The sequence below is a fragment of the Podarcis muralis genome, chromosome Z, assembly GCF_964188315.1.
Source record: "Podarcis muralis chromosome Z, rPodMur119.hap1.1, whole genome shotgun sequence".
Taxonomy (NCBI): Eukaryota; Metazoa; Chordata; class Lepidosauria; order Squamata; family Lacertidae; genus Podarcis; species Podarcis muralis.
Genome location: NC_135673.1, coordinates 20065941 through 20209226, shown reverse-complemented (window position 1 = coordinate 20209226; position 143286 = coordinate 20065941). Strand labels below are relative to the sequence as shown.

The window sequence follows — 143286 nt, the reverse complement described above, 5'->3', positions numbered from 1 at the left end:
GTTAGGCATTGGTTAAATTGGTGCTTGGAGGGGTAAGTGCCTGCCCCTCCAAATGATGCGGAAAGGGAATTCTGTTAAAGGAATCCAGGGGCTTGCCATACAATTTGTCCTTGTCCCCGGAGTCAGACCTGTGGCCGTGCAAGCCCCACCGGAACATGAGGGTGAGAAGTGAGGGACTGTTGCCCAGTTTCAGATTTCTCACCCAATACTTGTTTCCCACGCTGGCTTCCGTTGGTGTCCGGAAGGGCCAGCTCTGTCCTTGAGGGCAAGGACAGATAGTCATAACCAATGCCTAAGCAACCACTCACATTTTTGTATTTAAATAAAGTTGTGGCCAAAATTATGCCAAAAACCTTAAACAAAAAATCATGTGTGAAATGTGAATTTTTTGGTGGGTGGCACTGTGGGACTCAACACGCAAGACTCTCTGAGCATATCCCGGTGCTGTGATTTTCCAGAGGCTGCTGTTCTGCAGAAACATTATTGTGGCTTAAGGGCTTTGTTACGGGACCGGGCTTAAGAGAGAGGTTTAATTTGCAAATTTTAAATCGCAAACACTATGTTTTATTCATTGTGGACTGAAACTGTACACTCCTGCTTAGCAAATGTTGCCAATTTTAAAAATAGAGAAGCACCTTTATGAATGCAGTGATAGGTGCATAAGAAGAGCCTGCTGGATCAGGCCATTTGCCCATCTAGTCCAGTGTCCTGTTCTCACAATGGCTGACCAAACGTGAAGGGCAAACTTGCACAAGAGCCCCCTCCTATGCATCTGCCATTCAGAAGCACTACTGCCTCTGATCAGAGATCAGAGCAAAGCCATCATGGTTGGTAGCTATCACAAGGCCTTTCTTCCATTAGTGGCCAGATCACCGGCAGAGACAGGGAGTCTAGCATCTCGATGGCTGGATAGCTAGGCACATTGTTTGCAAGCGAATACAGGCCCCAGCATCTCCAATGTTCCCTGCACAAAGTCCTAGGGAGCTGCTTGTGGAAAATGATGTTTCAGTCAAAGATAAAATTGCATGTTTCTTAGGTGAGCCAAGGCTTAAGACACAGGGAAATTCAATGTGAATTCCTAGAGAGGGCACTCTGTGAGGTCACATCCCTTGCCTGCCCTGGTGGGAAAAAGTAGCAAAAGGGGAATCATCCTTACTATTTCCTTCCTGCTCAGAGCTCAGTCTCTCTTCTTCATGTAGCGCAGGGGTAGTCAACCTTTTTATACCTACCGCCCACTGATGCCTCTTTCTTGATGGTAAAATTTACTTCCCACCCACCAGTGCTGCAGTAACTTGATGCTTTTAGTGCAAGTAGAAAGGAGGGTTAAAAAAAAAAGTACTTAAATTTGTCTTTTTATTTCTACTTTATGCATGTTTATTATGTTTTAAACTTTATGAAGTTAAATGTGAAAGCAATAAAGTAAATTCAAATTATTTTTAACTGGTGATTAATGAGATCCTTGAGGCTGATGCTGTGAGACTAAATATTTGATATACTGTATGGTTCAATTTTCATAAGGAACAAACGAAGTTCTCCTCTTTCGGTGATATTCAGACGGTTTCTCTGTTTGCTCATACAGTAATATGATTAACAGCACTAAAGCCTGATTCTATGTGGTAGGGAAAGGTATCAATAAATTGAATATCATTTCCCACATATTTGGATATAACACAGGCATTTATTTTTATTTTGCCAGAGTTTTTGGTATCCACCACTGCCGAAATTTATATATATAAATTTATATACAGTGGTACCTCGGGTTACATACGCTTCAGGTTACATACACTTCAGGTTACAGACTCCGCTAACCCAGAAATAGTGCTTCAGGTTAAGAACTTTGCTTCAGGATGAGAACAGAAATTGTGCTCCGGCGGCACGGCGGCAGCAGGAGGTCCCATTAGCTAACGTGGTGCTTCAGGTTAAGAACAGTTTCAGGTTAAGAACGGACCTCCAGAATGAATTAAGTACTTAACCCGTGGTGCCACTGTATATACATTACATGAATAGAGCGTTCATCTCTCTCGATAGAAGGAGGATTCAGCTTGTACCGTAAAACCCCCTACCGCCCACCTGGAGTCCTGAAACGGCCACTAGTGGGCAGTAAGGACCAGGTTGACAACCCTTGATGTAGCCGATGAGGAAGGATGTGATTTCTGTGGTCTCCCGAGCAAAGACCCCATTGTGATCTCAACCATGTATTTTGTGACTTATTTTCACTGCTATTTTCTGCCTGAATCTAGTCTGAAACTTTATACAGTGGACGCTCGGGTTGCGAACGTGATCCGTGTGGGATGCATGTTCGCAACCCGCAGCGTCTGCAACCTGCAGCGGCGCATCTGCAGACGTGAGGGTTGTGATTTGGCACGTCTGCTCATGCGCAAAGCACGATTTAGCGCTTCTGCGCATGCGCGACCGCCACAACCCGGAAGTAACCTGTTCCGGTACTTCCGGGTTTAGGCGGTCTGCAACCTGAAAAAATGTATCCTGAAGCGTCTGTAACCCAAGGTATGACTGTATAAGTAAACAATATGTTTATTCTAACATTACAAAATTGTGTGTTTTTGTTTTGCTTAGAGGAATAAAAAGGAGAAGATCAAGTCTGCTGAAGCATCTTGGATAATTACTAATAAGGTTAAGCAACCTTTGTTCCAGAAGTTTCCACATTTTATGCTGCAAAAGGATACTAATCTTACACTTTGTTAACTAGATGTTAAGCTCACACAAGTGAGTAAGAGAAAGGATAATTAATAAATAATACCCTATTCTAACCTCCAAATCCAACCAGCACTGCTGCCAGCCAGTGATGGACCTCACTCTGCGGAAAGCAACTTTCTGTTTTCAAACTCCCTTCCAGTTTATTTCAGTGGGGTCATCCACTCTGCTTATGTTTGAGGGCCAATAATTATAAACCCCTGACTAGATTGTTTTCTATATAAAAATGCTAATTTAGGATTTGTAGAATAAAACGTGGTTGAGAGAATCTCTTCGTGAATCTGGGCATTTACTTTGGCACCAGCTGAACTGAAACTCAGGTAAGCAAACTTTCTTTTTGGATTTTCTGCACATCTGATAAGATCCGATTCACAGGTTGAGATTAGCTTTTCCCAAGGCACAGCTGCAGAACGACCAGAAAAGCTTTCAGACCCAGGGGAAGTAATTGGGAGCTGATACAGTCCCAATTATGGGTTAAACAAAAGTGAGGATGAGCCCAAAGTCTAGGGTTGGGGGAGAAATTGGATCCAGTTCTTATTTAAAGACTAATGTGTACTTATTTAAAGTACTTATTTAATGTGTACTTTCAGAAACAATATGTGAACCAAAATATGGCCTTCCTTTGAAATTTTGTAATGGGTACCAAAATTGCATGCCCTAGGGTAAAATGTGCCTATAAATGCATAAACAAGTGAAAATAACATCAAATATTATTTTAATAGGAAAAATCATTTTGGAAAAATATGTATGTTGGGCAAAATTGCATGCTGAGCTCACAAATACTCCCACAGGTGGCAGCAATGGTCACCAACGTAGATGACTTTAAATGAGGATCTGGCAAATTCATGGCTACCAGCCAGGATGGCTATTCTCTGCTTCCATGGTTGGAGACAGCAGTGCTTCTGAATCCCAGTTCTTGAAAACCACAGGAGGAGAGAGGGATGTTTGTGCTTGAATCCTGCTTATGGGTTTTCCTTCCAGGCCCCTGGATGGCCCCTATGAGAAGAGGATGCCGGACTAGATGGGCCACTGACCTGATCCAACATGCTTTTCCTATGTTCTTATGAGAAATCTGCCCAAAAATGTTGAGTTGTCATGAGGACTTGAGAAAAAAGATCACAAAGTGAAATGTGGAGAACTGAATTTAAGATTGGAAAAAATGAGAAATGGGGGTGGGTGAGGGAGGACTGAAATCGGAAAGCCAGCTATTATCTGGCCATCTACCATTGCCAAGAGTTTCAGATGTTTCCGAGTCACTCAGATGAACCAGACTCAAGCAACAATAAGATGAGATTGCATATCTTTGCTTTTGTGTCAGATTGGGCACTCGTTATTAGCAGATGTTGCCATTTCTTTATATTCAGAAACCTTTGTGTATTCAGATGATACAGGGCTGTTAGGATTCAACAAATGAAACCCCTTTCTGCCTAGGAAGAGCTCAATTTCCCATGTTAAGATCACATTGGAAAAGTGGCAATTTCCACTAGGATCCTGTATAACAATTAAGGAAAGGGTGGGGGCTCTTGGAATTATGTTCTTTGTGGATTTTCTTATGCCTACATTGCAGGTGGTAGATTAAATGACCCTTTGGGTTCCTTCCAACTGTACAATTATATTATCTGAGAAAACAATTGAAACATCTATCATTCCCTTCACTGCTTTTCTCTTTCTTTCTTTCTTTTTCTTTTTCTTGCCCTTGACTCTGCTCCTTCCAAGGCAAATATCCAACAGTTTTTGGCTTTTGAGGTGCAGCAAAAAGAAACTGTGTTTGATTTATTATCTTAATTCTTTGTTTGAAAAGTGTCTTTTGTAGCTACTCGCTCATATGGATCGCTAGTTGGCCTCGAGAAAAGCTTATGGAATAAGGCAACAAGAACAGATAGCCATCTTCAAATATCTGAAGGGCTGTGACATGGAAGACGGAGCAAGCTTGTTTTCTGCTGCTCCAGAGTGGAGGACCCAAACCAATGGATTCAAATGACAAGAAGGGAGATTCTGACTAAAGCTTAGGAAGGGCTTCCTGATGATAACAACTATCGACCATGGAGCAGACTCCCTCGGAAGGTGGTGGACTCTCCTTCTTTGGAGGTTTTGAGACAGAGGTGGGACGACCACCAGTCAGGTGCCAGGTAAACGTCCAGATAGACTGCTGCAATTGGCTCTGCATTCAGTGAAGCGGAATGTTGGAAAATTCAGGACCTATAAGAGAAAGGACTTCTTCACACAGTGTGCAGTTAAACTGTGGAACTCTCTCCCACAGGAGGCAGTCATGGCCACCTACCTGAATGCCTTTAAAAGAGGATTGGACAAATCCATGGAGGAGGAAATCCATGGAGGAGGCTATCAGTGACTACAGTGCGAGGTGGTGTGTTGTTCGATAAGAGATTAAGTGTTTGGGGGGGAGGCTCATTTAATTTCATTAATAAAGGTATTATTACTAACCATGATGGCTATGCTCTGCCTCTACAGTGATGCTTCTGAATCTGTGTTGCTGGAAAACACAGGAGGGGGGAGTGTTGGTCTTGTGCTCAAATCCTGCCTGTGTGTTTCCATTTGAGGCATCTGGCTGTCCACTGTGGGAACAGGATGATGGACTGGCGTGATCCAGCAGCTGTTCTTAGGTTTGAGCAGTCATACAAATGTCATCACCCGGTCTCTTCACATTAATAGTGGTTGTTCAAACAAACCTGCCTTAACTCCAATCTCCATCTTCTTCTGCCCACCCTCAATAGCGAGAACCAGCACCAACATGTCTAGCTCCTTCCTCAATATTCCTTCCTTTGACTGAAGAGTTGAAGAACATTTGGCACAGTTCATTCAGTGGTAGTGTCAAGCAGGGGCTCAATGACCTACTTCCACAGCTGCAGGAAAGCCACAGAGCTCACAAGAGACTTAAGCGGCGTCAGTTTTATTGGGGCAAGTTTCTTGACTAGCAGAGTCAGCAGCAGATGGGCATTGCAGACAGGCCAGAGGCTGGAAGCTCCATGAAGCTGCAACCGAGGCTGCATCTGGTCCACCTTTTCATTTGCCAAATGAATGTTTCTGGACATGCATTACAGCAATCATGACTTTAGATTTCTCTGCCCCAAGGTTATCCAAGAGAGAATTCCTGGCCAATTGTCTACCAAGTATTTATGAGCACCGTACTGTAATACTGGCCCATAATAGTCCCAAGGACCCAACTTCTGGCTTATGCTACAGCAGAAGAGCCATCACCATCACCTAAAGAAAGCAGCATTGCTGGAAGGGGGGGGGGGAGTGGAGAGAGCGCACAAGGCACCCAGAGGTATACCTAGGAGTTGATGAAGCTGCCCCCACCCCGCCATAGGTAGCGCAGGCCCAGGGTGCGTGTGCAAATATCACCAATTGGACCATGGAAATATGGTGTATATTTGTGTTGCACCATGTCGCTGCTGTCATGGCAAGATCGGTCACAAGGAAAGCTTCCCATCCTTTTCACACTGAAACACAAAGGCGTGCAATTTTTTTTCACACTTCCTCTTCGCCTCACTATCACGCCAGATGCTTCGATTACTTGGGTCATGTAAAATGTAGTAATTGTTAATGTCAGGGCTCTGATGCTTGCTTCTTCCTCCTCCTCTCTCCATTTCTAACTGAAATATTAAAGTAAAAATATTAAAGTAAAAACTGTTTACAGATTCTTTCTGCAGTTTTTCTTTCAATTGCAAACTGATGCAGGAATGGGGTGAACTGACTTAAGATTGGAAAAATTCAGTGGCTGATACAAGCCAAAACTTACAGATTTGCTCATCCCTTCACACATCACATTTCAAATCTTTATCAGCCAATCTCTTTGTGATCAGAGAAACTTCTGTTTCCATTTGTGGCTGATCACTATTCTGGACACTGTGAGCAGATGGAGAATCATTTTCACGCCCTTTTGTTCAGCAGAGTAGTTTCTCTCTCTCTCTCTCAACATAATAACCACAGGGACTAGTGTCAGAGTTTGTCCTGCAGTTTCCCCACATGTTGTTTCCATGTGTTGCTTTTTTAAGCTGCAGTTCCAAACCGCTAATAGCGACTGGGTAGAGTCCAATGGAGCCACTAATGGGGGTGGGGAATGACCAGATCACCCACTACAACCCTGGAGAAGGATCTCAGTCCACAGGGGGATTGGGCCTGAGACAAAGTAGGCTCTTCCAATTACCCACCAAGGAGAGGTTATGAATGCTTTTGATAATCAGCACAGTTTGGCATGAGAATTGTGGCATTTAGAACCAGAAGGCCAGATCAGTATCAGAATTGATGGAGGCTCTAGCTATGATACCAAAGGGAGGGAAATGAAAACACATGGATCATGTTATGCCAAGAGACCTAATATGAAATATTCCACCTAAATCAGCCATATCTTCTTCCTGTTTCTGAGAATCAGGAATCAGAAAATGCACAAATGAACATCTACAGAAGCTCTGCTGGAGCTATCATGCAAAATAAAAAAATTGTCCAATAGCACCTTAGAGACCAGCTGTTGGTCTCTAAGCGTATAAACTTTTCTGTGCATGCACACTTCTTCAGATACACTGAAACAGAAGTCACCAGAGCCATAAATATAGTGGGAGGGTGGGGTGGGGTTTTTCTCAGAAGGGTAGTAGGAGGTGGGTGATTGACTCAATGGGTATGGTAAACCTGTTGATGATTGTTAATGACTGCAATTAGTCCTACAGGAAAAAGCAAGGGATAGTATGCAGATGATTAGCATATGTAATGAGACAGGAATCCAATATCTCTATTAAGACCAGATCTCTCCATAGTTTTCAGTTTAGTGATAACATTCAGTTTACTGATAACATTGCTCTAGTTGAATTATTTGGAAGTCCTGGAGATTTAGAGATGAGTGATTGATGGTCTGATCTATCCAATGTTGATGTGGTGCAGACATTAGTGTTAGACTAAGATGTGGGAGACCAGAGTCCGAATAACTCTATTGAGTCATGAAACTCACTGGGCCAGTCACTACCTCTCAGCCTCACCTACCTCACAGGGTTCTTGTAGGGCAGGCTTCCTCAACCTCGGCCGTCCAGATATTTTGAGACTACAACTCCCATCATCCCTGACCACTGGTCCTGCTAGCTAGGGATCATGGGAGTTGTAGGTCAAAAACATATGGAGGGTCGAGGTTGAGGAATTCTGTTGTAGGGATTAATTGAGGACTGGGAAATGGAAGGCCAGGGTTCAAAACCACACCTGCAATACTGACAAAAACATCATCACTCACTCACTCCATTTGAATTATCTGGAATCCCTGGAGATTGAAAGATGAGTGATTGATGGTCTTACATATCTAATTTTTAACACTTGATTTATTCTTATAAAACAGGATAAGCCAAGGGGGAAAGTATAGATTCCTGTATTAGGTAGTCAAATGACTTGGATGAAGTAATTACTGAGATGCTCATCAAATTTGCGGAAAACATCAAACTAGGAGGGGTAGCTAATATCTCAGAAGTAGGACTCAAGTAGGACTTGAGTTGGACTCAAGAGGATATTAGCAGACTGGAGAACTGAGCCAGAAGTAATCAAATGGATTTCCATAGGGACAAATGGAAGGTTCTACACTTAGACAGGAATAACCAGATGGACAAATAAAGGATCGGGAATACCTGGCTTGACAGCAGGACATGTGAAAAGGATCTGGGGGTCTTAGTAGACCACAAGCTGAATATGAATCAACAGTGTGATGCAGCTGCATAACCCCCCCCCCCTAATTCTATTCTAGGCTGCGTTAACAGAAGTCTAGTATCCCAGTCAAGTGAAGTGATAATACCTCTCTATTCTTGCCTTGGTCAGTCCACACCTGAGGTACTGTGTCTAGTTGGTCCCCCCCCCCCCCAGTCCCTTTGGAATTCATCAGCATAGCACTTTTGGGGGGGCGGCGGTGGCGGAATCAAACAGTAGTTGAGCACTTCCATCTTTTTGCATTATAGTTGAGGGAGGCTCACGAGTTCTGTATTCTGAGATCACATGGTCCCAAAATAAAGAATGTTTTTTAAAATAAGATTGTCTTCAAAAGGAGGCATGTTCACCATCACACCCGCTCTGGATAATCTGATTATCACCAAGTTGAGACAGTTTCTTCCTGGAATGAAAGCAGAATTAGATAGGGGAAATCTTTACAGTGAAAACAGCAGGCTGATGTTTCAACCCAATACATTCAGAGGCAGGATGGCGACACCATTAGCATTGCAACAGAAGAAAATAAGAAGAGCCTGCTGGATCAGACCAATGGCCTATCTAGTCCAGCATCCTGTTCTCACAGTGGCCAACCAGATGCCTGTGGGCAGCACGCCTATTGGACCTAAGCAAAACTATGTACAATTCTTAGGGAAAAAATGCACCCCAAAATGAATATGTACATGGTATGAATTTTCATGCCAACTTTCAGAGAAATGAATAAATTGCAAACGGATGTGGAAATGGGACAAACTGGACTTGAGTTTGGAAAAATGAGGCGAGGCAGCAAACCAAAATTGACGTCTCCATCCCTCTTCCAAGATCCCTTCCAGCTCTGAATATACTATGGCACCTTCTTCAAGTTCCTCACTGGCCCCCTCTTTTGGCTTCAGTGCTGTTGGCACTCCAGCCTTCGGCATTCACTATTGGAGAGACTGAAAATGATAGGATCCTAAGTACCTCAGGCAGAACTTGATGGCTGCCATAGGGAGACTACTTGGTTGTCTTGGGAATTATGACTGGCTATCCTGGTACCTAACACACAGAGGCAAGTTTATAAGCTGACACACAATGACTAGTTAGAAAATAGTCCCAGGGTATAGTAATAGAATCATAGAATTGTACAGTTGGAAGCCTGTTCTCTTCCCCAACTCCCTCACAAGGCTTTGTTTCCAGACCTTTTATCATCTTGCTCCCCCTCCAGTTTCTCAATATCCTTCTTAAACTGGGGTGCCCATAACTGGAGACAGAGCTGCAGGTGGGGTCAGTCCAAGGCAGAATATTATGGTACTGCCACTACCTTTGACCTGGACACTGGACTTCCATTGTTACAGTCTAAAATTAACCTTTTTTTCTGCATCACATGGTTGGACATGACATAGCAATCATGCTGAAGTTAAGTCAGTCCAAGTCCGGTCAATGCCTGGGAAGGGAGAAGTGCTTTCCAGATGTGGAGGAGAAGCCATTTATGAATAAATAAGCTGAATAGGATGTTCTTGCCCTGTTTGACAAACAGTTGGGCATCAAAATTATATAACCATTCCATAAATCATAAAAGACTGTTCACAAAAAATGTAATATGGAAAAGTTATTTTCAATGATGCCAAGTTTTCTGACGTCAACCTTACAAGATGTTTGTTACTCTTCATGCAACACATAGTTGAACTATGGAGCTTGTTCCTGAAGAAGGCAGTAATAGCCACCAACCTAGATGGTGATGGCATCATTGATGCCAATGATGAAAAGTTATTTTCAATGAAACCCAAGTTTTCTGACGTCAACCTTACAAGATGTTTGTTACTCTTCATGCAACACATAGTTGAACTATGGAGCTTGTTCCTGAAGAAGGCAGTAATAGCCACCAACCTAGATGGTGATGGCTTCATGAGAGGATTGGACAAATTCCTGGAGGAGAGGGCTATTGATGGCTACTAACTACCGCCTAAGTTCCGCCTCCAGAGTTGAAAGTAGCAATACTTCTGAATATCAGCTGCTGGAGACTGTTGGAAAGGAAAGTGTTCTTGTGCCTGAATCCTGCTTGCAGGTTTCCCAAAGACATCTGGTTGACCACTGTGAGAATAGGATGCTGGACTGTGTGGGATTTTGTTTGATCCAACAGGCTCTTCTTCTGTTCTTATGTTTCATAAGTGAAAACATTCCTCTCTGAACATTTTATGTCTGCCTTCCACCTTCAAGGTTTAAAGAGAAGTTGTTTTTTCCCCTTCTCTAAACCTTAACAAACAAAGAGCGCTTTCCTATTATACTGCCGTCACAAGAATGATGGATGTTGTGAGGTTGTTGTTTCCCTGTTCTGATCTGTGTTTAATATCAGACTGCTGTGTTACAATATAAAGTCAAACTGTTGCTGAGAACGATTCAAGTCAGGCTGACCTTACTTTGAAAAAATGTTCAGCTGACTTGAGGCTGGTGAAAAATGTCTGGTGCCCACAGCATTGAGGCAACATGGCAGATTTGCAGCATTGCAGCAAAGATTTAAAAACCCTGGCCAACTTGGCATTCAGGTAATGCTTCTGAGGCACATCCAATCACTTAAGAGAAAGAGATGTGGCAGTCACATATTGCTCAAAGGCTGCAAAGTGGTGTTGAGTAGTTGCTTAGTTAATGGGGCAAGAAATCCTGGACTCACCATACGGCCTTATGGTTCAACTGTACAGGAACGCTCATCAAATTCTGTTCTCGCCCAGTGCAGAACCACAGCATGGCTTCATCTGCCCTACACAGATTGGGCATTTCCCTTTGCTCATCTGCCAGCTCTGGATGGCAGGCTGGTGAAGCAGCAAAAACAGCTAATGCAATTCTAGGCTGCATCAATGGAAGTCCATTGACCAGATCAAGGGAAGTGATAGCCTTGGTCAGACCCCATCTGGAGTGTTGTGTTCAGTTTTGGACACCCCATTTCAGAAGGACATTGACAAGCTGGGACCTGTGCAGTGAAGAGGAACCAGGATGATGAAGGGTACAAAAACCAAGCCTTGTGAGTCATGGGGTGGGGTGGGGGGTGGAAGAGAAGACTGAGGGCTCATCTGCACTTCCTTACATGCTGTATTTTCTAGGCACAGATCCAGAATTGCCAGGTCCAAGCAGAGGCCCCCCCTTTATTTATTTATTAAATTTGTATACCACCTTTCATGCGAAGATCTCGGAGCAGTTCACAGCTTTCCCCTGGAAAACCTTTTTTTTAAAAAAAACAACAACAACTGCTGAATCTTAAAAAAAAACAGCAATCCAATTGGTTTCTGTTTGCTCTGATTCAGTGGTCAAATGGTTTTCTGCAGAAAGTGCAAAAGAAAAGAAATCTTAAACCTGTGCCTACAAATGGGGTACAAAAGGAAGTGTGGTTGAGTCCTAAGAGGTGACATGAGAGCCACATGGGCTGCCATATGGAAGATGGAGAAAGCTTGTTTTCTAATGCTGACTAGGGAGGACCCAAGTCAATGGATTCAAATAATGAGAAAGAAGATTCCAACTAACCATTAGGAAGGACTTTCTGATGGTAAGAACTGTTCGACGGTAGAATGAATGACCTCAGAAAGTGGTGGACTCTCCTTCCTTGGAGGTTTTCAAGCAGAGGACATCTGTCAGGAATTCTAATCCAGGCTCTAATCCAGCATTGCAAGGGGTTGCACTAGATGACCTTTGGGGACCCTTCCAACTCCACAGTTTTATAAGTTTATGATCTGTTGGAAGCAGCCATAGATCAGTGTACATCCCCACTCAGGCTGCGGCTGGAAACTTATTGCCCTGCCAAACAGAACAAAAAGAATAATTGATTGGGACAGTCGCAGAATCTTATGAGCATCCTAAATAACATGACTTGGACATCTGAAGAGGGAGAGGGAGTTCAAAGGCATTTGGGCATAACCACATGTGATGCTGTGAGGAGTCTGAGAGAGGAGCCAAAAGAGCATTAACTTTGGGCTACTATTTCTGAGTCTTGGAGCACTGCAGAGTTTCTGGTGCTAATGAATAGCCCATGTGCACATTCTTCCTTATGGTGGTTTCCGTGCTTGGTTGACCAGCGCTCCTCACTCCTCCGCCACCCTTTTCATATAAATAGCATGTTTCCAAAAGCCCAGTAGACATGAAAGGAAGCATTTTACTAAAAACTTTAGAGGAGCCTGCTGGATTGGCCCTTCTCGTCCATCATCCTGTTCTCACAGTGACTGAACAGCTGTCTTAATGGGAAGGCCAAAAGCAAGAGCCCTCTCCCTGCCTGTGGTTTCCAGCAACTGGTCTTCAGAAGCATTGCCGCCTCAAATGTTGGAGGCAGAGCACAGCCATCCTGGCTGGTAGCCATAGATAGCCTTCTCCATGAATTTGTCAAATCCTCTTTCAAAACCTTCCAAGTTGATGGCTGCTGCTGTCTCCCGAGGGAGGGATTTCCATAGTTCAACTCTGCATTGTGTGAAGACTTCCTGCCTTTGTCGTTTCCTGGCCTCAATTTCTCACTTTGGTGAGAAGAGGTAGCGCAGATTAGAGTATACACATCACGCCAAAGCTCTCTGCAAATGCTTGGAAGATGCTACAAATGAAGAGGAGTGGTTAAATCCTTTGCTGCAAGAAGTCCTTGTTCTCATATGCGACAGAATTTCTATGGGAGTGAATTTTGTCTTGTCAAAGGGATGTTAATCGAAGGCAAAGTCTCCTACACCCAGAGACAGTTGTAGGGAGATAATTGGCTTAAGCAATGGACCTCTTTACATTTGATATTACCTCTTTGTGACATCTCCTGTGATCCCTCTGTGCCCATGAGAAGACTCTGGCCCTACCAGTTTTAACACTCTGTGCTCAAGAATGAAAAACTAGCTTGAACATCCTTTTTGTTGCAGGATCACTTCACATAATAGCTTTGGTAATAATGACTTCCAGTCTGTCTGAAATATACTTTGCCATATCCCCTAAATCATATTAAATGGACCCATTATGTTTGTTGATTTTATAAACAATTTCCTTTCAGAAGAACTATTCAAACTGCATTATTAACTAAGACATTAACTGAAACTCTAACAATCTTGCATACTTTATGATGTTAACAGTAGAACTCATGGACACCCAATGAAGCTGAGTGTTGGAAGATTTGGGATGGATAAAAGAAAGTCCTTCTTCATGCAGAACATAGTTAAACTATGGAACTCATTTTTAAGGAGGCCGCAATGGCAAACTTGGAAGGCTTTAGAAGAGGATAAGACAAATTCATGGAGGTGCATAAAGCTATTGATGGCTACACTCAGAGGCAGCAGTGCTTCTGAATACCAGTTGCTGGAGACCACGGGAGAGGAGAAAGGGATCTTGAGCTATGATTCTGCTTGCTGGCTTCCTGCAGGCATCTGTTCAGCTACTGTGAGAACAGGATGCTGCACCAGATGAACCATTGGCCTGATCCAGCAGGCATTATGTTCTTAATCTGGATCCCGATTGGCATGAATATAGATAAAGATTATCAAGTGTGTGTAAGAGAGGAAACACACATGAGAGCAAAAGAGGAGTGTGTCAAGGTTCAGACTGACTCAGAGCTCAGATTCCTCCCCAAATTTATCTCAACCAGTAACCTGGTTCCATACAGCATGGTATTTTCACTTTTGATCCATCTCCTCCCCTCCAACTACCATTGTCTGAGCTGCTTTTTTTATAAAGGTTTGCTTAAACATTTTCTTCAACTGCTCGTATATAATATCCCAAAAATTCTTAATTATTTTGCAATCCCAACACATGTGAAACAGTGTTCCTTCTACCTGTTTACACCTCCAGCAAGTGTTAGATATCAATTTGTACATTTTGGATAGTTTGCTGGGAGTTATATACCACCTGCAGAACATCTTCAAAAGATTTTCCTTTAGTGTATAACAGGCTGTATATTTCCATGTTTTGTTCCATAATCTTTCCCATGCCGATAACTGGATGCTTTTACCAAAATCTTTCGCCCACTTAATCATTACCTCTTTCACCTCCTCATCTTTCACCTCCCATTCTAATTTCTACAAACTAGAAATTATACTTTTCTTGTTTTGTATTAGATTATCTTTTTTTATTATTCTTCCACTGCAAAACCTTTTTTGTTGTCTGTCCTAAATACCTCTACTAATTGATGATATTGTAGCCAGCCGGTCAGGTGATGTTTTATTTCCTCATTTTTCCCCCACTTTCAGTTTTTTATCTTCTTCTTCTTCTAAGAGGTCTTTATATGCAGCCCAATTTGTATCCATATTTTTCCTTTTCACTACAATTGCCTCCAAAGGGGAAAGCCACCAGGAGGTTCTGGGTTCTAATAGATCTTTATATTTTCCCCCATGCCTTATATAGTGGCTTCCTTATGACATGATTCAGGAAGCCTCTGTGAATTTTTACTTTCTTATGTCCCAGGTATACGTGCCACCCAAAAGGATTATCAAAACCTTCCAGATCAAGTAGGTCTGAGTTCTATAGTGTCATCCAATCTTTTAACAAACTTAAACAAGCCGATTTGTAATAAAGTTTCAGGTCTGGCAGTGCAAGTCCTCCTCTGTCTTTGCTATCTATTAATAATTTATGTTTAATTCTCATTTTTCTGTATTGCCAAATAAACTTCGAAAGGTCTTTCTGCCAAGACTTGAAATATCCTGACCCCTCAATCACTGGGATCATCTGAAACAAAAACATCATTTTAGAGAGAACATTCATTTTTATTGTGAATATTCTCCCCCAGAGCAATAATTTCAGCCTATTCCATATTTCTAAGTCCTTTTTTTATTTCTTTCCATATTTTTTGCATAATTATCATTAAATAGATTGCTGCTTTTATTTGTTAACCAAATTTCCTAATTTTTAGCCTTATTAACTATTATAAGTCCCGAAATTATTCACAGTTCTTCTTTCTCTTGTGCAGACATGTTTTTTTTTGCTAACGTTTTGATTTTATTTTTGTTTATTTTAAATCCTGCCACCTTTCTGAATTCAGAAAATTTATCTAATATTTTTAATATGCTTTCTGCCAGATTTTCAGTGGATATTATGAAATCATCTGCAAAGGCTTTTATTTTGAATGATTTTCTTCCTATTACTATTCCTTTTATCTCTGGATCTTTCCTTATTGCAATCGCTAATGATTCTAACACCATAATAAGCAGTAGAGGTGACAAAGGGCAACCTTGCCTAGTCCCTTTCCTAATGTTGAACTCTTCTGTTATTTCATTGTTAATGATCAATTTTGCTCTCTGATTTTGGTATAGTGCCTCAGTGCTTCTGCTGAAGGTTTTCCCAAAGCCCGTAATTTCTATAATTTTTTTCATATAACTCCAGGATATATTGTCAAAGGCCTTTTTGGCATCCACAAGCATCAAAATTGCTTTTTTGACTGTTCTGGTCTGAAGATATTCTAAAAGATCTATTACATTTTTTGCATTGTTGCACATATGTCTACCTGGCAAGAAGCCTGCTTTGTCTTTATTTATTATCTCATTAAGTGTTCTTTTTAATCTATTGGCTAGAATGTCTGCAATTATTTTGTAATCATTTTTTGGTATTGGTCTATAATTTTTGATTAGCATTGGATCTGTTCCTTGTTTGGGGATCAAAGTAATAAAGGCCGCTTTCTATGACTCAGGTAATTTCCTGTTATTTAAATTTTCATTTATAGTTGTTTTTACTGGATCTGCCAATACGTCTTCTAATTTCTTATAGTACACTGCAGATAATCCATCTACACCTGGTGACTTCCCTATTTTTGCTCTGGAGATTGATTGTTGGATCTCCATTATTGTTACTGGAGAATTTAGCTGTTCAATTTTTTCATTTGCTATCTTCAGTAATTTATTTTTTAATATGTATCTTTCCATCTCCTTCTGGTCTTCCTCTTATGCCTGATATAAATTCCTATAATATGTTGTAAAATTTTCCAATGTATCTTTAGGTTCCTCTATTACTTTTCCTCCATCTAGCAATTTTTCTATCGCCTTATCCTTTTGTTTTTTCTTTAATTGCCAGGCAAGCATTCTGCCTGGTTTGTTGGCAAATTCAAAATTTCTCTGTTTTAGCGTCTTTATCTTCTGTTCTATTTCATAATTTAAGATCATGGAGAGTTGCATCTGTAGCATTTTGATATTTTGTTTTGGTACCTCATTCTTCGGTTGTTTTTTTTACTAATTCCTTTCCATTTTCACTTAACCCTTTCCTAATTTGTTTCTTTTCCTTTCCTTTCTCTCTTCTCTGAATTATGCTTTGTAGGATTAATAATAATAATAATAATAATAATATAGATGGGTGGGGTATAAATAATAATTTATCATCATCATCATCATCACATTCCTATTGTCTATTCTCAATTTCCCTTGGCTATCTCTGGAGGAGAGGACCCAAACCAATGGATTCAAATTACAAGAAAGGAGATTCTGACTAAACACCAGGAAGAATTTTCTGAGGGCAAGAGCAATTTGACAATGGTATGGACTCCCTTGGAAGGTGGTGGACTGTCCTTCCTTGGATGTTTTTAAGTGGAAGTTGGGTGGCCCTCTGTCAGGGAATCTTTAGCTGTGATTCCTGCATTGCAGGAAAAAATGGGACTGCATGAGCCTTGGGGGTCCCAACCTTACAATTCTGTATCCTTCAAAATCTCAATGTCAGTTCCTTCTGAAGCATCTCCTGCGTCACGACCGCTTCTAATGTTGCCTTTTGTACCTTTTTTCATTCCGTAAGTTCATCTTTTCTTGACCTTTCCTGATCTCTTTACAGTTACTCTGATTTTTTCCAATGCTTCTTCCTGTTTAGAGGTTTTAATTTTCAACTCCTTCATATCTGTGTCTAGTTCCTTACTTTTATCAGATATGCTTTTAATCTGTGTTGAGAGATCCATAATCACTTTGGAATTTGTTCAATCTTATTCCCCATTAAATCTAATTTTTTGTCTAGAGCTTTAATATTATCATTTATATCTCTTTTCACCCCCAAAATGAAAGCTTTAAGATCTTTCCATTGATGCCTGTAGCTTCTTTGTTGCCCTGTTGCAATCCCCATGAATCTTAATTTAATATTATTTTCCACTCTTTATATTTTCCCTAAGTATAGATTCTATAATTTACCTTATTATTTTTGAAGTAGTTTCCAACTGAGGGGAAATTGTGAGGATTTCGGCTCTTCACTATTTCATTCTATTTCTAGGGCAGTTTTCTTTTTCTTTCTACTTTTAATTGATTTCCCCTTTTCTTTCTTTCCCCTACTTCTCCCTATTCCTGTCTGTAACCACCCTTCTCTTCCTTTTCCAACCCTTTCCTTTTCCCTTTCCTCTCTTTGTCAAAATTTCCCAGTTATGCAACCACTTTCTTTGACCAGTCAGTATAATACAAGTTAAACAGTAAAAGTTATAGAAGGGAGATAACCAAAGTCCATTTAGGATGTAATTTCTTATTTTCCCCACCAGATGGTGCTGTTTGTAAGATGCTTCTGTTAACTCAGTCCTCCTTTCAGTGTTTCTGTCTCAATTGTTTCATGCTTAACGCCCCTCCTTTTCCTTCCATCCACTCCACTCATCACAGCATGAGGGTATTTGCACCATGAATCATCATTTTATTGTCCACCATTTTTACTGTTTTCTGTCCCCTTCTCCTCCCTCTTAAAATCCAGTCTGTTATTTCCTCAGCGACCACCTTTTCTCCCTCCTTCAAGTAGTTCACCACAAATTTCTCCAACCTTTCAGAAGGCTGATAGTCATACAGTTTATATTATGAAGATGGCAATAAAGGTTACTTTCCTTCTGCCTCTTCACTGGTTTTATCCAAAATGTTGTAACTCCTTATTATCCTTCTCCTTCTCTCCCACCATCTGGATTAAATGCTACAAAGTCTCAGCCTGTCCTTCCCTCCGCTCCCATTGACATGAAGGTCAGTGTCTTACTCTGCGTTCTGTGACTCACAAATTCTTAATTAATACCTTGTTTAGTTGTTTAGTTGTGTCCGACTCTTCGTGACCCCATGGACCAGAGCACGCCAGGCACTCCTGTCTTCCACTGCCTCCCGCAGTTTGGTCAAACTCATGCTGGTAGCTTCGAGAACACTGTCCAACCATCTCGTCCTCTGTCATCCCCTTCTCCTTGTGCCCTCCATCTTTCTCAGCATCAGGGTCTTTTCCAGGGAGTCTTCTCTTCTCATGAGGTGGCCAAAGTACTGGAGCCTCAGCTTCACGATCTGTCCTTCCAGTTGGCACTCAGGACTGATTTCCTTCAGAATGGAGAGGTTTGATTTTCTTGCAGTCCATGGGACTCTCAAGAGTCTCCTCCAGCATCATAATTCAAAAGCATAAATTCTTCCGTGATCAGCCTTCTTGATGGTCCAGCTCTCACTTCCATACATCACTACTGGGAAAACCATAGCTTTAACTATACGGACCTTTGTTGGCAAGGTGATGTCTCTGCTTTTTAAGATGCTGTCTAGGTTTCTCCCAAGAAGCAGGCGTCTTTTAATTTTGTGACAGCTGTCACCATCTGCAGTGATCATGGAGCCCAAGAAAGTAAAATCTCTCACTGCCTCCATTTCTTACCCTTCTATTTGCCAGGTGGTGATAGGACCAGTGGCCATGATCTTCGTTTTTTTGATGTTGAGCTTCAGATCATATTTTGCGCTCTCCTCTTTCACCCTCATTAAGAGGTTCTTTAATTCCTCCTCACTTTCCGCCATCAAAGTTGTGTCAATTAATACCTTAGCTTCCTTCTTTTCACAATATTCTTGCTCGCAGTTTGCTTTAAACCACTTAGAGGGTGACCTCCTCCTCGCCCACCTCTTTATTTAGCTTCTGAATTGTTAGCCAAGCGCTGCACGTACCTTCTTTGAAGTTCTTTTTGTTTTGCTGTTTGACTGTCTTATTGTTTTAGTCTCAAATTGTGGAAAAATCTGTCACTTGGCTGTTCAGGGCTCGAGGCATCTCATAAGAAAAGGAAGGCTCTGTTTTTTGCGCTGAGATTCTGCCTCTCTCTCCGTCACCTTACAAAGTGCAGGAGCAGCCGGGAAACCCTTTTCTGCACCGCTTGGTTCAGTCAAAGCTCAGAACTCCTTCCTGAACCGTTTCAGGGGGTTGCGTCACCTTTGCTCCCTCCTTATACCCCTTTCTATGATCGAGTCATCCTGCTGAGCACACTAGACGAACGCACAACCTGATCACAGCCACGACAAATCAGATGCCTGAGAGAGAGTTACTTACTTACTTACTTACTTACTTACTTACTTCATAAAACTTATACCTCGCTTGGTTGCTAAAAATAACCCCCCCCCCATACAAAGCAGTTTATAAAATATAAAGTGATGTTATAAAAAAATATATAAGAAAGGAAAGGCACCGGTCCCAGATGGACTATCAGCTTCTTATTACAGTGGTACCTCGGGTTAAGTACTTAATTTGTCTGTACTTAACTTGAAACTGTTCTTAACCTGAAGCACCACTTTAGCTAATGGGGCCCCCTGCTGCTGCTGCACCGATGGAGCACGATTTCTGTTCTCATCCTGAAGCAAAGTTCTTAACCTGAAGCACTATTTCTCGGTTAGCGGAGTCTGTAACCTGAAGCGTATGTAACCTGAAGCGTATGTAACCCGGGGTACCACTGTATAAGTCTTTTGAAGATGAACTTTTACAGCTCTTGCAACTGACAATGAATATTTTACAGACACCAGCTAGTTGGAGAAGGCCAACATTAGGTATATACCTAAAGAGGCTCCAAAAATTAACTTTAGGGGAAAAATTATTGACCTTTTTTTTTAATTGAATAATGGCTGTAAATTATTTACAGAGCTTGAAAAGGATTCTACAGGATTTTATTTATCATTATCAAGGTAGATTCTTGGTTAAAAGACAGTTAAGAGATAATGTTAGAAATGTGATAGATATTTTGGAATACCTGAATTACCATAATGAGAAACAAGCTCCGTTGATTATTTGGCATGCAGAAAACGCATTTGACAATATGAACTGGGTATTTCTGTTTGAAGTCTTGAAATAAATGAATTTTGGAGATAATTTTTATTGAATGGGTAAAATCAATTTATACATCACAGGCAGCCCAAATAATTTGTTAATGGATAATTGACAAAACCTTGTGAGATACAGAAGGAGACAAGGCATTGTCATTGTCCTTGCTCCTTTTTATTTTGGTCTTGGAAGTTTTGCTTAGAGACATTAGAAAAGATGAAATAATTCTGGGGGTAAAAAATAAAAAAGAAACTTAAAAGTTTTGGGCCTTGTCTGGTGATTTGATGATGGTTTTGGAAAATCTACGGGGAACATAGACTTATGGATAAATTAAATGAGTTTGATACAGTAGCAGGTTTTAATGTCAATCAATAGAAAATGAAAATGTTAACAAATGATATGACATTAGAAGATCAAAAGCTTTGAAGACATGCTTTCAAATTGAAAAAAAAATATTTGGGAATTATCATGACAAATGTGAACTATATATTGTTTCAGAACATCTTAAGACATGGAAGGACTGATTATTACCTAATATGGAAGAATGGTTGTTGAAATTAATGGATTTGGCTGAGATGGCAACGTTGATGTGCTTAATTAGAGAGAAATCATTGTTGACATTTAATAATGATTGGAAATTGCTTATGGACTTTATGTACAAAAAAGGAAAAGGAGCTTGTGGTATTTGGGTTTGTAGACTGAAAATGGATTGCTTTGTGGAAAGTACAGTAGAAGAGTTGGATGCTATCAGTGGCAGAGCTTCATGCTCTGGCACTGGGGGGCGGAGAGCAGGCGGGGCGGGGCTGGCGCACATCCTGGGGGAGGGGCGCGCTGCCCGCAGGGGCACAACATGGTTCGAATCCCCACAGCGGGGTGTGCTCCCATTGCTCGGTCCCAGCACCTGCCAACCTAGCAGTTCGAAAGCACCCCCGGGTGCAAGTAGATAAATAGGGACCGCTTACTAGCGGGAAGGTAAACGGCGTTTCCGTGTGCACCTCTGGCTCGCCAGAGCAGCTTCGTCACGCTGGCCATGTGACCCAGAAGTGTCTGCGGACAGCGCTGGCTCCCGGCCTATAGAGTGAGATGAGTGCACAACCCCAGAGTCTGTCAAGACTGGCCCGTACGGGCAGGGGTACCTTTACCTTTTATAAAACTGTTACGTGGAAATTGGAAGCCTTTTCTTTTTCTTTCTTTTCTTTTAGTTGTTATCTTTTAAAAAAGTTTGGTATCTGATGTTAACTTTTGTATGTTGTTTTTCCTTTCTTTGTTTTGTTAAGCTTTAATAAAAATAGGTTTCTAAAAAACAAAACCACACACACAAATAACCTTGCCCAAGAAGAGGAGATTGGCAACTGGTTAGATTTTTTGAATCAAGAGAGGGTTTCTGGAGTGTGTGTGTGTGTGTTTGTGTTGTGTTCTATTGATTTTCAGTTACAAACAAATTGGATATAGAAAATGAGATAAAAGATAATAACATCAGCAATAAAAACAAGTTAGAGTACAGACCCATCACAAAAAGGGGAGAAAATATAAAAGAAGCAATCCCAGTTGTGGTTCATTGAACATACAGTAGCCAGATGAAAGTGTCATTCCACAATGTTCTGTGTGTTGAGGGTGGAAGGAAACCATGTATAATAAAAATATACCATGTTGCATAAAGATTTGTACTTCTTTCCAGTATGATGCTCTCATTGTAAGACCAGTAATTTGTCCATAAGTATGTCAAAGAATAATTTTAATAAAAAGGTAATATTAGGTCTGGATAGCTTTTTGTAGAATTGAGCAACAAAGCCATCTGGGCCAGGTGCTTTATGAATGACCGCTCTCCACATCAAATGGAGGGCGCCCTTTGCATGCAGCACCCCTGATCCTACATGACTCCCAGCAGAGCACTCCTGGACCATCTCCCCAAGTCGCAAACCTTGAGGTTCCAGCCAAACCTCAGTTCAAATAACCAATCGCAACTGGGGAGGCGGAGCCAGGGGAGCTGACCAGGTAAGGGTAGGACTCTTTAAGCATAGAAGGGGGTGGAGCCTACCTGGGAGCTCTCAGTCGGCTGCTGTTAAAGGACCAGGAAGGAATTTTCCCTGCATTGGCAAGTTTCGCCTTTCCAGTAGCAAAACGTCACAACTTTGGCAGTTTTAGGCCTTGGGCGGAATCCTTTAGTCTTTCTTCCCTAAAAGGGGAGGGGGGAGGCATGAAGTGGTGACACACGTGTCCCCTGCAGCGGTGATTCCAGGGTTCCCTGTTAAAGGGGGTTGTGTTGAGGGGAGTCACTGGCCATATGCTGAAAGGTTGACAGTGCACTCTGCTGTGTTGCGGTGAAATGGGGAATGGGTGGGTGGGCTCTCTGCTTAAACATACCGTATTTTTTGCTCTGTAGGATGAACTTTTTCCCCTCCAAAAATGAAGGGGAAAAGTGTGTGCGTCCTATGGAACGAATGCAGGCTTTCGCTGAAGCCTGGAGAGTGAGAGGGGTCAGTGCGCACCGACCCCTCTTGCATTCCAGGTTTCAGGAAGCTATCTGCAAGCCTGCGGAGCCCTGTTCCAGCTTCGGGACAGCTGCGCAAAGCCTCCGCAGGGCGGCGGGGTGAAGGCACCTCGCCGCCCTGCGGAGGCTTGAAAGGCTGTCCCTGAAAGCAGGGCTTCCCACCACCAGCAGCCCCACAAGCTTGGGGGGCAGCGGCAAGGCCTGCTCTTGAATGCACCTTGTTTTTGAGGGGGAGAACAAGAAAAAAAATTCCCCCCCTATTCTCCCCCTCCTATGGTCCGGTGCGTCCAATAGAGCGAAAAATACGATACATCTTCCAGACCCAGCCCAATCCCCAGACAGATTGGTTAACCCTGATGTGCTCCAGATCCCTGGCTGGGTACTGGGAGGGATAAATGCCCAATGCCTAAGCTAAGGTCTTGTTACATCTGAAAGTTTAATAAAGTTGTGGCCAATTTTAATCGCATAACACATTGTCAGGAGTCATTATTCCACCCGGGGGTCACCTGGGGTCTTGGGGTCTCCGCCTGGGCATGCAAATTTCATACATTTGATCCCAGCTTCTATTTCTTCTAAAGTGAAAGGCCAGTCTAGATATTCTTTATGACTTGGAGTAAGTTTTTGGTATTTGAATAATATTTTAAAACTCTTTAAGTCCTTCATTCTAAATCTGGTGACTTTGCTTTATATAGTCTGGAATAAATAAACTGAAATTCACTGAGGATCTCAGGGTGTTTAAAGGTCTTTTTATCCTTTTGCCTTTTAAGAGATTTTATTGTTCTCTCCGGTTGTTTTTTATGCAATTGTCAAAACAATAGAGACAAGTTTTTATTATTAAATTCAAAGAAATATTGATGTACCCTCTGGAGAAATTGGAGGGATTTCTAAGGATTTTAATTCTGCTCTTTTCCTCAATGGTTTCTTATAGGTCATTTTATTTGTGTTTGTTTATGTTGCACCTCTAATTCCTGTATTTCTTGGAGTAAGGCGATATTTGTACTATACAGTGGTACCTCAGGTTAAGAACTTAATTCGTTCTGGAGGTCCGTTCTTAAGCTGAAACTGTTCTTAACCTGAGGTACCACTTTAGCTAATGGGGCCTCCCACTGCTGCCACGCCGCCACCGCCCAATTTCTGTTGTCATCCTGAAGCAAAGTTCTTAACCCGAGGTACTACTTCCAAGTTAGCAGAGTCTGTAACCTTAAGCATCTGTAACCTGAAGCGTCTGTAACCTGAGGTACCACTGTACTTCTCTTTTTAAATCCTACATCTTTCACTTATAAAATATACCTTGCACCATGGCTTTAAAACTGTCCCAAACCACAGAAATATCTTGCTCCCCTATGTCATTAAATTCAAAGAACTCAGGGCAAAAGATTTCTGCATTGTAGGGGGTTGGACTAGATTACCCTTATCATTCCTTCCAACTCTACACTTCTATGCTTCTATGATTTCTTTAGAAAGTTTCTTTTTTGTGAAAATATTTCTTAGAACCCATCTAGTTTCCAATAATACTGCTTAATGTATTGTTGCCCTCAGTGTAGTTTTGCCAGAACAGGGGCATGATCAAAGACATTTAGTTTTGTTCTCCTCTCCCTGTTTTCTTTATTTGGTGCCATCCTACCTCTTCAAAATCACTGTTTTTTTCTGCTGTCTCCTGCTCTTTTTTGGGTTTAGAACCTGGGTGGCGCTGTGGGTTAAGCCACAGAGCCTAGGACTTGCTGATCAGAAGGTCAGCGGTTCGAATCCCCATGACGGGGTGAGCTCCCGTTGCTCGTTCCCTGCTCCTGCCAACCTAGCAGTTCGAAAGCACGTCAAAGTGCAAGTAGATAAATACGTACCGCTCTGGCGGGAAGGTAAATGGCGTTTCCGTGTGCTGTTCTGGTTCTCCAGAAGCAACTTAGTCATGCTGGCTACATGACCCGGAAGCTGTACGCCGGCTCCCTCGGCCAATAAAGCGAGATGAGCGCCACAACCCCAGAGTCGGCCACGACTGGACCTAATGGTCAGGGGTCCCTTTACCTTTAAGCAATACCCCAACCCAAGAGTCATTTCAGCAGCCTCATCTTTTGTAGCTGGAGTAAATTAGGGTCCTGTATAAAGGTTTTTAGCCAGTCTGCTCTTGCTGGGGGGCCCCTAAAAAAATTTCCCCACAGGGGCTCAAACCTGCTCTCAGATGCCCAACTCTCCATATGCTCCTGAACTCTCTCCTTTTGCCTTTTGCCATATGTCCCATATGAGGAATGCTTTATCTCAGTGTTCTCCTGTCAATTTCCCCCAGGTATTACCCATTACGCTAGAAACATGATGGCCACAACTGAAGACAGCATTCCAGCTGAATAACTGAGCCAACCTTGCCTATTTCCACAAAGAGTCACTTGCGTCGATCCTGGAATGCTCCCATCTGCCATGCAGCCTCTTTGCAAGCAAACCAAAATTAGTTCTCGGAATCTTTCTGTCTGTTGCCTTCTAAAGACAATCATATTAAATACCTGCCATATTGCACCATATGAATAGGCCACTTCCTTGAAGAGGATGGGGAAAAAATAGAGAAGCACCTTTAGGACTGCAGCCATAGGTGCATAAGAAGAGTCTGCTGGATCAAGCCAGTGGCCCACCTAATCCCGATTCCTCTTCTCACAGTGGGAAACTTGCAAGCCGGATCCAAGCAGGATCCAGGATCCATATTGTCATTGTCCCATACAGAACAACGAAATTAAAAAATCTACACCAGACATTCAAAAACCAACAAGCCTGCTATCCCAGCCTGGTTAGCCCCCTAAAAACTCTGATACCCCATAATTAAATACAATATACTCACATAGAGACTACCTTACACTGCGTTTAAAACCAAAATCACATTTGAATAGAAACTGTTTCTCAGGTGGCTAGTCCTAGTCTTTATAACTCTGTACCTTCTTCCAGAAGGCAGAAGCTGAAAGAGATAATTTCCAGGGTGCGCACTATCCTGCACTATCTCTGCAGCTTTCTTATGGCACTTGGAAGCATAGATTTGATCCAAGGTGGGAAGAGTGCACCCAATTATTCTCTCCGCAGTCTTTACAACGCTGGACAGCATTGTTTTCCCCCTGACCATGCAGCTCCCAAACCTCACACACAGACCATAAGTTAATAGACTCTCAACAGTACAATAGCTAATATCAGTTGATAGCCATCTCGTCTTCTATGAATTGTTCAATCTTCTTTTAGAGCAGTCTAGGTCAGTGGCCATCGCTGCCTCTTGTGGGAATGAGTTCCATGGTCTAACTGTGGTGTGTGAAGGAGGATTCTCTTTTGGCTGCCCTGAATCTTCCAGGATTCCGCTTCATTGGATGTCCATGAGTTATGAGAGAGGGAGAAAAACTTTTCCCTATCCACTTTTCTCATGCCACATATGATCTTATAAAGTTCTATCATGTCACTACTCACTAACCTTTGTTCTAAGGAATTGGGATGTGGTGCCACAAGATTTCTGGGCGAAAGGCCTTTCAAACTCTCTTCCATAGTGCAACAAATTATCCCTCCAGACCAGGGTCCAGCACTGCTTTTCCTCTTTCAAGAAATCATGCAGAACCAAACTATCCACCTAGCAACAGTGGCTAGGTTGGAACTGGCCCAGAACTGGAGATCTTATTTCTACTTCACCTTAAAGGATGGTGAAATAGGATGTGGCAGTTGGCTGTTGTAAAAAATAAAATAAAAAATTACAGAGCATAATAGACAAATCAGGGCTTATCCACAATTACCTTTCATCTGCTCATTGCAGGCACACTCCACCATTTCATAGAATTGTAGAGTTGTAAGGGACCCCAAGGGTCATCTAGCCCAACCCCTTGCAATGTGGGAATCTCAACTAAAGCATGGCCATCCAACCTAGGCTTAGAAACCTCAAATGAAGGCAAGTCCACCACCTCTTGAGGGAATCCATTCCACTGTCTAACAGCTCTTACAGTCAGAAAGTTCTTACTGATGTTTAATCAAAATTTCCTTTCTTGTAATTTGGATCCATTGGTTTGAATCCTACCCTCTGGAGCAGGAGAAAACAAGCTTGCTCCATCTTCCATGTGACAGCCCTTTAGATAATTGAAGGTGGCTATCATATGTCCTCTCGGTCTCCTCTTTTCCAGGCTAAACATACCCGGCTCCCTCAATAAGGCTTGGTTTCCAGACACTTGAGCATCTTAGCTGCCTTCCTCTGCACATGTTCCAGCTTGTCAGTATCCTTCTTAAATTGTGGTGCCCAGAATTGGACACAGTATTCCAGGTGTGGTCTAACCAAGGCAGGAAAAGTGATACTATTACCTCCCTATATGTCTGTTGATGCAGCCTAGAACAGCATTAGCCTTTTTTGCTCATGCATCACACTGTTGACTCATTGTAAGCCTGTGGTCTACTAAGACCCCTAGATCCTTTCCTAGGTTTTCCTCATCTTCCATTTGTGCAGCTGTTTTTTCCTGCCTAAGTGTAGAGCCTTATATCTGTCCCTGCTGAATTTTATTCTTTTAGTGCCAAACTAAGTCCACAGTTAAGTTATGACACATGTGTCTTGCATGTAACATTTTTAACTTGAAAAATTAATGATGATGATGGTGGTGGTCATCTATTTTCTTCAATCAGCTTCACAGCCAGTGGTGGTTTTCTTTTTTTTTAAAGACCTGCCTTAAAAGGACTACTTGGTTTGTCCCAGTAAGTTGCGTCCCGGTTCCTCTGAAGGGCAGAGAGGACTTGCAGTGGCTCATCAGAGGCCTAGGTCTCCCATGAACAACCTGAGCGAACTCTCTGACCCTGATGAAAGTTGTGTGCTTTGATCCTCTATTATGAGGCTTGTGGTTGCTCACTCGTGAAAAGAACAAAGGAGTCATTCTGTTTGCCTTTTCTTTTCTTTTCTTTTCTTTTCTTTTCTTTTCTTTTCTGCTCCAACAGAAACATAACCTGGAATATACATGGCGGTTGAAATTAATTTCATATCAGAAGCAAAAACAAACACTAAACCCAGCTTATTAAAGGTGAAATTAAATGAGTTATGGGGTAGGGTGAAAACCTGCCTCTTGATGTCAGGCAGGCGCCTTTGCTGGATCGGGAAGTTTATAGAGAGTTTTAATCTGTTTTTTGTTTATAGGAATTTCAACTTTTCAAACATGTTAAATTATTGTTGGGGGTTTTTTTGCTGACAGTATTACCTTTTTTGTAAATTGCTTTCAGGGTGTGTGAGTTGGTTTTCTTTTAACACTCTAGTGGTATGTAAATTTTATGAAGTAAATTAAATAAATATTCAACTGCTTGGCTCAGAATAAAGCAAACCCATTTGCTTCATTTTGCAAGTGAATAGAATTGCCCAGCCGAGATTCCTCCACCCAAGAAGTATGGAAAACACCACCTGCATCCATCTTCCCGTTCATCTTCCTTGCAAATATTCCCAGTTTTCTTACCTGTCCTTTGAAAAAGGGATCCATGTCACCTTGCCCAGCAAAACATTCTGCATACCCAGGCAACACAATTTTATTGTGTGTGTGTGTGTGTGTGTGTGTGTGCAGTTGGGGACCTGCCCAGCCAGAGTTCAATCCTGATTAATTACAGTAAGAAACTTGCCCATTCCTGTTCATTTCTTTAAGTTTTCTTTCTTTTTTACTGGAACGAACAGGGACCACTCCAGAAAGAGCTCAGATTAGTTTGGCCAAGTTTGCCTTCAGAGATCCAAGATATTCAGCTTCTGACATTTGAAGTATCCAACTTCAGAAATTCTTCTTTTTCCAGACTATTGGGATACAAAAGAACAGGATATTGGAGAGGGCCAATTGTATCTTTTTTATTTATTTATTACATCTCTAGCCCAACATTTTTCTCCAAGGAGCTCAAGGTGGTATAATACATGGTTCTCCCCTTCCCCATTTAATCCCCACAACTACCCTGTGAGGTAGGCTAGGTTGAGAGTGAGTGACTGACCCAAGGTCACCCAGTGAGCTTCATGCCCATGTGGGATTTGAAACCTGGTCTCTCCCAGGTCCTAGTTCAACAATCTCACCACCACACTACACTGGCACTCAAGCAATAGCATGGGTGGGTGGGAGGTCACATCATGTGGATCTGGCCCACATACAGACATTTGGCCATAGCTCAGGAAATCTGTTCACCCTTGAACTATGCTTGGGCTTACTGATACTCTTGGCCAGCAGGGGTGTATGTGCAAGGAAGTGGGGGGAAGAATCAGCTTTGGCCAAGGAAATGCATCTTCTCTGCCCAAAATAAATCAAATAAATTAAGAGCGTTTGGACAGATATCCTTTTTTCTTTTTAAGTCTTTCCATTTTCAGATTGAAATGTTGACTTCTTCCCCTTCTCAGACTTCTTAGAATAACCAGGATTCCTTCTTTACTCCCCCACAAAAACAACAAACACAGATGTGGAGAGTCTTATTAAGTGGTCGTGGTGGGGAAGTCCAGAGCATCAGCTTCAAGGTGTGCACTGGTCATGTCAAGGGAAGGAATAGTCCTGCTCTCTTCTGCCTTGACACACCACACCCAGAGTACTGTGTCCAGTTCTGGGTGCCACAATTTAAGAAGGCTTAGAAGACGCCCCTTATCGTGTTCTAAGTTCAAAATGAGAGATTCTTCACAAGCCTGGATAAGAAATATGCAAGACAAAGACGAAGAGCAATTTAGCCTGGAAAAGAGGAGACTGAGAGGAGATATGATAGCCATCTTCAAATATCTAAAGGGCTGTCACATGGAAGAGGGAACTTGCTTATTTTCTCCAGCTCTGGAAAGTAGGACTCGAACCAACGGCTTCAAGTTACAAGAAATGAGAATCTGACTAAGCATCAGGAATAACTTTCTGACAGTAATAGCTGTTCGGCAATTGAATGGACTCCCTCGGGAGGTAGTGGACTCTCCTTCCTTGGAGGTTTTTAAGCAGAGGTTGGATGGCCATCTGTCATGGATTCCTGCATTGCAGGGGGTGGACTAGAAGACCCTTGGGTAGGGTTGCCATATTTCAAAAAGTAAAAAACAGGAGACCCTGAAAGTTGTTGAGCTTTTAAAAGTAAAATCTAGGCACTTTTGGCATTATTTAACCTCTGTTGCCAGTTTTCCAGCACATTTCCAAAAAAATAATCCAGGATGCCATTTTCAGAGGCGAATACCAGGACATGTCCTGGAAAATCATAACATACGGCAGCCCTACCTTGGGTTCTATGAATTTGGGTTTTTTGAAAGAGTTGTGTCAGAAGTTCCAAGCTGTGCATTTAGTGACCATCTGTACTTTCTGCCACTAGAGGGGAAGTGGAGGAGGAGGAGGAGTTTGGACTTGATATTCCGCCTTTCACTCCCCTTAAAGAGTCTCAAAGTGGCTAACAATCTCCTTCCCCTTCATCCCCCACAACAAACACTCTGTGAGGTGAGTGAGGCTGAGAGACTTCAGAGAAGTGTGTCTAGCCCAAGGTCACCTAGCAGCTGCATGTGGAGGAGCAGGGAAGTGAACCTGGTTCACCAGATTACGAGTCCACTGCTCTTAACCACAAGTTGCAGCTCTGAAGCCAACAATGGCCTAAAAACAAGTTGCAGGCATTTCATCCCAGTTCAGTTAAGTGGGCAGACACCATTCCTTGAACAAAGGCAGATTCTTGAGTTTGAGGGTGTGCTTATGGTCCAGGCAGCTGTTGTCCTTTGCCTTCATCAGGCAGTACTGCAGGCAGTCGATTTGGGCAGAGGAAGCAAAACCCATGGAGTGGAGAGAGAGGAAAAGGAATCATATAATTGTGGGGATGGAAGGGACCCCCAATAGTCATCTAGTCCAGCCCTCTGCACTTCAGAAATCCCAGCTAAAGAATCCCAGATAGGTGGTGGAGGTGATTCTGGAGGAGTGGAATGAAGCCATGGAGAGACATCTTAATTTGGGAGTATTAGAGCTGAGAGAGAAAGGGCTCTGTGTACAACTCAGAGTAAATTCAGAGGGAAAAGCTATCAAATCCCTGGCACTTTTCATGGGAAAAAATGGAAGAAGCGTAAATGGAAGCAGTAATTTTTAAAGACAAGGACAAAGAAACATGGAAAACACAAGAGGAAATGGGAACAGAAGATACAGCACTGGATGCAAATTAATGGATACATAACAAGATAAGAGCTATGGAATAATATCTCAATATATGATCACAGAGGAGAGACTCTTATATAGACAAAGTCAGAAAGACTTATTGTTATTTAATATGGTGAGGTGATTGTTCAAGTTATTGGAGTCAAAGGTATTTGTTTGATTAAAAAAAAGCCATTGCTGACATTTATTCAGTGCTATTTTTCTAGAAAACAAGGTGCCAGAACTCATCATGAATACCTCCCTCATTCTCTTTGAATGGCAATGGCTCCCACCTGATAGGTGCCAGAACCCACTTGAGAGGTGCTGAAACTGAGTTCCTGTGAGTCCCCCCTGAAAAAAGCCCTGCATTTATTAATAACAATAATTAGAGGACCCTTTTGGACTTTTTGTGTGAAAAGGAAAATGAATGAATTTGAGACATTTGGCTTTGAATATTGTGAACATATCACTTAAGAGAAAATAGAACAGTTGGATGTCATCCTAGAGTGAATGTTTTGTATAATTTCTTTTATGTAACTTACAGACAGAAAATCAAAATTTATTTTTCCTTTCTTCTTTCTTTCTTTCTTTCTTTCTTTCTTTCTTTCTTTCTTTCTTTCTTTCTTTCTTTCTTTCTTTCTTCCTTTCCTTTCCTTTCCTTTCCTTTCCTTTCCTTTCCTTTCCTTTCCTTCTTGTTAGCTTCTTTTTCACCCCCTTTTCTTTTGTTTTCTGTTGTTGTTGTTGTTTTCCTTTAGTATCCTCTGCTTTGGGCCATTATTGGGGTTAAGGATTACACAGACATGAAGGTGGTTTGATGGTTGGTAGAAAGGCCCTGAGTGAGAGGCAAGGAAAGGAAAGGCTTCCCAAGGTGCGAGACCAGGAGAAGAAAGGGAAGCTCCCAGGTGAGTGCTGGGAGATTTCACCACTTTCTGTGTGAGAAAAAGGTGAAAAGCTACCTTTGACAGAGGGCTGTGCATTTCCTTTTCTCTTATTCTCTCTACTTTTGTTTTTATTTAGATTAGTTTATTTTATTGCATTGTATTATGAAAAAGTTTTAATAAATCTTATTTTAGAAAAAGGAAGAGCGTTCTTAGAGTGAGAGGGCTTGGAAGGTGGTAGACTCTCCTTTTTTGGGGACTTTTATAGAGGGTGGATCTCTTACGGATTCTTTAGCTGTGATTCCTGCATTTCAAGGCATTGGACCAGATGATCCTTTGGGTTACCTTGCAACTCTACAATTCTATGATTCTATATTTTAGGGTAAGTGGCTGCTTGGTATAGACAATAGGCAATTGACATTCATTCATTCCCCCCAAAATTCAAGGAGTTCAAGGCAGTATGCATGGTTCTCCTCCATCCCCATTATCTTCACTACACACCTGTGAGATAGGTTAGGCTGAGTACCTTGCAGGCAGCGACTGGTCCAAGGTCACCCAGTTAACTTGGGTGACCGTGGGGATTTGAACCCTGGTCTCTCTGAGCTTCTAAGTCCCATGCTCTAGCCACCTTGCCACACTGGATTAGGAGTCAGCCTTGCTGTGGGGAAGGTAACTGGGGAGCTGCCCTGGCCCCTGTAAGGAAGGCTGATACAAGGGCTCCACTAGCAAAGTGCAGATTCACCTGCCAACAGGTAAATGACCAGTCCCCTTTGGCAGTTTCACATCAAGCAGGAATTAGCTCTAGAAGGTGGAATGGAAGGGATCTTAAGAACAAAAGCTAAGAGCCCTGCTGGATCAGTCCAATGGCCCATCCAGTCCAGCACCTGTTCTTCCAATGACCAACCACATGGCCATGATGGGAAACCCTCAAGCAGGATCTGAGCATAAGAGTGCTCTCCCTTCCTGCAGTTCCCAGCATTGCTGCCTTCACTGTCAATGCAGAACATAGCCATCATGGCTAGTAGCCATCAATAGCCCCACACTTGATGAATTTGTCCAGTCCTCTTTTTAAGTCATCCATATTAGTGGACATCACTGCTTCCTGTGTGAGCAAGTGCCACTCTGCACATGTATAAGTCCTTTTAAAAAATTAGCCCAAATTCTAATGTTCATCTTCATTGGATGCCCATGAGTTCTGAAGTTATGAGAGAGGGGGAGAAAACTTTTCTCTATCTGCTTTTCTCCATGCTGGGCTCCACCTCTTACTTGCCTTTTCTCTAAGATTAAAGGTCTCCTTTCCTCATGGGGGAGTCGTTCCATCACTTTGATTATTTTCCCTTTTTCTGAACCTTTTCCAACTCTACAATATCCTATGCTACCTTCTTATCTCTACAGCTGCAAGATGACAAGCTATACTTGCTGAGAACTAAATCCACTCCTGCTTTGGATGTGTCTGACCCACTAGCAGCTTGAACAGGCAGAGACAATGTGCAAGGGGTGCAGGGCTGGTGGTGGGGGAGAAAGCTGCTCTGGGTCAGCCAACCTCCATAGTCCTTTTAGATCACAGAGATGAAAACAGAGGCCAAAAGTTGCTATTGGGAGGAGACAACTTATCTGCCTCTGATGTTAGCTCCAACTGGATATTTTCTGGCTTTGGAACAAAATTCTCCATAATAGTTTTCTACTTGAAACAAGCCACTGCCTTCACTGCGTAGGGGTAAGGCTTTCAAAGTGAGCTGCCACCCTCTGCTGGCTTCATCCTCTTTCCTTCTTTCCTTCATCCAGGGGGAATTGGCATGGATCCTACAAATATTCCTGTTCTCCTTACTCCCTTGTGGGCCAAGAAAACAAAGAGAAGCACCCCTGCATCCAGCATGTTGCATTTCAGATTAAGTCTGAAGCCTTATTCACACCAGCTTCTTTGTGGTTCAGGTCCTGCTTCCTTTTAAATGTTTATCCCAGCTGTAAAGCAAAGAGGAATATTAACATGCCTGCCTATTCAATGCCTCACTGCTCAGTCAGTCATCAGTGCAAAGAATTGTTATGTACCACCCCAATCTCTGAGCTGCAAGAGACTCCAAGTGTTCCAGGTACTTATCCAGGTTCAGTTTTCTTGGAATGAAAGTTAGCAGAGGCTGTGGTGTCTTTAGGAAATATGATTTTATTTGCACACATATACAGCCTGAGCAAATGGGACGCGGGTGGCGCTGTGGGTAAAACCTCAGTGCCTAGGACTTGGCGATCGTATGGTCGGTGGTTCGAATCCCCGCGGTGGGGTGCGCTCCCGTTGCTCGGTCCCAGCGCCTGCCAACCTAGCAGTTCGAAAGCACCCCGGGTGCAAGTAGATAAATAGGAACCGCTTACTAGCGGGAAGGTAAACGGCGTTTCCGTGTGCAGCTCTGCCTCGCCAGAGTAGCTTTGTCACGCTGGCCACGTGACCCGGAAGTGTCTGCGGACAGCGCTGGCTCCCAGACTCTAGAGTGAGATGAGCGCACAACCCTAGAGACTGTCAAGACTGGCCCGTACGGGCAGGGGTACCTTTACCTTTACCTTACAGCCTGAGCAGAAGTTCTCCACTAGTCACAGCTTTGGATCCAGCACAGAGCAAGCAGGTCTCTGTGTCTCCAGCTTCCAGCCTGCTTCCAGCTTGGCTTACACACACGACACTGGCTTGTGTTTTCTGACCTAGGAGCTAGGTGAGGGGGGTGGAGGAAAGACCCACCCATCAGTATAGAGAGGACTCCATCGCATGGTTGCATCTCTTGCAGCCCAGATCATTCTTTTGGGGTGCCATGAGGACACGTCAGTGGCCAGCTAAGGTCATTTTCTTACAAAGTTCTGACTAGTTCAGCAACCTCCTCTATTTGAGTCTAACCCCCACTGTGTATAGGCCCCCAAGAAATGGAAGTGTCTCAGTGCATCATCCAGACTGAGCCCCCTCCGCAAAACCTACGACAGTATATTTCACTGAGCAATGTAAGATATTGTGGAAGGACATGTGGATCCAGAATTGGCCTCCACAGTCACTTACAGACTCCTTGTTAAAACTGTGTTTATGGAAGACAAACTTGCTCGGCTACGAGTGATCTCCGAGAAAGAAGAAGAAGAAGAAGAAGAAGAAGAAGAAGAAGAAGAAGAAGAAGAAGAAGAAGAGTCTTCACAGAATGGGCTGTACACTGTTGCTGAACGGCTGCATAAAGAGATATAATTATTCTATTATAGTCTTGGCAGGCCTCTTCAATGCATAAGTGGGAAGAGATGATAAGTGGATAGTTGGCACCTTAGGGGTAGAGGAGGAGGATCTTGAATTGCTCTCCTATTGAGGGGCTGATAAATCAGTCCAGCTGCAACACAGCTGTTCAAGGCTCCTTTTAATTCTGTTCCAAATCATAACCTGGCAAGGCGCCTGAAGACAGTGATGGTGGTTTCCCCCCTCTATTCTCTGGCCCCCCAATTCAAATCACTGCCACAGATTGTCACTTATCTGCCTGTTTTGGGTTGGCAGGTTTTTTGAACTTTGATTGAAAAATGGCAAAACTTCAAAGGAGATCTTCAGACCTTTCAGCATCATTGCAACAAATACTTTTAAAATCTAAAGCTTGGGAAGTTAGGTTGAAAAGTTTACAATAGGACATTAGAAGAGTACTGCTGAATTAGGCCAATGGCCCCACCTAGTCCAGCGTCCTGTTTTCACAGGAGCCAACCAGATGCCCCAATGGAAACCCACAAACAGGACCTGAGCACAAGAGCCCTCTCACCTTCTGTGGCTTCCAGCAACTGTTATTCAGAACTGTGGAGGACAGAGCATAACCATTGTGGCTAATAGCCATTGATAGCCCTCTCCTCCATGAATTTCTCTACAGTATTTATTTATTTATTATAAGTTATCTAGGTTGGTGACCATCACTGCCTCCTGCGGGAGTGAGTTCCAGAGTTTAACTATGCGCTGCATGAAGAAAAATTTTATTTTACCTGATGGGTTTTGATTTGATCAGGACATCCTTGAAGGACAAAAGGGACAGCAATAATACTGAATTAATAATTTAGTAATATGAATAAAGGGGGAGAGAGAGAGAGAGAGAGAGAGAGAGAGAGAGAGAGAGAGAGACCCCATTAAAAACATCTGCGGTTTTTCTTTTTGGTCTCGCTAGAGTATACTCTTGCATGAAATGATACAACAATTAATTCTCTGGGAGCTATCAAGTATATCGCAGCCCTTATTTGCAAACATTTCAGATTATGCTTGGTAGAAGTATTTCTATACCATTTTCTAGTTTTGACTCCAAATCCCAGAGTCTAACCAACAATTTCTTGCATCTTGGCCATTGGCCTCCAATCCCCTTTCAAGAAGTGAAAGTTTACCCTCTTGTTTCAAAGTTCAGAGTTAGTGGCCAGATCATAATAGCATAAGAGCAGCCCTGCTGGATCAGTCCAATGCTCCATCAAATTCAGCATCCTGTTCTCCAGCAGTGGCCACCTGGGTGGTGGGCACATATGCAGGTTCAGATGAACACCCTGTAACAACTCTACTCACAAGGGCACAGGTGCTTAGTCTAGCCCTGAGAGATAGAGATGAGCTACATTCATGGCGTGAGCCAGGCTGGGCTTGATCACAGGCATGGCTGTGAAGGAAGAATGCAGCAAGTCCTTCATTGTAGGGGGTTGGAGTAGATGACTCTCAGGGTCCCTTCCAACTCTATAATTCTCTGATTCTCCAATAATAGTGGTGATGATGCAGGTTGAGCTGTCTGTCTCCCTACACACACACTCAAGCTAAGAGGTTGGATGATCATTGATCACAGATTCTTTAGCTGTGATGATATGACCCTTGGGAGTCCCGTCCAACCCTACAGTTTTATGATTCTAAGCCAGTTCACTGAGTCACCACAGGGGGCCTTGACCTGGTTTTAAGAATCCTCAGCACAGATGCCTGGTGTCACTGGAGCAGCTTGTAAAGTCAAGCAGCTCGTGAGGCATGTCACGAGAGATTGGTCCTGTGGCAAGTATCTGTGCTTAGGACTGTGACATTTCTCCAGACAAACTTTCCATTTATTTATCTCTCTGTTGAAGCCCAAGTGCAAACAATAGTCAATGCCAAATGTAAAAAGAAGATTTAGAGCAATCTTTAGTCACCCTCTGCTGGCAAAAGGGATAAATACACCTTGCCCGGAAAACAAGTTTGTTTAGATGGACTCATTTCCTTCAATTCTTCTCTCTCTCTCTCTCTCTCTCTCCCTCTCTCTCCCTCTCTCCCTCTCATAAATATTTTATTAATTTTCAAGAAAACAGAAAACAATACAGAGTTGAAATGGAACATTAGTGTTCATAAACAACATCATTATGTTGTGTTGGTATGGTACAATATAATGTTGAAACGTTCTCACTCTTTCCAAAAGTGTTCCACTTTTCCAGAACAATCCAGTTAAATTTAAGCCATTTTCTTTTATGCAAAAAGCGCCATCCATGCCATAGGAAGCAAAGTGAGTTTATAGATCATGATTTACAAGAACAAACACATATATGTATGTTATGCATTAAATCTATGCAAATGAAGAAAAGAAGGCAAAAAGTTAAAATTGCCTTAGTGATCTATGCTGTTTGCATAACTTATCTATGCTGTTTGCCCCCTTATTTCAGGCATTATGAAGGCACAGCATGACAAGAAAACAATGTGATGTTATACCACAATGAATTACAGATTTGTACATGGTGTAAGGGTGGATGTTGTCTCTGTTGCTAATTTATAAATGAATCCTAGACTGTAATAAATTTGTTTGTTTCAGAAATGCCATGTAGCACCCTCAGTTTCTGTGTTAGTTTTTCCATAAAAACTATAAACCTTTCATTATTATAACAGTAAGCCACAGTTCCACTATTCAGAGCCTTACACTGTTTGGCAGCCATCAGTAGGTATCCTATTATTTGCTTATCTTTAAGATCTGTGTCCAAGTCAGCAAAGGTATTGAAAAGTGCCGGTTGATTGCCTGTGATGTTATATTCCTGATCTCCCCAAAAACCAAGGTCTAAAACTATTGCACATGGGGGCAAGCCCACCATAGATAGTATTAAGATCTTGTGTGGTAAGCAAACTGGTGTGAAGTACCAGCTCAAGCATGCATATTCGTTGGAGATGGTAGCCATGGGTGGCTTATGTCCACAGACAGCTTTCCGGGTCATGTGGCCAGCATGACTAAACTGCTTCTGGTCCAACGGAACACCGTGACAGAAACCAGAGCGAATGGAAACGCCATTCACCTTCCCACTGCAGTGGTACCTATTTATCTACTTGCACTTTGTGCTTTTGAACTGCTAGGTTGGCAGGAGCTGGGACAGAGCAACAGGAGCTCACCCCGTTGTGCAGATTCGAACCACCGACCTTCTGATAGGCAAGCCCAAGAGGCTCAGTGGTTTAGACCACAGCACCACCCGCATACCTTTTACCTTATTTCTACAAGTATATGTATGATACTGAGTCCTCAGACACCAAATAAAGACACATACCCCTCTCAGCCATTCCTGAGAAGGCTTGTTTCCAGACTTTTGATCATCTTGGTTGCCTTCCTCTGCACACATTCCAGCTTGTCAATATCCTTCTTAAATTGTGGCACCCAGAACTGGACATAGGACTCCAGCTGTGGTCTGACCAAGGCGATACTATGACTTCCCTTGAACTGGACACTAGACTTCTGTTGATGCAGCCTAGAATAGCATTAGGTTTTTTTTGCTGCTGCATCAGATTTTGGCTAATGTTCAGCTTGTGGTCTACCAAAGCACCTAGATCCTTTCCACATGTCCTACTGACAAGCCACGTGTCCCCTGTCCTATATTTGTGCAGCTGGTTCTTCCTGCCTAAGTGCAGAATCATAGAATTATGCCTACTGAAATTGTTAATGATTTTCTAGAGTTTCCATCTGGGCTGAAATTACTTAAAAGCATTCCTCTTCTCTAGCTTACTTTAACATTTTATTCAGCTATGCAGCTTTAATTTAACAAAGAGATCAGTCTCAGGGTGTACCTGAGTAGACAATTCAGAAATGAAATATGACTGTTAATTTGCTTTGATAAACCCGCATATCTGAAATTACCCCTTTGAGAATTTTATTTTCAAGAGGATCTGTTTCTATGTGACGGCTAGCAGTTCAGCTTGTGCATTTATTTAAAACTGAACACCGAGTGCTTCATTTAAAAAATGAATCCATGAAATTAATATTGATCCAACCAAAGCAAACACAAGCACTGTGTGACAAGTTCAAGAATCTGAGCTTCTGAGTTAATTTGCTTCAATAAAGATTGACTTGAAGGGATTCTCTCTTCCATTCAAGTCAATTAGGGTGACGAAATTAGTTTTAGTTGAATCTATGGGGCCAGAAACCTCAAAAGTTTCAAAAGAAATAAAAGCACGGATTTACTAATGAAGCCTTGTTGGAGCCTGCTGTAATTTTAAGGAGCAGGGCCTCATAGAATCATAGAATTGTAGAATCAGAAGCAACACTCCAGGGTCATCTAATCCAATCCCCAGCCATGCTGGGTGTTAAGTTGTGGGTGAACATATCAGACAGCACAGCGATTCTCCAAACAGCTCTTGTTTAATCACAAGTCAGAAAAGAACTGAACTGAAGGGTTCAGCCAGCCTGCTTATATAGAGCTACAGTACAACGTAACTGTAACAACTTTCTGTAACTATCCAATCACTGAATGTCACTTTTGATCCCTTATTTGCATATGTGGACCTGAACTATCTACAGTATTCCCCTGCTGGCCCAGGGTGAGAACTTCAGTACATAACACTGGGGTATCCTTGACAGGTGGTCATCCAGCCTCCATTTAAAAACCTCCAAGGAAGAAAAGCCCACCAGTTTCTGAGGTTATCAGTTCCACTATCAAATGGCTCGGTCTGCCTTTAGAATATCAATTGCTCTTCACAGAGAACTCTGGGAATTGTAAGCTCTGGGAGGGAAACATGGCATCTCCTAACAATTCTCAATACACCTACCAAATTCCAGCTCCTAGGATTCTTTGGGGGAAGCTGTGGCTGTTTAAAGTGGTGTCATAGTGCTTTAAATGTATAGTGCAGCTGCTGTATACCGAGGGTCAGTTGTGTGTCACTTGAGAACAATGCTGTTGAAAACAGCCACGTAAGCTTCTGTTCTGTGCTGGTTTGCTCACTTACAGAGCCAACAGTGTCGTGTGGTGGTTAAAGAGTGTTCAACTAAGAGCTGGGAGAGCAGGGTTCAAATCCCCCTACTCAGCCATGAAGCTCACTGGGTGTGACCTTGGTTCAGTCACTGCCTCTCAGCCTAACCTCCCTTGCAGGGTTATTGTGTGGATTAAATGAGGAGGTGGAGAAACATGCATGCCACCTGGAGCTCCTTGGAGGAAAAATGCAAGGTAGAAGTGCAGTAGATAAAATAAATCCAATCAGCTCTTCATTTTGGGGTTTGCGTGGAATGAAAAATTATTGGAGAACATATTTTAAATCCACCCATTACAAACTGTGACCTGTTAGACAGGCATGGAAGAGGCTTCCAGCATCCCGGCATTTGCACCAGGATGCAATGGGTATTTACTTTGTCAAATGGAGAAAAACATATTTTGAATCCAGAAACCCTGTCCTCGTTCCTTCTCAACCATAGCAGCTGGAGCAAAATCTGTTTCAAGATTTATAAATCTATAAAAAGCAGTACATTTTTTTAATATACCCCTTGCAATGCAGGAATCACAGCTGGAGTATCTCTGACAGATGGTGGTCTGAGCTCTGCTTAAAAATCTCCAGGGAAGGAGAGGAAAGTGAAAGTGAACAAGAATCTGTCAGATCTTAACTTGCAAAAATGTATAAAAGAAAAAATAAGGAATGTTGGAAATGTGAAGAAAAGGAGGGGAATTTCTATCATATGTGGTGGACTTGCAGTAAAGTGAAAGCTTACTGGGAAATGATATATAATGAGTTAAAGAAATTGTACAAGAGTACATTTGTTAAAAACCCAGAAGTGTTCCTATTGGGTATAGTAGGTGAATAATATGGATGGCTCGTACACCCCAGGTCGTGTGGTTGCTGACCTTGAGCCAGACATCTTGGAGAGTGAGGTCAAGTGGGCTTTAGAAAGCACTGCAAATAACAAGGCCAGTGGAAGTGATGGTATTCCAGCTGAACTATTTAAAATTTTAAAAGATGATGCTGTTAAGGTGCTACACTCAATATGCCAGCAAGTTTGGAAAACTCAGCAGTGGCCAGAGGATTGGAGAGGATCAGTTTACATCCTAATCCCAAAGAAGGGCAGTGCCAAAGAATGCTCCAACTACCGCACAATTGCACTCATTTCACACGCTAGCAAGGTTATGCTTAAAATTCTACAAGAAAGGCTCAAGCAGTATGTGGACCGAGAACTCCCAGAAGTGCAAGCTGGATTTAGAAGAGGCAGAGGAACCAGAGACCAAATTGCAAACATGCGCTGGATTATGGAGAAAGCTAGAGAGTTCCAGAAAGACATCTACTTCTGCTTCATTGACTATGCAAAAGCCTTTGACTGTGTCGACCACAGCAAACTATGACAAGTTCTTAAAGAAATGGGAGTGCATGATCACCTCATCTGTCTCCTGAGAAATCTCTACATGGGACAAGAAGCTACAGTTAGAACTGGATATGGAACAACTGATTGGTTCAAAATTGGGAAAGGAGTACGACAAGGCTGTATATTGTCTCCCTGCTTATTTAACCTATATGCAGAATTCATCATGCAAAAGGCTGGGCTGGATGAATCCCTAAGATTGCCGGAAGAAATATCAACAACCTTAGATATGCAAATGACATGACCTTGATGGCAGAAAGTGAGGAGGAATTAAAGAACCTTTTATTGAGGGTGAAAGAGGAGAGCGCAAAATATGGTCTGAAGCTCAACATCAAAAAAATGAAGATCATGGCCACTGGTCCCATCACCTCCTGGCAAATAGAAGGGGAAGAAATGATAGCAGTGAGAGATTTTACTTTCTTGGGCTCCATGATCACTGCAGATGGTGACAGCAGCCACGAAATTAAAAGACGCCTGCTTCTTGGGAGAAAAGCAATGACAAACCTAGACAGCATCTTAAAAAGTAGAGACATCACCTTGCCAACAAAGGTCCGTATAGTAAAAGCTATGGTTTTCCCAGTAGTGATGTATGGAAGTGAGAGCTGGACCATAAAGAAGGCTGATTGCCAAAGAATTGATGCTTTTGAATTATGGTGTTGGAAGAGACTCTTGAGAGTCCCATGGACTGCAAGAAGAAGAAACCTATCCATTCTTAAAGAAATCAGCCCTGAGTGCTCACTGGAAGGACAGATGCTGAAGCTGAGGCTCCAATACTTTGGCCACCTCATGAGAAGAGAAGACTCCCTGGCAGAGACCCTGATGTTGGGAAAGATGGAGGACACAAGGAGAAGGGGACGACAGAGGACGAGATGGTTGGATAGTATTCTCGAAGCTACCAGCATGAGTTTGACCAAACTGCGGGAGGCAGTGGAAGACAGAAGTACCTGGCGTGCTCTGGTCCATGGGGTCACAAAGAGTCGGACACGACTAAACAACTAAACAACAACAACAACAGGTGAATAAATCCCGAAGAGAGATAAAAAACTGTTTATGTATGCAACTAGGGCAGCAAGGACTCTTTTAGCCCCAAAATGGAAACAACAAGAATTACCAACGATTGAAGAGTGACAGACGAGGATGATGGAATATGCAGAATTGGCGAAGCTGACCGGGAATATTTGAAACCAGCGTGATCAAGCTTTCCGAAAGGACTTGGGTAAATTTGTACAATATTTGAAGGACAATTGCAAACAATTAACAACAGGACTGATCTAAAAGACTTGTAATGATTATGATTCATACGTTCTTATATTTATGTAAAAATGTGACAATTGAAATGATGAAAGATAAGTAGGAAAAAATTCAAATGCTATGACACAGAAAGGAAATATGGTAACCATGAGGAGGGAGGGAGGGAAGTCGAATAGCTCGTAAGAGCAAATTTTACTGTGGGAAATAGGGGTGTATTTAAATGTTACAAAATGGAAAACTAAAAAATATTATATATTTTTTAAAAGAATCTGTCAGATCTCAGTCACCATCTGATTGCAGTATCCATTGCCAAATTACTTGTTTGCCAGTGACACTAACTGTGACCGCGCGCGCGCGCGCACACACACACACACACACTCACACACCATATAGTCTCTGTTTTCAGGTTATTGAATCATTCACAAAAAATAGTCATATTTGGGGTGAGACATTACTGTTCTAGACAATATGGGGTTGCTGGGAAAGAGAAGTTGGGAGAGAGGGAGGTAGAAAGGAGAAGACAGTGAATTTTTATTTTTATTTTACATTGTATATGTGCAAAGCTTTTGTGTCAGCATCACATAGACAGGTATTTTATTTCGCTGGCACTGCGAAAGTACAGAGGGCCCAAGGCATGGTTGGTTGCAGACACCTACCCAGCCCTATTGAAGTCAGTTGGAGTTACTTTCAAGTAAAAAACCACAGGCTGCCCAGATCCTTTGAGAAGAGAGCATTTCCAGAGATAATCACTTCACAAAAGAACCTGCTTTTAACTTCTCTTTCTCGAAGAAGAGGGTAATTCCTTGTGGACCCTATATTCGTAATCGCACAGTTCAATATGCACATACACCGTACTAAAGCGTGGTGTTGATAATGCCAAGGTTGCAGGTTCGGTCCCTGTATTGGACAGTTGCATATTCCTGGCCCTTCCAACTCTACAACTCTATGGTTCTATGGGCAAGCTTACAGGGGATGTAGATGAGGATACTGAGAACAGGCCATCTTTTTCAGAGCGAATCTCAGTGCTTGGAGACAGCAGTTTGCAGGGATAGCTTAAAAGGCATGGGGTTGGGGGTGCAAATTTAATTGCATACATGTGTGTGACAGGGTTGTGGTGGTGCCAGGAGATGGTCAGAGAAAGCTGGCTGTGATATGGTCCTGCTAAGATACTGGTAGCAGGGGGAGCAGCCAGGCTAGTCTTGTGCCATCCTTGAGTCTGGATTATTTGCTTCCTTCCTGGTGCAAATTAACCAGATGACTCCAGTTAAGCTTCATGGCATCAGGGGCCCACTTCTGATCTTATACTTTATCCTATGGTTTTAAATCTGAGGGGAATTGCAAGGGAGTTGAGGAAATACTCTGAGGACATGTATCAACCCATAGGAGAAGGATGATATTGAAGCTGTAAGGCTTCCTAAAAATGAACAGCAATGATCGTGCATGATAATATATGAACCTTATCAAAAATTCTGGTTCTGAGGCAAGGTATAGTTTCCATCTCTCTCAATCAATACAACAATTAGGGGATCCAACTAAAACAAGTAGAGGATTTATCTTTGCCCTTTGGGGATTTTTTTTTTTTTTTAAGGGGGGTATTATTGTTTCCAGAATCCCAGTAAATGAACCAACCAGTAAAATGAGAGTGCAGATCCTGTACAAACAGTGGAATAAATTGGGTGAACAGTAAACGCTTAAGATATTACTCGATACACCGAAATATTTTGCAAATCCCTTTTTTAAAAAGTGCCACAGAATTGCACATACACAGCTGAATTTATATAAGAAAATGGCAACTGCAAAGATACTCTGAAACTACGGTCTTTGATCTTGTCCACAGCTTTCTAAATTTCTCAACAGGCTTTCCTAAACGTTTTTAGCTGGCACCAAAAAGAGTAGGCAGGGAATTCTCAAGATGCTGCCACACTAAAGTACTTTTTGGAGGGAGGGTGGAAATAAGGGGAAGTGCTCCCCTGCTCAGAAAAGCACCCCAAGGTGGTCTGAGCATGTTCAATGGCCACAGATTGTTGACTGACTGTATTTGGGGGAGAGGAACAAAAACTGAAGGGAGAGGAAGTAGTTGGAGCCCTGAATAGAAGCATTGCACACTGCAATGTTTTACTGCGGGTGCTCCTTATTGGAGGTTTAATCATTTATTATCATCCCACCTTTCCTCCAGGGAGCTCAGTGTAGTGTACATGGTTCTCCCCCTCCTCATTTAATCATCACAACCACCGTGTGAGGCAGCTTAGGCTCAGGGTGAGTGACTGGCACCCAAGGCCACCTAGCAAACTGTCGCGCAGCGGTAAATTAATCAACGCAGAGTCTTCTTCATAAACAGAATTAAACTTTACTGAAGAAAATTAACTTGTTCATAAACAGCATAGTTAAAGAGCATACACAGAGAGCTCAAAGTAGCTATCTGACTCTTCACAGAGGCATAGTCTTAGCTACTGATTAACTAGAGGCCTGGGGCCACTCTGCCTGCCTTAGAATTACATTCACAGCAACACATTTCAACAACAGCACAGATACTACACTGGGCCTGCCTGCAAACAGGCTACAAATTTATAGAGAGAATGAGTGATCCTGTAGATTAATCACAATGATTCAGCAGTTAGATTTTAACAATTATAAGTTTTCAGGCTTGAATGATTGTGTAGGCCTTGTAGGCCTTGCGTTACTTATTCTGCTCTCAAGAACCTTTGTCTCATGACATGAGCCTCATGTCCAAGTGGAGAATTCAGCCCTGGTCTTTCCTAGCTCCTAGTATGACACACTGACTCTGATGTCACATTGGAGCACAACTGGACTACTGCTGGCAAATGGTGCACACTTCTTCACCTTGTGTGGCATCGTCAGTCTTGACTGCGAGGTTCCAAACATCACTCTCCTGATAAGGGGAAAAATAAACAAGTCAGCTAGTAGGAAATACTTGCAGGGCAATCTTGTCAACATCACTCTGTCAGCACTAGGGGTGGGCAAATCTTTCTTTTTTGGTTTCATTCAGTTTCCTCTTTTTTTCAAAGTTCAGTTCTCAACACTTTGAATGTTTGTGTATGTATATATATATATATACACACACACCCTCAGGAAAACTCAAGTGTTTTAGTGCAAATTCTTCCCATTATTCCCATTTGTATATGACTAACGGGCAGGGGTACCTTTACCTTTACCTTTATATGACTAACACGTTATTGCAGAGCAGTTTCCTTTTAGTACAATGCATTTTTGCACCTGGCTTTCACCAATACACACAATTTTATTCATGATTCATGCTGGAATGTGCATTTTTTGCACGCATCACTTGGCTAGAGAACTGCACACTTTGGAGAAGTCCAGGTTTTGGAGGATGGCTGTTTTGGTTTTGAAACCTGTGGATCAGGCAGGTTGACCTTTAAATCAAGTTTCTCCTCTGTCCCTAGTCAGCATCCATTCTTACAGAGGCAGAGTGGGTGCTATGTGGCACCTGTAGGAGTGGGAAATCAGGAGCAGGCTTGCCTCCCAAAACACTTCTGTATGTGCCTAACCCAACTGACATTCATAGCGTTAACAGGTATAATGACTGAGATGCTCACAGAACTGTAGAGTCATCTAGTCCAACCTCCTGCAAAGTTGCTTATGTGCTGTTAAGCTTTGGACCATTATTTGCTTTGCGCACAACTTTAGAAAAGTGGCAAAGAAGTATTTAAGTACTATATGAAGGCCATACCAGCTAAGGACTAATGTATGTGCACGATCACCTTACACCATGTACACCCGCTCAACCCAGTTAACAGTCAAGCATTCTAAAACTAAAGTGGTGATTTTGGGGAAGAAGAGAAAACCTTACGAATGGAGTTCGGACAATAAACCCATTGAACAACAATGCTATTATAAATACCTGGGCTTGGGTTTTAATTCAAAACTCTCCTGGAAGCCACACCTCCTCGCAGCTAAACTGAAATCCTCTCACTTGATTCATTCTTTATTACGGTTTGCAGAGGTCAGCGGCGGGAGTTTAGTTGCCCCCACAGTTGAGGTATTTCAAAAGAAGATTGTGTCACAATTATTGCATGGTGCAGAGATTTGGGGATATAGAAATAGTAATGCCCTCCCGTTAGAAGTGGTGCAGAACCCTTTCCTGAAATCACTGTTGATTATTCCCAAAGGTATACCTGCCCCCTTTTTAAGAGCTGAAGCAGGGCTAATTTCCTCACAAACCAGTGTGCATGTAGCGCTAGCCCTATACTGGCTGAAGGTGGCTAGCATGAGTAATACTAGGTTCCCTAAAAAATGCTTCCTAGAGCAATTGCAATCTATGCCCCGAAGCTCTTGAGCAAAGTCAGTAAGAGTCTCCATTATTACGGCTTTAATGTGGACTCCCTATCAAATTTTGCCTCTAACAGAGTCAAACAACTCATCAAAGAAAATTTTTATTTAGTCTCTAAATGGAGGGACCTTCATTCACTTTCCCAGGTGGCATATTCATCCTGGTATCCAATATATAAAACATCTTTTGGGCTGGAGCAATACTTTATTTATCTCATGCTGGCACTACTTAAAAAAGCATTTACAGTTTTGTGTTTTCAGTGTATGCCCTCCGCATATCTAAAGGGAAGATTTAATAACACCCCTGTGTACCAAAGACTCTGCGTCTGTGAGTCAGGAGATGTGGAGGATATGCAACACTATTTGTTATGATGCTCTTTATATACATCCCCTAGAAAAAAAATCCTTGATTGCATTCTCTGTTCTCTCTCCAACCGACCTCCCCTTGAGCAAATATCTATTTTGCTGGCTGGCAATAACGTATTTATTACTGCACAGGTTGCATAATTTGCCTTGACTGCAAGTAAGTTGAGAGCTTAGCGCCAACACAAGTATCATAAGGGGAAGTGAGAAACAGAGTGCTTAACATACGCAAATGTGATTTTTGCATTATTGTATGTTTGCTTTGCTGTTGTTGCTGTTCAGTTTTAAATTAATTAATTGTATCCTACACATTGTGACCAATTTTAACGGCTTATAGATTTTAGCAATAAAGATTTCATTCATTCACCCACGCAGCCATTGCCATTTGCAGAACCAGAACTGTTACAGGGGCCACAAAATACTTCTCTGCATTTGCCAGAAATCTATCCTTTTGTGTGCCAACATCTATACTTCGGAACTCCCTGCCTATTTACATCAAGCAGGTACTACTAGAAACATTGTTTACACAAGCCTACCCTGATGTGCAGAATGCTGAGATGAGCTTTAATCTGGATTTCATTTTATCACTGATTATTTTCCATATTATTTTTAAACTGTAAGGTAAAGATAAAGGGAAACCTGACCATTAGGTCCAGTCGTGACCGACTCTGGGGTTGTGGCGCTCATCTCGCTTTATTGGCCGAGGGAGCTGGCGTACAGCTTCCAGGTCATGTGGCCAGCATGACTAAGCCGCTTGTGGCGAACCAGAGCAGTGCACGGAAACGGCGTTTACCTTCCCTCCGGAGTGGTACCTATTTATCTACTTGCACTTTGATGTGCTTTCGAACTGCTAGGTTGGCAGGAGCAGGCACTGAGCAACGGGAGCTCACCCCATCACGGGGATTCAACCGCCGACCTTCTGATCAGCAAGTCCTAGGCTCTGTTGCTTAACCCACAGCGCCACCCGCGTCCCTTTTTTAAACTGTATTTACCAGTAATCTCTCTTTTACTCTTTTCGTAAACAATTTCGGTTTTTTACAGTCAAGTGGCCTATAGAAATCTGCACATCAAAACAGCCAGAATAATAATAATAATAAAAAAAGGGGCAGCCCCTTATTTTCCCTTCTATAGTTTTTTGCTCAAGAGCAGAGAAAGTTGGGTGACTAACCGGCTGCTCCCTGCTTTCAACTGTAAGGTTTTGGAAGGATGAAAAAGATTGAGGAGAGAGCCAAGCCTCTGCTTCTCGGCAGGCAGGACATTCAGGAGTTGTAGGGTTCAGCTCCAGCCCACTTCCGCTCCCTGCCTGAGCAGCCCCTTCCCCATGGTGATTCTCTTCTCTTATGGTGGCCAGGATGTCAGCCTGGGTGGAGAGGTTCTGCAGGTCCAGCTCCGTACACTCCACGGGGGCATGAGGCCAGTGGTGTAGCCTCTCCGTGGCACATGAGGAGACAGGGGCCACTGGGGGGCCACTGGGGGCTGCACCACAGTCCTGTCTAAGGTCTGTCAAGGAATAGTCACTGTAGCCAGAGTCCCTGAAAAAGTGTTGGTGCTCCGCAACGCTCCTGCCCAGAGGAGCTTGGTTGTTGGCAGGAATCACCTGAGCAAAGTCCCGGTCGGGCTCCTGGAATGGCCAGTGAACCCCAGGAGATCTTGAGACAAATTGGACAGCTTCAGCCAGACCTTTAAAAATCAAGGGGAGGGGGAAAGAGACAATTTATGAACATGGAGCAAGATGTTTGTTTAGAATTATAGAACTATAAAGTTGGGACCCCGAAGGCTCATGTAGTCCCATTTTTTCCTGCAATGCAGGAATCACAGCTAAAGATTCCCTGACAGAGGGCCACCCAACTTCCACTTGAAAACATCCAAGGAAGGACAGTCCACCACCTTCCAAGGGAGTCCATTCCATTGTCAAATGGCTCTTGCCCTCAGAAAATTCTTCCTGGTCTTTAGTCAAAATCTCCTTTCTTGTAATTTGAATCCATTGGTTTGCATGCTCTCCTCCAGAGCAAGAGGAAATAAGCTTGCTCCCTCTTCCATGCGGCAGATCTTCAGGTATTTGAATATGGCTTTCATAAACGCTGTTGAAATTAGGACCCCCCCACCCCCCTCTGCAAATCTCTCAATTTAAAGGCACTGGTTTCCTACAGCCACCTCTCCCTGGTCTCCCAGGAAAGGGAAGAGGAGAAGGCAAATCACCTCATGGATCTCTATGTAGCTAATTCCTCCTCTCAACACCAATGGATTTTCCCTCTGCCTTCCCAAATTGGCAACAGTCTCGTCTGTACCTTTGCAAATGAAAAAAAGCAGCTATTCAAAGCAATGGGTCTTCCTGATCATGCTTCCCTTTCCTTGAGCTTCTTCTAATCCAGGGGTACACAAACTGCAACCTCCCCCCCGGCAAGATCTTTCTGGACTACAACTCCCATCAGCCCCAGCCAGCATAGCATGTGGTCAGGGATGATAGGAGGTGTAGTCCAACAACATCTGGAGGGCCGCAGGTTGTGCACCCCTGTTCTAAACTAAGAAGGCCAAATTACTGTTGGCTTCTCTCGCAGGCTGTCATTTGCATGTCACCCTCATGATCCTGCCAATCTTTTGGTCATAAGAGCCCTGCTGGATCAAGCCAATGGCCCATCTCGTCCAGTGTCCTGTCGTCACAGTGGATGCCGCAAAGAGAAACTCACAAGCAGTCCCTGAGCAGAAGAAGCCTTTCCTCTCTTGCAGCTTCCAGCAACTGGAATTCAGAAGCACTGCTGCCTGCAACTGTAGCAGCAGAGCACAGCCATCATGGCTAGTAGCCATTGATAGCCTTCTCCTCCTCCATGAATTTGCCCAATCCTTTTTTTTAAACCATCCAAGTTGGTGACCACCATTGCCTTCTGTGGCAGGGAGTTCCAAAGTTCAACTGTGTAGCATGAAGAAGCCCCTTTTCTTTTATCTGTCCTGAATCTTCAAACATTCAGCTACATTGGATGTCCGAATGTTCTATTGTTAGGCATGCTAGATTCCTGTGTTTGAATAAGATCCTAAGTATTTGGATACATGAACTATATTGCTTAAAGAAGCGGAGACGGGGGGAGAGAGAGACAGAGAGAGAGAGAGAGAGAGAGAGAGAGAGAGAGAGAGAGATGGAGAGAGAGAGAGAGAGAGAGAGAGAGATGGAGAAACCACAATTCCTTCACCGCCCACCCCCTCTAGGCCTCAGAGCATCACCATTAGAGTATTACCTTCCTGTGGCCTTTGCCAAGGACTCAAACGCTTGATGGCTACAGAGCAGGTGTTGGACAGGAATGTGCGGCAAGGGAAGCGAGCAGACATGGCAGAATCTTGAAATGTCCCCTCCTCGTCAGATAAATCCTGACTACTCTGGAACGCTTGAAAGATAAAAAAGATACAGAGGAAAAACACTGTCAGCACACACACCTAGTCATCAGCGATGTAAGGAATTAAAAAAAAACAGGAATATCAGCCTTGCAAGTAAGTCTTCATACACTGAGGAACTGATACTACATAGCCAGGGACATGGGTGGTGCTGTGGTCTAAACCACTGAGCCTCTTGGGCTTGCCGATCAGAAGGTTGGCGGTTCGAATCCACACGACGGGGTGAGCTCCCATTGCTCTGTCCCAGCTCCTGCCCACCTAGCAGTTCGAAAGCACACCAATGCAAGTAGCTAAATAGGTACTGCTGTGGCAGGAAGGTAAATGGCATTTCTGTGTGCTCTGGTTTCCATCACGGTGTTCCGTTGCACCAGAAGCAGTTTAGTCATGCTGGCCACATGACCCAGAAAGCTGCCTGGACAAATGCCGGCTCCCTTGGCCTGAAGCAAGGTGAGGACCACACCTCATAGTCACCTTTGGCTGGACTTAACCGTCCAGGAGTCCTTTACCTTTTTACCTTGACTACATAGCCATGATGCGAGTCAGTGTACTGTGGTGGATACAGCACTGGGCTAGGACTTTTGGGAGATCTAGGTTTGAATCCCCACTCGGCCATGTGAAGGCCACTGGGTGAGACTTTTGGGTCCAACTGCTGTCTCTCTGTGTCTAACCTACCTCACAGGGTTGTTGGATTAAGTGAGGAGGAAGGAGAACTGCATGTGCCACCTTAAGCTCCATGGAGAAAAGGGTGGGATATAAATTCAGTAAATAAAACAAATGTGTGTTTTATTAATCCCACCTGAACACATTCTGACTATCCACAGAGCTTGTCAAAAAAGGAAAAGAACCAGTCCAGTTATTATTGTGATTGGTAATTAATTACCTATTATAAAGTAAGGACATATGTAACTGAGGACAACCTAGCACCTTATTAGTTATTATTACATAATAAGAAAAGCACAGGGACGCAGGTGGCGCTGTGGGTAAAAGTCTCAGCGCCTAGGGCTTGCCGATCGAAAGGTCGGCGGTTCAAATCCCTGCGGCGGGGAGCGCTCCCGTCGTTCGGTCCCAGCGCCTGCCAACCTAGCAGTTCGAAAGCACCCCCGGGTGCAAGTAGATAAATAGGGGCCGCTTACAAGCAGGAAGGTAAACAGTGTTTCTGTGTGCGGCTCTGGCTCGCCAGAGCAGCGATGTCACGCTGGCCACGTGACCCGGAAAGTGTCTCCGGACAGCGCTGGCCCCCGGCCTCTTGAGTGAGATGGGCGCACAACCCTAGAGTCTGGCAAGATTGGCCCGTACGGGCAGGGGTACCTTTTAAGAAAGCACTGCTCAAACTATAGAAAGCACTTCACAATTAGCATTTTCATTTTTACAACAGCCCAACGAGATATGCACCTATTATGCCCATTTTTGCAAATGTGGAAACTGAGGACAAAAAAAAGTAACTTGCACCAAGCATCCAGAGGGGATGTGCAAAGAATAGGTCCTCTGGGTCCCACTAGCCTGCTAGCTACTCTCCATTCTACCTGCTCACACCACACTTAGGAAGTTTAAAGAGCCCTGGGGTAAGAGACACAATTATGGGGCTGTCTAGGATGGTGCAGAAAAGTGGGGAAGGGTGTAGTCAACAGCAAGAAATGCCAAAGGAAGTGGAGAAAGCAATAGAACATATTCTGTAGAAGTGAAAAAAACTCTTGAGAGGTGAGACCTCTCAGCAGGACCAGTGAACCACATCAGTGGCCCATCTCACCCAGCATCCTGTTCTCACAGTGGCCAACGAGATGCCCCTAAAAGGAAGCCCACAAGCAGGACCTGAGCACAAGGGGACCCTCCCCACCCTCCTGCTATTCAGAAGCATGACTGCCTCTGACTATGGAGGCAGAGCCACCATGGCTAGCAGCCACTGGAAAGGAAGGGGGTAAGAGTTTCTGCACAAGACTGACTCACCATGCTGGCAGTGGTTCTTCCAGATCCGTCTGCAGTAGAGGATGGTAACGGTCACCAGTGCCAACCCAGTGATGATAAATGTGGTGAGGGTCAGCACAATAAAGAGCAGGTCCTGAGTAGCAGGTATGGGATACTTCACCGGCACTACGCTCTCTCCGGAGTCGCCTGCAGACACATCAATGAGGAATGATCAGCCACAGATGCTTCAGTTTGCTCATTAGTAAGGTCACAGATCCCAGTTGCCCTTCAGTAAGCATATTGGCTGGGCAGGAAATGCAAAAAAAAAGGGGGGGTGCATCTTTCCAGACTGCAAAACTGCAGCCCTCCATCTCAGAAGGTTTGCAGAAAACAAAACATTGAAGGAATTGGCAGGGCCACCCAGCAGGAGATGAGCTTCTTTACTTCAGGGTGCATTAATCTGCAGGCATGAGGAGGCGGCGGCAAAAAGCCCTTTCAGTGAGGACATGTGTTGCTTCTATGGGTCAACAGCTGCTAAAAGCTCCAAGCTCCATCTATGGAACTCCCTGCACTGAAGGGGACAAGGGAGAGTTAGGGCCCAATAAAGTGCAACGTACTGTGTGGCGTAGTGGTTAGAGTGTCAGACTAGGACCTGGGAAAAGACCAGGTTTCATATCCCACACTTGGCCATGAAACTCACTGCGTGAGACGTTGGGGGTCAGTCACTGCTTCTCAGACTAAACTACCTCACAGGGCTGTGGTGGGGATTTCATAAGAGAACTTTCTATACGCCACCTTGAGCTCTTTGGAGAAAAAGATGGGATATAGAAATACAACAAGTAACCTGAAAATAGATAGGGCTTCTAAAGCAACGCTGTCATAATTTTACACAAGTAGAAACTGTGGTCTTGGATACAGCAAAAATAGCTTGCGAGAGGGTAATGGTCTGAGTCTGGTTTCTAGGGGCATGATTTATAGTCTCAGTGAAACTTCAGTGATTTCTACGCTTGACCAGCAGAATAAGTTATGCAAAATGTGAAATTTGAAATACGTGCATAAATTGATACAGATTGTAGATTCTTGCATTCCCTGCCCCCACCCCCTTAGTATGGAACTTTTTTCTTTTAAAGCACTTTTCCCCTCGCTGCTGCAGTTGAAACAGTTCTAGAATGAAGTGGCATGATGAAATTGCAATCTGAATTGGGGGAAATAGATGGGCAAAAGACCTAGCAGGTACTTACAATCAAGCTCAGAGGAGGGGGTCCGCCTTGTGCAAGGAATGCATTCCTGAGCCCTGAGCCCTCCAATTTGAGTTTTCCTGTAGAAACTGTCAAGAGGAAGAAAAATGGAGCAGACAAGTTATGAGACCCATATGTACCAAAAGAACCTGAGTGACAGAGGATGCTCTGTGCAGTGGTCATTAGCTCAAAGCCAACATTGCTGCTGTTTAAGTATTTTTCCAACACTGGCTCTCTGTGTCCCCTCAACACTGCAGTGCTAAGGACCAATCCATGCACTCAAATTGTTCCCAATGCACAATTACTACATCCAATGCTCAGTGAATCAATTGGATGAATGCTTCACCATGCACCCAGTTCATGTTCAGTTGCACCAAAACACAAACCGGTGGACAGAGCCACTCTGGTGAGAATTTTTTATTTATTTCATAATGTTTATACACTGCTTGACTGGAAAAACAACCACCTCAAAGCAGTTCACAAAGAGAACAATATAATTATCTTCAAAAAACCAACTCTTTCAAACATTTAGAAGATAAAAATAAGCAATTAACAAAAAACAAAAAAAAACCCACCAATGGTTTAAAACTGACATCAACTTTTTAAGCATCTGGACATTTTGCCTAAACAAAAATGTTTTCAGCAGCTGCTGAAAAAGAGTACAGTGAAGGTGTCCCTCTGATGTCAACAGGCAAGGAGTTCCAGTCTTGGTGCTGCTGCACTAAAAGATTGAATTCTTACAAATGTGAAATGGGTATTATGTGGGACTTGTAAGCGTGCCAGTTCCACAGGTCCTGTGTTGCTCTTGGAGTTCACCTTGTACTTACCCGGGGAAACACTCTCCACAGGCTGCATTCAAGATGGAGGAGCAGTTGTGTCTCTGGAACCGGTTGAGGAGACTGCATGAGACGCAGGGCTTGCAGCCAAGGTGGCTCAAGTTGTTCTTGAACCTCCTGGGCGGGCATGGAACACAATGGGCACTTCCCCCTTCACCATAACCACACTCCTGTCGAAACACAGGAACAAAGCCATTGACTGTAGCTGCAGCCTGAGACCGTGTCCCCCCCACCAAAAAAGAGCCAGATGAAATGCCACAGGCAGAAGGTTTGGCATCCTTTTCTAAGTTGTTTTTCCCCCTTCTTCTTAACTATCAGTTTCTAAAATACATATAACAAGCAATCCCCATGTACCTACTGCTACCCAATAAAAATTCAATAATTATACAATGTAAATGACATGGTTAAACAGAGTTTGTAAATAGATCCAAATTCATTGCATCCGTTAGGGGTCTTCTACCTGAACCGGCATGGCATACTGGTTAGAGTGCTAGACTAGGACCTGGGACACCAGGGATCAAATGCTACCTCAGCCTGGAAGCTCACGGAATGGCCTTGGGAGCTAGTCACTGCCTCCCAGACTATGCCACCTCAAAACATTGTTATGGGGATTAAATGGGGAGAAGTAGCACGTAAACCGCCTTGGGCTCCTTGGAGGAAAGGTGGGATACAAATGTAAATTTTTTAAAAAATAGTAATAGTAACAACCACAACAACAACAACAACAACAACGCTTCCATTTAACAGATTACACCAGTAATAGAAAGTAGAAGCTTTGTTCTAATAATCTAATAATAATCTCTAATAATCCAGACCTGCATTTCCTCTAAGGACATGATTTAATTTCTACCCATTTGCAAAGCTAAGGTGAGGGTGAAGGAATGGGTTTCTGTGTAGCAAGTTTAAAACTGGCTCAACCCCCCCTTTTGTTCTTTCAAAAGAGAGCATTTTAAAATGCGTAAAACTTGAGCTGTTGAGCAAAAGCAAAATAAGGACACAATTGCATAAACAAGCTCTCTCCTTTATCAGTCACAGCAAGGGATGACCCTGACTCTTTAGGGGAATAAAGAAAACACGTCAATACTTTATCTTATGTGCTCACCACAAAATATGTAGGGACCGATGTCCAGGAAAAGAAACCCATTCCTTCAAGGGAATGCCTCTGTATAAGCCAGTGTGATTTATAGATCTGTGGACTCCACTTATGTGGATTCCCAGCAGCTGTTCCTATTCCAATCAAATAAGAGCTGTCTCCAATATCGTAACTGAAAAAATTGAAAAAAATCTTCTACACCAGGAATCTCTAACCGGCATCCCACAGCCAGTGGTGTAATGTGTGTGTGGTGGTGGGGGGCATGGTTCCAGACACAAAATTCTGAGGGGGTGCAACCAGGCACTCCCACAGGGATATCTGCCCCACCCTGGTGGGTGGCAGAGCAACTCAGGCCCATGGGGAGCTGGGCTCCATCTTTTGTGGGTAGGTGGTGCAGCACAGCCTCACTTGGCTCCAGTGGGATGGAGCACTCTGGCACCGACTTGCCCATCCCAGGTGCTGACAACCCACACTATGCTGCTGCCCAGAGTGGAGGGGGCCAAGCCCAGAAGGGATTATTGACAGCCCTGAGCAGCTTCAGATTACCTTGGAAGGCTCCGTTCCAGGACCACATTTCAGACAAGGGCTGCATCTCCCCTGATCGTCCAGGTACTCATCCTGGTCGCATTTGAGTGGGTTGGCAGGCAACTGTGGTACCTGTCAGAAGGAAAAGAGCCTCTTAAGGTCTGCATTAACTTGGATCTGTCCTTAGCTTAAGGTTGTGATCTTTCCCAGGGACCTGGGTGATTGTACAGCAAGCGGAGCAAACCAAAACCAGCACAACAATCCTTTTTTCTTAGGGCTTAACTTCCTAAACTCCCAAAGTGCCTCTGCTTGAACCTGTTGCACACAGAAACTTCCAAATCCCTGCAAGAGACACCTCTTGGTGCATAATGATATGGTACTGCTGAATATCAGTTATTTGGAGACCTGCAAGAGGGGCACTTTATACACGTCCTGCCTTCAAGAACACCCAGCTCATTAAGTGCATAAGAAGACCCCTGCTGGATCAGGCCATGACTCATCTAGTCCAGCATCTGGTCCTCAGTGGCCAACCAGATGCCCAAATGAGAAGCCCACCAGCAGGAAACGAGCACGAGCCCTTTCTCCTCCCGTGGTTTCCATCAACTGGCATTCAGAAGCATTGCTGCCTCCAGCTGTGGTGGCAGAGCAGAGCCATCATGGCTATTAACCACCGATAGTCTTCTCCCTCCAGAAGCTTGACTAATCCTCTTTTAAAACCATCCAAGTTTGTGGCCATCACTGGCTCCTAGAGGACTGAGTTCCATAGTTTCACTATGCGCTGAATGAAAAGAGACTTCTCTTTATCTGTCCTGAATCTTCCAACATTCAGCTGCATTGGATGCTCACGAATTCTAGAGTTATGAGAGAGAGAGAACTTTTCTCCATGCCATGTACCATTTTATAAACTTCAATCATGTCCCCTCTTATAGTCATACCTCGGGTTGAAGTAGCTTCAGGTTAAGCATTTTCGGGTTGCGCTCCACGGCGACCCGGAAGTAATGGAGTGCGTTACTTCCGGGTTTCGCCACTCGCACATGTGCAGATGCTCAAAATGACATCACACGCATGTGTGGAAGCGGCAAATCACGACCTGCAGACGCATGGAAGCGGGTTGCGTTTATTTCAGGATGTGAACGGGGCTCCGGAACGGATCCTGTTCGCATCCAGAGGTACCACTGCACTTGCCTTTTCTCCAAACTGAAAGGTCCCCAACATAGCAACCTTTCCTCCTAGGGGAGTCGCTCCATCCCCTTGAACATTTTGGTTGCCCTTTTTTTGAACCATCTCTACCACATCCTTTTTAGGTGAGGCAACTGGCACTGTATGGAGCATTTCAAATGTGATCCCACAGTATATTTGTATAAGATTTGTAATACTGGAAGTTTTCTTTTTTGCATGGCCTTTTGTAATGATGTTTCCCTTTTCCATGGCTGCCACACCCTGGGTTGACACTGCCTCTGAGCCTAACCTACATTGCAGGGCTGTTGTAAGGATATGAAATTTATATACTGCTCTCCATTAGAGGATCACAGAGTGGTTTAATGTTTAAAAACACAAAAATACATGGCATGATAACAAACCAAAGGCTTGGGATAAGAGGAATAAATGAGGGAACAGGGAGTATCATGTACTCCTCCTTGAGCTCCTTAGGAGGAAAATATGGGATATAAAAGTACTCATCCCCATCGTCCTCCTAGTAAATTTTTAATACATTTGCAGTGCAATCCAATGCATGTCCATTCAGAAGTGAGTTCCACTGTGTTTAAATGGGACTTATTCCCAGGTGTGGTTTTTTTTTTTTTTTTGGGGGGGGGGGAGATTATAGCACCACAACCTTATTTTGGCTTTTCAGGAGCTTATCACCTCTGAAACAATATTCTAGCCCACTGATAGCTTTAGCTCTTATGAATTTCTCCAATCATTAGAGGCTGTGCTCTGTAACTCCCATAATGAAGATTTAGATATTTTTATTAAAATACCCCAACACTTGCCCTCCCCTCAGCTTGACAGCACAAGAGAGTTTTATGCAATGGAGCCATTAAAATGGAGAAGATTCCTACATTGGTAACAAACGCCACCATAAGCATCAGCCACACTTCCTTCTTCATCTCCAACGCAGCAGTTCCTCAGTCAGAAATGTAGCTGGCCAGGCGCCCTTGTGAACTTCGTTCCTTAGGATCTAAACTATGAAAGAACAAAAAGGGGAAAGAGTGAGGGGAGAATTAAGAATTAAGGTTTTTCCCAGACAGGGTGATTCCCCCCCCCAAAAAAAAAGTCTCTTGCACCCTGAGATACAAAGCAACTTTGTTGTGACAAACAACTTTCAGCATCACAAATAGCTGTGCCATTCTTAATCCCTGCTCAAATTTTAGTTAGCAAGTCTCAACAAATGAAACTGATCTGTAAAAAATGTAACTTGAAAAAAGACGTTGCACATACTTTTGTAAACCAATAACTCTTTAATAGAAATACATTTTTAAAAAAATTAGTTAGCAAGCCAGGAAGGAGCAAAGCATGCATTGGTTGCATTTTTTAAATTTAGATGAAGGTCGCAGTTTAAATAAAACCACGCGTATTACTGCAGATGAGGAAAAAATTGTTTAGTTCTCAGTCACTACCAATCTAGCTATCAATCTACAGTGCATGATATAGTATCACAATCATGGCCTTGAGGATTTATCTCATACTGTTCCTGTGACATGTTGTTCTTATTACTAATTTATTATCCATCCTTCACCCTAGGTCCCAGGGTAGGTCACAACAGGAAAATGCAGTATTAATTTGGAATATTCGTACTCAAAGTGTTTGGCAGACAGCTTAATTTTTGGGGGGGGGGGATTCCATAAACTTTAAGTTTCCAAAGGGTCTAGTAAAAAACCTTGATGCTGCATCATGTTTTTTCTGGTATCATCTCTCTATTTTCCTTTTCTAATAATTTTAAAACGTCAATAAAAGTTACGTTTTAAAAAATATTTAAAACAGTTTTTTAAAACTTGCAATCACAAAAACAAAAAACAAAAAAACAGTTCTTGGCTCTGCTTCCGTGGCTTCCAAATTCGTGGTGAGCGCTTTTGTTGTCAACTAAACCGCACCATCTGTCATTCCAGGATCCGACCTGTCGGGTTCAGAGAGCCAGAAAGCCAATAAGTTCTCTGGAATGAAAGATTAAGACCCTCTCCCCCACCGACTCAACGCTGCAAGCCCGGGCTTGCCCAGCAGCCCAGCCTCTAGGAGTCCACGTGGACCCGCTTCATCTCCCCTTCGCCTGGCTGCCCTCCAAGCCTGTAGCTCAGGGCTCGATTCCCGAAGAAGCCTGGCCGGGCTCCCAGCTTTAGGAGGCGGGGGCGGGATACATTTCTTAAAAAGTGAGGGAGGTCGAGAAGGCTCCTTTCTCCGTCCCTTTTTTCTTTCCTGCATTGCACGGGGTTGTCTATTTGGTCTTTGGGTCCCTTCGAACTGTTCATTTCTATGATTCTATGAAAGCAATTCCTGCCTGCCCGCCACTCCGCTCCCTCCCCATACTTCTTCGGCTTGTTTTCCCCGTTTAGAAACCGGGAAAGCCAAAAACTCCCGTCCCTCCTTTCCACGCGAAGACAGGCAGGCAGGCTGTGGCGATATGCCTAGACGCGCCCGACGGGGCCTCAGCCAGAGCACCGTGCACACGTTCTGTAAACCCGCGGGCGTCCTCCGGACCCGATTACCTGGGGACACGCAGGAGGAGCGAGTCAGCCCTCGGAGTCAAACCGAACCAACTCCAAGGCAGAGACTGAAGGTGGTGCGGCGCAGCTCCCCAGGCGCACACCTGTCAGACTGAACGTTTACCTGAACAGCAGCGAAAGATATATCTCTGGACTGCTGCATCCCGCGGCGGAGACAAATAGAGAGAAACTGCTCTCCCATTGGCTGACGGCTGAGCCTCTATACGGACTGCGCTTCCCGAGGGGTGGGGCTTACCGACCAATCAATGGAAGGCGAAGAGGCGAGATAAGAGAAGCCGCTCTCCCATTGGCTGTTGCCCAAGCCGCTATGCTAATTGAGCTTCCCGAGGGGCGTGGTTTACCGTGCACACACTGGAAGGATAAGCTCGCTTGGTTCTTTATTATTTTATTACTGTATTATTATTAAATTTTTATTGAATACAAAAAAAATCAAATAAGAAAAGAAATAAAGAAACAAATTTCATACATATGCACATGAGTAGAATTATTTATACTGTACATCTATAAAGCAATATTCAAAAAGAAGAGGAAGAAAGGAAAAAAAGAAAAGAAGTTAAAAATAGAAATTTAGAAAATAGAAAAATGTTCACCATAAACAACAATTTCAGATCTATAAAGGTAAAGGGACCCCTGACCATTAGGTCCAGTTGTGGCCGACTCTGGGGTTGCGTCACTCATCTCGCTTTATTGGCCAAGGGAGCCGGCGTACAGCTTGTGGCCAGCAGGACTAAGCCGCTTCTGGCGAACCAGAGCAGTGCACGGAAACGCCATTTATCTTCCCACTGAAGCGGTACCTATTTATCTACTTTCACTTTGATGTGCTTTCGAACTGCTAGGTGTGCAGGAGCAGGCACTGAGCAATGGGAGCTCACCCCATCACGGGGATTCGAACCGCCGACCTTCTGATTGGCAAGCTCAAGAGGCTCAGTGGTTTAGACCACAGCGCCACCCGCGTCCCTTTTTTAAACTGTATTTACCTGTAATCCCTCTTTTACTCTTTTCGTAAACAATTTCGCTTTTTTACAGTCAAGTGGCCTATAGAAATCTGCACATCAAAACAGCCAGAATAATATTAATAATAAAAAAGGGCAGCCCCTTATTTTCCCTTCTATAGTTTTTTGCTCAAGAGCAGAGAAAGTTGGGTGACTAACCGGCTGCTCCCTGCTTTCAACTGTAAGGTTTTGGAAGGATGAAAAAGATTGAGGAGAGAGCCAAGCCTCTGCTTCTCGGCAGGCAGGACATTCAGGAGTTGTAGGGTTCAGCTCCAGCCCACTTCCACTCCCTGCCTGAGCAGCCCCTTCCCCATGGTGATTCTCTTCTCTTATGGTGGCCAGGATGTCAGCCTGGGTGGAGAGGTTCTGCAGGTCCAGCTCCGTACACTCCACGGGGGCATGAGGCCAGTGGTGTAGCCTCTCCGTGGCACATGAGGAGACAGGGGCCACTGGGGGCTGCACCACAGTCCTTACCTGCTAGCTATTGATATATGCAATGGACAGGCACGGCTTCCACACAGGAAGATTCCTCTAGCAATACACTTTTACGAGTGCCACATAATACTCAATATGCACTTGTAAAAAAGTGATAGTTTTGCACAGCAGCACCTACAACTTTTGAACTCCCTGCCTATTGTCATCAGGCAGATACCTCCACTGTCCACTTTCCATTTCTGTTTAGGCTAACCTGCCCAGATCTGTAGAATGTTGACAAGTGTTATGATCCAATTTTTAGCTTATCATTTATTTTAATTATTTTCTGAATGTTTTAAATAGTTGCTTTTAACTATTTTTACTGATAATTTTGTTGTTTTATTCTTTTTGTAATCTGCTTTGAAGGTTTTTTTGGTGTGTTTTTTTTGCAATGGAGTGGTGAATGAATTTTATGAAATAAATCCCTAGCAGAAAATAACCAAGCTAGGAAAGCAGACAGTGTGTCAAGACAGTGAATCTATATGCTATCAGTATACTAGTACCTTAGAGCAGCAAAGGCAATTTTGCTCATGCTTTGGATAGGTGGGTGAGCAAATAAGTTGAAAAAGAACAGAAAAGCTCCATTTGGGTCCCCCCACCCTTCCCCAGGGCCTGACATCCTGGCACATGTCAGGGATCCATGACACAACTGCCCCTGAGAAAAGGGTGACTTGACCTATCAAAGTCCAGATGCTGATGCAACTGTCCTTCGGTATCCTTGGGATGTCCCTGGCGTTGCATCAGCTGAATGACATTTTGCATCCTGTTGTCTGACAAATGCCAGGATTTTGTTTTAAAGGTAAAATTGTCCCAGGACAAAATTTGAAAGGACAAAGGAGAAAACATAGAGTCAAGGTAGTTGTGAGCAAAACTGAAAGTCATTTATTGATGACTGTGGAGTTCCATTAGTTCCACAAAGAAGAGAAGGGTGAGGGGGTTGAATTACTCTAATAAAAAATAAGAATATTTACAATAGAAGAACCTTAACCTATAAATCTTAAGCAGAAAACTTGTTCCTCTAGCAGTGCCCCCCACCCCCCGTGTGTGTGTGTAATAAAGAGAGAGCTCAAACCAACTTTGGAAAGCAACCAAGGAATACTTAGAAGTTGGGGGTTGAGCAATCCCTAACTGGAGCATGATCTGATTCAGTTATTTTCCAGATTATGGACTCCATAATTAAGATGCTGTGTGACTTGCATATAATCGATACAACAATATGCATTAATGCATCTCAGTAAAACAAGTAAACACAGACACTTTGCTTGCATGATCTCCAGAGGTCAATTAAGCCTCACTAGCTTGGCCAGCAGGAGTTGCAGGAACATTGCTTAGTGGCACCTTCCCCGCCATTTCCACTCCACTTTGGCACCTGGCACTTCATATTACAGCCCATAATAACCTACCCCTTCCTGAGTACGTCTACTTTTTCTAGTTTGTTTTTCAGAAACCCTTGTTGTTGGCTGTTAGAGAGGAGATGGAACATAGTAAGGAGAGATTACACTTTGTCACTAAGGACCAGCACATCAAATAGACAGCCTTGGGCCAAAATAACCACCTCCTATCTAAATGTTGGGGATTCTGACCTGTCCGCTGCACCCCAAACCCTGGATGTTTCAGTGTCCTATCTACTGATTTGTTTATTTATTGCAATGCACTTTCAGAAGCAAAAGGGGAGCTGGCTTTCATCACCTGAGGGCTGCCTTGACCCTTGTTTGTTTAGGAACTGTTTGTGAGTTCATTTAGACCTAGGGAGGTTTACTGTAAGGCATCAGCTGCTGTAAACAGAAGTGTGATTCCAACAGTTTTGTTAATGATTGACGGCACTTTTCCTTCCACTTCCTATCTGCAAAATTCCAGCAGATGACTGTAAAGAAGACCATCAACACAACTTTGTCCCTTGCAGAGGATCAGGAATAATACCCCTAACAATGAGTACCTAACAATGAGTACCCCTGTTGGACACCAGGGGGTGGGGCACCTATTCTGTTCCAGACAAGTGCAGAGCAATGGTGAAGGAACAACAGGAATGAGAAGAGCTTGCTAGGATGAGACATTCTGCAAAAGAAATCACTGGTTTCTTGCCACCTTAACTGTGCTTTCTCACACTTGTGTTGTAAATTAGTCTCTCGTAATTGGAGAACAAGCAGCCTCATGGGTAGGTAGCCTTATAAGATGTCAGTCATGATGCAGCATTGGCTGAAAGGGATAGGCCACAAATTGGGAAACTTTCAGGTTGGTGGATCTTTTATGTCTTCTTCCCCTTTGGAGTGAGATGGTCAGATCTTGGGAACTGCTGCTGCAGCTGCTACTACCCCCCCCCCAAGACTTTTTAGAGGTTTTTCTCCCTGAGGATGTTAATTTGCAACATCCCTTACCTCGTCCACCCATCCAACATTAATGGAAGTCTCTTTTAATCTGTTCATGTGCCCGTTGGGTCCAAAGATCTGGATAACATTCAGTTCCTGTCCACTTCTTAGTTGTTGTCCAAGGATATGATAGATCACCAAAGCATTTCTAAGAGCTCTCAGGATAGCACATGTTAAAACTGGGCACAATAATTTTGCTTATGTCTAAAAGAGATAATCTTCCTCCTCTTTTCCCATATCCAAAAGTCCTTCCCTGGGGCTGGAGTTTCCCTCAGCTTTTCTCTCCCTCACCTCCTCAGCACATTGCTGCTCTTCCATTACTGGTAGTGACTCTTCTGGGCTTCCTGGGGTCCTCCTCTGTGTGATAAGCTTTGGATCTCCCTGTGGTGGAGACACAGATTGCCCAGGTAGTGCAGGCTTCACTAGCTTCATTGCAAGTGGGTAGACATTGCAGAGCCACCAAGGGTTTTCAGCTGGCGTGGCTAGCTGGATCGGGGGATCAGGTCCTTCTGCAGGGACACTGGACTGCACTGCCCACTCCCTGGCTTGGCAACCCCGAGGAGATGATGGCACTCCTTCAGAGGAAGTGGATGTTTCTGGCAGCAGATTCCACACAGAGGTTGGAGGTTTTGCAGGTGACAAATCTGCCTGCTGCCTTGTCAGTGGGGCAGGTGCTGGAGGTGACTTTGACAGGGGGGAGGGTGCTGGTGGTGACTCTGGCAATGGAGTGGCTGCCAGCTTTGGCCGGGGCTTTGGCAAGGCGGTGGACACTAGCCTTAGCGGAGCCAGGGGGGCCAGCCTGAGCTTATGTGATATCTTCAGCATAGGTCTTTCCAATGTGGCCTCTGTCTTTGCAAAACTGCTGTTGGCAGAATTTAGTGGAGAGATGTTTTTAGCAGGCATGGAGATTATGTTCTTCTTCTTGCCCAGGGGATGGAAGACTTGCACAGACTTTTTAGTAGGCATGGAGATTATGTGCTTCTTCTTGCCCAGGGGATGGAAGACTCGCACAGACTCTATCATCTGCAAAGCCAGGTTGGTTCTGGGGACCGCCTTTGAGGGCACCTCATTCTTTTCTCCCTTTACCCCAGCCAGGTTCCCTTTAGCTTGGGCCTTCTCTCTACTCTTAGTTTCTCCAAGATTCCCCCCCGGCTTGGAATCATTTTTTGCTGTCTTGGATTTGCTGCTGTTCAGCATGTCCTCACCCATTCTTAAAGCTTCCTGCTGGAGCCCAATGGTTTTTGCCTTCCCCTTTCTCAGAAAGTCTTGGCAAGGCATCTTTCTCTCCTCCTTGCATTTCTCTTCCTGGCTTTTCTGGCTGGGATGGCTTCCTCGAGAGCACTTGGCGCTCAGCCCTTCTTGAAGACGCTGGGAAGAGCCGCACGCCTCCAACTCTAGACTTGTTCTGGGGAAATTTCCCACCAGTTTGTCTTCAGTCAAAATGGCTTTCCTCTTCCCCTTTATGTTAGAAAATGTAGAGTCTGGCGCCTTTGACACCACAGACTTTGGATCGGTGTTCCGGCTCTTTCCAAACCCCTCTTTCCTCAGTTCTGGCTCTGCAGAGATCCTAGGGAAATGACTTGAGGGCTGGCCTGCCAATGTATCCACACACATTCCCTTGGCTCCTGTAACAATAGGAACCTTGCTATCATCTTTGATTTGCCCCTCACTCTGCTGTTGGTTTTTACTGGCAGTGTCACATTTAGGTCTTGCCTCCTGCCTTACAGTTGCTGTGGCTAACACCTGGTCGCTTCCTGGGGCTTCCCTGAATGTCCCCTCACTTGCCTCGTTGGAACCCAGAGGTGTGGAAAGACATTCTGGAAAGAGTGGCTCAAAGGATGCAACCAGGTTATTGATCTCAGGGCAGTCACTGAAGAGATCGTCCGGCAGATGGAACAAACCCCCAAGGTGGCTTCCTTCAGCTGCCAACTGAGGGTGATGTGATTGGTCCCCCTCATGTGTCTGAGTGGCTACCACTGAAAGAAAGACAAAAGGAAGATACATTACAAGATATACCGGTAAATAGACATCTCCTCTTCTATGACTTTGTCTAATCCTCTTTTTCCATTTATTTTTTTAAAAAAATATTTATTATGCAATACAGTCACAGCAAAGAAAATAACATAGCACCAAGCCCGTGGTGTCATCTTACATGGTCTTAATAAATAAATAAATAATAATAATAATTTTTATTTATACCCCGCCCATCTGGCTAGGTTTCTCCAGTCACTCTGGGCAGCTTCCAGCAAATAATAAAATACAATAAGTCACCAATACAAACTACATAACCAAACTGAACAATTTCCACATAAAAATAAAGATACAAAAATTAATACAGTGGTACCTCGGGTTACATACACTTCAGGTTACATACGCTTCAGGTTACAGACTCCGCTAATGCAGAAATAGTACCTCGGGTTAAGAACTTTGCTTCAGGATGAGAACAGAAATCGTGCTCTGGCGGCGCGGCGGCAGCAGGAGGCTCCATTAGCTAAAGTGGTGCTTCAGGTTAAGAACAGTTTCAGGTTAAGAACGGACCTCCAGAACGAATTAAGTACTTAACCCGAGGTACCACTGTATAAGTAGTATCAGTTAATATCAGTAACAACAGCAAAAACTCCCAACAAAACTTCCCTCAAAATACCCCAGTCCTTGCTTGGCAGCAGCCACAGCAGCAGTCCTTATGAGGCCTGTCAGGTGCTGCCCCGGGCCAGTTGGAGAGTGGCAGGACCGGGGCCCTCAGGTACTCAGCATTGGCAGTCCATATAGGTTCTCCACAGACAGGTTTGTGAGACTGCTGAAAGAGCTTTCCTTTCTTTTCTCCTTATGTATGAAAAAAGGGAGACCAGGTTTCATCAAAGGTATTTTCCTTTATAACCCCATTTAATCCTCTTTTAAAGCCATCCAAGTTGGTGGCCATCACTGCCTCCTGTGGGAGCAAGTTCTACAGTTTTAACAATGCGCTGCATGAATAAACCCTTTCTTTTATCTGTACTGAATCTTCCCACATTCATCAGATGTCCACGAGTGTTATGAAAGAGTGAGGAAAACTTCTCTGTGCTCACTTTCTCCATGCCGTGCATCATTTCAGAAACTTTGATCATGTCACCTTTTCCTTATCTTTTCTCTAAACTAAAAAGTCCCAAATGCAGCAACTTTGCCTCATGGGGGAGTCGCTCCACCCCCTCAATCATTTCCAAACCTTTTCCAACTCTTTTCTGAGCTGAGGTGACCAGAGCAGTTGCACAGTATTTCAAATGGGGTCACACACAACAGATTTGTATAGTGGCATTATGTGCCCTGTACTTACTAAGTTATGGAAGAAAGCGCTGGACTGTATAACTATGTGTGCAGAAAAAGTTAAAACTTTCAGCGGATAATATTCTTTTGAACCATATTGTACAGAAATGAACAACGGGACAAAGGAAATGGATTCTACGCACCCTGGTGGTGGCCAACAGACTGATATTGATTAATTTGTGGTCAGGGGCTACATATCTTCCAGACCCTTGATCATCTTGGTTGCCTTCCTCTGCACGCATTCCAGCTTGTCAATATCCTTCTTAAACTGTGGCACCCAGAAATGCACACAATTTAGGAGGGTTCTCACCAAAGCAGAATAGAGTGGTACTATGACTTCCCTTGATCTGGACACTATATTTCTCTTGATGCAGCCTAGAATAGCCTTAGCATTTATTTATTTTTATTTTTTGCTACTTCATCACACTGTTGACTCATATTAAAATTGTGGCCTACTAAAGACCCTTAGATCCTTTTCACATGGGTAAGCCAGGTGTCCCCCATGTTGTATATTTGTGCATCTGGTTATCCCTGCCTAATTGTAGAACCTTACATTTGTCCCTCTTGGAATCATTCTGTTAGTTTCGGTCCAGTTTTTCAATCTGTTAACGTCATCTTGAATTCCCAATTCTGCCTTCTGTGGCATTAGTTTGGCGATGACACCCAGTCTGGTGTCATCTACAAATTTGATGAGCATCCTCTCAATTCCTTCATCCAAGTCATTTATAAAGACCTTGAACAACAGTTTGTTGATGCATCTTTTTTTTTTAAGATTCCCAACAGCAGCTTCATAATCTTACCACTTTTACTTTCAACCACTCGTTACTGTATACAAATAATGGCTGATAACTTTGCTAGAATATAGGCTTCTAAAAAGAATGGCAACCTCATCTATAGATGCAACAGCCACCCCAGTTTTAGATCCCTTCTACACAGGCTACTAGTAGAGAGATATATGGAAACCTTTAAGATTCTGTACGTCCTCTCTGGAAATAATGAATACATGTCTATTCTTCTAAAGAAGTAGCAAAACAGGTGATCTGGTCTTCAGAGCAGTTATGCATCTCTCTCCCTCTCCCTCCCACCCCCCCCCACCCCATCATTCATATATACATCTATATCACTATAAACACTATGTTACACAAAGGGAGAAGTATATATACACACAGACACTGCATTTGGGTTTAAATGAGTCCATTGCTTTTTGCAGTCTGATCATATGCATGTTTACTCAGAAGCAAGCCCTACAGAAGCAAGTCTACAGTTGCAAGCACAGCCGAGTTCAGTGGCACTTTCTCCCAGGTAAGCACAATAGGGGTGCAGCATCCTTAATTTATAAGCTTATTTTTGCTACATGTGAAGAAGATTGGTTATAAAAAGAACTGCAGCAGCAAACTTCCTTTTTGCAGCGTTTGCAAAATGTGTTCATCTCCCACCACCACCCTGCTGGAAAAGTACCAATCCCACTTTGCTAAAGGGTCAGGCTAACCCTGCGCTATTCCCTATACCTTTCGCTGTTTACCTAAAAAAGTGGGGAGATGACTCTCCGTTCCTTTGCTCATCATGGTGTCTGCTCATTATGGTTCGAGGCAGGAAATGAAAAAAGAGGTTGGGAAGAGCATCACATGCAAACTGGCAATTGTTTATGTGCCATTTCTCTCCCCTTGCAACTTTATCAAGAGAAAGGCGGGACTGAGAGAAATGGGAGGCAGATCAGACAAAAAAAGGGAGGCAGCTCAGCTTAAAATGAAACTATTCTCTCCAAGTAGCAACAGATTGAAGCCTGCAATCTCCTCCTTTCTCTAGAGCAGAAACATTTGTTCCTCATCCATTGCTTTGTGCGGCCTGATCCTATGGATGTTTACTCAGAAGTAATCCTGCTAAATTCAAGAGGGTCTTACTTCCAAGCAAGAGTGGCTAAGTTAAAACCTGATCACTTAAGTCCAGTTCTACAGCTTGGTTTTGCTACCCGTGAAGATGATTGGTTTCAGTAAGAATTGCAGCACCCAACTCCCTTTTGGTAGCGTTTTTGCTGGTTCAAGATCAGCTTCATGGCTCAGCAAGGATTTGAACCCTGGTTTCTCCCAGGTCCTTGCCCACTCTTCTAACCACTACAATCACACCGGCTCTAGGTGCATTCCAAAGTGTAGGTACTGCAACACTAATAGATGAAGCTCCTACGAAGACAGAATGGCGATTATGTGGCACCCATAAGAATGTCAGTTCCAAAGATTGAAGTGGCTGACTGGGCACAGATGGTCCAAGCTGAGCTGGGAGGCAAACTGGTCCCAAGAAACATACACCAAGGGCTCAAATCAAGTCAGCAACCAAAAGAGGGGCACCCATGGAAACTGCGGTTGTATGAACTGTTTTGCCACCATCTCCACAGTATAACCCCCAAGATTCTACGCCGCCAGAGAATGTTATGATGCAAAAGAGGATGCAAAGCAATGGGCAGTTGGGCTATTGGATCAGTGAGTGCCAAAGTAGCTGGTAGTGGCCCCTGAGAGTGGTGGGAACCTGTATCACATTCCTCTTCTTCTTTTTGCCTGTTCTACAAATGCACATTGGCTGTTCTGTAAAATGAAATAAACCCACACATTTGAAAGTACTTATGACCTAGTGGGAACATCTATTGCCCACCAAAATCCATGGAATAGGCCTTAGGGATGGCTAACCTCAGCACTGTTGGGTGTCCCTAGGACTTAGTAAAGGTAAAGGGACCCCTGACCATTAGCTTTATTGGCCGAGGGAGCCAGCGTTTGTCTGCAGACAGCTTCCGGGTCATGTGGCCAGCATGACAAAGCTGCTTCTGGCGAACCAGATCAGCACACGGAAACGCTGTGCTTTTACCTTCCCACCTGAGCGGTATCTATTTATCTACTTGCAGTTTGACGTGCTTTCGAACTGCTAGGTTGGCAGGAGCAGGGACCGAGCAATGGGAGCTCACCCCATCGCAGGGAATTCGAACCACCGACCTTCTGATCGGCAAGTCCTAGGCTCTGTGGTTTAATCCACAGCACCACCCGCATTCCTACCCTAGGACTTAGCTGTGACTAATTTGGGTAGATTGTGCCCTTCAGCTTTTGAACCAAAACCTCTTTCTCTTGTCTATCCCAGTTTTCATGTATTCAGGTATACGTTCCCCAAAGACTTCACCTGTTCCCTAGATGCAAACCCTCAATCTCACTGCTTGCTTCTCAGATTCTCTCTAGCCCCCTGGGACAATGGAGGGTCCCTTCTAAGCACCTAGATAACTCAATTTCCTACCTGCCATGATGACAAGAGGACGTTCCCTTTATACAGGGGTGAAACTGTATTGTGGGTCATTAGGCTTGTCTCACCAATGCTTACCAAGGAAGCGTCCGGTAAGAAGTAGACAACGGAATTATGATGATGCAAAAAAAAAGTTTGTTGCCATCTCTATGGCAACCCTGCAGATGCTGAGGAAGGGGCCAGGAGAATCTTAGAATCAGAATTGGATGATGGAAGATGATGTCATTGCAGAAGGCTGAAAAGTGGGCCGTAGCTTAGGGTGGGGGAAGTGTGATCAGACTACCCTATGCACTAGGCCATCCTTTGCAGGCTCCTTGGGAAATCCTTTGTCTTCAGCCTGATTTAAGACAGCATTGGGGAATGGGACTGAGAATTTGTACACACAGTTGTGTGGATTCTCCTTTGGGTTTTGTCTGAAGGGAAGACCAGCATGTGGCATATATTAAGTGCCAACTCCACATCAGGTCCAGACGCTAGGTTCAGTCGGATCCAGCTTTATGTAGCTGTGTAGTTATTCCAGGTTATCTTTTGGTTTCTGTGTTGCAAGGAGAGGATTCCCATTACAAGAATCCGGCTGTGCTGTGAATTGCAAAGTCCTGAGTTCAAATATCCCAACACAGATTCACTAGATAGCCTGAAGGCCACTTTTTCAGCCTGTAGTTTTCAGTCTGCTGCATGGGCTGGGGAAAGATTACAAGATAATCTTCGCTCAAATGTGGGTAGCACCCTGGAGAGCCCTCCTGGCTCATGAGGAGACCCTTTCCATTTTCCAAAGAGGACATCCTCTTTGGGATCAGGGTGGGTCTCCTCAGTGTTTTGTTGAGGCTGCTCAGCTGACACGCAGGGAAGCTTTCTTGAGCGGCCTCAGCAAGCCTCTGGCTCATGGCCCCCTGTCAGTATTTTCCTTTTTTTACAAGATTTTACTCATGATCAATGTGAATTCCTGCCTAAAAAACAGTTAACTGAATCTTGGTGGACATGTAAAAAAGCTAAAAACTATTGAATACAAATACCTACACTCATACGGAGGAGGATTTGAAGGGCAATTTTCCTGCTGGGACTTAGATAAACAATTAGAAAGAGACTATGGATCTTTATTTCAATACACGATCACAGTGCTAAGACTTTCATATGCACAAAGATGGAAAGATTCATCATTACCTACAGTGGATGAACGGTTGTTGAAATTACTGGACTTAGCTGAGATGGTGGAATTCATGTGTTTGCTCAGAGAAAAATAATTGTCTACATTTACTAGGCTGGAAACTTCTTATAGACTTTGTGTAAAAAAGAAAATGAACTTACATGGGTTTGATAATTGAAGAAAATATTGGTTTATAGAAAGTGGAATTTGGGGTGTTATCTTGGAGTGGATGCTTCAACAATTTTTTATATATAGCTGACAGACAAAGAATCAAAAGCTCTCTCATCTTTCTTTTTTTGAGTTTTTATTTGGATTAGTTTTTTATATTTGATTCAAAAATATATTGCATATTCTTTTGTGTATTCTTTTTGAAATTTCAGTAACAAAATAAAATTTCTTAGCACACAGAACTTGCATGTTCATTTAAAACTTCCTTGACTCAAACCATTAAAGTAGGCTTTTTTCTTCTGCCTTCCCTTCCTTTCTTCTTGAAGGCAGAAAGCAGTTCAAGCATCAAATGTAAATTTCCACCAGCAGTTCCATATCTTTTTGTTATAAATCATAAAGCTCAGAAATAATTAAGGGAGACTTTTGTAGATCCCATGTCCATTAGGGCTCTTACACGGCTTTGGGTCCAAGGTGCTGATTCCTCAGCTCGCAAATCACTTAATCCCCATCAGAATTCCCAAGAGCTGACAGCTTTTCAGCCTCTTGAAACAGAAAGTGGCTTTTCCAGAGCCTCCCATTCACTCTTTTTTCCAGAGTAAATTTAATCGCCAAGATTTATGTCTGGCTGTCATCATTCACCATGTAATGATCTCCACTGGCAGCCCACCAACAAAAGACATTCAATTCACCATGTTCCTCCTCCAACATGCCCCACAACTGAAATATCTTCATTCTGTCTGAAAAACACTTTGTACATGTTATGTACTGAGTTGACTAGGATCCAAAATGCAGCAGTCTGATTGGTCCTAGAACAATAGGATCCAAAATGCAGCAGTCTGATTGGTCCTAGAGCAATGCAGCGGTATGATTGGTCTAAAGGCGCCACCCAATCCAGCTCCAGGTGGAAGTGAATCCACAACCTGATTGGCCTACAGGAGAATCCCGGAATTAGCCAATCACATGCAGCCCATTGTGTAAATAATGTATATAAAGCAGATATCGTGGGGGAACTTCCATTCCTCCTCACCACTATGAGCTGAATAAAGAGCATGAAATCCACTCTCGACTCCGAGTATATTTCAGTACACCTTAGTCATCTTGCTTGTTCTAGGAATCATGGTCCTTAAAAGACAGAACCTTGCCCCTGATTTGGGAGTGTTGGTTCAAAGTTGAAACAGAAAAGTTTGGATGTTGCCAAGGATCTACATTTGAAAATGAAACTTTTTGTTTTGTTTTTACTCGGCAAACTTTGGGACACAGAATAGATTCCAAACAACTCTTTCAGCATTTTTATTTATAAAAGTTTGCAATTAAAACAATTTACACCTTTTGCTCCCCAACTGAAGCGCGCACACACACACACACCAGCAGTGAGCTATACACAAGACTGGAGTTACAATTAAGATGGGTAGAGATTTATTTTCCTGCCTCCAGCAAATGGCAAGACAGCACGCAGAGGAAAACATGGATCATATATTAAAATTTAGTGTTTTTGGATAACAATTCTCAGGTTTATTAAGGCAAATGACAAAAAACAAAATAAAAACTGCTCTAAATGGAGATGGGATGTGGGAACTGCTTGCCCCACATCCCTACTTCTCAACCAAGGGGAAAGGCAAAGAAGAAGAAAAAGAAGAAGAAACCAGTCTCCCACAGGCTGTGTTCTGAATGCTGAAAGTCCTGACATATTAAAAGGTATTTAACACCACTTGGGTCACTTGGGACATAAGACTGGGCAGCTTTCCCCTGTCAATTTCTGACTTGTTAGCCACCCCCCCCCCCAGAGAGAGAGAGAGAGAGAGAGAAAGAAAGAAAGAAAGAAAGAAAGAAAGAAAGAAAGAAAGGGAAAAGCATACTGATATTATTTGCTTATTTTTTCTGTCCCTTGTCCACAAGATTGGTAACAGTTAACCTGAGTTCTGCTGGAAGGTCAGTAGTAGGTTTTCTTTTGCAGTTAGAAAAAGTATAATCTGCCCAATAAGTTGCAATTAACACATGGTACTCCCAACACAATGTAACCTCTAGACAGCATAACTCAAGCATTCTTTTCAGAAGTCACTTCAAAATATATTTGCATTTCAAGAGAGAGATAATTCCCTGTACGGAAGGAACCACTAGGCTTGCATCACACCTCCACAAAGAATTAGGGGCGGCAGGGGCAAATCTATCATGGATGTGCTAAGACCACACAAACAAGCCTTTGCTAAACTAACATCCTCCAGATGTTGCTGGTCTACAATATCCATCAGTCCCGGTAAGCATGCCTGTGCTGGTAGGGGATGATGGGAGGTGTAGTCCTATAGTCTCTGGAGGCAACAAGGTGTGTCATGGTTGGCATAAACTATTGCATCACTTTGCATAACTTCAATGGAACATTCTCCTAGCATTCTCCCATCAACAGATAACAAGCATTTGAAAATGTCCTGATGTACAGAAGACAAAGCGCCAAGTGTTCTGATAAGCTGGTTAAGGATGGGTATCTTTTGCTAACTGCCTTTATCAACAGCTTTGATGGATTGAGACAGGATTTCTATTTTCTTATGCATCAGCAGCATTCTTCAAAAAGGGCAACAATGCCTTTTCGTGGGTATTTACAAGAAGAGGAGTAAGCAGACAGACATCAGTTGCATTCTCAGAGGAATCAGAAACACAAAAGGGACCTTCAGCATACTCCTGGGGACCAGTCCTGCCTTTGTCCAACACACAGCATAAATACAGGTAGATAAATTAGAGGGCAACGTTGGGGAAAGCCAGCAACCGAGAGGCTTAACAGAGACAGAAGCCACCTTCATTCAGCTTTGGGGTCTCCACTGATTTTGTGTCACTATGGGGCAAAGGTGAGGATCATCCAGCTGATGACGAAATAGAAGAGGAAGATGGGGTAGACTGCCAGGGCTTTGCGATTTGGGGGCTGGCTGTCTGCCAGGAAAGCAGTGGATGCTGAAAAGAAAGAGAAGGAATATTTAGAATACACACAGACAGTTGAAAAAGCAGAAAATTGCGGTTGTATCCAAAGCAGCCCCAGCAGCACCTACATTTATTCTGTGTCCTACATGCACCCCAAAATCTTCCCAGGAGGACACCTCCCAACCCTCCAGAGCTTATGTGAAGGTGTGCAAGGGGGAGCAGAGGGAACAGGAAAGTTCTATTCCACTGTCACATGTCCCTTGCATTAATGGAACGGGAACACTGGACACCAACCTGAAAATTTAGATAGCATCTTAAAAACATAAGAGTCTGCTGGATCAGGCCAGGGTCTCATCTAGTTCAGCATCCTGTTTGCAGAGTGGCCATCCAGATGCCTGTGGAGACCCTCAAGCAGTATCTGAGTACAAGAGCAACTCTTCCCTCCTGTGGTTTTCAGCAACTGGTGTTCAGAAGCATTGCTGCCTCTGACTGTAGAGGTAGAGCACAGCCATCATGGCTAGTAACCATGACTAGCCTTCTCCTCATCCATGAATTTGTCGAATCCTCTTATAAAGGTATCTAGGTTGGTGGCCACTGCCTCTTGTGGGAGTGAGTTCCATAGTTTAACTCTGAACTCTGTGATGGAAGGACTTCCTTTTCTCTGTCCTGAATCTCCCAACATTCAGCTTCACTGGATGTCCATGAGTGTTACGAGGGAGAAAAACTTTTCTCTATTTGCTTTCTCCATGCATTAGACTGCAGAACGCCAGAGTCAAACATGCTACCAGCTGAACGAAATGCTAACCCTGAAGAAAACGGGGGGGGGGGGCATCATTGCCACACAGACGAGCTCCGCTTCTTCTGTAATGTTTTTAAGCAGCTCTCTCCTAGCTACTTACTGACAGTGCTGGACAAATCAAAGATGTGAATTGGAGGACGCAACCCTGCTGAGCTCATGGGGGCTTTTGCAGACAGGACTGAAAAGGTTCCAGACTGCACTTCATTCTCAAACATACCTAGCGTCGACCAGGCAAACATGGCCACCACGACTAAGAGACGCACAATGAAGCCAGGAGTATCAGAGCTTGCTAGCAGGACAAGCCTGCAGACCAGGAGAGCCACCGTCAAGGGGAGAATGCAGTAACCCAGGACACAGAGGCTCTGAAAAAAAGATCTTGGGAAGGAAGAAACAGCATTAAATTCTGGGTGGGTGTGGGGAAGAGAAAGGGCAGGTGTATTGCACTCACTTCTGGAGCACAGATGGTCAGCTTCTGGATTCTGGTCTCCAGACAGCAGTCCAAAAGCATATTGGGGAGCATAAATTACCCCTCATGAACGGCCAGAGGCTTCACAACAAAGCTTATGCCATGCCACCTTAAGGGCTTTGTGGTTATGTGGTTTGAGAAGTGCATATGACTAAGTGGCAGGGCAGCAGCTCTACTTTGGAATTCCCTGCCTATTGATGTCAAGCTCATGGCTTCCCCGCTCTTTTCAGCACCTGCTGGAAACATTTGTGTTTAGACAAGCCTACTCAGGCATGTAGAATATTGATGTATGTTTTAATCTGTTTTTTAATTAATTTTTTTAAAAAATGTTTTAAATACAGTCTACTCCCATTTTGCGCACATTCAAAGAACACGTATCACCACAAACCCAGAAGTGGCAGGAAAAGGGGGCGTAATGGGGTGGGTTTAGGCACACTCTGCCAATGCATGTGATAACCTTCAATGTAGCCTTTGCCTGTAGTTCTTTTAAACTGTTTTCACTGATAATTTGATTGTTTTAGTCTCTTTGTAACCTGCTTTGAGGTTTGTTTTTACAATCAAGCAGTGTATAAATTTTATGAAATTATAAGCATTTACATACAAATATGGACACTGACATTTGAGTCCATGGGACACTGAAGCATAGCTCTGCCTCTTACGGCTGAAAAAGATTTCCTTTTCTCCAGAATGTGCAAACATCCAGCAGAAAGAGAGACTCAACAGAGTCTGTTCTCAAATGAGAATGCACACGGTGCAGCCTAAGATGGCAGTCTTTGGCAGAGGCCTTAATGGATTAATGTTTTTTACAATATAAAAAAGGTTAATTAAATAATCAACATATTTAACAACAAAACAAAACAATGAGTCAGTTAGTGGCATGCTATTAAGAGAGCCATTGTACATGGTTGCATAGAACACCGGAACGTGAAGAGGTTCAGTTATTTTATTTTTATCTCATAAAATTTATACACCGCTGCATTGTTAAAGAAAAACCGCAAAGCAGTTTGCAATCTAAGGTTAGACTATAAAAGGTTATTGTTCTAGCATGAACAGAGAGCACTAGTAATAGCGGGCATTAGTATGTAATCAGTACCAAATAAAGTAAAATTTGGTGGGGACTAAATATGACTTTATTTGGCTAGGTAGTGCCTCTTGAAATACGTATCATGTGTAAACTTTTCTGAAATTGGGATGCATAGGGCCTTCTGAAACCTAATGGGAATGGGGAAGTCCAATGTAATTTCTGCATCCCTGAGTGATAACTCAATTTAGCTGCAGACAACAAATATATAATAAAGAGTTTTACAAACTAGTTCTGCATTGCCCTCTTCGGATATTGGAAATGAATGTGGCTTGGCATCAGGGTTGACTGGGCTGCCTACAATCTCAGGGATTTCTTGTTTTTCAAAGGGACTCTTCGTCGTTACTCAAGCAAAAAAGGAAGATGTGGGGAACAGCTTTGCAAGGAGGGCTGCCTCTCTCCCATCTCCCCAGACCCCTGCCACCAGAGAACATGGTTACAGCACCCACCCACCACACACTCACATGGTCCCTCCAAGCAGCTTGGAATTCAGTGTGATGACAACGGCTCCAAACCAAATGATGACGAAGACCTCTGCAAACTGGGGACCTCTGTCTTCCGTGCTATTTGCTGCTCCTCCCTGAAGCATTCTGGGAAAGTGGGGGAAACAAGGGAATTAGATCAGCAGCAAACAGTGGGCAAATCTGGAGAACTGGTGCGTTGGTTTAGGAGTGTCAGACTAGGGACTGGGAGAGACCAAGGTTCAAATCCCCTCTCAGCCATGAAGCTCACCGAGCCAGTCACTCAGCCTGACCTACCACACAGGGTCGTTGATGGGATTAAGGAGGGGAAGAATCATGTATGCCACCACAAACTCCTTGGAGAAAAGGGCAATGTGCTGTAATTAAGTTAAATAAGAAGTCTGGATGGCATGCAGTTACTTCTTCACTGCCCTCTGTATCAACAGAATTCGCTGCCACATTGGTGCCGAGTTGAGGGATGTGGCTGTTGAGCCAATGTAGCATAATGGTTTCAGTGTCAAGCTAGGACCTAGGAGAGATCATGGTTCAAATCTTCCCATTTGGCCATGTAGCTCACTGGGTGTGACCTTGCACTCTCAGCCTAACAGGGTTGTTGTGAGGACAAAAGGGCAGGGAGGACCAGAACCTTGTACACCATCTTGAGCTTCCTGGGAGGAAAATTAGGATATAAATGTAATAAATAAAAAATAAACTTTACCCTCTGCCAAAAAGGAGAAGCCCTTGTGTGTAGCCCATAGCCTGTTGCAGCAACTGCCAAACCCAGATTAGGCCCTATATGAGGATAGTTTCCTTCAGCAGAGGAAACACAGCCCAGAATAACTAAGGAGATAGTACAAGAATACTTGGCTAGTCTAGATGTATTCAAGTCTCCAGGGCCAGATGAACTGCATCCAAGAGTATTAAAAGAACTGGCAGATGTGATTTCAGAACCACTGGCAGTCATCTTTGAGAATTCCTGGAGAACAGGCGAAGTCCCGGCAGACTGGAGGAGGGCAAATGTTGTCCCTATTTTCAAAAAGGGGAAAAGAGAGGACCCAAATAATTATCGCCCAGTCAGTCTGACATCAATACCAGGGAAGATTCTGGAGCAGATCATTAAGCAAACAGTCTGTGAGCACCTAGAAAGGAATGCTGCGATCACCAATAGTCAGCATGGATTTCTGAAAAATAAGTCATGTCAGACTAACCTGATCTCGTTTTTTGACAGAATTACAAGCCTGTTAGATGAAGGGAACACAGTGGATGTAGCCTACCTTGATTTCAGCAAGGCATTTGACAAGGTGCCCCATGATATTCTTGTAAAGAAGCTGGTAAAATGCGGTCTTAACTATGCTACCACTCAGTGGATTTGTAACTGGCTGACTGACCGAACCCAAAGGGTGCTCATCAATGGTTCCTCTTCATCCTGGAGAAGAGTGACTAGTGGGGTGCCACAGGGTTCTGTCTTGGGCCCGGTCTTATTCAATATCTTTATCAACGACTTGGCTGATGGACTCAAGGGCATCCTGATCAAATTTGCAGATGACACCAAACTGGGAGGGGTGGCTAACACCCCAGAGGACAGGATCACACTTCAAAACGACCTTGACAGATTAGAGAACTGGGCCAAAACAAACAAGATGAACTTTAACAGGGAGAAATGTAAAGTATTGCACTTGGGCAAAAAAAATGAGAGGCACAAATACAAGATGGGGGACACCTGGCTTGAGAGCAGTACATGTGAAAAGGATCTAGGAGTCTTGGTTGACCACAAACTTGACATGAGCCAACAGTGTGACGCGGCAGCTAAAAAAGCCAATGCAATTCTGGGCTGCATCAATAGGAGCATAGCATCTAGATCAAGGGAAGTAATAGTGCCACTGTATTCTGCTCTGGTCAGACCTCACCTGGAGTACTGTGTCCAGTTCTGGGCACCACAGTTCAAGAAGGACACTGACAAACTGGAACGTGTCCAGAGAAGGGCAACCAAAATGGTCAGAGGCCTGGAAACGATGCCTTATGAGGAACGGCTAAGGGAGCTGGGCATGTTTAGCCTGGAGAAGAGGAGGTTAAGGGGTGATATGATAGCCACGTTCAAATATATAAAAGGATGTCACATAGAGGAGGGAGAAAGGTTGTTTTCTGCTGCTCCAGAGAAGCGGACACAGAGCAATGGATCCAAACTACAAGAAAGAAGATTCCACCTAAACATTAGGAAGAACTTCCTGACAGTAAGAGCTGTTCGACAGCGGAATTTGCTGCCAAGGAGTGTGGTGGAGTCTCCGTCTTTGGAGGTCTTTAAGCAGAGGCTTGACAACCATATGTCAGGAGTGCTCTGATGGTGTTTCCTGCTTGGCAGGGGGTTGGACTCGATGGCCCTTGTGGTCTCTTCCAACTCTATGATTCTATGATCCTGAAAATCATAATCTTTAAAAATGCTGGCTTAAAAAAAATATTAGTGTGGCATTGTTTTATTCATATTCTACATTGCTTTATTATTGTAGCTTCAGCACTGCATTTGGCTGTTTCCCCCAACAAATCCCAGAGCAACGAAGGGGAAGGGAGGAATGTTTGTACTTACAGGGCAAGTAAAACACACAGGACTAGAGGACCCCATAAATCCCCTGGAAGAAAAGAAAGAGAAAGAAAACCAATGAAGGGGTGGGGAACTAAAGAAAAGCATGATTTCCTTTTCCTCCAGCCACTCTCTGCCTCCCCAGTCACTCTTGATTGTAGGGCATCAAATTGTTTATTTATTCCCCATGCTTTGTCCTAAGGCCCTAGGGCATGTTACATTAAAAAAGTATATTAAGAAGAGTTTAAATGACTTGCAACCACAGAAATAAAATGGGTCTGTATCCTCTGAAGGCTACACATTTAGCCCCCTCAGCACCCAAAGGTCTGTAGGGAAGAAGGTGGCCTTTGGGGTATTTGGGGCCTGAGTTGTTTAGGCACAAATGTCAGGTCAAATCCCTGTATCACTACATTAAGTTTCAAATGGAGAATTTAACCCACCAAATATTTCACTTAAAACTTCTCTTCCCTCCCCACCACACCTCTGAATTCCTCGTGTTACTCCCTTGCTTGAAAAAAATGCTGATTTTTAGACAGGTTAGTAAGAGGAAAAGGTGGATATATTTCCACAGGTTTCAAAGCTTTGAAATGAATCTGGCACGTACAGTCTCTCAGGAGGGCACTGCTCTTTTTGGGATACATGACATGGACGAATTTCTTCCCAACTGCCTTCAGGTCCCGCATCTGAAAAGTTTGAGGAATGGGCTGTATTACTGGGCTGTACAAATTTTCGGTTAAAGGACGCTACTAGAGCACTGCTAACCCTCTCCCCCGCCCCACAAACTGACAGGCTGGATGGGGTCAGAACATGGCCCAGGTTCCTCTCTGCCAGGTTCTATCAACAGAGTGCTTCCACTGAGCTGAATGCATGGTGAGCAGAAGCTATCATCAGTGGTTGCTGGTGCAGACCCACAAAACAGGGCATTTGTATGGTAAAGCTGGGCTGACCAAGGATTCACTGGCTCTTGAGGCACTCCAGCTAGCAGCAATGGGCCTAATCCAGGCCTCCCTGCTATGTCAATGTAGAACAGCAAAAATGACAGGTATACTGTGACACGCAAACCACTCCCACCCCCTCAGCCTGGAACAAGCAGCAAGACTCCTAGATGCCTTCATAGGAATGTAGGGGGCTGCCTTATACTGAGTCAGACTCAGTATTATCTACACTGACTGGCAGCAACAGCTCTCCAGGGCTCCAGGCAGGGACCTATCCTGGCCCTATGTGGACATGTCATTAGGGGGTTGAACCCGGGACCATCTGCACACAAGGTTCTACCACTGAGTTATAGACTGACATATGGCATGCCATGTTAACATTAAGATATTGTGTTACAGACAATAAGATTGAACTGTGATGCATGTTTTTTATTTTCATGACTTCTGACAGGGTCCCTGCAACAGGGTCAAACTAAGCTTACTCTTGAGTTGTGCCCTATGGCACAATCTAATTATTACACACCCATCAAGTGAGCAGTGTGCCAGAGCCACTTAAATTTCCACATTATTAATTACTGTAAGACACATCTTTGGTTGAAGAGGTGATATGGTTTTGCCAATCCCCGAAATTAACCTGCATAAATTGCAAGCACTTTGGAAACTCAGATTACACCATTTTAAGATATTATTTTAAATTTCTACCCCTCAGCCTCTACAAGACACTTACAATTGTGTCCTTAACCGGCTCATCCAGGGTGGAGTTGTCTTCGTCAGGGGAACGAGATCCCACAGGAACTGTGATTTCTCCTTCTACTGGAATATCTTCCGATATTGACACATCTGCAAGGCCTGCAAACTGCATATTTTCAACACACTTTTAATTATTGTTATTATTAGCTTTTATGAACCACCTTTCTGCAAGGCACCCAAGCCAGTTTACAATTTTAAAGGACTGAAACAAATGATATAACACTTGAAGTTTAAGCATGCAAAAGCGGGGAGGGGTAGCATTCTTTGGGGGGGGGACATACAATGTATGGTTATGATTGCTTTTTTAGGTCAGACTAAAGCTCTACATTGAGTAACTGAGCTGTAGAGCTGGAAAAGGACGCTTAAGGTCTTCGAGTCCAACTCCCTGCACATCTCCTTGACAGGTGGCCATCAAACCTCTGCTTAAAAACCTCCAATGAATCACAGAATTTTAGAATTCTAGGTACCCCCAAGGACTATCTAGTCCAACTTCCTGCAATGCACCAACAGGCTGGACACCTGCAGAACATGGTGCTGTTAGGATTCCAGCATTTGCCTACCAGATATATGTATCTTCTAATTAGGAGCATCCTATTTTACACTATTGCAGCTCTCATAGAAATTTAATAAATAATAAAATGACTTTGGGGGAGGTTATTGTTTTTCTTTGTTACTATGTTATGTATTTTTGTGTTTTTATATTGTAAAGAGCCCAGTGAACCTTTGATGGGCAGTATAGAAAGTTAATAAATAATAACAACAATAATATTCACTGACAAATATAGATTCAACAAAATTTGGGGGCCTGTTTCTTAAAGTTGTTTCAAATTATTTTTAAGATTGCGCTTCAATATTAAGCTCATTTCAATTTTTGTGACCCACATATGACTGAAAGGCTGGTAATGATTTGCAGCAAGAATAATAGCAAGAATAATGCTGATGGCAATGCAGATTGCAACCACAGAGGGAGGGAGGCTGCAGTTATCAGCCCCCACTCGCCTCTTTTCAATTTAAACGTAAGAACACAACAGCCTTGTTGGGTCAGCTCGAGGGTCCCAGCCTCCTAGGGAACCAACGAAGGAGGAGGGTGGAGGCAGGAAGAAGCCCGGAGCTGCCTTTCCAGAGTATCTGGCTGGTGCTCAGAGGTAGACTGCCTGGGATATGGAGGTTCGGCTGCCCTTGGTCTTCTCCCTCTCTCCGAGAGCGCTATCAGGGGAGGAGAGTGGGGTCACAAGCATTTTAGTCGGGCAGGAAGTCTTGGGGTCCAGGAGCGCCCTGCTTCTGACGTCATCCCAATCTTGTGGCAGGGAGTTCCGTCAGTCAGCCCTGCGCGTGAGGGGGTCTCACGCCCTCCCCGCGGCCTTCTTCAGCCGGTTCCCCTCCCCTCCCCTCCCTTCGCCTCTCCTCCCGACCCACCAGCGGCTTTGTGCCTCCATCAGCCCGCATCGCTGCCGCTTCCTCGGCTGCCGCCATCTTGGACCCAGCTACTATGGAGCGACGACGTGGCCAGCGACCACGCCCCCTACCGCGTGTGCGTCATCATACCGCGCCATCGTTCAGGAGCTTCTGTTGTCATAGCAACGAAGGAGGCCTAGGTCTGAAGCCAGAGGCGGGGTGCAGGGCGCGGGGCCGCTGGTGGGGAAAGAGAGAGCCGAATTTCTCATAAGGGAGCATAAGGGCCTGTCTTCTACTCCCCCACAACTCTGAGTCACACGCACACTATGTCCCCCCAAGTTTTGAAATATGACAATGAGAGACAGCGTCCCTTCCCCAACCTGGAAATTTGGACTATAACTCCCATCGGCTAGCACGGCCGGCGGGCTGATTGGACGGCGCTAGACTGGTGGGGCGGTGGTAGCGCTGGCGGGGCCTGATGGGAGTTGTAGGCTGAGAAAGGTAGATGGACGTTAGGTGCTGTTATTGTTAACATCACACCACCTTTCAGGATATTAATCCCACGAAGGTGGCTCCCAGGTATTATACTGTTATTGTTGTTGCTATTCTACCATCTCCACTAATACAGATCCATAGTATTATAGGATTGCAGAGGTGCAAGGGTACCGAGGGTCATCTAACAGCTGGAGGCACAAGGTTGGGAAACACTAGTCCAACCTCCTGCAATGCAGGAATCTCTGCCATCGTAGGAATTGCCGAATGGGGGTCCACCTCTATTTGATCGGCGAGTCAGAAAATATAAAATCCCACATGAAACTGCTGAATCAGCAAGAAAGTGAACGTGACTTTTCCTGAATCCTGATTAATTTTTTGTGGGTCAAAACCACAGGAGATACAATTTATGCTTCAGATCCATAATCATGGCTTTCAAGAGTGTATCTCCAATAATAAAACCACATTTCTACAAAGTGGAAAACGAAGGGTGCAAATTTATTTATTTCAATATTGATTACATTTCTATCCCAACTTTTCCTTCAAGGAGCTCAAGGTAGTACACATTATTCTCACCATTCTCTCTTTTTTTTAAAAAAATGCTTTTTGTTAAGTTTTTATTTCAAATACACCAACAAAATACACAGATATTTCAAATCTTTTTACATCTGTCTTATTTTACACTCCGTGGAGCAGTTGACTTCCCTCCTTCCCTTCTGCAGGTTTTCTTATTCCAATCTAATCCACAGTTCCTTAGTAGTAACTAAGCCATGACATAAGTTTTATTTCAGTACTGCTAACGTCTTCAAGTTTCTACAGTTCTCGCTTATATAGACCATAAATTTACTCCATTCTTTTTGGTACCTTGTTTCCTCCTGACTAAAAATCCTATGGGTCAGTTTTGCTAATTCCGCATATTCAACCATCTTTGTCTGCCACTCCTTCACAGTTGGTAATTCCGGTGTTTTCCATTTCTGGGCTATCAGAACTCTGGCATATTCTCACCATTCTCATTTTGCCCTCACAACAACACTGTGTGGGGTAGGTTAGGTTGAGAGGCAGTGACTGACTCCCAAGGTGGTGCTCAGTAAACACGGCCAAGTAGCAGGATTTGAAACTTGGTCTCTCCCAGGTCACATTTTTTAGGTTAGGTCACATTTTTTCAGTAAAAAAAGAATAGCATCAAAGTTCTGTATCTTAAACTAGCATCAGTGTCAGGATGCATATTTATTTCTTTTACTATTTGCCTGAATTTTGCTCCATTTATGCAACATTTTAAAAATTTCCTGTTTTTAAACCAATAGTCAGGCTAGTCTATTGGTTTAATAGAGTGTTTGTTGTGGGGGAGGAAGGGAAAGGAGAATGTTAGCCGCTTTGAGACTCCTTCGGGTAGTGATAAAGCGGGATATCAAATCCAAACTCCTCTTCTTCTTCTTAAAACCAATATTGGTTTTTAAACCAATAGTCAGGGGGCACTGTTATACAGTGGTTCCGCTCTTTCCTCCTGGGCCGTGTTCAGAAAGTGGTGGTGGTGGGGGGGATGAGTGTTCAGGCCCCCGGGCTTTCACTTGTGGGGTGTCTCAGGGTTCCGTCCTTTCCCCCGTGCTTTTCAACATCTATATGAAACCGCTGGGAGAGATCATCAGGGGGTTTGGGCTGGGTGTTCATCAGTATGCAGATGATACTCAGCTCTACATCTCTTTCAGCTCAAAACCAGTGAAGGTGGTGAAGGTCCTGTGTGTCTGGAGGCAGTTGGAGGATGGATGGCGGCTAATGGATTGAGGTTGAATCCTGACAAGACAGAAGTACTGTTTTTAGGGAACAGGAGGCAGGCAGGTGTGGAGGACTCCCTGGTTCTGAATGGGGTAACTGTGCTCCTGAAGGACCAGGTGCGCAGCCTGGGAGTCATTTTGGACTCAGCTATCTATGGAGGTGCAGGTCAATTCTGTGTCCAGGGCAGCTGTTTATCAGCTCCATCTGGTACACAGGCTGAGACCCTACCTGCCCGCAGACTGTCTCGCCAGAGTGGTGCATGCTCTAGTTATCTCTCGCTTAGACAACTACAATGCGCTCTATGTGGGGCTACCTTTGAAAGTGACCCGGAAACTACAACTAATCCAGAATGTGGCAGCTAGACTGGTGACTGGGAGTGGCCGCCGAGACCACATAACATCGGTCTTGAAAGACCTACATTGGCTCCCAGTACATTTCCGAGCACAATTCAAAGTGTTGGTGCAGACCTTTAAAGCCCTAAACAGCCTCGGTACAGTATATCTGAAGGAACGTCTCCACCCCCATCTTTCTACCCGGACACTGAGGTCCAGCGCCGAGGGCCTTCTGGCGGTTCCCTCGCTCCGAGAAGCCAAGTTACAGGGAACCAGGCAGAGGGCCTTTTCGGTAGTGGCACCCGCCCGGTGGAACGCCCTCCCACCAGATGTCAAAGAGAAAAACAACTACCAGACTTTTAGAAGACATCTGGAGGCAGCCCTGTTTAGGGAAGCTTTTAATGTTTAATAGACTATTGTATTTTAATATTTTGTTGGAAGCCACCCAGAGTGGCTGGAGAAACCCAGCCAGATGGGCGGGGTATAAAAAATAAATTTTGTTGTTGTTGTTGTTGTTGTCAGAGGCTCTGGCCTTGACCCACTGAAACCCCCCAGAGCCTCCTTTTGTGCATATTTTGATGAATTTGTGGGGTGCCCGGAGTCTCCTAAGTTCTGATTGCCAGACACTGTGTTTAGCATGGGTAAAATACAGCCCAAACAATCTTCCTGCGTCCAGGCCAGCATGAGTCATTAAGCAAATAAAGACAGTGTGATGACTATCAACAAGGCAAAAACTCTCTGCTGGAGGCAGAAGGGTAGAGCCTGGATTGAGAGATAGTAAGAGACAAAAAAGGCAGAGTTTCAGAGGGGAGGGTGGAATTGGAGTGGGAGGTGATGTAAGCTGAAGGAAAGTTAGTTAACATTTGGAAAGCAGTTTGTCAGCTAGAGAAAGCGGGGTCAGAGCGCAATTGTGGGCTGGCAGTTTTGGACCCAACATTGCAGCCGACGAGAGAGTGAGAACCTGTTTTGAGTGTAATGCTTTGAACCCCTCCATAGTATGCTCAGGTTGCATATACAGTGGTACCTCTGGTTACATACGCTTCAGGTTACATACACTTCAGGTTACAGACTCTGCTAACCCAGAAATAGTACCTCGGGTTAAGAACTTTGCTTCAGGATGAGAACAGAAATCATGCTCTGGCGGCGCAGCAGCAGCAGGATGCCCCATTAGCTAAAGTGGTGCTTCAGGTTAAGAACAGTTTCAGGTTAAGAACGGATCTCCGGAATGAATTAAGTACGTAACCAGAGGTACCACTGCATATGTAAGTAAACTATAAACATGCAATCTCCTGTTTTGTGTGCTTTCACAGTACGTGAACATGCATGCATAGACCAGTTTTGGATCCAGAAGAGAGCACAGCAGATCAGGGTGGGCTTATGTGCGCTCTGCCAACACACATGATGACCCAGAAAGTAGTCCCCAAGCAAAATGGGGGTTGCTTACATCATAAAGACACCACTGTCTCTGCTGTGCCTCATTTCACAGGACACATGAGCCTGGGATAAATGCCTGTAACCCCTGGAATCTTGCACAGCTGTGGAGATTGGGGTGGTGTGTAACAATATGATAGCAATGATCTGTCAAATCTCTGTTATATTGTAAGAAGAGAGATATGTTTAATACTTCTAAGCAGAAAGCTTCCATTCCAGTTAAGAGGCATAGATTGTTTTCCACACATTTGTCTCATCCTTGTTAAAGCCCATCAATCCTAGTCATTTATCTCCGCTAATGCAGAACCATAGAATAGTAGAGGTGGAAGAGACCCCAAGGATCATCTAGTCCCTCCAGTCCAGGAATCATGTTCAACAATCTTACAGATGCCCATCTAACCTCTGCTTAAAAAGCCACAAGCAATTAATTAATCAGGGGTTGAATGGCTTTCTGCCCTAAGATTTGTCAGGAGAGATGGGTGTTTGTTCTTTCCTTTCCTCTCTCTTGCATTTCAGCCGAAACATGGAATTTGGTTTGAGGAGAAGAATTCAACAATGGGATGATCTTGGCTGCCTTTTAAAAATTTATGATTCCTGCATTGCAGGGGGTTGGACTAGATGACCCTTGGGATCAATCCCAACTCTACATTTCTATTATTCTAAGCCTCCTCCACGGAGATCCCAGGGACTACATTTTACATGCGAATCTTCTGCTAAATTCTTGATGTAACCCTTAAGGAATTAAAACACTTTCACTGCGTCCTTTACAAAAAAAGTCATCTTTGATTTACCTATTCTACATCCTGTGTTCTCTGTACCTTTGTGTTTCCCTGTCCTACCTCACCTATTTATTTTTTTCCAAAGAGGAAGCAGGATCAGGATTTGTTCACTGCCTCACCCCTCCTCCTAGTTAGCTGTCCTGGAGCCTGAACGTGGTCAAAAGCTCAACTCCAGAGTTCATTGCTTTGCAAACCCCGCCAGACCGAAGTCTGAGAAAGGTTGCAAAAGGGTGTCCGGGTGTCTGAGATCGCCATGAAGACTCTCATTGCTGCATATTTCCAAAACCAGAGTGGTAAGGAAAAAGCCAGCATAAGATTTAAAGCTATAGCAAATATGTCTACCAAAAAGGTCCCTTTTAAAAAATCATTGGGTGATGTGTGTTTTCATGGTAATTGTGCAACAGCTGGCTGTTTCCTGAGCAACACATTTTGATTTGGGGGGCACAAAATGTGTCTCAAGGGTTTTAGGAATGTCTGTGGATGGAATCTGGTGATCTGGGATTGATCCCAGGGAAGATTGAAGTGTATTTCTAACCAGTTTAACAAAAATACAATTGCATTAAAAAAAGAAATCAGATGACAACCTTTACATATTGTAGAGATGCTGTGGATGTTATTTATCTTGATTTCAGGAAACCATCTATTCTGTCTTGCAAGCAGATGGCTTCTTGATGAGCATTTGTTCCATTCAGTGCCACAGCACCTTGCAGATGAATGAAAGGGACTAGTGTAAGGGTCTGCACTTAGGCAGGAATAGTCAGATGCACATCCATAGGATTGGGGACACCAGACTTGAAAGTACAAAAATGATTTTGTAGACCACAAACTGAACAAAAATAAGCTGGTGCTATTCTAGGCTGTATCAACAAAAGTCTAGTGTCCAGATCAAGGGAAGTCATAATACTTCTTTATTCCGCCTTGGTCAGACCCCACCTGGAGCACTGTGTCCAGTTCTGGGTGCCACCATTTAAGAGAAATATTGACAAGGTGGAACATGTGCAGAGGAGGGTGTCCAAAATGATAAAAAGTCTGGAAACCCAACCTTGTGAGGAATGAGTGAAGGAGTTGGGCATGTTTAGCTTGGAGAAGAGGAGACTAAGAAGTGATATGTGAGTCAACCTAAGATATTGAAAGGGTTGCCCCACAGAAGACGGAGCAAGCTTGTTTTCTGCTGCCCTGGGGGGGTTGGACCTGAAATGATGGATTCAAATGACAAGAAAGGAGATTCCAACTAAACATCGAGAAGAACTTTCTGACGGTAAGAGCTGTTTGATCATGGAATGAACATTGTCGGGAGGTAGTGGACTCTCCTTCCTAGGAGGTTTTAAAGCAGATGTTGGTTTTATGTATGGATGCTTTACTTGAGATTCCTGCAATGCAGGGGATTGGACTAGAATACCCTCGGGATCTCTTCCAACTCTACAATTCCAGGATTCTATGATTCCTCCCTCCCACCCTGTTTAGCTCCTGAGTTTTAAGTTAAGTACTTTTCTCTAAGAGGGGATTGGTTGGCAACCTCCTTCATTATTTTAGTCCATATTGGGCTGTGACATCTGTGGCAGTGGTTAATGTTTCACCATATTTTAGCCATGAGGAAATAAAATGCCGATGTGGGAGTCTCGAGGCCAAGAGGAGGGAAAGACCTTGACCAAAGACTTTCCTTATCAGTCACAGTAGGACAGGATGGGCTCTGAGAGACCAGATGGGCTAAAATTCTGCAAACTTCCCTCTCCTGCAGGTAGGATGTGGGGAAGCGGGGATGGGACCTTCAGCAAGTCACAACTTGGCCATGCTTGTGAGATGGAATAAGAGGTTTTTTTTAGAGTTGGAAGGGACCATCAAGAGTTATTTAGTCCACCCCCTGCAATGCAGGAATCTCAGCTAAAGCATCCATGACAGATGCCCATCCAATCTCTGTTGAAATTTCTCCAATAAAGGAAAGTCCACCACTTTCCAAGGGAGTCCAACAGCTCTTACCGTCAGAAAGTTATTCTAGATGTTTAGTTGGAATTTCCTTTCTTGTAACTTGAATCCATTGGTTTGGGTCCTGCCTTTCAGAGTAGGAGAAAACAAGTTTGCTCCATCCTCCATGTGACAGCCCTTTAGATATTTGAAGATGGCTATCATATCTCCTCTCTGTCTCCTCTTTTCCAGGCTAAACATGCCAACTCCATTAACTGTTCTTCATAAGGCTTGGTTTCCAGACCCTTGATCATATTGGCTGTCCACCTATTCACATGTTTCAGCTTGTCAATATCCTTCTTAAATTGTGGTGTCCAGAATTGGACACAGTATTCCAGGTGTGGTCTGACCAAGGCAGAATAGAGCAAGACTATTACCATATTGGCCCGAATATAAGCCACACCCAAATATAAGCAGGACCTTAAAAATTGGAGGAGAAAAAAGAAAAAATCCACAAAGATAAGCAACTCCCTTCCTTGCTCCTTCTGGAGAGAATGGGGCACTACGCATGGGGCAGGCACTGCTTCACCACACTCCTGGCGCTGTTTGCCCTGCGCTCCTGGCTGCATACCGTGAGGTTGCGAATATAAGCCATACTTTAACTTTTCACGGTTGGAATTTGGGGGAAAAGTGAGGCTTATATTCAGGCCAGTGCAGTACTTCCCTTGATTTGGACCCTAGTCTTCCATTAATGCAGGCTAGTATGGCATTAGCTTTCTTCGCTGCTAGATCGCACTGTTGCCTCATGTTAAGCTTTCGAGGGAGTCCATTCCACTGTCAAATGGCTTTTACTGTCAGAGCTGGACTCTTCTTCTTTGCAGCTGGAATCCATCAGTTCGGGTCCTATCCCCTGGAGCAGCAGAAAACAAGCACGCTCCATTCAACCTTCCAGTAACCCACTTCATAGTGTTACCAGAAATCAAAGCTTAAATGACCAGAGCTTTTAACACCTTTTGAAAACAGGCATTAAAATCCCTTACTGATAAGGGAGACCCCATCTGAAAATTTCCAGATCTTATTGCAAGAAAACTCAGGGGTGCATTGGACTCCTGAGGGAGCAGGTCTAAACAGGTTGAAAAACACCCGGCAATATCTGGGACTCAGAACCATACCAGTTGGTGATGTTCAGATTCTCTTGGCAAGATTGATGATGCCACATGAGGCCTCCCAGTCTCTGGGCTCCCAGATACCTTGGCGCTACCTCTCACTTTCTGACTGGACACCCCCTTGCCTGGGCTCAAGAACTTCTGCTACTTGGGGGCAGAACTGGGCTTCTGCCTCGTCACCTGAGCCAGCTGCCTAGGTTCAAGTTTCTCGGAACCTCCCTTGCTCATTCTGGGCACCCCCTTTCTGTCCTCAACCTGGCTCAAGCCTAGCAGAAGCTCCAGTGCTTTGATGCTTTGCTCCTGCTCCATGACCACTTAGATGGGATCAGATCCTGGACCCAGCCCTAACCTGTGGCCAACCTTGTTCACCTGCAGCTCTGAGTCAGAGTACTTGGCTCAGTAGAGTCAAGGTGGGGATGCTCAAATGATACTTGGTTTCTGCAGCCATGTGGCCTTTGCATCGGTCCTGGGCAATGCAGGGAGTGCATATTTATTGAGCAGGCCAGGGAGAGCTTGGACATCCTGGATCCGCTTCCCATATGCTCTGTGAAATTCTGGACTGGAGCATTCTTTGAGGAGGTTGTGAAGGTCCTTTTCTTTCCAAAGCTGGAGGCTTGTGGTCTGCTGAGCATTCCAGAGCCTGGGAGCTGCTCCCAAGTACTTGTCTCCTGTGGACTTTTCATTAGCACTCTTTTTTTCAAGGAATCAACCCCCTGGCTGCCTCCAGTGCATCAGCCATTGAAGGGCATCTTTGAACCAAATTTCAGCCTCCAAAACTCCAGGAGAGTAAGAGCTGTTCAACAGCAGAACTGACTCTCTCAGATAGTGGTGGACTCTCTTCCACTGGAACTTTTAAAACAGAGGTTGGCTTGCCATCTGTCAGTGACTCTGTGATGTCTGTGTTGCAGGGGGTGGACCAGATGACAATTTTGAGCACTTCCAACCCTATAATTCTGTGATATGAGGCTATCAAAATATCCATGTGAATCTCTCTCTCTCTATATATATAAAAATAATAATATATAATTTTTATTAGTTTTTTTAACATATCATTTTCAACAGTAATTAAACATACTTTTACATCTTATTCAAATTTTTGACTTCCATCAATCTTGTCTGAAAATTTTCCAGTCTAATCTCTCAGTATGCATTTCTTATCTTCCCTATTACATTTCAAACTCATAACCAATATCTCTATCTTTTTCTACTTTCTAACACTTTGTATATTTCTCCTTACAAAACTTCTTGTAGTCCTACTAGCGTAATTTGTTGATTACAGTTGCTCTTCAAATAATTCATATACTTCTTCCAATCTTCTGTAAATCTCTGGTCCCGCAGGTTTCGAATCCTTCCTGTCATTTTGTCCAATTCTGCGTAGTCCATTAATTTCGTCTGCCATTCTTCTTTCGTTGGAATTTCTTCTTGTTTCCATTTCTGGGCTAACAATACTCTTGCCGCAGTTGTTGCATATAAAAACAATTTAACATCTTGCCTATTAATGTCCTGACCTATAATACCAAGTAAAAATGCTTCTGGTTTTTTTAAAAAATGTATATTTCAACATCTTTTTCATCTCATTATATATCATTTCCCAGAAGTTCTTTACTTTTTTACATTCCCACCACATATGATAAAATGTTCCTTCTTTTTCTTTACATTTCCAACATTTATTATTTGTCTTATAAGGTAAAGGTAAAGGGACCCCTGACCGTTAGGTCCAGTTGTGGCCGACTCTGGGGTTGCGGCGCTCATCTCGCTTTATTGGCCGAAGGAGCCGGCGTACAGCTTCCAGGTCATGTGGCCAGCATGACTAAGCCGCTTCTGGTGAACCAGAGCAGTGCACGGAAACGCCATTTACCTTCCCGCCGGAGCGGTACCTATTTATCTACTTGCACTTTGATGTGCTTTCGAACTGCTAGGTTGGCAGGAGCAGGGACCAAGCGATGGAAGCTCACCCCATCGCAGGGATTCGAACCGCCAACCTTCTGATCGGCAAGTCCTAGGCTCTGTGGTTTAACCCACAGCACCACCCACGTCTTATACATTTTAGCTAATTTCACTGGTGTAATATACCAGCTATATATCATTTTCATCATGTTCTCTTTCAAAGCATTACAGGCTGTAGATTTTATCCTTTCATTCCACAACCTTTCCCATTCTTCAAGCTGTATATTATATCCAAAGTCTTTTGCCAAATGTATCATTACCGATTTCACTTCCTCATCTTTCAAATGCCATTCCAAGAGTATTTTATACATTTTAGGCATTGCTTTACATTCATTGTTTAATATTTCTATTTCAAATTTTGATTTTTTATCATCAAATCCTTTTTTCTTTAAATCCTCTTTATATATTTCATTGACTTGGCGATAGTGCAACCAATCATTTACATATTCTTTAACCTCTTCATATGGTTTCATATTCCATTTATTTCCTCCCCCCCAACAATTTCTCATAGGTAACCCAATTTTTACTCATATTTATCTTTTTCACACTCATAGCTTCTAATGGAGATAACCACCACGGTGTTTTATGTTCTAATAAGTTTTTATACCTGTCCCATACTTCATATAAAGATCTTCGAAATATGTGATTACCAAATCCTTTATGGATTTTTGTTTTATTATACCATAGATATGCGTGCCAACCAAATCTATTGTCATAACCTTCCAAATCCAACAAATCTGTATTTCTTAACAGCATCCATTCCTTTAACCAACAGAGGCATACTGCTTCATAGTACAACTTCAAGTCTGGCAGGGCGAAGCCCCTCTTTCTTTAACATTTGTTAACAACTTATATTGTATTCTCAGTTTCTTCCCCTGCCAGACATATCTTGAAATTGCTTTTTGCCATTCTTTAAAAATTGCTGCCCCCTTGATTATAGGAATTGATTGAAATAAAAATAACATCTTTGGTAGCACATTCATTTTTATAGTTGAAATCCTTCCCCAAAATGATAATTTCATTCTTCCCCATATTTCCATGTCTCTTTTAATTCCATTCCAGTTATTTTGAAATAAATCTATGTTCATTGTGGTTAACCAAATTCCTAAATACTTAACTTTTTTAACTACTTCTATACCAATTTCCTGCTGCAACCAAGTCTTGTTTCACATTTTTAACTAATATTTTAGTCTTGCTTTTGTTTAATTTAAAACCTGCTACTTGTCCAAATTGTTCTGTTTCTTTAATAACTTCTTTGGCATTATTTAATGGTTCTTCTATAGTTAGCACCAAGTCATCTGCAAAGGCTTTCACTTTATGTTCTTTCCGGCCAACTGAAATTCCTTTTATTTATCCATGTGAATATCTCAAAGGGGAGTTCATCACTGTTGTGAGTGTTTGAGGGTGTCCTTTTTTACTCCTGGCATTTTGTACGGATCTGAGGTATTGTTTTCTGTGCCTTGGTTGATCTGAGCCCTTAGGTCATCAACAGGGAGAAGATATTGAATTGTGCCACTTTCACCAATATAACTGCTCAAAAACTATGGCATCATTTAGTTTTCCTCTGCTTAGGACAGAAGCTTAGTTAGTGCCATTCTCCTTCCATTTGTGTGTGTATGTGTGTGTCAAAATAGCACCTGGTACCATTTTCTGATGGAGGTATAGTTAATTGGATATGCATAGGAACATTCATTTTTGGAGGCAGGAGGTGTCGTTTCCTTTCTTTTGTTGTTGGTATACCTTTTCTCATGCTTTGCAGTCTAGAAGTTTCCACTTTCCACTTTTCTCACCTCGCAGATAACCAGCCTAAACAGTTAAGGCTTCCCCCGAGACACCCTCTCACCAGAGGATCCTGGGAGCTGTAGTTTGTCCAGAGTTCTGAGTGTTGCTATAGGAGGCCTTTATCCTCGTCCCAAAGCTATAATTCCCTGGAATGAGGAATTGTCTGTTAAATCACTCTGGGAATGGCGTGCCTCAGCCCTTCTCTGCAGTTGCCATTTTCTTATATAAATCAAGCTGGATATGTGCAATTCTGTGGAACTGGTTTGTTTTTTTAAGACATTTGCAAAATATATTGGTGCGAAGACACATCTGAAGCATTTACAGTTCACCCAATTCATTCCAATATTTTACAGAAAAGATCTGCACCTTTGTTTTACTGGTCGGATTATTCACTGGGATTCTGCAAAGAATGATACCCCCTCCCTCAAATCACCAAGGGACAAAGATAAATACTCTACTTGTTTTAATTGGCTCCCCTAATTGTTGTATTGATTGAGATAGATGAAAACTCTACTTAGCCTTAGAACCAGAAATGCAATCTTATGGTAACGTTAGTATATTATAATACACGATCAATGTTGTTCATTTTTAGGAAGCATTAGAGCTTCAATATCATAAGCCTTCCATGGGATGATACATATAATATCTTCAACCCACGATACTCAGAGTCTTTCAACTTTACCCCCTTGCACTTCCCCTTAGGCTTAAAACTGTAGGATAAAGCATAATATCAGAACTGGGTCCCTGATGCCATGCAAGCTTAACAACAGTTCCCTGCTTAATCTACAATTCTACAATTGTATGATTCATTCAATTCATAGATGGCACCTGGCTTTTACTAGGAAATTCAAGTACCTATAGCCCTTTCAGCTCTACAACTCTAATTTTTTAAAGCAATTTCTGCATTACAGGGGGTTAAACTAGATGACCTTCCAACTCTACAATTCTGTAATTCTATGATCCTTTATGCAAAGCAAATTCTGTTTGCATCTCTGTCATCTGCCCTGACCTTCCTTACTCCCACCTTTATCCTCCTGCCAACTGTCTGAACAAATATCAGTTCATATCATGCCACTAGTTCTGGCTGCCAGAGTTGGACACCACCCTCCCACCCACCATCCCAAGGGCAGGTGGCGGGCCAGGGTGAACTTATTCTTGGGTCGCCAACCCTTTTCTTCATCATTGTTTTCACACTGCTGGGATGTGGCAATACAAGAATCTAGGGAAAGAGTCAACACTTAGGCACCAATAAGCAGATGCACAATTATGGGATGTGGGAACACCTGGCTTGAAAACAATTTGAGAGTCTCTGTAGACTTCAGGCTTAACATGAAGCAACAGTGTGACATAGCAAATCCCCCATGTAAATCTAGGTGGCATCAACATAAGATGTGTGTCTAAATTAAAGGAACTCTATTCTGCAATGGGCAGCCCTCACTGGCAGTCATGTATCCAGCTCTGGGCACCACAATTTAAGAAGAATATTGACAAGCTAGAAGGTATGCAGAGGAGGGCAACCAAGAAAATAAAGGGTCTGGAAACCAAGCATTAGGATGAACGGTTGAGGGAGTTTAGGTTATTTAGCCTAGAAAAGAGGAGACTGAGAGGATATATGAAAGCCAGGGCTTTTTTTCAGATGGAACTCAGTTCCAGCCACTCTCAGGTGGGTATCAAATGTTGCCATTCTAAGAGTACAAGGGAGGTGTTCATGGTGAATTCCAGCACCTCTTTTTCTAGTAAAATAGCACTGATGATAGCCATCTTCAAATACCTTAAGTGATACACTGAGAAAGATGGAGCAAGCTTGTTTTCTGGTGCTTCAGAAGGTAGGACCCAAACCAGTGAAGGAGACCTGAACAACAAGAAAGGAGATTCCATTGGGTATGATTTTCTGATGGTAAGAGCCATTTGACAGTGGAACAGATGACTATGGAAGGTGGTGGACTCCATTAGATTTTTTTAAAACCAGAGCCTGAATGCTCGTTTATCAGAGATTCCTTAGCTGTGATTCCTGCATTGCAGGCATTGGACTAGATAACCCTTGGGGACCCCTTCCAACTCTACAGTTGGATTCTTCGGGGCAGACCCTATTAGAGTGTATGCTTAGTTCTGTAGATGGGCAATCATTGTACGACTATTCCTTCCCTTGAGCTGGACACAAGAACTCCATCGTTGCAGCCGAGATTTGCATGAGCTATTTTTGCTGCTGCATCACACCGTTGACTCACCTTAAGCTTGTGGTCTACTAAGACCCCTGAAATCCTTTTCGCATTGAATGCTGATGCACACAGAAACGCCACGTGTCTCTGTTTGCTGAAATGCCATGCTTAAGCAGCATACGTGTCGCTGGCTGGCTGGCTGCTGATGCACACAGAAATGCCAGGTGTCTCTGTTTGCTGAAATGCCATGCTTAAGCAGTGTTTTTGGCTGGCTGGCTGGCTGGCTACCTTCCTAGGTAAAGAGGGGTGATTCTGCCCATGACCTTTCCTGCCCTTTGTCCTGCATGCTCCTGTTGTCTGTATGTCACTGGATGGCGCAACCTGCTTTTCTCAAGGGTGGAATCCACCAGATGTTTCTGGGGATTGGTCCAGTCACTGAGGGCGTCTCCCAATGGTGGGAGGGTGGAGAAAAGCTGAGCAAACAGGTCAGTGCAACCTGGTCTGGGTGTCCTTTTCCTTTCCAGGGATCCATGCCAGCATCCAGGCTGCTCTCCGCGTGCCGCTGGCTGTGCCATGGCCTTCAAAACGAGATTTCTTGGCTGGCCTCCAGCTCCTGTCAGTCCTCCAGTGGATTTTCAGCTTCTTGATGCTGGGTGAGTAGAATGTGACTATTTTTCTGACTGATGGCCAACTTGAAAAAAGGGACAGTGTCATGTGGTGGTTAGAGTTTCGGTCTAGGACCTGGGAGACCAAGGTCTGAATCCCTACTTGGCTACAAAATGCACCGGGTGTGATCATGGGGACCAGTCACTGCCGTCACCTTAACGTACCTCACAGGGCAGTTGTGGGGATTAAATAAGACTAGGACCTGGGAAATCAGACTTCGAATCCCCCCTCAGCCATGAAGTCAATTGGGGAAGTTTGGGGGCCAGCCACTGCTTTTTGGCCTAACCCACCTCACAGGTGGCCCTGTCACGGATGCTTTAGTTGAGATTTAGTTGGACTTCACTAAACAACCCTCAGGGTCCCTTCCAACTGTGCAATTCTGCTAATCAAGACCTGAGAGCCTTAAAGGAGTTAAGCAGGAGTGGGGAATACTGAGGAGACAGTGAAGAAACCGGTTTGCTTTGCATTGGTGACATAGCGATTGTTGGGCACTTTCCTTTCCAATCCTTCCTGGAAAGATATATAAAACAAAAGTTTTCTCTACCTGTGAGTTCCATCATAATTCAGAACAGAGGTTTAAAATACACATTTGCCAGGATAACACAATGGGAAAAGACCTCCAAAGGGATGGCTGATTTGACACATGTTCTTTGGTCAAGCCATCTCTCTGGCCAAACAGTTGCCCTGAGACCACAGAGCCAAAGATCAGCTCATATTATCCTCACAGCAACCCTGTAAATTAGGCTGTGCTGAGAGATGGTGACTTACCCAAGGTCACATTCAGAGAGCTTTGTGGCTGAGCAGGGGACTAGAACCCGGCTCTCTGGGTCTTAGCCCAGCTCTCTAACCATTATACCAGTTTGGCTCTCAAAGGAGCCCTGAGCCATTCAGAGTTCGAAGTAAGTAAGTATACAAATGAATGAATGAATGATTGAATGGAAAAAATGAATGAATGAATGAATGAATGAATATTTAAATGTGTAAATGTGTAAATGTATGCATGTATGTATTGTTACAAGCCTCTCTGAGCAAAGCAAAATTCCAGGTGTTCCAAGCACTTACCTAGGGTTCAGTTTCCTTGGAATGAGGGACAGCAGAGACTGTGGTGTCATTTGGCTATATGGTTTATTTACACATATATACAACCTGACCACAAGCATTAACACCTCAGAAAGTCTTGCCTCTTCCTTACTCACAGCCATGGATTCTAGCAGAAATCAAATATGTCTCTGTGTCTCAGCTGCTGCTTGCAGCCTTCTTTTAGCTAAAGGTCTCACATAACACATGGGATATAAATGCAATAAATAAATTAATAAAGTGGCTTTAACTGAGCTAAATAAGTTATTTTTTTTCTTCCTCTCCCTCAGGGATGGTTTCCCTGATTCTCCTTATCTATCTGGCTTTCACCAGTTTCTGGCCCATTTCTGCTCTCTACCTGGCTTGGCTTATCTATGATTGGAATACACCTGAGAATGGTGAGTGAAGAAGCATCCTGGTTGTTTAGAGGGATTTTGTTTGAAGGTACAGCTCTTATTTTTGTGTGTGCATTTGTCTTTGGGCATTTTGTTCTCCTTGAACATTAACTGAGGCTGGTTGCTACAGTAGTACCCTTTGGACCCTGCTTTCACAGGTCCATGAAATCATAGAATTATGTAGAGTTGGAAGGGACCTCTAGGATCATGTAGTGACCAGCTGCCTGCAATGTAGGAATCACAGCTGAAGAATCCCTGACAGATGGCCGCCCGACCAGCTGCTTAAAGGACTCCAAGGAAGGAGAGTCCATGGGAGCCCATTCCACTGTTGAATGATTCTTACCCTCAGAAAGTTATTCCTAATGCTTCCATGATGGAGAATTGCCTCAGCTAATGTTTTCTGTACACTGTGGATGAAAAATGGAATTCTACAATTCTGTGATTCTGTGATGAACGACTCGAGAATCACCTTTGTATCTGAGATGTTGGAATGACTATTCCCACTGATAGGAAAAAGGGAAACCAGGTTAGCAGGAGGTTTGTTTCAGCCACATGACTGCAAACACTCTGTGCGTTCCTTGACAGTACTCCCAGCCTAGCCCATAATGTTTGCCCAGCTTTGTCACAAACCCAAAGTCCATCCAACGTCACTCCTCAGAGGTCTAAGTATCACACCTGACAACAAAGAGAGGAATCCCACAAGAGCAGCTCTCTCTTGTGTGGCAGGCTGCAGAACGTGACATTTCTGCAAGAGAAGGGGCAAAGCAAACTTTTGTAGTGGTTCCTGCATCACAGGTGTTTGGACTAGATGACCCTTTCAGATCTCTTCCATCTCTGTGTGATTCTGTGACCCTGTGAACAGGTCCAGGGGCAGGCAGGACTATCTGTGTTTGGTTTCCTTTGGATGACACTCATAAGAACACAAGAAGAGCTTGCTGCATCATGGCAATGACCCTTGCATTCCAGCATTCTTTTCCCACAGTGGCCAACCAGATGCCCCCAAAATGAAGATCTGTTTTCACAGAATCATGGAGAGTTGCAAAGGGTCTCCAGAGGGTCATCTAGTCCAGCCCCCTGCAATGCATCACTGGGCTACTTGGAAAGGCAGGCACATAGCTGTGGTGGACTTTACCTTCATTGACACAACAGTGATTATATATTTACAAATTGGTGGTGGGAGGTATGAAGTATGACCTGGTTTAGAAAGGCTTAGAAACTCAGGACCAGTTTACCTGAGAGATCGTTTTGCCCCATATGAGCCCTCTTGACTGCTTTGATGCACAGAACTGACACCATTACAGGTGCCCCATAATCCCAGTCCCACATTTTAAAGAAATCAGTCTATTAGTGTAGTAGCTCCTACACTTTGGAACTCCCTGCCTATTGACATCAGGCAGGTGCCTTCCCTGTACCTTTTTCAGTGCCTGCTAAAAACATTTTTGTTTAGGTAAGCCTACCCAGACATGTAGAACATTAATATATGTTTTAATCTGGTTTTAGCTTATTTCTGATTTTTTTTTAATTGTTAGAATGTTTTAAATACTTGCTTTCAGCTGTTTTAACCAATGGTTTAATTATTGGGTTCTCTCTGTAAACCACTTTGAGGAGGGCTTGTTTTGTTTTAACAATCAAACGGTGCAAATTTTAATGAATTAAATAAAGGCCATAAACCATTTGCTTTTTAGGAAGTCCCTCCCAGACCAAATTTGAGACACCTGCAGCAGACCCAGATGGAGGGGTCAGTGGCAGCAATTGCTGGACAGCAGACTTGTGTTTCCAATCTACACTGGTTCCTGCCCCCCCCCTTAATTTTTCCTTCTTTTCCTAGAGTCATTCTCATCTTCTATAACTCTTGGCTGCAAGGGCACTCAGAGGCTAGAATAAATCTGTCTTCCCATTTCTGCAGGTGGGAGAAGTTCTACTTGGGTCCGGAACTGGTCCATCTGGAATTACTTCCGAGATTATTTTCCGATTCAGGTAAGCACCAGTGTGTGGTACAAGGGTGCTTCTGGGTCCTCCCAGCTGTGGCGAGGCTGCAAGCCATAGAATCATAGAACCATAGACTTGGAAGGGCCCCATGACTCATATAGTCAAACTGCCTGCAACGCAGGCATCACAGGTCAAGAATCCCCGACAGGTGGCCTTCCAACCTCTGCTTAAAAACTTCCAGTGAAGAAGAGCCTATCACCTTCTGAGCGAGTCTGTTCCATTGCAAATGGCTGTTACCCTCAGAAAATTATTTAGTCTGAATTATTGTTTATTGCCCTTTGAATCCATCAGGATCCTTCCCTCCAGAGCAGCAGCACACAAGCTGCCTTAGTCTTCCATACAACAGTCCTTCAGATATTTGAAGATGGCTCTCATGTTCCCTCTAATTCTCATTTTCTCTAGGCTAAATATACCCAATTCCCTCAACCATTCCTCATAAGGCTTGGTTTCCAGGCCATCTTAGTTGTCCTCCTCTGCACACCTCCCACCTTCTTCATATTCTCCTTAAACTGAGATGCTCAGAACTGGACACAGGACTCCAAGTGTGGTCTGACCAAGGCAGAATAAAGTGGTTGCATGACTTCCCTTGATATGGACACTAGACTTCTGATGAAGTAGCCTAGAACTGCATTAGCCATTTTTGCTGCTGCATCACACTGTTGACGCATGTTAAGCTTTTGGTGTACTAAGAACACTTGGTTGAGTTTGTCAATATCATTCTTTAATATCATTCAGCTGGTGAAGACTCATGACCTGCTCCCCAGCCACAACTACATCATTGGGATCCACCCGCATGGGATCCTCTGTGTTGGAGCTTTCGGCAACCTTGTCACTCGAGCCACCGGCTTCCATGAAAAGTTTCCTGGGATCAATCCCTTCCTGGCCACACTGGCTGGCAACTTCCGATTGCCTGTCTTCAGGGAATACCTAATGAGTGGGGGTGAGTGTCTTCTTCTGTGCTGTCTCCATTGAGATCCTGGAAAAAGGTGACAAGTCGGGTGCTGTAGGGTTCTGTTCTGGGCCCTGTTGTTCAACATATTTGTAAAAATGACTTGGATTAAGGAATTGAGGGGATATTCATCCAATTTGCAGATGTCACCAAACTGGTAGGGGTAGCAAATACTGCAGAAGACAGGATCAGGATTCAGGATGACCTTAACAGATCTGAGGACTGTGCGCAAACTAACAAATTTAATTTCAATAGGGACGAAAGTAAGGATCTAAACCAGAACTTTCCAAAATTTTCGTGTTGGTGACACACTTTTTAGACATGCATCATTTCGCAACACAGTTATTCAGTTTTACTAGCAAATTGGATGTTAAACTAACCCCTTTCCAGCCCTGGGAGGAGTATAGGAAGCCTTCGTGTGACACGCCTACACACTGCAGCTGACACACTAATGTGTCATGACACACAGTTTGGAAAGCTCTGGTCTACACTTAGGCAGGAAGAACCAGCTGCATAAATAAAATATGGGGGACACCTGGCTAGCCAATAGTACATGAGAAAAGGATCTAGGGATCTTCGTAGACCACAAGCTGAAAATGAGTCAATAGTGTGATGCAGTAGCAAAAAAGCTAATGCTATTCTAGGCTGCATCAACAGAAATCTAGTGTCAAGGTCAAGGGAAGGAATAATACCACTGTATTCTGCCTTGGGCAGACCACAACTGGAATACTGTGTCCAGTTCAGGGCAGAATGATATTGACAAGCTGGAATGCATGCAGAGAGAGGTAACCAAGATGATAAAAGGTCTGAAAACCAAGCCTTGTCAGGAACAGGTGAGGGAGTTGGGGATGCTTAGCTTGGAGAAGAGGAGACCTAGAGGTGACATGAGAGTCATCTTCAAATATCTAAAGGGTTGCCCAATTGAAGATGTAGCAAGCTTGTTTTCTGCTGCTTCAGAGTGTGGGATGAACCTATGGATTCAGGTTACATGAAAGGAGATATCAGAAGTAATTTTCTGACAGTAAGAGCTGTTCAACAGTGGAACGGACTCCCCTGAAAAGTGATGGACTCTCCTTCCTTGGAGGTTTTTATCAGAGGTTGGAGGGACATCTGTCATGGATGCTTTAGTTGTGATTCTTGCATTGCATGGGATCGGACTACATGACTCTTGATGGTCCCTTCCAACCCTGCAATTCTATGATTTGATTCCCTGTGCAGATGTCTCTTTATTATATCGTCAGCCCTTTAGGTCTAAAAAGCTGAAGAAATGATTTGGACATGCAACAGCCCTGCAAGTTGGAGGGGATTACGACAACTTCTAACTCTCTTCTGATTCTCTGGCCCTTTAGGTCTCTTCCCTGTGACCCGTAAGGCAATAGAATACCTCATATCCCGGAATGGGACTGGGAATGCTGTAGCGATTGTAGTTGGTGGTGCAGCAGAGGCCCTCTCCTGTCGGCCAGGAGTGACAACGCTGATCCTGAGTGAGCGCAAGGGGTTTGTTCGGATGGCGCTCCGACATGGGTGCGTACCACCAGTTGAACATTGAATTCCTTTCCTAGCTGACAGGTGGCAGAGAGTCCCCAGGAGGGCCAGAGACTTAAGATGCCAATGGCATTTGAAGAGCCCTTCAGATGAATCAGAAGAAAGGTACCACACTGGCCAACCAGTGGCCCCTGGTTTGGACTAGGCAACCCGTTACGTTCCTTCCAACTCTACAATTCTATGTTTCTATGAAACTCTGGCAGCAATATTCAGCAGCACGTGTATTTTGATTCTGGAGGGTCAAGGAAGCTATCATGGTTGTTGTAGTTGTGGGTAGCTCCTGCACACAATCATAGGAGGGTCTCCTAAGGGACATTTAGCCCAACTCCTTGAAATGCAAGAGTTACAGTTGCAAGAATTCCTGGCAGACAGCCAGGGCCAAATTTAGGTTTGATGAGGCCCTAAGCTACTGAAAGTAATGGGGCCCTTTATATGTCCAGCTGTCCTTTGTCAACAACAAATTGTCCCTGTTGTTTTTTGTTGTTGAATATATTCTATATGGTAATTTATGAACCTAATAGGTCCATCTCCTTCATGGATCACTGCCTTGCCGTGGCGAAGGGGCTTGAATAACTCAGAGAAGCTATGAGCTATGCCGTGCAGGGCCACCCAAGATGGACAGGTCATAGTGGAGAGTTTTGACCAAACGTGATCCACCTGGAGCAGGAACTGGCAAGCCACTCCAGTATCCCTGCCAAGAAAACTCCATGGACAAAGACAACAGGCATATAAAAGTTATGACGCTGGAAGATGAGCCCCTCAGGTCGGAAGGCGTCCAACATGCTACTGGGGAAGAGCGGAGGACAAGTACAAGTAGATCCAGAGCTGATGAAGCGGCTGGGCCAAAGCCGAAAGGACGCTCAGTTGCGGATATGCATGGAAGCGAAAGGAAAGTCCAATGCTGTAAAGAAAAATATTGCATAGGAACCTGGAATGTAAGAACCATGAACCTGGGTAAGTTGGAGGTGGTCAAAAATGAGATGGCAAGAATAAATATTGACATCTTGGGCATCAGTGAACTAAAATGGACGAGAATGGGCGAATTCAGTTCGGATGACTATCATATCTACTACTGTGGACAAGAAACCCGTAAAAGAAATGGAGTGGCCCTCATAGTCAACAAAAGAGTGGTGAAAGCTGTACTGGGATGCAATCTCAAAAATGATAGAATGATCTCGATACGAATCCAAGGCAGACCTTTTAACATCACAGTAATCCAAGTTTATGCACCAACTACTGGTGCTGAAGAAACTGAAATTGACCAATTCTATGAAGACTTACAAGACCTTATAGAAATGACACCAAAGAAGGATGTTCTGCTCATAATAGGGGATTGGAATGCTAAAGTAGGGAATCAAGAGATAAAAGGAACAACTGGCAAGTTTGGCCTTGGAGTTCAAAACGAAGCAGGGCAAAGGCTAATAGAGTTCTGTCAAGAGAACAAGCTGGTCATCACAAACACGCTTTTCCAACAACACAAGAGACGACTCTACACATGGACATCACCAGATGGGCAGCATCGAAATCAGATTGATTATATTCTCTGCAGCCAAAGATGGAGAAGCTCTATACAGTCAGCAAAAACAAGACCTGGAGCTGACTGTGGCTCAGATCATCAGCTTCTTATAGCAAAATTCAAGCTTAAACTGAAGAAAGTAGGAAAAACCACTGGGCCGGTAAGATACAATCTAAGTCAAATCCCTTATGAATACACAGTGGAAGTGAGGAACAGGTTTAAGGATTTAGATTTGGTGGACAGAGTGCCTGAAGAACTATGGATGGAGGCTCGTAACATTATACAAGAGGCAGCAACTAAAACCATACCAATGAAAAGGAAATGCAAGAAAGCAAAGTGGCTGTCCAACGAGGCCTTACAAATAGCGGGGGAGAGAAGGCAAGCAAAATGTGAGGGAGATAGTGAAAGATACAGGAAATTGAATGCAGATTTCCAAAAAATAGCAAGGTGAGACAAGAAGGCCTTCTTAAACAAGCAATGCAAAGAAATAGAGGAAAACAATAGAATGGGAAGAACCAGAGATCTGTTCAAGAAAATTGGAGATATGAAAGGAACATTTTGTACAAAGATTTCCATAATAAAAGACAAAAGTGGAAAGGACCTAACAGAAGCAGAAGACATCAAGAAGAGGTGGCAAGAATACACAGAGGAACTGTACCAGAAAGAAATTGATGTCTCGTATACCCCAGGTAGTGTGGTTGCTGACCTTGAGCCAGACATCCTGGAAAGTGAAGTCAAATGGGCCTTAGAAAGCATCGCTAATAACAAGGCCAGTGGAAGTGATGATATTCCAGCTGAATTATTTAAAATTTTAAAAGATGATGCTGTTAAGGTGCTACACTCAATATGCCAGCAAATTTGGAAAACTCAGCAGTGGCCAGAAGATTGGAGAAGATCAGTCTACATCCCAATCCCAAAGAAGGGCAGTGCCAAAGAATGCTCCAACTACCGCACAATTGCACTCATTTCACACGCTAGCAAGGTTATGCTTAAAATTCTACAAGGCAGGCTTAAGCAGTATGTGGACCGAGAACTCCCAGAAGTGCAAGCTGGATTTAGAAGAGGCAGAGGAACCAGAGACCAAATTGCAAACATGCACTGGATTATGGAGAAAGCTAGAGAGTTCCAGAAAGACATCTACTTCTGCTTCATTGACTATGCAAAAGCCTTTGACTGTGTTGACCACAGCAAACTATGGCAAGTTCTTAAAGAAATGGGAGTGCCTGATCACCTCATCTGTCTCCTGAGAAATCTCTATGTGGGACAAGAAGCTACAGTTAGAACTGGATATGGAACAACTGATTGGTTCAAAATTGGGAAAGGAGTACGACAAGGCTGTATATTGTCCCCCTGCTTATTTAACTTATATGCAGAATTCATCATGCGAAAGGCTGGGCTGGATGAATCCCAAGCCGGAATTAAGATCGCCGGAAGAAATATCAACAACCTCAGATATGCAGATGACACAACCTTGATGGCAGAAAGTGAGGAGGAATTAAAGAACCTTTTAATGAGGGTGAAAGAGGAGAGCGCAAAATATGGTCTGAAGCTCAACATCAAAAAAACGAAGATCATGGCCACTGGTCCCATCACCTCCTGGCAAATAGAAGGGGAAGAAATGGAGGCAGTGAGAGATTTTATTTTCTTGGGCTCCATGATCACTGCAGATGGTGACAGCAGTCACGAAATTAAAAGACGCCTGCTCCTTGGGAGAAAGGCGATGGCAAATCTAGACAACATCTTAAAAAGTAGAGACATCACCTTACCAACAAAGGTCCGTATAGTTAAAGCCATGGTTTTCCCAGTAGTGATGTATGGAAGTGAGAGCTGGACCATAAAGAAGGCTGATCGCCGAAGAATTGATGCTTTTGAATTATGGTGCTGGAGGAGACTCTTGAGAGTCCCATGGACTGCAAGAAGATCAAACGCATCCATTCTTAAGGAAATCAGCCCTGAGTGCTCACTGGAAGGACAGATCGTGAAGCTGAGGCTCCAATACTTTGGCCACCTCATGAGAAGAGAAGACTCCCTGGAAAAGACCCTGATGTTGGGAAAGATGGAGGGCACAAGGAGAAGGGGACGACAGAGGATGAGATGGCTGGATAGTGTTCTCGAAGCTACAAACATGAGCCTGACCAAACTGCGGGAGGCGGTGGAAGACAGGAGTGCCTGGCGTGCTCTGGTCCATGGGGTCACGAAGAGTCGGACACGACTAAACGACTAAACAACAACAATAGGTCCATACACTGTATGTATCACACTGTATGTAGGTTTTATTTTATTTGTTTTTAAACTTATATTTTGAAAATGTACATCCAGGGTTTTTTTTCCCTTTGAAGTTTTTTGGGGGCCCTCGAGAGTGGGGCCCTAAGCTAAAGCTTGTTTAGCTTATACATAAATCTGGCACTGCAGACAGCAATCCAACCTCTGTATAAAAGGTTCTAAGGAAGGAGAGTCCACCACCTTCCAAGGGAGTCCGTCCCACTGTTGAACGACTCTCACCACCAGAAGGTTCTTCCCAATGTTGAGTCGGAATCTTCTTTCTTGTCATTTGAACCCATTGGTTCAGGTCCTCCCCTCTAGAGCCGCCGAAAACAAGCTTGCTCCATCTTCGATATTTGAAGATGGCTATCATGGCACCTCTTTATCATCTCCAGGCTAAACATCCCCAACTCCCTCCATCATTCCTCACAAGGCTTGGTTTCCAGACCCTTGCTGCAAATAACAGGTACCTGGTTGGTCACTGTGAGAAGAGGATGCTGGACTTAGATGGACCACTGGCCTGATCCAGCAGAGCTCTTCCGGAACCTTCAGGCCCAGAGGCAGTCTATTTTGATTCCTTATGGTATTTGGCTACTGTGGCCATTCTGTTCTCAAAGTGGCATTTGGTCACTGTGAAAACAGGATGCTGGATGTAGATGAGCCCCATTTGGCCTGATCTAGCAGCCACACTCTTTTCATCTTCTTGTGTTTTAAATTTCTGAGGGGAGCTCTTTATTCCTGGGGCAGGGGGCTCTTGATCATAGAATCATAGAACTGTAGAGTTGGAAGGGAGCTTAAGAGTCAACTAGTTTACCCCCTTGCTGTTTAAGAATCACAATCTCGTGTTTTCTCATGATTTATTTTTGTTGTTTTTTTAAATGTATTTTTAAAAAAGATTTTCTTAGTTTACAAAAGTATGTGCAATGTCTCCCTCTCTCTCCCCCCCCCCTCCAAGTAACATTTTTACAGATCAGTTTCATTTGTTGAGACATTTAGAAAAAGAAGGGGAAAGGGGGTGAGGGTTGGGTCAGGTGGCAATGTTTCTATTATACTTAATATATGTGGGGTTTTGTGTCAGCGTTGCTTGTGCAGGTTCTGTGCTGATCACTTGTGTTCCTTTGGTGGTGAGAGAGGTTGGGGTGGGCCTAGGGTGTGGTTGTTCATTTGTGGTTGGCTGTGGTGATCTTCGTTTTCATGTGTGAGTGGGTGGGTGTTTTGGATCAGGTTAGCCATATTGATTTGTATGCTGTTGGTGGATTTTTGTCATTGTCTTGTTGTGTATGTGATTGTTTTCAGGTGGTTTCTGTCTTAACATCCCTCCATGCTTCCTTTCCTCCAGGGCCCATCTGGTTCCTGCTTTCTCCTTTGGGGAGAATGACCTTTTCCAGCAGGTTCTCTTCAAGGAGGGGAGCTGGATGCGGAGAATCCAGGACAGATTCAGAAAGATCCTGGGCTTCTCCCCCTGCTTTTTTTATGGAAGGGGATTTTCCTCTGCCCGTTCCTGGGGACTCCTTCCTTTCCCCAGACCAGTCACCACTGTCAGTGAGTATTTCCTGACCCCAGAGGCATAGCATGGGGGGATGGGACCATGGGCGCCCTGGACCCAGGGGCAATTTTGAGAGGGGGCGCAAACAGGAGCCCTCACAGCAGGCTTCTTCATAATAGCCTGGCTCCACACCAGAAGGAACACCGCCTTGGCTGCAGCAATTGTGCCTGGTGCAGTTCTGCCTCCCCCCCCCTCCCAGTCAGGCTTGATCTGGGGGAGGAAAGCAGACAAGTGGATGGCAGAGCTGCAAAACCTCCTCACCCTCCTCGGCCATGGCACACCTCGCGCCCAACAGCAGCAGCTCTGCCGCTGGGTCACTTCTGACCTGGCAGTGGAGAGCATCCCACCTTAGCTGTGGCGAGGTGCGCCCGGCACATTCGTTGCCGGGTCAGGCCCGACCCAGTGGCAGAGAGCAGGGGGAGAGTTGGCAGTCGCTTCCCCACCCCTCTCCTAACCCTGAACTGTGGCTCATGGAGGGGGCCCACCACGCTCCGCTCAGGGGGTGTGCCCCACCTGACTGCCCCGCACAGCATGGGCATATGCTCCACCGCTGCCTGACCCTCCCATACCCACATACGGAATAGCTGTAGCTCACTGCATTATGGCTCACTGTAGTCTGTAGTCTCTCACTGCATCATGGGTTTTGTACTCTGAAATCTCTCATTGCATCATGGGGTTCATAGTTTGTATATCATTGGGGAAAGGCTGTAGCTCAGTGGTAGAGCATCTGCTCTGCATGCAGAAGGTCCTGGGTTCAATCTCTGCCGGCATGTCTGGATAAGACTGGGAAACAGTCCCCTTGCCTGAAACCATGCAGAGCTTCTGCCAGTCAGTGTAGGCAATCCTGAGCTTAATGGACCAAGGGCCTGATTTGGTCTAAGGTGGTTTCCTATGTAGTATTATTATTAACCATTTTATTTCTATACGGTTTTATATTTATAAAGAAAAAAATTCTAAAAGCGGTTCACAACACATTAAAACATAAAATAAAACAATGCAGAATAAAACATTACTTAAGGAAGTCATATATTAAATTATACATTCAAACCAATGTAATTAATAGGATATGAAAATATAATCTTAAACATTACAAAGATGTCAGCTATGGAATGCACATTTAACTCTGCACAGTTAAGAGAAAAAATTCAAAAGAAAACATTACTAAAGGAAGTCAAATATAAAATGCACATTTAAAATAGCATAATTAAAGAAAGAGTAACATATGTACCCTGAGGGGTCCACGTCATCTCACCTTGGTCTTGCCCGTGAGTTGAACTAGATTACCTTGGGTGGATCTTCCCAGCCCTACACTTCTACTATTCTATGAGGTCCTCCTCCTTTCTTGTCCTTCTGCACATGTTCAGCCTCTCCTTTCTTCTTCCCTCCTTAGTTGGAGAGCCCCTGGTGGTGCCCAGGATGGAGAACCCAACCTGTGAGATGGTGGATCGCTACCACGCCATGTACATCGATTCTCTCCGCAAGCTCTTTGACGACCACAAAGCCACGTACGGGTTGTCAGAGACGGCCGAGCTTCAGATCCTATGACTGAGATTGGCAACAAGGGGGTGGAGGGAGGAGACAAAGGTGCAGACAGGTTCCTGCCCCTCAACAAGGGCTCCCTCACCTCTTATACCAGGCCCATGCTTGCCATGCAGAAGTTCCAAGTCCCCCAGCAACATAGCCTTAAAAAAGATTGACTGTTTTGCCCATGGACTCCCTGATTTTCCTATTTGGCCACAGTAAAGAAACTGTGCTAACAGAGGGCAGGAAATTAAGGCAACACCTCTTAATTGCTGCCAGAAATCATTATTTGACAAAAATGGGGGTGGGGTGGGGAATTGAACACCATCCATGAGAGAATCATATAACCATAACATTGTAGAGTTGGAAAGTACCCTGTTGGGTCATCTAGTCTAACCCTCTGCAATGCAGGAATCACAACTAAATAATCCCTGACAGGTGGATAATGGATAGCTAAAATATGGGACATAGTATGCATGATTAAACTTACACAATTGATGAGAACTAGAGAGGGAAGGCAACAAGATAGTGTCTAAAAATGGAGTATTTTTATACTGTTCTGGAGTAATAAGATAAACCCACATGTGTTAGTTGTCACCTTGTGATATTAATTTATTACATTTGATTTTGGAAACCTGTTCCTATGTGCTTAGCTCTGGCTATCCCCTATGTATTTGGCATCTGCCATTATACTTTGTTCCGTTTTATTATAAATAAATGTATGTTTTGTTAAAAAAAGGATTGACCAGTCGACGACAAGGAAAAAAACTACTGCCAGCCTGAGTAGATAATACTGAGCCACATGGATCAATGGATTTCTTTATGCAGCGTGTAGATATACTTATTACTCTAACCTAGACATCTTCAAAAGAAGGTTCGACAAATTCATGAAGGAGGAAAGGCTGTACTCTGCCTATATCATCGGAGGTGGTGAACCTTTGGAATACCAGTTGCTGGAAACCACAGGAGGGGAGAGTGCTCTTGCAATCATATCCTCCTCATAGGTATCCCATGGTGGCCACTGTGAAAACAGGACACAGGACTAGACAGCTGTTGCAGGTCTGAGCTTAGTTTCTTATGATTCCTAAGTGGAACCTCCATGAATGGAGCCAATCTAACATTGAATTGGGGGGGGGACGGGACAGTCTTCCAGTTTGGAGGTAGTGCTGTGAAACGTGTCTCTCATTTCTCTCCTGAGAATTTCAAACTACCGAATTATCAGGCTGCTTGGACAAAGACTCTGGTTATCAGTAAAAAAACCCTCCTATCATATATTATTTCCTTCTGACAAGGTATAGCCATGAAGAGCTAGAGCTAATGAGGGGTAGCTTCTTCAGTCGAGGAAAATGGCGGAAGAGGACTCGAATACTGATTTAGTGAAAGTGATCCTGTCTCAAATACAAGTTCTGAAGCCGATCCGAAAAGTCTTGGCAGAGCTTAAGAATGATCCGAAGCAGATGCAAGATAGATGGTTCACTATGAAGATTGTTTGAATATCCATGAGACCATTACTCAAGCTAGCCATAATATTCTGGATAAACGAATTACCTATTTGGAGTCACAGTTACACTGGAAAAATCAGCTTATAATTGGCTTTGAAAATCCTCCAACTCAAGCAAAGTATATGGTGCAGAGCATACATACCCCGCAACATTTCTCTGATGAAAACAGGGACGTCCCATTCCATAATAATTTTACTATTTATACCCTACCCATCTTACTCAGTTGCCCCAGCCACTCTGGTTGGCTTTCAACATATATAAAAACATAATAAAACATTAAACATTAAACATTAAAAAAAACTTCCCTATACAGGATTGCCTTCAGACAGTTTGGGGGTTGGATAACTCCATACCCTCCAACATTTCTCCAATGAAAATAGGGTCACCCTAAGGAAAAGCGGGACAATCCGGGATCAAATCAGGGATGTCCCTGGAAAATAGGGACACTCGGAGGACCTGGACTATATGGTGGATTTTTTCAAAAAGCTCTCTCTGGGAGTGTACTTCCCAATTGAGATAGAACACGTTATCTTAATTCCTGTAACAAGCCAGAGGACTGCAACTCTTTCCAATATTATGATTGTGCAATTTCTGCATGTCACTGCGAGAGGCAAGATTCTACATACATTTTGCCAATCAGTAAAATCTCTTGTGAAATGGAATCAAAATTAGATAGCAATTTATCCTGATTTTAGTCAAGAAATGTCTGAAAAGCACAGACTTTCCACAAAAGCACCAACTCTTGCAAGGTCAGAACAACTCCAATATTTCGTGTGCTTTCCAGCTACATTCTGCATTAACCATGAAGATCAAATTCACAAATTTGTCAGTCCCTCGAATGCAGAGGCCTTTATCTTAATCAAATTTGCAGATGATCAGACATGATGATTTAAGGAAGAAATGTAAATCTCTGAAGATGTCCTGGAGAGGTTTCATTTTGAATGACTCTGTGTTTTCACTTTCTTTTTTCTTTCTCCTCTCATTTGTTTTCTCATACTGATCCATTCTGATAAAAAGCCTGGGCATACTGTCAATAAAAGAAATTAGCATTTTGCCAGCTTGTATATCAATTTATTCTGATCCTATTTCTTTTCATATAACCACATTTTAAATTAAATATTAGAGGTACTCCTCCCCTAATACCTCAGTTCTTCAGGTGTTGATAGATGGAAAGGCGAATGATCTGAAAATAAATATTATCCCCAGATTAATCTATATTTTGAGAGGAATTCCACTTCATATATTTGGAAAATATTTTCAGAAAACAAATCCTTTCTTTAGAAAATGTCTATGGGGTTCTTCACCTCTGAGAATATCTTTACAGAAAATGCAGCTACAAATTAACGAAGGAAGATTTGGTATTCCAAATATGGAGCTGTGCTACAATGCTTCCTTAATGGCAAGTATTAAATACTGGAAACCCACCAATTGGTGTTAAATTTCCAATCTGGACAATTTTAGAATATATTGTACATTTATAGCACCTTTGCTTGGAAGGACAGTATTAGGAATAAAATATTTTAGAACTTGGGAATCTCTGGAAACAATTATGTCAGTTAGAAAGATATGGAATATGATGTCTGAGATAAAAAATAGGTTTGACTCATGTTCTTATGCTAATTTGACTCTGTGGGGAAACCCAACTTTAAAAATTGGGGGGAAAGATGGCAATTGGAAAATTTGGATGGAAGCAAGCCTATTGAATTTGGATCAACTGACTTTTTAACATACACTGTTTCGTGAGATAAATACCATCTATTGGATATAAACCCACAGGCACTACTTGCAGCTCTTAATAGTGATATACCTTTTCTTTTGTTTGTTTTTTCCACTTTCATTTTAAGTTGTTCAATTAAACTGTTATTTAAAAAAAACACAACAGAATGCAGGAGAGCAGGAGTGGGAGAAGGCTACTGTTTTCAAATCCAGCTTGCAGGCTCCCCATTGGGGCATATGGGTGGCCACTGTGAGAACAGGAGGCTGGACTAGTTGGGCTATTGGCTATTCTCCTCCCTCCTTATTGAATCCCCCCAACAACCCTGTAAGGTGGACTAGGCTGAGAGGCAGCAGCTGGCCTAGAGATCACCCACGTGAGCTTCATAGCCAAGTAAGGATTTGAATCCTGGTCTCTGCCAGATCCTAAAAATGGTAAAGGGACCCCTGACCATTAGGTCCAGTTGTGGCCGACTCTGGGGCTGCAGTGCTCATCTCGCTTTATTGGCCAAGGGAGCTGGCGTACAGCTTCCGGGTCATGTGGCCAGCATGACTAAGCCGCTTCTGGCGAACAAGAGCAGCGCACGGAAATGCCGTTTACCTTCCCGCCAGAGCGGTACCTATTTATCTACTTGCACTTTGATGTGCTTTCGAACTGCTAGGTTGGCAGGAGCAGGGACCGAACAATGGGAGCTCACCCCGTCGCGGGGATTCGAACCGCCAACCTTCTGATCAGCAAGTCCTAGGCTCTGTGGTTTAACCCACAGCGCCACCTGTGTCCCCTGCCAGGTCCTAATCCACATCTAATCCCCACAACAACCCTGTGAGGTAGGCTAAGCTGAGAGGCAGAGACAGGCCTCCAAACTCCCCCAGCAAGTTTCACAGTTTCTGCTGCTTTTCCTGTGGAGCGCAATGATTTGAAGGGGCCAGCAATAAGGAGGTGAGTTTAAAGGAGCAAGCCATCTAAGTGCCCCTATTTTTCAGGGACATCCCTGATTTAGAGAAAGCACCCCAGTTTCCTGATTTCATCCCAGAATGTCACTTTTCCTTAGGAGAATGCAGGAACCACAGCTTCCTTTTCATCAGAGAAACATTGGGGGGTATGTAGTTACCTGACCCCCAAATCATCTGAAGACAATTCTGTATAGCGAATGTTTTTTTTAATGTTTAATGTTTTATTACATTTTTACATATGTTGGAAGCTGCCCATAGTGGCTGGGGCAAACCAGTAAGATGTGGGAGGTATAAATAGTAAAATCATCATTATGGAATGGGATGTCCCTATTTTCATCGGAGAAATGTTGGAAGGTATGGGATTCAATAGGGCCTTAACAGACTGGAGAACTGGGCCAAAAGAATGTCAGCAGGAACAACTTAGGTAGGAATAAAGAGGTGCACAAATATAGGGTTGGGGAATACCTATTTTGATAGCAGTCCACGTGAAAAGGATCCAGAAGTCTCAGTAGACTACAAGCTCAACCTGAGCTAATGCTATTCTAGGCTGCATCAACAGAAGTCCAGTGTACAGATGAAGGGAAATAATAGCACTGCTCTATTCTGCCTTGGTCAGGCCACACCTGGAGTCCTGTTCTGGGTACCAATATTGACAAAGCTGGAAACTAGGCAGAGGAGGGTTACCAGGATGATAAATGCCCTTGCAGCCAAGCCCTGTGAGGAACAGTTGATAGAGTCTTTATATCAATAGAAATGGTCTCCCTGAAAGTTGCATAAAGTTGGAAGGACAGGAGAGGGCAAGCATCCATCAAAGCCAAACGTATAGTGCTGGAATACTGCATGGAACACAATCAGAAGCCCTTCAAAACTGACTTCCAGAAAGATCTGGAAACAGCTAACTATTAAATTAACAGACATGGTTAAAGAAGGAGAGAGGTTTAGATAAGTCAGTATAACTCTGTGTTGGAAGACTTATAAAAGCATAGATTTGTAGAGTTGGAAGGCACCCCAAAAGGGTTTTCCAGTCCAACCCTTTGCAATGCAGGAATCACAGCTCAAGATTCCCTTACAGGCAGCCATTCAAACTCTGTTTAAAAACCTTCAGAACGATGAAATGGAGCACATCCCACAGTCAGATTTCACCCACAAGCTGGGAAATGGGGGCCAGAGTCAGTGCATGCCTGTTTCTGGGCCTTTTGAACAAGCTCTGGTGCAGCTTTCCCCTATAGAGGTTCCCAGCCAGGAAGTAGAGGATGGGATCAATGCAGCTATTAGCACTGGCCAAGGGCCTGGTGATTTTGTAGGCCACATTCACAGCGTTGAGTGTGCGACAGTCGGCCTTGAGCAGCCGAGAGGTGTAGTAGGCAGTCCGCGTGATGTGGAAAGGGAGGAAGCAGATGACGAAGACCACCACGACCACCACAATCATTTTAACAGAGCGTGCCTTGTAGGCAGGGACCTCCTGGCCAGAGTGAGGCCTCCACAGCTTCCGTGCCATCTGGCAGTAGCAGATGAGGACAACCAGGAACGGAAGGCCAAAGAGGAGGGCCATCACTGAGGAGCTGTAGCGTACGTAGTGGCCAAATTCGGCTGGCTTTGTGGTGTCGTGGCAGAGGGTATCGTTTCCCCGGGCACTGATGGTGACGAAGACCAGGTTGGGGATGAGGCAGGTGGCAACCACCACCCACACTCCCCCACAAATCAGGTGGGCGTGCCTCGTTTTGACCCACCTGAGGGCCTGGATGGGATGGCAGACCGCCACGTAGCGGTGGATGCTGATGCAGGTGAGGAAGAGGATGCTGCTGTAGAGGTTGGCATAGAAGAGGAAGCGCACCACCTTGCACATTCCCTCCCCGAAGGGCCAGTTGTTGCGGTTGGCATAGTAGTAGACCAGCGTGGGGAGAGAGAGGACATAGAGGGTGTCGGACAGGGCCAGGTGGAACATGTACGTGGTGGTGGCATTCCAGGGCCGCATCCTGGAGATGAGTGCCCACAGGGAGTAGGAGTTGAGGATGAGGCCCACCACACAGACAGTGGCATAGGAGACAGGCAGGAGGATGAACTTGAACTCCTCATTGAAGATGCAATTCTCCTTCTCCTCTCTAGTGCTGTTACCACCAGTGGCATTCCCAGCTCTGGGTGTGGTGGTGAAAGCCGCCATAGGAAGTGGCACCATCAGGCTGCCCATCTCCTGAAAATCATGGAGAGAAAAAATGCTTCACAAAGGCTGGTGGCCATAAGCTTCTCGGGTGGAGACGCAGAATGAGCACCTGACCAGAAATTATTTAGCTGTGATTCTTGCATTGACCCTTGAGGGTCCCTTCCAACTATACAATTCTATAATTCTATGACGATGATGATATTATTAGAACATAAGAAGATCCTGCTAGATCAGACCAATGGCTTGTCTACTCCAGCCTCCTGGACTAGATGCCCTTTAGGGGAAACCTGCAAGCAGGATTCAAGCACAAGAGCCCTCTCTCCTCCTGTGGTCTCCAGCAGCTGGCATTCAAGATCGTTGTTTCCTCCAATTGTGGTGGCAGAGCATGACCATCCTGGCTAGTAGCTATCACTAGCCCTGCCATCCTCCAGGACTGTGTCTAATCCACTTTTAAGCCATCCAGGTTAGTGGCCATCACTGCCTCCTGGGGGAGGGAGTTCCACAGTTTAACTATGTGATGCATGAAGAAGGACTTCCTATTACCTGTCCTGAATCTTCAAACATTCTGCTTCATTGGATACCCACAAGTCCCAGTGTTATGAGAGAGGGAGGGAAGCTTTTCTCTGCCCACTTTCTCCAGGTCATACATAATTCTATAGACTATCATGTGATCTAGTACTCTCATAATCACCATCACCATCATTTCATTTATAGGCCACCTTTCCTCCAAGGATGGGATACACGTTGTTCCCTCTCTCAGTTTTGTCTTCACAACAACTCTGCAAGGTAGGTCAGGCTGAGAGGCAGCAGCTTACTCCAAAGGTCACCCAGTGAGCTTCAGGGCCAAATGGGAATTCTAACCCTCATCTCTCTCAGGTCCCTATCTGGCATCACATGGAGCTGGCCTGCCCCACCCTTCCATTCCGGTGTGAGGATTATTAGAAAAATGATTGAGATCCTGGATGCCAGGCCCATGAAGCTAAAGAAACCCCTGTTTTCGCTGCTGTCAGTGAGGACATTGTGGTATAATGGTCAGAGTGTCAGACTAGGAACTGGGGGGTTGAAATCCCTTATCAACCAACCACATGCAGTGGCGAAGGAAGCCGCTCGGGCATTTGGGGCAGCACACCCAGGGATGGGGCGAGCCGCCCATAGGGGCAGGGTGCACCGTGGGGCCTCCAGACTCTGCCTGCCTCCTCCCACTCAGCCGCCCTACAGCTGGGGGGGGGGGAGGGGGCGGCGGGCGGCCTGTTTGGGCAGCATAGAGCCTGTGTGTGTTCAAGCCACTGTGTCTCTCCCAGGAGTGATGCGTGGCTTGGGCGCTCTGCAGGCCCCATGGTGAGTGCCACCTGGCATTTTGTCACCCTTCTCAGTGGTGACACCCAGGGCGGACCGTACCTACCACACACCCCTGCCTCCACCCCTGAACACATGAAGCTCATTGAGTGATCCCGGGACAGCCATTGTGTCTTTAAAGCAAGCCAGGTTTTCTTTTTGCGCACAAAAAGCGGCTGTGAGAGAAGTTCCTTCAAAACAACCACCCCATCACATGCCCATAGCATGGAGGGAGGTGGAAAGCTCCTCTCCCACTGCACATGTTCAGATATTTAACCTGGATGCAAGTCCCAATGAGCTCAATAGGACTTGCTTCTGAGTAGACATGCATAGGATTGCACTGAGCTGTGATTCCTGCACGGCGGGGAAGTGGGCTAGGTGAGGTCCCTTCCAATTCTACTGGAAGGAGGTAGAGCTCTCCTTAATTGCAAGTTTTTAAGCAGAAGTTGGGCGGTCATCTGTCAGGGATTATTTAGTTGTGATTCCTGCCTGGGTGGGTGGGATGGTGGTCAGACTAGAGAACTCTTGGGGTCCTTTCCAATTCCTCGATTCTATGATTCTAGAAATGTATAGGATTGCCCTAAAGGTGGAGGAGGCTACAGCTAAGGGAATGTGGGATTCTCTTATCCCCCTACTCACCTTCCGTCTTGAGGATTCGAGCAGAGTGAGAAAACAGGAACAACTTCCTGGGGAAACCTGCCCTGAATGTCCCCCGCCCTCTAATTCAAGCTGCTCAAATAATCCCGCAGAGCTAACAAAAGAGCCTTTGTGAGAATGGCTGGCCCCTCTAGAAAAAGGATTCTTAATTGGTGTCGCCCAAATGCAGGGTCACCCAGGGAAAAATAATGTCTCAAAGGGATCTTTGTGCTGCCGCAAAATCTTGTGGAACTGCCAAAGGCAACTGCAGAATGCTGGTCTTTCCCATCTGGTCCACGAGAGTGCATCCACTTTGCCCCTTCCCCTATTGATTGAGAGGCAATGTTGTGTAGTGGCTAGAGTGTCAGGCTAGGACCTGGGAGATGCCAGGGTTTAAAACCCCCACTTGGCCATGAAACTCGATGTGTGTGACTGTGGAGGCCACTAATTGCACCTTTCATCCTGACCTACCGGTACCTCACGAGGTTGCGGGGATGAATTGAGCAGTGGGGGAACCATGTAAGACATCTAGTGATCCTGGGAGATAAAAGATATATCTCCTTAAATATGGGGAACCAATGTAGTATTCACCCATGGTTGGGGACTACAAATCCCATCTTTCCCCCTGACCATTGGTCATGCTGGCTAGGGCTGATGGGAGTTGTATCCCACAACCACTGAAAGACACCATATCAGCTAACTGTACTATGCAGGATGACCAGCCTTGGTTTGCGAGATGACCACTGACCATCCACACAGGACAGTAACCTAATAGCAGCCTGGTTTTACAACCCTCAAGCCAGCCTCGTCTGTGCAGGAAGCACCTCCCCCCTCCCCTTGTATAACTAATTGCATCTGATGAAGCTAACTATGCTGATGATGCCTGGTTCCCCGCTCCCCTGAATGTGAACACGCTGACCTGTCTGAACTCTTAATTTACAGGCTGATTCAGTTTATCAAGGCAGCCCCAGCTAATCTTGGGTAGATAATAACCAGAGCCCTTGTCGGCTAAATCGATTAAGCATATCTCATTTGCAAGATAAGCTCCAATTGCCCTCACAGCAATTAAGATGCAGCTTGGTCTCCTTGTACCCTAGCAAAAGAGCCCGCTGGGGCTGGCCGCTCAGGGTGAGGAGAATTCAATGGGCTTCGTTTTGTTCCGGAGAAACCAGAGACACGGCTGTGACTTTCAATCTGGCATGTTCAGCTCATTGAATATGTTTTGGGCTCTCATTGAATGCTCCCTCCTGCTATGGGAAGTTGCCTTATTATGGCCAATTTTTGAAGTCTGAAATAAAATTTGTTGTATTCTCTGTTTTTGTGTGTGTGGTGTAGATTCCCCCACTCCCCTGATTTTATTTATTTTTGTTACATTGAGTACACTGTTTAGCCCTGATAGTTAATGGAGAAAAAATACATTAGGGGTTGGACTAAATGACCCTTGGCATCCCTTCTGACTACAATTCTATGATTCTGTGATTCATTGGGGGTTTTAAAGCAGAGGTTGCCTCTCCATCTGTCAGGGATATTTTTTAGTTGAGATTCCTGCATCAAAGCGGGTTGGACTAGATGACCCTTGGAGTCCTTTCCAACTCTACAATTCTGATTCTATGATTCATTGGAGGATTTAGGAGTTGGGGATTTGGATGAAGTGAGTTAGCAAAGGAATTAGCAGCCAGCAACAGTTCTAATGAGCTGATTCTAATGAGCTCCTCTGGGAGCTCGTGACCTGGACTTGCAAATGGGCATTTGTGAGGGTGTTTTGAAGGGGAGGCCCAGAGAACCAAGAGACATAGAGGGCGAGGGAGCTGCTGTAGTGACCTGCAACACCTCTGCCATGTTTGTCTTCCTGCCTGAGCATGTGCAAAGCTACACCTGCAACAAGTGCAAGCTGGTTGCCTTGCTGGAAGAGAAGGTCCGGCAATCTGAGGCCCACCAAACAGCACTTGGAGCTACTGGGCAAGATGAGGAATTTCTCAGTGGGGCAGAGAGTGGGCTGTCCTGGAATAGTGATGTGTGTGCAAGGTGGTGGAAGATCACTCATTGCAAGAGATGGTCCCCTGGAGGTACGTGATGCACAGAAGCAAGTCTGTCAGGAGTCGTGCAGTGTCTCTCGAGCTGCAAAATCGATTCCATGCCTCACCTCGAATTCCAGAGGAGCAAGGACATTAGTTACAGACCTCAGACCACACAGAGGTGGCTGTGGAAGGTGCAGCGCACAGAATGATTTCTGCCACTCCCCAGAGGAGGAAGACACATGAGGTGGTGGTATGTGACTCCCTACTGAGGGGGAACAGAGGCAGCAGTGTGCGGAGGTAACAGGATGTCCCAGGAGGTGTGCTGTCTTCCAGGTGGAAAGATTAATGATGTGACAGAGAAGTTGGCAAGTCTTATAAAGCCCACTGACTACAGCCCCTTCCTTCAGATCCATGCGGGTGCAAATGACACAGCCTTCGACATACAGTAAGAGACTATGACATGAGTCTGGGCAGGATGGGACTCTGGGAGTAATCTAGTTCAACCCCTCTGAAGAAGGAGAAAACAACCTTGCTCTGTCTTTCACACAGGAGTCTTACAGGTATTTGAAGATGGCTTTTAGAAGACATCTGAAGGCAGCCCTGTTTAGGGAAGCTTTTAATGTTTAATAGACTATTGTATTTTAATATTCTGTTGAAAGCCGCCCAGAGTGGCTGGGAAACCCAGCCAGATGGGTGGGGTATAAATAGAAAAATTATTTATTATTATTATTATTATTATTATTATTATTATTATTATTATTCACCAACAGAATTTGGACTAGTCTGAGATTATCCTCCTAACCATTTCCAGGGCAGGTACAGGGGATTATTGATCATGTGGATCACATCTCCTCTTTCAGCTGGTAACATTAACTTTAACCCTGCATTGCAGCTGTTAGGCTACATGGTCCTTGTGAACCTTCTAACTCTACAGTTCTATGATTCTAATGAATACATCATGTTAAAGGCATTAGTTTACAGGATCCTTAGTGGTGAAGGAAGACACCTGCCAAGGGTTTTAAACCCCAACCGTGCAGTGACTTTGTTTCCATTCTTTGTACTGAACTATTGTCCTTGGACTGTCTCGATATTTTGGCTAATGCTGATTCTTCTCAGGAATTGAAATAAAATTTAAGATTCTGTTTCCAGTTTTCTTAGGGGAAGCTCATTGAAATTTCTATGCACAGATGCTATCATGCTCCTTTGCAAATGTAAAAACTGTTCCATATCACCTAATTATTGAAAGGCTTGCAATAAACTTGGCATGCATTATCATTTAGGGTGGGAAAGGAAGTTGGTGCAAGATTTTTGGAATTTAATTTTGACGGAAATGACCAATACTATGAAAGAAACTCTTGTTTGTTGTCCAAAATTAATGTGATTGACATACCAATGGACATACCAATGTAGATGTATTATCCAAAGAATTGGTCTTGTATATGATCTTGGCAGCTTAAATAGTCATTGCAACACAGTGGAACTCAGCCCTAAATCTTACACTGGACGCTCAGTATCACTCACTCCGGAATAGAGCTAGCATTGAGAAAATTATGCCTCGTTCCACAAGGACTAGAACCTCCAGACACTTTTTATATGATTTGGCATTCCTTTATTAAATATGCAGTGGAACAATCATGTTCAATACAAGCCTTCTCACAAGCCTGGCAAATCTGGAATGAGACTTGATCCTCAGATTACACTGATATTCTTTACTTGGACTTTGTAATTTTACCCCAGGTGCAGCTTTGCACAGTCCATATGCCTATTTTATACTTTTGTTTTTCATCTTTTAATTTTCAGCTGCTGCTATGACTGTTCTCTCCGTTTTACATACATTATAAAATGATTTTAAAAAAACAAAAAAACCCCAATACTCTATCCAAAGGAAATGAACAGATAGCCCAATTTGAACAACAGATGGCAGTAGAGGACTGTGTTAAATGGTAGCTATAATAATTCTTGAAAGCCTAGTCAAGGGTTTTTCCTTTGGTTTTTTGGGTTGTTTTTTTTTTACAGTATCTACAGAAATAAACATCTCTTGCAATTCAGCAGAAGATGCTTGTGCATGTGAGGGAAGGAGAAACAGCCAGAGACCTGGCCCTGTTTCCCTCTCCCCTTCCTCCTCAGGGGCATTTTGGGGACCGTGAGAGAAAAACAACCTCATTTCCAGAACAAATTGGGAAAACGAGTTTAAAGAAACAAAAGATGAGGTTCAAAAAGAGCCAGGTTGGCATCTAGTTGGGTCCAAGGTCACCGTCCTCTGGACTGTTTTAACACCAACAACATGGAGTGTCCATGCAGGCTGCTCGCCAGTTTGAGCCACACAAAACAATCACAGCTGGATGGGTGGCCCTACCCACACCCTTGAACTTTTGAGGGCTGGTACTATACGTGGTTCAGAAGCTCTTCGGTGCTCCAGTGCCATTCCTCTCTGGGGTGAATTCCATGTGTCCTCTCAGCCACATCAAGGGTTTTGCACCACCAAGGACAAGACATGGTCCAAGTGAAATGTCACCAAAACTGATATTGGGGCTGGAAGTATGCAACAGCCCTGTGCAGGCACTGGTTTGCCAAAATGTCTGTGTTATCAGCTAGAGGTCCCTCCCAATTCCACAGCTCTATGAATCTGATTCTATTTTTCTTGAGTTGTGATTCCTGCATTGCAGGGGGGTTGGACTAGATGACCCTTCGGGTCCCTTCCAACCCCAGTTCTACAATTCTGCTATTCAATTTATTCTCCTGTTCTCCACACCCCCACATCACGAAAGACACAGTCCAGGGCTCAGGAAGCAAGCAAACACCTTCATAATCCTGCCAAGTCATTTGCTTTAATATTTAAGTTCTTTCTCTTATCCTTAAAGGGCTGCCAGCCACGATAGCTATGCTCTACAGCCAGAGGCAGTAATGATTCCAAATACCAGTTTCTGGAAGCAACAGGACTTGCTTGGGTCCTGCTTATGGGTTTTCCACAATGGGCATCTGGTTGGCAACTGTAAGAATGGGATGCTTGACTACATGAACCACTGGGCTGATGATCCAGCAGGGCTCTTCCTAGGCTCTTAAGTTTTGCTAGCATGCCTAATAATTTCTGGCCTCTTCAAGTGATTTTGCTCTCCAGTCCTGTTAGGAAATCAATCTAAACTGCCTCTAGATGTCTTTGTAGGCACAGATGTGATTCCCCTAGGGTGGGGTCATTGGCTTTGACGAAGCCAGCAGCACTCAAAGGTGTTCATTAATAGATGAGAGAGCCAGTATGGTGTAGTGGTTAGAGTGTCGGGCTAGGACCTGGGAGAGACCAGGGTTCAAAACCCCACTTGGTCACAAAGCTCACTAGGAGGGTTTGGGCCAGTTCCTGGCTCTCGGCCTAACCTGCCTCACAGGGTTGTTGTGGGGATTGAATGAGGGGGGAGAAAAATTATATAGGCTGCCCCAGCTAGATGGCCTCTCCCGGCATCTCTTTCTCTGCTCTTCTCATCAGCTTCATCCCAGGCACACAAAGATGTGAAATCTATATTTATGCCTTTCATAATAATTATTCTTTCACCAATGCTTTCTTCAACGGACAAAGCCTTCTGGAGACCAAGGGGGGAAAGCAGTCGAAACTGAAAAGTAACAGTTCCCCCAGGACAAATAAAAAGAAAAAGAAAACCAACTTCAAACCAGCAGATGCTGCTTGAAAGCCCCCATGCAGGAAATATCTGCAGAATGAATTGGGGGGTTTATGAAACTTGGTTTTTCGCAAGTTTTTACAAGAGATTTCCTCAAGGAGCAAAGGGGAGGGAGGGAGGGAGGGAGGGAGGTGAGAGATGGATCGGATTCTAAAGGGTCTCCCAGGCAGTGCTTTACATTTTCATAAATGAGGTGGGGGAGGACCATGCAGGCCACCATGAGCTTTTTGGAGGGAAAGGTGGGATATAAAGGCAATAAACAAACAAATAACTACTCAGGTGTGCCTGCTTATAGGATGTGCACCTGTCACTGAGTGGGTTCATTTGTGCATAGAAATATACATAGATTGCTATAGATAGCTAGATAGATGGTAGATGATAGATAGATAGATAGATAGATAGATAGATAGATAGATAGATGGTAGATAGGTAGAGCTAGAAATATTCATACATTTGTTGTGAAAGCAAGAAAGTAAGAACCTCCATTAAGAATTATCCCAACACTTGGACTTTGCACAATTCCAAGGCTTCTGGAATTTGTCCAGCGGTAAACCTGTGGAATTTCAACCCAAGGAATAAATGCATTTTTTCCACAATAAGATCTCAGCTCTTCTCTGCTTCCTTTCCAAGTACTAAGAAGCTTGCGGGGAACCAGGCAGCCTTGCCCTTGCAGCAAGCCCACGGAGTTGGCTGGATCGCATTCTCCAGATTATTTATGGTCTGGCATCTGCTCTGATAAGAAATGCAGACAGTTCCTCAAATGCCAGGTCACTTCCAGAGGGCCAGAGCAAATGCCACAGCCTCTGTGAAACCCTGGAAAAAAATGCTCACCAGCTCAGTCGCATGTGGGACGCTCCAGGGAGTCGGGTATGTTTAGCCTGGAAAAGAGGAGATGGAGAGGAGATATGATAGCTGTCTTCAAATAGCTGAAGGCAGAGCTAGCCCATTGATGAGGTGGGAAGCACAAGAGTGGATGTCCTGTCTTACCCACTTCTGGCCAAAAGGAGGCATTCTGGAATATGATGGTGCCACTTGTCTTCTGTGTCCCTGGAGTGGACAAGATGAGCAGCATTGCCTTGAGGAGTGCCCTGGTTGTTGCAGAGTTTGGTGGTGGCGATTGTGTTATTCTGGCAATTGTGCAGGGGGCAGGGAGTGGCACATTTTGCCTCTGGTGGTGAAATGGGTTGGGTCACCCTTGTCACATGCAAGATGGAGCAAGCCTGTTTTCTGTTGCTCCAGAGGATGGGAGCCAAACAAAGTGTTTCAAATGACAAGAAAGGAGATTCTGACTAAACCTTAGGAAGAACTTTCTGATGGTGAAAGCTCTTTCCAAGAGGAATGGATGAACTCAGAAGGTGGTGAACTCCTTCCTTCTAGGTTTTTAAGCAGAGGTTGGATGGCCACTTGTTGGGGATTCTTGAGCTGCGATTCCTGCATTGCAGGGGGTTGGACTAGATGACTCTCAGGTCCCTTCCAACTCTTCAGTTCTATGAGTTTTCTAGCAGTGTGTCAGTGGATATGATAACTTCCCCCCTTGCTCCCTCATTCCCTTCCTTTCTCCCTCCTTTTTGTAAACAGCATACATGTTCTGGTATCTCGACCACACGCGGATTGAAAAGCTACCAAATCAAGTCACCCTCCCCACTCCCTTCCCTTGGCCAGCTGAGGATTTACAAAACCGCATGACCCAACAGAGAGTCACAGGCATGTGAGAACAGTTTGGAACAAAGATACTCCAACATGTGGTGCTGAGGTTTGGCCTGCGCCTTTAGAGTTCTTGGTGTGGTTTCATTTTATTTTTTTTAATAGTGTGCTATAAAATAATGTTCTATATTTTTATGGCAGGCGAGAGAGCAACAGAGGGAGGCTTGCATGGGAAGGGGAGCCAGAATGAAGGAGGGTTTTGGAGTGACTTCAAGGTCATTTGAGACAGCTCTGGAAGATGTGGGATAATAACATAATAACAGCCTGCTGGATCAAGCCCATCCAGTCAAGCATCTTCCTCTCACAGTGACCAAATGCCCTTAAGAACCTAGGAATCTAGATAGACTGCCTATAGGTCTGGAGGCTCCACAAAGCATCAGAAGAGTCCTCCTGGATCAGCCCAGTGGCCCATCTAGTCTAGCATCCTGTTCTCACAGTGGCTAAACAGGAAACCTACGAGCAGCACACAAGCACAAAGGCTTCCTAGAGGTGAATGAAAAACAGGCGTTTTGCTTCTTTTTGTTCTCTGAGAAAGTGACCTGTCCAGGTGAACCATCCTCTTTTTATGTGGACATCCCATCAAAGAATCATAGACTTGTAGAAATGGGAGGGAGCCCAAGGGCAATCTAATCCAACCCCCTAATGTAGCTGAATGTCGGAAGATTCAGGACAGAGAAAACAAAGTCCTAAATATGCAGTGCACTGTGGAACTCACTCCCACAGGAGGCAGTGATGGCCACTAACTTGGATGGCTTTAAAAGAGGATGAGTCAAATTCGTGGAGGAGGAGAGGGCTATCAATGGCTACCCGCCAGCATGGCTGTGCTTTGTCCTCCGCAGTTGGAAGCAGAAATGCTTCTGAATACCAGTTGTTGGAAGCCACAGGAAGGGAGAGTGGCCTTGTGCTCTGGTCTTGCTTTCAGGTTTCCCTTGGGGGCATCTGTTTGGCCACTGTGAGAAAAGGATGATGGACTAGATTCCAGTGGCCTGATCCATCAGGATCTTATGTTCCTATGAATTCAAGAGGGGGAAAAGCATTGAACATGGGAAGGGCTCCTTTGTTGTGTCAGCTCCTTCATTTGTGTGTGGCTCCCCATGCCTGGATCAAGAAAGAATCACTGCATGTTGAGCCCTGTAGTCCCTGTGGAGGTAATTAAAAGATGGAGGTGACCAGTTCCAAGAAATGTGTCCTAGGCATGCTCTTACAGGTACTCTTTGCTCTGGCAACATTCCTGTTTTAACTGCCTCTGTGCCCCCTGCAGCACCTCTGCTTCTTCAATCCTGGAGGTGTGTCAGCCGCATCCCATAGGTTGATATAAATAGATGCCAGGATCAAAAGGTTGGTAGGAGCGGAGGGTGAAGAGGTTCCAGGGCTGCCTGAAGGAAATGCAACGTGCCTTTACAAAGAGATGATCTGCTGCCAACGGAGCCACCTCTTTGGCTGGAGGAGGCAGGAGCACCCCACAGAACAAAGCATGAAGGATGGTTGTTAGAAGCAGAGGGGAGAACAAGGGTGTTGAGTTCAGGAGGTTGCAACTACAGCTTGTTCATTGCAGCCTTTTCTAGAGAGGGACCAACATTTGGAACCCTGCAGCTGACAAACTTCTAATAAAAACGAGTCAGGACATCCCAGAGCAAAGGTGATCCTGCCAACACCATTCCCTCTTAGGAAGTTGCCTTATACAGAATCAGCCTATTGGTCCAGCTATCTCAGTATTGTCTACACTGACCAGCATTGGCTCTCCAGAATTTGAAGCAGAGGTCTCCCTCCCAGCCCTACCTGGGGATGTCATCAGGGACTGAACTTGGGATGTTTTATTTAGCTATGGTTCTTGCATTGCAGGGGGTTGGACTAGATCAGGGGTCAGCAAACTTTTTCAGCAGGGGGCCGGTCCACTGTCCCTTGAACCTTGTGGGGGGCCGGACTATTTTTTTTTTGGGGGGGGGGAATAAACGAATTCCTATGCCCCACAAATAACCCAGAGATGCATTTTAAATAAAAGGACATTCTACTCATGTAAAAACATGCTGATTACCAGACTGCGGGCCGGATTTAGAAGATGATTGGGCCGGATCCGGCCCCCAGGCCTTAGGTTGCCTACCCATGGATTAGATCACCCTTGAGGAATCTCCCAACTCTACTGTGATTCTAGGGCCTTACCCACACTTAACCCCTCTCTCTTTTTCTATTCTTTTCTTCCTTTTATATTTTTCTTTCTCTCTCTTTTATTTTTTTATTTTTTTGTTTTCCTGGGTGTCCTCTTCTCTGAGCCTGGGGCTGTACCACATGAAGGTGATGGATGGTTGGTAAAGGACCTTGAATGAGAGGCAGGGAAAGGAAGGCCTCCCAAGGTGAGAGACCGGGATGAGAAAGGGAAGCTCTCAGGTGAGAGCTGGGAGGGTCCACCACTTTCTATGTGAGACAAGGATTAAGAGCTTCCTTTGAGAGAGGACTCTGCATTTTCTCTTTCCCTGTTTTTGTTTTTATTTAGATTAGTTTCTTTTATTGTATGGGGGGAAACCTTAATAAAATATCATGAAAAAAGACCCATTTATTTTTCAATGTTAGGGTGTGCCTGGGCATACATATATGCACCCTATCCAAAATCACAGCTTCCCTGTGTCTGTGCCTGCTCCAAGAGGGCCTCCATCTAGTCTTTCCAGGTCTAGGAGTGCAGGATTAAGAAAGTAAGAAGACAGCAGGAGAGGGCTATTGATGGCTACTGGCCACAGCGGCCTTGCTTTGCCTCCCACAGTCAGAGGCAGCAATATTTCTGAATACCCGTTGCTGGAGACCATGGGAGGGGAGAGGCTGCCCTTGGGCTCAAATCCTGCTTTCTTGTTTCCCACAGGCACAGTGGGAATAGGAACATGCACTAGATGGGTCCCTGGCCTGATCCAGCAGGCTCCTCTTACTTTCTTCTGCGTATCAGATGTTTAAACTACAATGTACTAGTGGTAACCAGTGTATCTCTGGCCCTCCTGCAGATCAGCTCTGAAGAGGAATTGCAAGTGCAAAGGCTCCCAATTTGCCGGCAGACAGCAAGGTCTGAAGGCTGTGGTTGCCCCTCATTTGGCAGCCTCTTTAAATCTTCAAAAAGATGGACCAAGCAAAATGCATTCTGGTTCTTTTAAACATGCTGCGTCTCTTCCTCTAGCGCAATATATAGGCAATGGATAATGCTTAATAGTCCTCTGGCACGGTGCCCAACCCGCAAAGGGCATTGAGTCCTGGTGCTTAATAACTTATTTATCTTCCCTGATTGCAGGAATGATGACAGTTTTCATTATGAAGCTGCGGGGATAATTTGCTAGCCTTTGGTAGGAGCTGAATAAACACCAGCCAGCTCTGGGAGGACAATTTGATTCAATTACCTGGGCCTGGCAGAGGTGGGACGAAGGAAGTTCTCAGCCCTTGGTTGCCCTGCAACATTCAAAACCCATAGTGATGAATGGGTCTTTCTTGTGTTTTCCGAGAATGGGCAGGATCAGGAAACCCATTAGAGGCCGGAGGCTGTGAGATGGATGTCCTAGCAGTGGAAAGGACGTGTGTGTGTGTGTGTGTGTGTGTGTGTGTGTGTGTGTGTGAAGCCTGGGGAAATTTCAAGCCTCCGTTCATCAATAACCCAGTGGGCAATTCTTTACTTGTGCTTTCTGACAACTGTACCATTGTCTGCTTTGTTTTGGGAAGGGCAAATTTATCCCCTCTAAGTTGCCAGAAGTTTTCCCTTGCCCCATAAGATCTGAGCAAAAGGACATGGTAAGAACATGAGAAGAGCATGCTGAATCAGGCCAATGACCTATCAAGTCCAACATCCTCTTCTCACAGTGGCCAGGCAGGTGCCCCAGTGGGGAACCCACAAGTTGCACAATAATCCCCTCCCCTCGTGTGGTTTCCAGAAACTGGTATTCAAAATCATTGCTGCCTCCAACTGTAGTGGCAGAAAAATAGCTGTGATTCCTGCATTGAAGCGGGTTGGTCTAGATTATCCTTGGGTATACTATGCTTCTATGATTCTATGGACCCCTGCCTTGGCTGTCAGAAATGCTTTGTTATGGCCCCACTCCCTCCAAATCCTATTTCACTACCACCCACCCAGCCTCCTTGCGGCGACTTTGTAAGTCTTGTCATTCTTGAATCAAAGGCCTCCAAGCTCTTGGGTGGTATCTCGTCTGCTGCCCCTCATCAACTTCTTAGAATAAAGTTGCTAGAAAAAGAGAAATAAAAATAAAAACTGGTTTCTATTTACGACTCGCTTCCCTTTGTTTCGAGCAAATTTATGCCACGCTCAAATTATCCACCAATTCTTCTACTTCTTTTTAATGGATGCATGACTTCATTAAAATTATTCTAAAAGGTTGGGTGTGGGGGGAGAGAATAAGTGTCTATTTCCACCTTTCCCCATCTGATTAGAAACCATCTGCATTTCAAAACAAACCATCATTATTCAGACCAAATGTTGGCTGGGCACTTGTTTCAAGTCAGGATAACTGAACATTTGGCTAGGCGGTGTTAGGTCCTGGGAGAACAGCTCCTAGCTTTTGCTAGGATGAGTCAAGATTAGGTTTTTCTCTTGGGCTGAACTGCTGGCAAGGGGGATCCAAAACCTGGCCTATATAGCATCTCAAGAGTTCCCCTCCTGGGGGTGCTGCAGTAAAACTGCTAGCACATTTGCAAAGCTAAACAGGGTCTGGTGTAATTTCAAATTGGATGGGGGATGGTATTTAGAGATTGCTGCATGGCAAGGGGTTGGACTAGATGGCCCTCGGGGTCCCAGCTCTACAATGCTATGATTCTGAGAAGCAGCGTAGTGTAGTTGTTAGGGTGTTAGACTAGGATCTAGGGGAGACTAGGGTTTGAATCTCCACTCGACCATGAAGCTCCTTGGGTATGACCTGGGGGGGGGGGCACTCACTGCCTCTCTGTCTAATCTACCTCACAGGATTGTTGTGCAGATTAGAATGTCAGGCTACAGCCCTACTGAGCTTTGACCATAACATCCAGTCTCAATTAAAAACTTTGTGACCACTTTTTTTTTTTTTTTTTTTGGTTTGTGAAGTGAAGTTTTAATACATAATATTTAAAAGCAAAAAGCATTTTAAAGCAGTTTTTTTTAATAAATGCAAGCGGCAATTTTTGTTTGGATATACTGAAATTTCTTCATTGGAGGATTTTAAACAGAAGTCAGCTGGCCACCTGCAAGGGATTATTTAGCTGTGATTCCTGCATTGTAGGCAGCTGAGGTAGATAGAAAACCCTTGTGCCCCCCTCTGTCCCTACAATTCCATGACAGAAAGAATCCTTTAATGAATCATTCCATTGTAATACACTACAGTGGTATCTTGGGTTAAGAACTTAATTCGTTCTGGAGGTCCATTCTTAACCTGAAACCGTTCTGAACTTGAGGTACCACTTTAGCTAATGGGGCCTCCTGCTGCTGCTGCGCCGCCACCACATGATTTCTGTTCTCATCCTGAAGCAAAGTTCTTAACCCGAGGTACTATTTCTGGGTTAGCAGAGTCTGTAACCTGAAGCGTCTGTAACCCGAGGTACCACTGTATCCCCTTCCAGTCAGGTTTTTCTTTTAAAGTTGTTGGACTCCTCTTCCCATCTCAAAAGGGGACTCTGCTCTTTTCCTCAGGAGATGGGTTTTACAGTGGGGTGAAAATAAATGCCTCTTTCACTTGCCTTCCCTGCTGCAGGCCACTGTCTGGAATGAACCCCCTTTTGCTAACCAATTAAAATCTGCTTTGCTCTGACACCCCACTCACAGAGCATGGAAATGTTTGGAACTGGAGCAAAAAGCAAGCAATTAATTAATGGTAGATGTACACCTAATGTACTCTGCCTCCCTAATCTAAACAACTCATCAAAATGATTTCATACAAATTTCCCTTATGTGGGTGACTGATTGCAGATGGTCCATCCCGATACATTTTTCCTTTCCCTGCTGGGGCCCAAAAGCTGATGTTTTATTCTTTCTGTTTGGTGGTTATGCGAGACCAGAGACGAAGGCAAGTCGGGGAAATACAGGCAACTTCCCTCTTGCTTAAAAAATAATTATAGAATTGGAAGGGATCCCAAAGGGTCATCTTGTCTAACCGCACTGCAAAGCAGCACTCACATCTAAAAGATCCCTATCCAATGGATCAAAGAATTATGCAGTTGGAAGGGTCCACCAAGGATCCTCTAGTCCAACTTCCCACAGTGCAGGAATCACTGAAAGGAGTGGTCCTATTCCTTGCCTTGATCTGACACTTGGCTTCCGTTGATGCAGCCTAGAATTGCATTAGCTATTCCCAGCCCACCCCCCTGCAATTGGAGGCTTTTAAACAGAGGTTGAATGGCCATCAGTCAGGGAATCTTGAGCTGTGATTCCTGCATGGCGGGTGAGAGGACTTTTTGGGGCCTCTTCCAACTGTACAGTTCTAGGATTCTGGAATTCTGCCGCTCTCTCTGGCATGCCGTTCTAGTGCTGCTAATGTAAGCAAGGGGTGGTGGTGGAGATTACGCCTACAATGGTAGCAAATATTCAAGGCATATTATATTTCTTTCTACAGTATAAAGAAGTCTCTAGATTTTTGTAGCATGAAGTGAAATGGACCTGGACCCAGAATTCAGTGGTTCCCATCCTGGAGCAGATCAGCTGAGGCAAGAGTGAAAAATGAAGGCTTGCCCAAAGATTGCTGATTAAGTCTCTGAAAGGGTTCTCGAGTACTTATTTACTACATCCAACACATAGGATTAATAAAAGTACACACACACACACACAAACACACATACACGTGTCGAGGGAGTGGATTTCAAACAACCCCTGCTGATTACTTTCAAAGAAATGTGGGTGCTGCCATGTCCTCCATTAGACAGGTGTGATCAGAGCTTAGGGCATATGTAGAACTTGTGTGCAACAGCTGTGAAAAAGGCAGATTCCATGCTAGGGATCATAAGAAAGCAACCAAAAATAAAACCTTATACAAATCTAAGATGTAACCACATTTGGAGTACTGCAGACAGCTCTATTCATCTCACCTGGAAAAGCAGGTTGTAGAGATGGAAAAGGTTCAGAAAAAGGCAACCCAACCCAAATGGTCAAGCGGATGGAGCAACTCTCCTATGAAAAAGGGTTGCAGTGCAGGGGCGAAACTAAGCTTTATTTCACCAAGGTCAAAGACCCGGTGTGGCACACACACAAAAGCCCCATGCACATTTGCACACACACACACACACACACACACACACACACACACACACACGCTGGGAGCCTCAATGGCACCCCTCTGGAGGCTTCACCCAGGGCAAAAAATACCCGGCTACCCCCCCCCCCCCAATAGCTATGGCTCTGTGAGCACTGGGGACTTTTTAGTTTGGATGGAAAGGCAAATAAGAGGCAACATGATGGAAGTTTATAAAATTATGCATGGCTTGTAGAAAGCATCCATGACTGATGGTCATCCTACCTCTGCTTAAGAACCTCCAATGACAGTCCAACACCTTCTGAAGGAGTCCGTTCCACTGGGGATCTCACTGGTACTCCAAGAATTCTCAAAGATTATAGAAAGAGGCCCTGAGATCACATCTACAAGCTCCTTTAGTACCCTTGGGTGCAGCTCATCAGACCTTGGAGATTTGAGTTGTCAGGGGTTCATTCAGATGAGCCTTGGGTGTCCCTTCCAACTCTACAATCCTATGACCCTAGATTGTTTCCCCACAGCCTGGGTATGACTCAGCAGGACTTAGAGTGAAAATGTCCTTCATTGAGACCAGGGGCGCCAGCCCTATTGGGGCCCCTCAGATATTTTTCGGGTAGGGGCCAGGTTCCCCCAGTGTCCAAAAAGTACAGAGGTGAAGCGTGGAGCCAAGCATTGCACAGTGTGGCTCCAATGGCTGGCTTCTTTTCCACCTCTTCCTGCTGCGGAGGGGAAGGAGGGTTGAAGCAGCCTCCTGCTGGTGGTGGCACCGGCAGGAAGCGAAGGAGGAGCCACCATTTGGCTCCTCCCCATGTCATGCATGATGTCACACACATGATGTCGCCCCCCCCCCAATTGCCCGCACATTGCTGGCACCTCTGGTTGAAACAATTCCTACCCCTACCGCCCACACCTGCCAGCAACTCCAAGTTTGCAAAGTGAAATAAATATTAAGATGGAGTTAAGCAGTAATAATAAAAAGGGTCTCTGATGGGCAAACAGAATCCAGCTGTGAGGGGAGCTCCATCCTGATGCGTTGCAGCTTTCCCCATCCATCCATGAAGAAACCCAATGGATTTTATTGAAACCAGACCAGCTGCCTCATCGCATGAGGATTTCTTCAGACAATCCGTCATGTCTACAAGCCCTTGGGGGGTTGTCCGAGCATTAGGAGCGGAGAGAAGAAGTTGATGGAAAAGATACAGACTGGCTGACTTCTCCAATAAACCCTTGTTACATGGACACACACACACACACACACACACACACACACACACACACCACTGAATCTTAGAATTGTTAAAAAAAGATTCCAAGGGTCTTCAACTCCAACCCCCTGCATTGTATGGCTCAAGAATCCTCGTCAGATGGATTTCCAACTTCAGTTTGAAAACACCCCAAATGTCACCTAGTCCAACCTATTGCATTATAGGAAGCAAAGCTAAATAATTCCTGGGATGTTGAAAACTATTTTTTTTTAAGTGGCAAGAGTCTAATTATCCTGCAAAGTGGTTCCCCAACCCAAACCCCACTGATAATATTTCAGATTTTCTGTTGCATTGAGTCCTCTGAATAAACTGCTTATTAAATAACATTTAGCTTCAACTCAGCTTTCACATTTGTTTCTACATTCTCCAATGCAGCAGTGCATATATGAAAAGGACAGTAGGGTCTTCGTAGACCACAAGCTGAACATGCAGAAGCCAAGAAAGCTCATGCAGTTCTAGGCTGCATCAACAGAAGCATAGTTTCCAGATCAAGGAAAGTAATAATACCACTCTAATCTGCCACGGTCAGACCACACATGAAGTTCCTGTGTCCAGTTTGGGCGGTTTAAGAAGGATATTGACAAGCTGGAAGGTGTGCAGAGGAGGGTGTCCAGGATAATCAAGGGTCTGGAAACCAAGCCTGATGAGGAATGCTTGAGGGGGTTGGGTATGTTTAGCTTGGAGAAGAGGACACTGAGAGAAGATATGATATCCATCTTCAAATATCATTTTAAATGGCTGTCACATGGAAGATGGAGTAAGGTTGTTTTCTACTGCTCCAGAGTGTAGGACCAAAACCAATGGATTCTAAGGACAAGAAAGGAAATTCCTACTGAACATTGGGAAGAACTTTGAGATGGTAAGAACCTTTCAACAGTGGAATTCAGTCCCTCAGAAGGAGGTGGACTCTCCTTCACTTTAGGTTTTAAACAGAAGTTGGCTGGACATCTATCATGGATTCATTTGTTGTGATTCCTGTATTGCAGGCGGTTGGACTAGGTGACCCTTGGGAGTCCATTCCAACCATGCAATTCTGTGATTTTATGATTCCAGCTTGTGCAGACAGATATGTAAGGGTCATGGTGGCAAAAATACTTTGGATTAATTCATTCTGTGTATCTCTTGGGGAAATGCAATGCTTATTAGTGTTGCAAAGGAACAAGAACTAGCACCCAAGCTCCTAAAACAATGTGAGCCCCAAGACAGATATCTGAAAATTGATAGGGCCTTCCAATGGCACCATCTCACCCTCTCAGGCCCCCCACTTCATTTTTTTCCTTCTCTCCATACACCCCCACTCAAAACTGCACATTGTGAATCCACCATACTTTGTAAGGAAGCCCTCCATTTGGGGGTGGGGAGGGCGGGATGGTTAAGAACGTAAGAAGAGTCCTGCTGGATCAGGCCAATGGCCCATCTAGTCCTGCATCTTCTTCTCACAGCAGCAACCCAGATACCTATTGTGGGAAACCCTCAAGCAAGATCTGAACACAACAGAGCCTTTCCCTCCTGTAGTTTGCAGCAACTGGTGTCCAGAAGCATTTCTGCCTTCAACTGTGGAGGTAGAGCATAGCCATTGTTAAAACCCATCAATAGCCCTCTCCTCCTCCATGAATTTGTCCAGTCCCCTTTTAAAGCCATCCAAGTTGGTGGTCATCACTGCCTCCTGTAGGAGAGAGTTCCTGTCGGCATCCTTCGGGGGTCGAGATGCCTGCTGGCTAGCCGCCAGCAGGATCATGCCCTTCCAGCTGTGGCAATCCCCCGATCTCTGGTGCAATGTAAATCAGCGACTCAGACTTCAAAAGCCTGAGCACGCTATATTAGCAGAGCATACACACAATAGAAGTTCCCATCAAGCTGTGCTGGTATGTAAACAGACATGTGACATGTAACAATCCCATGTCTGCTCCTTCAGGTGGAATAGAATTTTCCAACAGTTCCATAGTTCAATGATGCACTGCATGAAAAAGTTATTTTTATGTGTCCTGAATCCTCTGCATTCAGCTTCACTGGATACCCCTAACTTCTAGTGCTATGACAATAGGCATAGGGTATTCAGAACAGGAAGGCATCTTTAGGGTGGGGCAGGAGAGTAATCAAATGGGTTATTGCATTTATATCCAACCTTTTCTTTCCTCCAAGAAGCTCAAGATGGTGTACATGGTTCTCTTCCCTCACCTCATTTAATCTCCACAACAATCCTGTGAGGTTGGTTAGGCTGAGGGAAGGCAGTGACTATCCCTAAGGTCACAAAGTGAGCTTCATGGCTGAGTAGGGATTCGAACCATGGTCTCTCCCAGGTTGTAGTCTGATGCAGTAACCCCTACACCACACTGACTCTCCTTGAAAGAAGAACATATAAACAGACAAGCCACTTACTCACCCATAATGATTTTTTAAGAATTATTATTAAAACACCTAGCAGCATTGTGGGTGTATAATCATGCCCTTGCATGCTATCTGGGAACATTTCCAGAATATCAGGCCTTAAAGCCAGCTTGCAAGCTGCCATTTCCCTCCCATTTTTCTGGTTCCTGCTCTCTCAAGCTGCTATGAGCAGAGGTCAGGGATCCTTTAGCCCCTGTATTGCTTGGGGCTGGATTTGGTGATCATTGGGATCACATCCAATGCAATGATTCTACCTGCTTCTAAATCCTAAACTTTTGTCCAGCTGCTGATCCAAAATCCATTGTCTGGCTCCAAAGGCAAGCTTTCAACATCAGCAGCACACCTGGATGATGCAGTTATAATTCATGAAGCTTGGGTGGGGGCAGGCAGTGGTGAGTTGATGGGCAGGGGAGGGCGCCTCCTCTTCCTCTCCACTTCTGTGTCTCCAGCTGCTGCAGGATAAATCAGGCTTGAGTGTAAACCCATCTGTAGTTAAATGGCAGCAACTTTCCCTAAGTGCATTTTTCCTTCCCCGTGTATTTTTAATAAAGGTCGCTCTGTGCTTACTGGCAAAGGGAATCAATACCAGTTCATTACTTATAAAAGATCGTGCTGGTCCATAATGACTTGGAGTCTGAATATATAAACACATGACTTGTACCTTAGACAGCTTCCCCCTTCGCTCAGTAGAAACATAGAACTGTAGAGTTGGAAAGGACCCTCAAGAGCCATCTAGTCCAACCCCTTGCAGTGCAGGAATCGCAGCTAAAGAACCCCCTGACAGCCGGCCCTCCAACTTCTGCTAAAAGGAGAGTGCACCACCTTATGAGGGAGTCCTAATATCTTAATAGAGTGGTTCCCAACTGGTGGTCTGTGGATCAGAGGATCTGCGTAACCCACTCAGGGGGTCAGTGGCACATACCTGTGAACTGTCTGGAGCATGCTGTTTGGGGGCTGTGCTGGTGCATCAAGGCATGGTGCCCCAAAATGTGCAAGATCATGGCAGGCAAAATTGCGGTGCCCCAAAATGCACAATTTTAGGTGCCATACTCTCACATGGGTCACGTGACTCGCACAGAGTGCAGCCCGAAAGACATGCATCTGGTTTTCTGCCGAGACATTTTGAAGGGTATGGTGGCACCATTCACATAACAAAAACTACCACAGAGATATCAACATTTTCAAAAGTAGGTTGTCCATGGCTTGGCTTTTGAAAAACAGGGGGTCTGCAGTACTTTGCTAATTGGGAACCACTGCCTTAATCCATTTAATTTCAGTGTATGCCGACTGTTTATGTTAACCTGGTTTTGCATTACAGACGGAGAGGGGAAGTGGGTTTATTTTTAGATTTCAATGCCACCCAAAGTGGGGGGAAAGAGGAAGGCAGTTTGAAGCATATCGGGCCATGAAGTATTCGGAGGGGCATGCAGTGGTTAGAGCAGATGCAGAGATAGGGGTCAGTTCTGTGCTTCTTCCTGATCAATTTGCTCATTAAGTCCAGCAGCAGGAACGGATGGAGACGTTGTGGTTGGACCATGTTTTGCAAAGCCTCCGTTCAGTCAATTGGCTAATGGATAATTAAAGCCACTTTGCTCATCTATGGTCTATGCTTCCTTCCCCCTGCCCCACCCCCCGGATTGTGAAAATTGCTAGTTTCACCAGAATCCTGAGCTCTTCTTGAGATTGAACTGATGTTTCAGGCAAGTAGGAAGGCCTTACTCCAGGGTAGCACATTTCCCTTGGAGAATATATCCATGTAGAATCTTCATCCGGTGGGTACAAGAAGCAGACACCATGGTGGGATCGTGGGGTTAGTTGAACCTTTGAATTAGAAGATTTGTCTGTCCACACAAGGCTGCTGCTTCATGGAGGTTTGCAGTAGGACAAAGCAAAGGGATGATATCCATCCCAAAGAATCTCCAATCAGAAGATTTGCCTAGCCCTGCAAGACTGCTGGCTATGATAACTGTGACCCAGAACCAGCACACAGGCTATCCTCATTATCATGATCTGGACATGCCCTGAGCATCCAGAAGGGGTGGCAGCACCAACCTAACCCTGATCTATTTGCCAAGGGTTAGCATGTACTTGGACCCCTATGTGAATCCTAGTGAGGCCAGTATGCAGTGTCACAGATATGGATGAGCTAGGTGGGTTTTTTACCCTGGGTGAAGTCTCCAGACAGGTGCCATTGAGGCTCCCAGTCTGTGTGTGTGTCTCTGTGTGTGTGCACGTGAACGCAAATGCACTGGGGGGCCCTGCCGAACTGGGTCTTTGACCCAGGTGAAATAAAGCCTAGTTTCGCCCCTGCAGAATGGCTTACCCAAGTCACTCTGCTTTCACCAGCATTGGATCAACACCTTCTCTACAACTTTAATTTTCCATGGAGTGGAACGTCTGTTTCATATGTTCACAACTAAAAGCAAATGGATGTCAATTGCAAATAAATTTAGCATCGCAGCAGGTTGCACTAGATGACCCTGGGGACCCCTTCCTACCCTACAATTCTATGATTCATTGGAGGTTTTCAAGCAGAGGTCGGATGGCCATCTCTCAGGGATTCTTTAGCAGTGACTCCTGCACTGAAGAGGGTTGGGCTAGATGACTCTGGGGGCTACTTTCCAGCTCTACAATGATTCTATGATTCTAAGGGAAGTCTAATGAGGAGCTGACAGAGACTCTCCTGCAGTTTCAGAGTCTCCAGCCTTTGCAATCCCACCAAGGGCAGTCTAGTGCTGAACCCTCCTTGCACACAAGGCAAATACACTTTTGTTGACTCTGGCTTTTTTGCAGTTTGGAGGCTGATGTTAACTGAATGGAGGCCGCAGCGGGGAGAGGTGAGTTTGATCTCCGTCAGCGGCTGGAAACAGCACTCTGTTTTTAATTCTTTCATGACATGCTAATTTTGTGAGATGACAGACACATCGCTTTAACAACCCCAATGGCAAACCTGGGGGATTTTTTAACTTAACACAGAAAAGGGGATGTATATCAGCATACCAGGCCTGAGATGAAGTACTGACTGAAAGAGAAATTGCCACTCGAAATTCTTTAGATGCTGCTTCCCATTGAGGCAACAAGAAAAGAAGCTTCATCCGTCTTCCACATGGATAGGGACAAATTGAATGTGCTACACATAGTTGGGAATAACCATATGCACAAAAATAGGATGGGTGTCATCTGGTTTGACACCAGCACATGAGAAAAGGATCTAGGGTCTTAGGAGGCCACAAGCTGAACGTGAGCCAACAGCGAGATGCAGCCCTGTAAAGGGCTATTGCTATTCTAGACTGCATCAACAGGAGTCTAGTGTCAAGATCAAGAGAGAAAATAGTACCACTCTGCCATGGTTGGCCCTGTCTGGGTGTCCAGTTCTGGGTGCCTCAGTTTAAGGAGGATATTGACAAGCTGGATTGTGTGCAGAGGGTGACTAAGTTGATCAAGGGTCTGGGCACCCAGCCTTATGAGGAACGGTTGAAGGAGCTGAGTATGTTTTACCTGGAAAAGAGGAAAGTAAGAGGAGACAGGATAGCCATCTTCAAAAATCTCAAGGGCTGTCATATGGAAGATGGAGCAAGTTTGTTTTCTCCTGCTCTGCAGCGTAGGACTCGAACCAAAAGCTTCAACTTACAAGAAAAGAGATTCTGACTGAACATTAGAAATAACTTGCTGAAAGTTAGAGCTGTTCAACAGTGGAACAGATTCCCTCAGGAGGTTGTGGACTCTCCTTTCTTGCAGATTTGCAAGCAGAGGTTGGATGGCCATCTGTCATGGATGCTTTAGCTGAGATTCCTGCATTGCAGAGGTCTGGACTAGATAACTCTCAGGGTCTCTTCCAACTCTATGATTCTATGATTCCATAAAAGGGTAACCAAACCAATCAGGGGGATGGAGCAACTCCTTTATGGGGAAAGGTTGTAGTGTTTCAGGGGGCAGATTAGTTTAGAGAAAAGGTGAGGAACAGTGAAATGATAGAAATTTATAAATACAAGTGACCAGAGACATTTTTTCCTCCCTCTCTCCTAACTCCACAACTTGTGGACATCTAATGAAGCTGATTGCTGGAAGATTTAGGACAAATAATAGAAAGGATTTATTCATGGAGCTGAATGGTGGAATTTGCTCCCACAGGAGGCAGTGATGGCCACCAACTTGAATGGCTTTAAGCAGTGCTTTTTTCCCTTTAAAATGTTTAGGGGTACTCTCATTTTCCTACTCATATTGAAATACTGCCCCTCAATGAGGCCAAAATGTTCACAAAATGTTTAGGGGTATGTGTACCCCTGTGTCCCCCCCAGAAAAAAGCACTGGCTTTAAGAGAGGATTGAATTGATTCATAGAGGGGAAAGCTGTTGATGGCTACTAGCTGTGATGGCTGTACTCTACCCTCCACAGTTGGAGGCAGCAATGCTTATGGATACCAGTTTCTGGGAGCCACAAGAGGGGAGAGAGCTCTTGTGTTCATGTTCTCCTTGTGACCTTCTGGATGGTCACTGTCAGGACAGGATGCTGGCCTTTAGCCTCACCCAACAGGCTCTCCTTATATTCTTATGAAAAGTATGGGAGGGGAGAAAGTGCTCTTGTGCCCAGGTCCTGCTTGCAAATTTCCCACAGGCTTCTGGTTGATCAGTTTGAGAACAGGATGCTGTACTAGATGGGCCCCCTTCAGCCTGATCCAGCAGCCTCTTCTTGTGTCCTAATGTTCAGATGATCAGGATGTCACTGCCAAACTTTGTATATCAACAATCTTTCTCATTGTAGACTGTAAACGTACACCACATCCATAAGGACATAAGAATAACTGTCATCTAGCATGGATGTGTTGCAGAAATTGTAGCAGGAGTTCACAGACATGGCCCCCAGGACTTGTCAGTCATGATACTTTCCCCCTGGTTGTTGATTATTTTTACTTCCTCTGACCGATAGCAGACATTGCGGGGTCTCTGGTCCCTTGAGAGGGAGTTGAGCTGTAAAAAGCGAACCTGTTAGTTTTTAGTGTTCTTGTGTTTTTTTAAAACAAGCAAACACAGATTTACTTGAGATTCCTGCATTGCAGGGGTTGGACCAGATGACCTTTGGGGATCCCTCCCAACTCTACAATGCTATGATTCCATGGTTCTATGACACTCAGCATGCCAGTCATCATTTAATATTCAAATAGCATTCCGAATCATTTTCCCCCTCCTGTCCTAGAAGCATCACTTCCATCTGTTCTTTGTAGCCAGCAGTGAGATAGATGACTTTTTCTCTAGGGCTGAAACTCAACAGAGTCTCCTAGAATTCCTCTTGGTTTTGCAGATGAAGACCGTGTCTCAGTGGAATGACAGTGTTCCTGCAAAAGCAGCGTTTTAATATATTCTGCTCAGTTCACAACTGCCGATTTTTTTAAATAAAAAAGCAATAACACTTTTCAAAAAACCAAAACCAAATCAGTGTGCCTTTATTTGGATCTGTGATATATTTTTAAGCTTCAGGCTCTCCTTCTTCTTGGACGAATGTCTCAAACTGGTAGGATCCAAAAGTACCTTTCTATCTTTTCTTTGGTCTCCCAATATCTTTCCTGGAAACTCCTTTCTGAAGCTCAATATCTCTGTGTGGCCTTGTTAGTGAGGGAGGCCTATTTCGCAAACAAAATGCATTAACAAGCCAGCAACAGCCCTCATGCATATTTCATGCTTAACATGCCCTCATTTCCTTCTCTTTAATGGATGCTCTCCTTATTAGGTCTCTGCTTGTTTGAGCAGGATACCTTTTCCGCAGGACATAAACGCAGATCCCCTGTGAGGCCGGGAGGCAGGTACTTAGGCAGGTGATTCAATAGCCCCAGACACAGGCAGTGTTCAGCAGCCAGAGTGGGAAGGCTCTGTGCATTGAATTACCGTTAAGAGCTCTTCGTCTGGCTGCGGCTGTCTAGCCCTCCTCTAGCACTGAACACTGGGGATGATTTTCCTGTTAGTGCCTAGATCAGCTCAGGTGCAGAAACTGGGGTGGAGCACTCCTTGTGGGTCTCAGTGTAACACAGGAATGTATGGAAGATACATGGTAGAGTTAAAAAAAAAATAGACCACAAACTGATGTGGACAGGAAGTCCATTATTAAGTCCTGAGAAATGAAATCGACCAATTCATCCATCGGTAGCAAATAGAAGGACCTGGCAAGTTTTTTTTTTTAAAAGAAAACTATGAAAGATCTCGCTGCCTGAAAGTGGACTACCTGCTACAATGAGTGAAGAAGAAGCCCCTTCCCCGAGAGAATGTGTCAGGGTTGGCCCAGGGTGTTTTGCTGCTTGAGTCAAAATAGGAAATGACACCTCCCTTGGTGCTACCACCTCCTCCTCTTCCACCCACTGCTGCCACCTCAGGCAACTGGAGGTGGCCTAAGGAATCCCCAGTATGCTGAAGGCAACAGGTGAGGAAAAAATAAGGCCATAGGGGAGCAAAGCAGCAAAAGGCGAGGAGTGTTGCAGAG

The 143286-nt window shown here is 44.2% G+C and overlaps 5 protein-coding genes across 10 annotated transcripts; 1 reads left to right on the top strand and 4 right to left on the bottom strand.

Annotated features, from left to right (window-relative positions):
* Window positions 1-44922: 44922 nt before the first annotated feature.
* EDA2R (ectodysplasin A2 receptor) lies at window positions 44923-60194 on the bottom strand. 4 transcript variants are annotated; one of them, XM_028715691.2, is made up of 9 exons: window positions 60070-60194; window positions 58308-58431; window positions 56269-56379; window positions 54621-54799; window positions 53797-53882; window positions 52598-52762; window positions 50500-50646; window positions 48438-48949; window positions 44923-45488 (listed from the first exon to the last, which is right to left on the bottom strand). In XM_028715691.2, exons 2-9 carry the CDS (start codon window positions 58353-58355, stop codon window positions 45408-45410), a joined length of 1329 nt encoding a protein of 442 aa, XP_028571524.2. In that variant the 5' UTR covers window positions 58356-58431; window positions 60070-60194; the 3' UTR covers window positions 44923-45407. The 4 variants fall into 4 exon arrangements, with proteins under 4 accessions (XP_028571524.2, XP_028571523.2, XP_028571525.2 ...); XM_028715690.2 differs by having other exon boundaries at window positions 59949-60105; XM_028715692.2 differs by having other exon boundaries at window positions 58308-58426; window positions 60070-60102.
* Window positions 60195-62467: 2273 nt separating this feature from the next.
* LOC114589293 (uncharacterized) lies at window positions 62468-65767 on the bottom strand. Its single transcript, XM_028715568.2, has one exon. It carries the CDS (start codon window positions 65410-65412, stop codon window positions 64003-64005), a length of 1410 nt encoding a protein of 469 aa, XP_028571401.2. The 5' UTR covers window positions 65413-65767; the 3' UTR covers window positions 62468-64002.
* Window positions 65768-72960: 7193 nt separating this feature from the next.
* YIPF6 (Yip1 domain family member 6) lies at window positions 72961-83228 on the bottom strand. The gene is made up of 7 exons (XM_028715176.2): window positions 83077-83228; window positions 81638-81766; window positions 80580-80658; window positions 79982-80024; window positions 77404-77529; window positions 75610-75767; window positions 72961-74626 (listed from the first exon to the last, which is right to left on the bottom strand). The coding sequence occupies exons 1-7, from the start codon at window positions 83131-83133 to the stop codon at window positions 74511-74513; spliced, it is 708 nt and encodes a 235-aa protein (XP_028571009.1). The 5' UTR covers window positions 83134-83228; the 3' UTR covers window positions 72961-74510.
* A 4771-nt stretch (window positions 83229-87999) lies between these two features.
* Window positions 88000-111022, top strand: LOC114589371 (diacylglycerol O-acyltransferase 2-like). Of its 3 annotated transcripts, none has more exons than XM_028715737.2 (8): window positions 88000-88155; window positions 97343-97471; window positions 98852-98959; window positions 100863-100933; window positions 101681-101885; window positions 103244-103418; window positions 108557-108759; window positions 110154-111022. In XM_028715737.2, the coding sequence occupies exons 1-8, from the start codon at window positions 88116-88118 to the stop codon at window positions 110306-110308; spliced, it is 1086 nt and encodes a 361-aa protein (XP_028571570.2). In that variant the 5' UTR covers window positions 88000-88115; the 3' UTR covers window positions 110309-111022. The 3 variants fall into 3 exon arrangements, with proteins under 3 accessions (XP_028571570.2, XP_077778314.1, XP_028571569.2); XM_077922188.1 differs by lacking the exon at window positions 88000-88155 and adding an exon at window positions 89057-89120; XM_028715736.2 differs by lacking the exon at window positions 88000-88155 and adding an exon at window positions 89443-89600.
* A 597-nt stretch (window positions 111023-111619) lies between these two features.
* On the bottom strand, window positions 111620-118644 carry LOC114589105 (P2Y purinoceptor 4). The gene is made up of 2 exons (XM_028715175.2): window positions 118589-118644; window positions 111620-116644 (listed from the first exon to the last, which is right to left on the bottom strand). Exon 2 carries the CDS (start codon window positions 116639-116641, stop codon window positions 115586-115588), a length of 1056 nt encoding a protein of 351 aa, XP_028571008.2. The 5' UTR covers window positions 116642-116644; window positions 118589-118644; the 3' UTR covers window positions 111620-115585.
* Window positions 118645-143286: the final 24642 nt, after the last annotated feature.

Bases quoted from the DNA above. Each gene is read 5' to 3' on its own strand.
- EDA2R (XM_028715691.2), bottom strand. From the start codon at position 58,355: ATGAAGAAGGAAGTGTGGCTGATGCTTATGGTGGCGTTTGTTACCAAT. The intron at 56,380-58,307 runs GTAGGAATCTTC...TCCTTCTGACAG, and splicing joins TGGTGGCGTTTGTTACCAAT to GTACCACAGTTGCCTGCCAA. The intron at 53,883-54,620 runs GTAAGTACAAGG...TCCTCTTGACAG, and splicing joins TGTGGAGAGTGTTTCCCCGG to TTTCTACAGGAAAACTCAAA.
- LOC114589293 (XM_028715568.2), bottom strand. From the start codon at position 65,412: ATGTGTGTGGATACATTGGCAGGCCAGCCCTCAAGTCATTTCCCTAGG.
- YIPF6 (XM_028715176.2), bottom strand. From the start codon at position 83,133: ATGGCGGCAGCCGAGGAAGCGGCAGCGATGCGGGCTGATGGAGGCACA. The intron at 81,767-83,076 runs GTGGGTCGGGAG...GAAAATATGCAG, and splicing joins ATGGAGGCACAAAGCCGCTG to TTTGCAGGCCTTGCAGATGT. The intron at 75,768-77,403 runs GTGAGTGTGTGG...TTCCTTCCCAAG, and splicing joins AAGCTGCTTGGAGGGACCAT to ATCTTTTTTTCAGAGCCTCT.
- LOC114589371 (XM_028715736.2), top strand. From the start codon at position 89,546: ATGGGCTCTGAGAGACCAGATGGGCTAAAATTCTGCAAACTTCCCTCT. The intron at 97,472-98,851 runs GTGAGTAGAATG...CCTCTCCCTCAG, and splicing joins TTTCAGCTTCTTGATGCTGG to GGATGGTTTCCCTGATTCTC. The intron at 100,934-101,680 runs GTAAGCACCAGT...AATATCATTCAG, and splicing joins GAGATTATTTTCCGATTCAG to CTGGTGAAGACTCATGACCT.
- LOC114589105 (XM_028715175.2), bottom strand. From the start codon at position 116,641: ATGGGCAGCCTGATGGTGCCACTTCCTATGGCGGCTTTCACCACCACA.